General features: G+C 47.7%; 2 protein-coding genes across 2 annotated transcripts; both read left to right on the forward strand.

Moving 5' to 3' along the window:
- The first annotated feature begins 25,715 nt into the window (after positions 1–25,715).
- Positions 25,716–27,389, forward strand: HSPB3 (heat shock protein family B (small) member 3). The gene has a single exon (XM_083158475.1). It carries the CDS (start codon positions 25,760–25,762, stop codon positions 26,189–26,191), a length of 432 nt encoding a protein of 143 aa, XP_083014601.1. The 5' UTR covers positions 25,716–25,759; the 3' UTR covers positions 26,192–27,389.
- A 5,306-nt stretch (positions 27,390–32,695) lies between these two features.
- SNX18 (sorting nexin 18) lies at positions 32,696–84,145 on the forward strand. Its single transcript, XM_083153776.1, has 2 exons — positions 32,696–34,323; positions 78,738–84,145. The coding sequence occupies exons 1-2, from the start codon at positions 32,841–32,843 to the stop codon at positions 78,989–78,991; spliced, it is 1,737 nt and encodes a 578-aa protein (XP_083009902.1). The 5' UTR covers positions 32,696–32,840; the 3' UTR covers positions 78,992–84,145.
- Positions 84,146–144,179: the final 60,034 nt, after the last annotated feature.

Here is a 144,179-nt window from a genome sequence, read left to right on the forward strand (position 1 = left end):
TGAGGGGAAACTGGAGTACCCGATTGGGAAGCACTGGTAAGCACATGCCTCCCAACATTGAAAACGATGACAACACGACTCACGCTGGTAGTAAAAAGCCACGTGCTACTGGAAAAAGGGGTGTGGCCTCAAGGAAAGGGTGTGTGGCATGTTATCCCTGTTTTTGTCCCTATTGGGGCATGCCCAGTGCGCTGTGAGCTGCTCATGTCCCCAGTGTCTAGTGTGAAAAGACGCATTACAACATCTATTCACAGCTCCTTTGCTAAACAGAGCAGGGAGTGACAGGGCGGTCTCCCAACTACCCTCCCACCACCGAACACTGCTACACGTGGGAGGGATAGGGGGGCAGTTCCAAAAAAAAAAGGACTGTGCAACAAAAATCATTATGGCTATACCTCAGTGGCAGTTTTTACCTATGGGCCGCAGGGCTGCAGCCCCCCTAGGTAAAATCTGCGGTACTTGTGTAGTTTCACGGCGCCCGATATATCGGATGCGATATCGGCCGATATATCGATGCGATCCGAACCGATTTTTGACCTGTTCCTAATCCCACTATCCACTACGCATGGAGTTGATTTTATATAGTGTGGCGAGCCCGAAGCGTGGCGAGCGGACGCATATTACTGTGCTTGCCACACTATATAAAATTATTATGAACAGGTAAAAAATCGCTTCGGTTCGCATCGATATATCGGCCGATATCGCATCCGATATATCGGGCGCCGTGAAACTACACAAGTACCAAATCTGCCACTGTCTCTGCCTAAGTGAAGCCAGATGCAGTCTGTGAGACTACTCTGGCTTCAATGTGACTGGCAGTGACTTCCTATTGGAAGTCTGACCTGCCAGTCACTCAAGGCAGTCCCTTTGGGAGGTGTTCCCTCCCTCCAGGATGCCTCTCTGTGTGCAAATGCGGGGCAGCCCCCAAAACGGGTTCTGTGCATGAGCAGTACCGCGGATTACACTGTGCATGCGTCGGACCCGGGAACCTGATTAAGCCTCCGGGGGGCTACTGCAAAGGCAGCCCATGGAGGCTTGGGCCAGCGCATGTGCAGTATGTATGAAGTTAGTGCGCAAGCGCTGGCCCCGTGCAGGGGACCGGCGGCCGGGACCAGGGAGTGCCCACAAAAACTTTGGGTGCGCCCAGAAAAATGCTGGGAACCCCCAAATGCGAACGCAGGAGCCTGCATGGGGTGGGCGGATGACATTTCGCCCATTTCTGAGGCAAATAAAAGTCAGTCTGGGTGGTGAAACTGGTCTAGAACTTGAAACACACAAAGTCAAATGTCATAGCTTAAATGTACAAACAGTTATAGTCAATGGCAGAATGAAGCAAATCTTTCTCAAACCAGTTTGCACAGTTCAGCCACCTCAGACTGACAGAAAAGACCAATATTCCCCTATTATACAGGTTTTACAAGTTATTCTGTATGTTATCTGCTCACACTGCAGTGGCCAAATCTGAGATTGTTCTGCCCTCTACTGGTAACAGAGTACGGTAACATGTATCTAAACAAACTACTCTGCAAGAATTTACGCAATATCAGAATTCACTAGAAACGCAGACCGCTCACCAGATCATTCAGAAAAATGTCCCAGCCGCCTCTGACAGGTGTTCTCCGATATGATTATCAAAATATTATTATATTATTATTATTATTATTGACAGTTTATTATAGAGCGCAGCATATTCCATTGCACTTTACATTTGGAAACAACAGTGATTAAACAAACTGGGTAGATACAAACCGACATGGAGGTAGGAGGGTCCTGCTCGCAAGCTTACAATCTATAGGGATAATAGGAGGGATAAATAAGGATAGGATTCTATAGCCTGGCAGTCACATCAGATTATGGGATGCAAGATAGATATGAATGCTACTGGAGGTTGTGTGGGGGTCCTGAATATGATAGGCTTGCCTGAAGAGGTGTGATTTCAGGGAACGCTTGAAAGTTTGGAGGCTAGAGGAGAGTCTTAGGGTCTCATTCAGATCTCATCGGTACTACGCGCATTCGCACGCAGCACCGGTGATCCGCGTCTGAGCATGCGCAGGCTGGTATCTGCGCCCAGCGTTCCATGGGCGTTCCCATGAGGTAAATGCGTAATGAGGCAATCCCATGGTGTGACGCAGGTGTGGGGGGGCGGGTAGCTGACATCACGGATGTCAGCTGCCCGGCCATATCCACGCCAGCGTGCACGCATATGTAAGTAACTAAAAAGACACTTTTATAGGCGTGCACGCTAAACATCAATCGATGGTCGGTGACCATCGAAAGATGTGAGCGGTTACCTGAGCCATGCGAATGGATGTTTATGCAAAACATCCATTCGCAACTGTTCGGGCGAAGCCGCACTTTGAGGGGGGGGGGGGTCGTTCGCCGGTCAGGTGGGGATATATTTTGAGATAAGCGAAGAGATATAAGTCGGCGTAGTCAGTGTAATGGCTTTTTATGTAAGTGGAAGTATCTTATATTGAATGCTTTAGTAGTAGTAGTAGTACGTTTATTTATAAGGCGCAACAAAGTGTCCACAGCTCCGTACATAGCAAACAAAAAACTAATTACAATGTAACGTACAGGGTGTGTTGATAAAATACAGCATAAATAGGGGTATAGCTGGTAGAACTAAAATCAGCATCAGTTCAGAAGTAGGTGTCAGGGAAGAACAGGACAGGAGCGCTGGTGAGGTAAAGAGGTAGGGTGAGTACGTGAGGAAGGAGGGCCCTACTCATAAGAGTTAACATACTAAAAGGAGGTGGGTGGACGAACGAAAAACAATAGGATTAGTAGGAAAGGATGGGAACGGATGGAGGGGTAGGGTAAGGAGGATAGGAGGAGCAAAAAAGTTTAGGCTAGTCGGAAGAAGTGGGTTTTGAGGGAGCGCTTGAAAGAGGTAAGGGAATCAGAAAGCCTGATGGGTGGCGGGAGGTTGTTCCAGTGCAGGGGGGCAGCGCGAGAGAAGTCTTGGACACGGGAGTGGGAGGAGGTGATTAGGTGAGAGGTCAGTCGGCGGTCGGTGGCGGAGCGAAGAGGACGGGAGGGAGTGTGTGTTAGGCGCCGTGGGAGCGCTTCTGGAAGGACAGAGCGGCATGTACGCTTAGCCGCCTGTCCTTCCGGCTCTGACGTCCGGTTGCCTAGCAACCAGGGACGCCGGAGGACGCAGCGTCGGAGCGTGACGCCCGTCCTCCCTCCTCACGTCTCTCAGCGCCTGAGACGCGGCAGCGCCGTTGCTTAGCAACGGCAGACGCTGCTAGGCAGAGAGGAAAAGCCGCGAAATTCAACAGGCCGCAGGTGTCGGAAAGGACTCGTTATGACAGGCGGGACTCAGGCCTCCATTCTCATTGGCTCCTAGCCTTCTTATCTAGGAAGCCAGCCCTGCAGTCCTCGCCGGTGATAGCTCCTGTTTGGACCTATCTGTCTGCTGCTCTCCGGTCCGTTTCCCTGCTGTTCCCAGCGGCTCCTTGGTGGTCTCCTCTTCCATTGGTTCCTCCTGTGTCGTGAGTTGCCCCTTTGGGGTAGTTTCATTCACACCTTCTTTATTGTCATTACCTTACTCATTACCTGTGTTCTCTGTCTGCCGCATTGACAGGTCATTTATGTTGGGAAGGTCCATTGCTTCCCACTCATTCTCTCCCCTTGTCTCCCAGTTTTTCTGGGGTTTTCCAGTCCCTCCTGCTCTTTGTATACTTTGGTATTGTGTCTTATATTTTGTATGGTTCCCTGGGCGACGGTTGTCGCGGGTTGTGGCGACCAGGTCGCGGGCGCTTAGTTGCGTTAGCCAGGGCCCGGCAAGTCGCCGTTTGTTAATTTCAGTTAGGCCCCTCAGTCAGCTTTCCTCTTGACCGTACCCTAGGGGGGTCCCCGGCTCCTTGTCCTCTCATAACACCTGGCTGCACCGGAGCTTGGGTGGGCTTAACCTACCCATTCAAACGTGGCGGCTACAGGCGAAGCCTAGTAACACCTGCAGGAGTCGGTCACCCAGCCTGGGGGGTACAACAGAGGTAGTATAGGGTTTGGCCGTGGCTGTCCTAAACAGCAGTCCCGGCGGTGGGGTCACACCCGAAACCTAACATTATCACCGGCCATACAAAAAAAAAAAAAAAAAAAAGATTTTTTTTTTCCCTCTCTCCCTTCCCCTTTCTTATTCTCCCGTTTTTCTGGACAGATAGCATTTTGGGTGTGTATATCTTTGTTGTCTCTGGTGTGGATCTGTTATTAAGATGAATCCCACTCCTGAGGGTCAGGCTCAGGCATTTGCCAGTCAATTACAAGGTTTAACGCAGATGGTTCAAAATTTATCTCTTAGGATGAAAACCCAGGAGGAGGGTGTACGAGGAAATCCGCCGGTTCTGGTAGAACCCAAAATTAAGCTTCCAGACCGGTTTTCGGGTAACCGGAAGGATTTCTTTAATTTTAGAGAAAGTTGTAAGCTTTATTTCAAGCTGCGACCCCGGTCATCCGGCTCTGAATTACAGCAAGTTGGTTTAATTATGTCTTTGCTTCAGGGGGATCCCCAGACTTGGGCTTTTGGGTTAAAATCCGATAATCCCGCCTTAGCGTCGGTGGATGCTTTCTTTAAATCATTAGGACTTCTATATGATGACCCTGATAGAGAGGCGTCTGCCGAGAGTCATCTGTGCTCTCTCAGGCAGGGCCGGAACCCTGCAGAAGCATATTGCACAGAATTCCGACGGTGGTCGAATGACTGTGGCTGGAATGACCCGGCATTACGTAGCCAATTCAGGCTAGGGCTTTCTGAAGCCATTAAAGATAGCCTTATCCAGTATCCCGTCCCGGGATCCCTTGATAAACTCATGGAGTTATCGATTAAAATTGATCGGCGTCTTAGGGAACGCAGGTCTGAGAGAGGACCTAGTTTGAGGCCTACTTCCCTCGGCTTTGTACCCTCAGAGGACGAAGAAGAACCAATGCAAATTGGTGCTTACCGCATCACCTCAGATGAGAGAGCTCGCCGGATGAATGCCGGTTTATGCATTTATTGCGGGAGCAAAGGGCATTTCCTCCGCGCTTGTCCCAACAAGTCGGGAAACGCCAAAACCAAGTGAATGCAGAGGGGATTCACTTTGGTTCTCTTCTTATTTCCCCTCACAATGCATTATTAGTCCCTACTGAGATTCAGGGTATAGAGGTGAAGATGTCAGTTACTGCATTTATTGATAGCGGGGCAGCTGGGAATTTTCTAGATATTCAGCTGGCTGAAAGACTGGCCATCCCCCTGCTCCCTCTGAAAAAACCTGTAATAATGCGAGGCCTGGACGGCAGCCCGTTGGTCAACGGAGTGGTCCGCCATCAGACCCCGCCAGTTTCCCTACGTGTGGGCATTTTTCATACAGAAAAGATTTCTTTCTTTCTTATCTCATGCGCCACTGTGCCGATCGTTCTGGGTCACCCCTGGCTCCGGGTTCATAACCCACAGATTGACTGGCAGGCAGGGGAAATAACTCGTTGGAGTAGTCATTGCTCCAGTCATTGCCTAGGGCAGCCTATACTCGGGGCAATGGTTTCCGTGGAGGGGATTCCAGCGGCCTACGCTGACTTCCAGGATGTCTTTTCTAAAGGCGAAGCTGAGGTCTTACCCCCTCATCGCACATACGATTGCGCCATTGAGCTAATTCCCAAGGCACAATTTCCCAAAGCCAGACTTTATTCCTTGTCTGGACCTGAGACGCAGTCCATGAATACCTATATTCAAGAAAATTTGGCTAAAGGCTTTATTCGGCCCTCAAAGTCTCCCTTAAGTGCAGGGTTCTTTTTTGTTTCCAAAAAGGATGGCTCCTTAAGACCCTGTATAGATTACAGGGCACTCAACAAGATAACGGTAAAAAACACGTATCCATTACCATTAATATCTGTGTTGTTTGACCAGCTTCGCACCGCTAAGATCTTTTCTAAGATCGACCTGCGCGGTGCCTACAACCTTGTCCGCATAAAAGCGGGAGACAAATGGAAGACTGCCTTTAGTACCCAAACAGGGCACTACGAATATCTCGTAATGCCATTCGGCTTGTCCAACGCACCAGCGGTCTTCCAAGATTTCATCAATGACATCCTTAGAGATTTCTTGGGAGTCTTCGCTGTGGTCTATTTAGACGACATTTTGATCTACTCCAGCTCGTTGGAAGAACATCGCCATCAGGTCAGGTTAATTCTTCAAAGGCTTAGAGAACATCGTCTCTTTGCTAAGCCTGTGAAGTGCGAATTTGAAGTTACTAAGGTATCCTTTTTAGGATACGTGATTTCCTCGGAAGGCTTTTATATGGAACCCAAAAAACTGCAAGCAGTTTTAGATTGGGTCAAGCCCACGACCCTTAAAGCTGTCCAAAGATTTTTAGGGTTTGCAAATTACTATAGGCGGTTTATCCGCTCTTTTTCTGATGTGGTAGCTCCCATCGTGGCGCTCACAAAAAAGGAAGCAGATCCATCCCAGTGGCCTCCCCAGGCAGAAGAGGCATTCCGGGCCTTAAAACAAGCTTTTGTGTCCGCTCCCATTTTAAGACATCCCGATCCCCAACTACCGTTTGTCGTTGAAGTCGACGCTTCTGAGGTAGGGGCAGGGGCAGTCCTGTCTCAACAGGATCCTGAGTCCTTATTTTTTTTTCCTTGCGCCTACATGTCTCGAAAATTCTCTACTGCAGAGATGAACTATGACGTCGGGAACCGGGAATTGTTGGCCATAAAATGGGCATTCGAAGAATGGAGGCATTGGTTGGAAGGGGCCAACCATCAGATTCTGGTTATCACAGACCACAAAAATTTACAATACCTGGAATCAGCAAAGCGTCTGAATGCCCGACAAGCCCGGTGGGCATTATTCTTTACACGTTTTAACTTTATTATCTCTTACCGTCCCGGGTCTAAAAATGTAAGAGCAGACGCATTGTCTCGGAGTTTCTTACCCAAACAAGGGTTGCGGGAATCTCCTCGGCCCATTCTTCCGGCATCAATTATCCATTTTGGCATTACTCAGACCCTCAAGGATCTACTTCTGCAGGTCCAGGGTCAGGCACCTAGACAGATGCCTCTCGGCCATTTATTTGTGCCGCAGTCCTTGAGAAAACGGGTCTTAGAGGAGTTCCATGACAGCCAGATTGCAGGGCATTTCGGCATCAAGAAGACACTTGATCTTCTCTCCCGATGCGTCTGGTGGCCGAGCATGGTTCCAGATACCAAGGAGTACATCCAGTCTTGTCCCGATTGTGCTAGACACAAGATTCCCAGAGTGTCGCCCACAGGACAACTTATCCCCTTGGCAATTCCCTCCAGACCATGGTCACATATTGCCATGGATTTTGTGGTCGACCTACCCCTATCATCAGGTTTTCGAGTAGTATGGGTGATTATTGACAGGTTCAGTAAGATGGCCCACTTTGTTCCTTTGCCCCAGTTGCCATCAGCCAATAAGTTGGCCAAATTGTTTTTAGCTCATGTTTTCAAACTTCATGGTCTTCCAACCGATATAGTTTCTGATCGAGGTCCGCAGTTTATTGCCCGGTTTTGGAAACTTTTTTGCAATGCATTAAAGATCAAGTTGAGTTTAACTTCCGCTTATCATCCCCAATCCAATGGGCAGACGGAACGCCTTAATCAATCCTTGAAGCAATATCTGCGCCTTTTTGTGTCCAAAACTCAGAATGACTGGTCGGAGTTCCTCCCCGTTGCCGAGTTCGCATATAACAACTCCTATCACTCGGCTACCCGGACTTCACCTTTTGTAGCCAATTATGGCTTTCACCCTAAAGCCACTGCTCTGGCTCCAGAGGGATCAGTAGTTCGCTCTTCCACTACTGCCCGTTTAAAGGTCATTTGGAAGGAGGTACTCGACGCTCTTAAGAGGGCTGCTCTTCAGGAAAAAGTTTTTTCTGACCGGTCAAGACGACCATGCAACTTTAAAGTAGGCGATAAAGTCTGGTTGTCTACTCGGAACATCAGATTGCGACAAGGAACTTCTAAATTTGGTCCAAAATTTATTGGTCCATTTGCCATTGTTAAGAGAGTTAATCCTGTAGCCTTTCGGTTACAAATTCCTAGGGCTTTAAAGATAGCCAATACTTTTCATGCCTCTCTGCTCAAGCCCGTTTTCACGTCTAGGAAATTTCCTCGAAAGGCAGACCTGGGTAAACCACCTGTTAATGTCCATGGACAGTCAGAATTTCTTGTAGAAAAAATCTTGGATTGCAAGGTCTCTCGAGGTTCTTTATGTTTCCTTGTCCATTGGAAAGGATACGGCCCGGAAGAGAGGTCATGGGTTCCCGATAGGGATCTGCACGCCCCACGCCTCAAAGCAAGTTTCTTTCGGGATTTCCCTCAGAAAACAAGGCTTCGGGGTTCTTTAACCCCTCCTCAAGGGGGGGGGTACTGTTAGGCGCCGTGGGAGCGCTTCTGGAAGGACAGAGCGGCATGTACGCTTAGCCGCCTGTCCTTCCGGCTCTGACGTCCGGTTGCCTAGCAACCAGGGACGCCGGAGGACGCAGCGTCGGAGCGTGACGCCCGTCCTCCCTCCTCACGTCTCTCAGCGCCTGAGACGCGGCAGCGCCGTTGCTTAGCAACGGCAGACGCTGCTAGGCAGAGAGGAAAAGCCGCGAAATTCAACAGGCCGCAGGTGTCGGAAAGGACTCGTTATGACAGGCGGGACTCAGGCCTCCATTCTCATTGGCTCCTAGCCTTCTTATCTAGGAAGCCAGCCCTGCAGTCCTCGCCGGTGATAGCTCCTGTTTGGACCTATCTGTCTGCTGCTCTCTGGTCCGTTTCCCTGCTGTTCCCATCGGCTCCTTCGTGGTCTCCTCTTCCATTGGTTCCTCCTGTGTCGTGAGTTGCCCCTTTGGGGTAGTTTCATTCACACCTTCTTTATTGTCATTACCTTACTCATTACCTGTGTTCTCTGTCTGCCGCATTGGCAGGTCATTTATGTTGGGAAGGTCCATTGCTTCCCACTCATTCTCTCCCCTTGTCTCCCAGTTTTTCTGGGGTTTTCCAGTCCCTCCTGCTCTTTGTATACTTTGGTATTGTGTCTTATATTTTGTATGGTTCCCTGGGCGACGGTTGTCGCGGGTTGTGGCGACCAGGTCGCGGGCGCTTAGTTGCGTTAGCCAGGGCCCGGCAAGTCGCCGTTTGTTAATTTCAGTTAGGCCCCTCAGTCAGCTTTCCTCTTGACCGTACCCTAGGGGGGTCCCCGGCTCCTTGTCCTCTCATAACACCTGGCTGCACCGGAGCTTGGGTGGGCTTAACCTACCCATTCAAACGTGGCGGCTACAGGCGAAGCCTAGTAACACCTGCAGGAGTCGGTCACCCAGCCTGGGGGGTACAACAGAGGTAGTATAGGGTTTGGCCGTGGCTGTCCTAAACAGCAGTCCCGGCGGTGGGGTCACACCCAAAACCTAACAGTGTGGATAGAGATCAGTGAAGAGAGGTAAGGAGCGGTGGAGGAGGAGAGAGCCTTGTAGGTGGTGGTGAGGAGTTTAAAGAGAACCCGGAAAGGAATGGGGAGCCAGTGAAGAGATAGACAGAGGGGGGAGGTGGAGGTAGAGTGGCGGGAGAGGAAGATGAGCCTAGCAGCAGCGTTAAGAATGGATTGGAGAGGGGCGAGGCGGGTGAGAGGTAGCCTGGAGAGAAGGATGTTGCAGTAGTCAAGGCGGGAGATGCCTTTAATATACAGGTAACCAATGGAGGGACTGACAGAGCGGATCAGCAGACGATGAACGTCTAGCCAGAAAGATCAGCCTCGCAGCTGCATTCAAAATGGATTGTAGTCTATTATTAGGAAGACCGGTAAGGAGGCTATTGCAATAATCAATGCGTGATATAATGAGTGCATGGATTAGAGTTTTTGCAGTGTCTTGTGTAAGGTACAGACAAATTTTGGATATGTTTTTTAGATGCATGTAACATGATTTAGAGACAGATTGAATGTGAGGAATAAAGGACAGTTCAGAGTTGAGGATGACCCCTACGCAGCGAGCTTCTGGAGTAGGATTGATTGTTGTGTTCTCAACAGTGATAGAGATATCAGGTTGGTAACTGTTCTTGGCTGGTGGGAATATAATTAAAATATTTAAGTAAGCAGAAAAAACTTGCACAATGATGAAACCTATCCTGACAGTGGTGTGGGGTGGGTGGGTGGGCTTTTGGATCGCCCAGTTTGACTTGAGGAAAAAACTCCAAACTTCCACCAGCCGGTACAACACCGTAATTAAAACTGGTGGTAAAATGAAAATACCTCAAGGTCCCCAATAAGTGGCGAGTGGCTAAGTCCTCGAATAGGCACACCGGGAACTGAAAGTCTGAGGTAGAGTTTATACACACCAGACCTTCACCTACCCAGTGCCTGAATGTCATTCATGGACCACCCGGCGCAGCGGCCGATGTAGCAGCGCCGATACGGAATGAACGGGTGCCATTGTCATCCGGGAAAAGACCCAAGTACAGAATGCATCGTTTCAGAATCCAACTAAACTGGTAACGAGTGACCGGCGGCCGATCCAATGCGAATCAGCCAGCTACCGGACAAACAAGGACAAGCCTCCTGATAGGCCATTACCGAGACCACCAGACAGATGTGGTGAACAGAGCAACAACCCAGCAGGATCCTCCACCCCCTCCCTACCCAGTTGTTCTTGGACCATTGCACTCTGCACCCCACGCCATAATAAGGGATGATAGCATGGGAGGCCAGTATTGGCGAGACTGTGGTTCTTGTGGCCACTAGTTCACCAATTCTGAATGCTCCATGATAAGCCATAATAAAGACCATTGTGAACAAGATAGGCTTGTAAGTAGACAAGCATACTTGTTTCAATAAGTTCCGCAACAAGAGACCACCTATGACCATATGTGTCCTACCCGATGCATAGAAACGGCAAACCTAGGCAAGGAGCAAATGAGATCTACTCTTACCTCTATTCTGCAGTTCCAGCAGGAAACTATTCCAGAGATCCCATGCAGCTGTATACGCAGCGAACATAGCTGGAGCCAGGGCTCGATGGGCTAGACCCTCTAAATCGTCCGAAAGACCTGCCAGAAATAAGAGGGACACTCATAACCAGCTGCATTGATGCAAGCCGCTACCCAACAAAAACGTGCCCAGTCAAAACATGAGAGTGCGTCCGCTATCTCATTGGCAACCCCCGTCATCAATGTTCCCTCTAATTTTACGAAGGCTGTGTGCGGCAAAAGATTTTGTTTGTGCAACTTTGGAAGGAAATTTAAATTTTTGTGCGTCACTTATATATATAACTGGAAAATTACGTTCAGTATTTGTGTTAACTTTACTACAAAATGGTATTAAACATTTAAAACACAGCCCACAATGTAGTTAATGGGTGAAACACACAATAATTGAGTCCACAACTGCAAAAAGGGACCACTGCTGCTTTGTGCGCTCTGTTGTAATGTCTGAGCGCACAGCTTAGAGGGAACACTGCCCGTCATGTGTTCAGCCCTTACAGAAATATTGCATTCAAGACAACTAAAAACTATGTGCACAAGGACAAGGAGGGAGGTGGACTTTTCATGATTTAAGGCAAAGACAACACCTATATTGTCACACCAGAAAATGACATTGCGGTTCAGCATCAACTAGCACCATAATTCCAAAACTGGGAATTTGAAACGGTTCAGTCCTAGTGCAACCCTGCATTTTGCTCTGTTCAGATCCCTCCCGTGACCCTTCAATATTGGCAGGTCGATAATGTCATGTGCGTGCTGCTCCAATCACTGCCTCCTCCATCAGTGTGACTGGGAACCTGGTCACTCGACCCAATTATCCCATTCACACTGCACAGCAACCCGGCAACGAACCAGTAAGAACCCTTCTTTTTTAGCAGTTCGTAATGCCTAGTTGCTTTACCCGGTAAGCCCTTTCAGATCACACCTATTCACAAACTAACATGAAACCAGTAATTAGGTGATCTGAAAGGGGTATAACATGTACCATATAGCTTCTCCCATTTCTAATGTGTATCAATACACAACTACTTACACAGATGATGCATTCCTCTCAAACAGAAAAGTTAACTGTCACGGACGGCCGCGGGGCATGGCGGGTCCGGTACTCACCCCTCTGTGCCCGCCGCCTGTCCGTTCTGGGGCTCTGGTGTGGGCGCCCTGCTGTGTCCTGGCCGGCCGGGAGGCACTGTGTGACGGGGGTGGGTCCCTGTGAGTCCCAGGGGAGTTGTGACTGAGGCGGAGCCAGGAGGCCGGCGCCGCCATCTTGGATGTGGGCAAAATGCAGATTGGACGCCAGGTTCAGGTTTCCTGCCTTCCTGCACCGTCTAAACCAATGACAGCCGCCCACCTATGTATTTAGGGGATCTGTCCTGGTGAACTGGTGTCAGTGCAAAGGTTTCCTAGCCTTGTGCAGTTGGAGACTCCTGTCCACTGCAGCCTTCACCTCAGTCCGCCCTGCTACTGACTCTGGGAATCCTGACCTCTCAGTGCCTTCCTGCTTGTTCACCGGTGATACCAGTGCTACCTGTCCGTGGGCCCCTGCCGGTACCCCGAAGACTGTCTGCACCCCACAAAGTGACATCGCCTCCTGGGGTATCCTGCAGCCTGGAAACCACCCACTTACAGTCTTCTCCGTACCTCCTGGATCATCACCCACTTCTTTCCCGTGACCTTGCCTGGGCTTTCATTCATTTCCATCATTGCCTGTCTTTGCCATAAAACCTCCATTCCATCATCAAAGCTCTCTTTCCCGTATATTGGACCTCCCTCAGTCTCACCGGCCACCTCGTGAGTTTATGCAAGCCGTATTGCCTTTTATTATTATTTCCATTGTTTCTAAAGACTTTGTTTAAAGACGTTATTTGGGACTTTCCTTGTTTTCCTTATGTCAAAGCCATTATTTGAATAAGTGATTTATTTTCATTTATGAAACCTTCTATAATAAAACCAGCTCGCTTTAACCCTACTCCATCTGGTCCTAAAGTGATTCCTGAGCACCACACGATCCATCCCAGCCCTCCACCCGTGACATTAACCCCCTGTTGCCTGGGTATAGAATGATGTGTTCTAGCCACTGCAGGATGTTTATGTTGCTTCGGTGGCATGTGAGTGCCATCAGCGATCTTTCTCCAAATGTTTTCTCTTTTAGATTAACCACATCAAAGTAATTCGCCCGGCCTGTGCTCTGTACGCAGGACGCTCTGACAGCTGAGAGATGTGTGCTTTAAGTCAGCCATTTGTGCCTGCATTAAAGGGCCCATAGCCTCTCTTACAGCTTGTACATGTTCTTTACATGTAAGTGGAGCATACGTAGGAGCTATTACCTGGTTGGGGCAGGAAGAGGAGGCTGCAAATCAAACTGGAGGTTGGGCTGAAGCATTTTCAGCATCACTGGTGGGAACCGGAGTCAGCGTTGGTGTTCCCATGGTCCCCAGCTGTTTTCCTCTCAAAAGTATTGCCATGATCAGGAGAACACCCAACGTTTTATTGATGATACGGGCGGCGGGGGGCATTCGTTCAGCGGGGCAGCGCTTACCCAATCATGAAAGCTGTGTATTTATACTGAGTAAGATGTACTAAGCTTCAAACAGTGATAAAGTGGAGAGTGATAAACCACCAGCCAATCAGCTCCTAACTGACATGTTACAGGCTGTGTAACATCCACCACTCTCCTCCATCAGCTACCACAGCGATACTTATGCCAAGGGCAGCTCTTGCAATAGGAGCCGTCCTTTGCGAAGCAGCCTGTGGAGGGTGAGCGGGTCCCCAGCATCTCTCCCCCTTCCTCCTACCCAGCTGCTGCTGACTGCTGCTGCAGGGTGGGCTCCGCCTCCTCCCTGCACCCGGAAGCGAAGTCGAGGAGGAGGTAACTGGTCCAGGTGAGGGGGGGTTGGCGGGCTCCATGCGGTGCGTCAGCGGGTAACGGTAAGAAGCCCATAGGCTTCTATGGGGTATCGCCAGCTTTTGCAGGTTTTTTTGCTGGCGACAATCCCGCAGCAAAAAACCTGGCGTGTGGGTTTTCCTGCATACCAAAATGCGGTAAAAACCCAGATAACTGAGTCTTTACCACATTTTTTCCTTTAGTGCATCCGGCCCTCTGTTTGAAAAATAGTAGTCGTAATGGTAGTTTATCATTCTCTACTTTATCACTGTTTGAAGCTTTGTGCATCTGTCCCACTGTAAGGGAAAGATTTTATGCAGTTATTGCAGAGTTATTGCAGAGTTATTTAAAGTCGATGTTTTTTTTTAAAGTCAAAATCAGTATTTGGACAAATCATTGTTCTTCACACATTGTGCATCCCACAGTACCACTGCACTATTTGATTTTTTCCACTAGGTGGCAATAAATGCACAAAAAATCAAAGCAACTTTGGTGTATTGAAACTATGGCCTTTATGCAGATCTAATCACAGTACAAATTTGTTTGGAAACTGGGCAAAACCATGTGCACTGCAGCTGGGGCAGATGTAACATGTGCAGAGAGAGTTAGATTTGTGTGCAGGGTAAATACTGGCTGCATTATTTTTGCACTGCAATTTAGATTTCAGTTTCAACACACCCCACCCAAATGTAACTCTCTCTGAACATGTTACATCTGCCCCACCTGCAGTGCACATGGTTTTGCCCATTTTCCAAACAAATTGGTACTGCGATCAGATCTGAATAAGGGCCTATATTTGAAACTCGAAGAATTATGATATCGTGCAAAAGTTCATTTATTTCAGTAAATAAAAGGTGAAACTAATATTTTACATAAACTTATTACATGCAAAGTGAGATATTTCAGAATCTCCGAAAATTAGAATTTGACATGAAATAAAAAAAAAAAAAATATTTGAAATACCAAAATTTCGGCCCTCTAAAAAGTATAATCATGACCATGGGTCCTGATTCAGACTTGATGAGTCTGATGAGTTCGCCATGATGAGTATACTCGCAGCCATACTTGCCTACTTTTAAATTCACCTCTTCGGGAGAAGCCCGGAGAGGCAACACGTCAGGGGGAAGGGAGCAAGGCTGACATCACTTAGCCCCGCCCCCATGCCAGAAAACTCTGTGATTCGCGGGCCACAGAGAGGGGGCGGGGCATAAATTACGCGAAAAGCCAGCAATTTCCGGTAATTAAACCAGCGGACATGGGGGGGGGGGGGGGGGCTATTACCACAAAGCGGGAGACTTGCCTACCTTCCCGGGGGGCCGGGAGGTGGACCCGGTTTCCAGGAGACTCCCGGCCATTCGGGGAGGGTAGGCAAGCCTGCTCGCAGCCTAGTAAACAGGTCAGCTCCGCCCACCGCCCCGCATCTCCATAAAGCTTGTCTGCTGAAGGACGCATGAAGTGCTCTAAAATGTCCTGGAAGACCGTGGCGTTGACTCTGGACTTAAAGCACAACAGACCAACACCAACAGATGACGGTTCCCCAAATCAACACAGACTGCATTAGATTGTGTGCCTCTCCATTCTTCATCCAAACTCTGGGACCTTGGTTTCCAAATGAGATGGCAAATTCGATCTCATCAGAAAAGATGACTTTGGACCATTGAGCAACGGACCAGTTCATTTTTTTTTTAGCCCAGGTAAGACGCTTCTGACCTTGTTTGTTGTTCAGGAGCAGAAAGACAAGAGGAATACGACATTTGAAGCCCATGCCCAGGATCTGTCTGTGGTCCTCATTCTGGTCTACTCGGTAAGTAAGCTGTGAAACTCGCAGCTTGCTGAGTTCCAGAGGGTCCGCCCCTCCGAATCGACGCCCCCAGCCGCCATATCCCCTCGCATGGTGTTTCATGAAGACACATCCCCTCGCATGTCTTTGCTGCAGGGGAAAACATTTGATGGTCTTAGCACACATTTGCGCAAATATGTGGGCCCATCCACCGCATCCAGGTGAACTTCAATAGACAGGTCCCTAACATTTCTAATACTAACACATTATATAAATGTATCTAGGTCTTACCTTCAAATAGAGCCCATATTAACATGTATTCCGCAATGCAGGACCCTGTGCTAATTAAAACACCTGAGGGTAGATGGGAGGGGTGCCAGTGCCAGAATGAAGGAGCCTTACCTTAAAGTGTACAATATATATATATACCGGCAGCCGGTATTCTGATGTCCGAGATCACGACCATCAACCAGTCATACCACATCTAGTTATTATGTACTGTATATAACTTGTGTATCTATTTTCATTTGTTCAATTGACCAGGTATATGCTGATTCCCCTTAGTCTCAACCCCAAGCATCTGTCCACCTCTGTCTGGAAACCCCCAATGGCTATTCCTGCGTTTGCCCCTGCACTTACCTCCCCTGCCTGTGTGAACGCCCGGCTAATGTGATACTTGCTGAAGACGTTCGCACTGCAGGTCTACAAATGCATATAATCGCACATGCGCAGACCCCCAACATCGGAAACGGAGCATGCGCACTGCATTTATTTACAGGAGAAGGAGGAACATGGGGCATGGTCAGAAGCTCTCAGAGTGCTGACCATACCCCACCAGTGGCAAAACAGGGACGTGGCATCGCATACATTGCTGCAAAGGCACTCCCCCTTCACACAAGACCACGCCCCTTTTTGGGAACGCGCATCCCGATCCTGGTTTGTGCTGAGTTGGGAGGTATGATATAGTAAATTCTGTATAGCCTTTAGGATGACAGCAGAGCGACCACTGAACGTATAATTGATTGCCTCTGCTATTTCTAGACATAGCTTCCTCTGCTACCTCTCAGACCTGCACAGGCTGCACAGCTAATGTCCTCTGAGGATATAAAGTGAACAGACGCACTGTAAAAGTATCCAGTCTGCAAGCAACCTCTGACGTCACTGGCCTGGCACTAGCATGGGGACCCAGCCACTGCTGATATCAGTAATCCTATATATAGACGCGGCTTTGGGAAAGAAGCTGTAATGTGTCAGGGACATTAGTGACAAGGATAAGTAGCTCCCTTAGACCCCCATTATCTTTTGACTTTTTCTGTTTAAAAAATACAGTACTGTGGGGAGATTCTCTAAAGGAAAAATGCAGTAAAAACCCTGTTATCTGGGTTTTTAACCTCATTGTGGGATTCTCTAACCCCCCCCGCCAGGTTACCATGACGGGAGGCATCGCCAGCAAAACCATAGAAGACTGTGGGCTTCTACCGCGACCCACCACCACCCTGCACCGACCCCCCCCCCCCTCACCTGTGTCCGGACAGCACAGGTGAGCTGTGCTGCCCGGACCTGTGTCCTCCTCCTCCCTGCACTGTAATCCTCTTCCAGGTGCAGGGAGGAGGAGGAGAGGCCGCCCTGCAGCAACAGCACCGGGGTAGCTGGCAATATTTGTTTAGCACCTTGTAGAAGATAATAGATACAATCTGATCAGTTGCCCATAGCAACATCCCGGGCGAAATGTAATAGGGTGCGATTTTTGGACGAGTTCCAAACTCGCCAGAAATCGCACCTTTAAAAATCGCGTTTTTTGCCGCGAATTCGCATATGTAATGAGATGCGAATTAGCGGCAAAAAATGCGATTTGCCGCGATTTCCAGTCATGAAAATGTGCGCATTTTCATATATGCGATTTTGGGTAAAAAAATAAAATTAAAAAAAAAAACGGCGTGGGGTCCCCCCTCCAGAGCATAACCAGCCCCGGGCTGAAAGAGCCGGTCCTGGTTTCATAAAATCACAGGAACAAACAAGTTGGGGTTCCGTGCATTTTATAAAACCAGCACCAGGCTCAAGGGCCGGTCCTGGTTCCCAAAATACGGGGGACAAAATGACTAGGGGTCCCCCGTATTTCAAGAACCAGCACCGGACACAACCAGCCAGCAGGGTAATGCCACAGCCGGGGGGAGACTTTTTATACAAGTCCCCCCGGCCAAAGCATTTAGCCCTCTGACCGGTCAGCATGGGCAGGGGTCCTGGGGGAGTGGGGACCCCCCCAAAGAAGGGGTCCCCCCCCCTCCAGAACTTACCAGCCCATGCTGAAGCCCGGGGCTGTCCTCGATGCCCCTGGGCGGTGGGCATCGAGCTGATATTTGGTGTAAAAAAATAGATAAACTATTGTTTTTTACTGTGGCACTACAAGTGCCAGCAAGCCTCCCCAGCAAGCTGGGACTTGGAGAACCACAAGTCCCAGCCTGCTGGGCATTAAAGGGCCCGCTGGCACTTGTAGTTCCACAGTTAAAAAAATAGTGCACAAAACACACTGACACACATTTTAAATAAAACTTTAATACACACATTACACACATACTGATACTTACCTATCTTCTTCCCGTAGGTAGCCCTGGTCCTGATGTCCTCCGGTCCTGTGTCGGCGTTCCTCTTCATGTCGACGTCCTTCTTGAAGTCGACGTCCCTGTCGGCGATGGCGTCCGGTGTCCGGGTCCGACGAAATCCATGGAGGAAGCTGTGGAAGGAAACCATACTCACCTGTCCCAGCGCGACGTAGTCCAGGTAAGGGTCTTTGCAAAAAAACAAACCGACACCCGAATCCAGCCGGACAGAGAGCCGCACGGTGTTTACATCGTGCGGCTCCGCCTCCCGAATGCCGCTATTGGCCGCCTTGCGGCCTAGCGGCCAATCAGGAGCCGCTAGGCCGTAAGGCGGCCAATAGCGGCATTCGGGAGGCGGAGCCGCACGATGTAAACAAACACACGTGCGTCTCCGTCAGTCCGGTCTGGTTTCGGGTGTCGGTTTGTTTTTTTGCAAAGACCCTTACCTGGACTACGTCGCGCTGGGACAGGTGAGTATGGTTTCCTTCCACAGCTTCCTCCATGGATTTCGTCGGACCCGGACACCGGACGCCATCGCCGACAGGGACGTCGACTTCAAGAAGGACGTCGACATGAAGAGGAACGCCGACACAGGACCGGAGGACATCAGGACCAGGGCTACCTACGGGAAGAAGATAGGTAAGTATTAGTATGTGTGTAATGTGTGTATTAAAGTTTTATTTAAAATGTGTGTCAGTGTGTTTTGTGCACTATTTTTTTAACTGTGGAACTACAAGTGCCAGCGGGCCCTTTAATGCCCAGCAGGCTGGGACTTGTGGTTCTCCAAGTCCCAGCTTGCTGGGGAGGCTTGCTGGCACTTGTAGTGCCACAGTAAAAAACAATAGTTTATCTATTTTTTTACACCAAATATCAGCTCGATGCCCACCGCCCAGGGGCATCGAGGACAGCCCCGGGCTTCAGCATAGGCTGGTAAGTTCTGGAGGGGGGGGACCCCTTCTTTGGGGGGGTCCCCACTCCCCCAGGACCCCTGCCCATGCTGACCGGTCAGAGGGCTAAATGCTTTGGCCGGGGGGACTTGTATAAAAAGTCTCCCCCCGGCTGTGGCATTACCCTGCTGGCTGGTTGGGCCCGGTGCTGGTTCTTGAAATACGGGGGACCCCTAGTCATTTTGTCCCCCGTATTTTGGGAACCAGGACCGGCCCTTGAGCCTGGTGCTGGTTTTATAAAATGCACGGAACCCCAACTTGTTTGTTCCTGTGATTTTATGAAACCAGGACCGGCTCTTTCAGCCCGGGGCTGGTTATGCTCTGGAGGGGGGACCCCACGCCGTTTTTTTTTTTTACTTTAACTTTTAGCCTTTTTTTGGACAGAACCATGCACAGATCACACAGATTTGTGCATGGTTCTGTAAAAATCGCCAGCAAGAAGCTGGTCTATTTTTTTTGCGTTTTTTGGTAAGGTCCCATATGCGACTTTAGAACTCGCATCCTATTACATATGCGAGTTCTATAGTTTCCTATGGGAAAACATCTGGATGCGATTTTCAGTGTGACTGAAAATCGCATCTTTAAAATGTGCGATTTCGCGGTAAAAAGTGCGCTTTTTACCGCGATTTTTAACCTATTAAATGTGCGATTTTCGGAAAATGTGCGATTTCGGCCGTTTTTGACCAAAAATCGCACATGTCTAAAAAATCGCACCCTATTACATTTCGCCCCCCATCTTTAATTGAACTCCTATCTTAGTAAATGTACTATACCACAAAGAGGGAAATCAATTGGTCTGTGTGCCCCCTGTTGTCCATCTATAGTAATGGACCGCTATAAGTGCAATTCACTTTCTGCGCTGATAGACGCCTATAGCAATTACTGCGCCTAAAAGCCAACAATTGAATAGCTCCATACTATAGATGGCCAGTAGGAGGTAAGCGGCAAAATTAACCCCCCCCCCCCAATTTGTTACCAATGTTAAATGAATATACAAGAAGTCCCTGCAATTTACTTTGTGCAATCTCCCTAACTATTGAGATTGTTCTAGTCTGACAGTCATTTCAGACGATTTACGTTTTGCTCACGTTGATAGGCGTGGGTGTGAATTATAGGGACAACAGTAATTAGGTTGACCTAATTAACATACATCGCCGCCCCTCGCAACACCCCCACCGCGATGCCAGCGCATATGTATTAACATATGCATCTGACATCGCGGTGCGGTGATGGAGGCCCCCGCAATACCTGTGATGTAGTTTGCGGGGGTCTCCGTCACCTCCTGGGCTATGCGGCGTCCCCGGCGTCTTCTCTTCCCCCCTGCAGCCGGAAGGACATCAACCGGCTGTGACATGCTGCTGGGGGAGGAGGAGCAGCACAGGGCATGGGGAGCGGGGTTGCAGACGACGGGTATCAGGCGGCGATATAAGCCCATAGGCTTCTATAGGGTATCGCCACCCAAAGGTGGCCAAACCCTGCCCACCGAAGACGGTGCGGACGGGCTTTGGTAAATTTGAAAATGCAGTAAAACGGGGGCTTGAAAGCAAAGGCCCGGTCAGTACCTAGGAGGGAAACCCCTAGGGGATACCGGGTCAGGTACTAAGCCCTAGTCCCCAAGCACAAACTACAGAAACAAGTGGATTATTTTCCATATCTCTTCTTCTACAGTTTATAATTTATCAACAAGCCTGATACAATCCGCCAGTGAGGATGTCTGAAATTCTCCGCTGGTAATCTCCATAGAGTATTTGCATCTCTAATATATTTTGTTTCAAGGAGATTCTATCTAATTTTCGCCTCTTTGTTTGTTTTGGTCTTGTTTTTGTCTTGTCCACAAAATGTTGATTCATCTTAATAACAGGGTGTACACATGGTATGATTTTGTCTATTTTTCTATTAGTTTTAGCTTATATAAGCAAAATCAAATAAAAATCGCACGGAAATCAAATACATTCGATTTAGATTAAATCCCGATGCGCAGCCCTGCGGCATCGAAATCAAACAGAAAAGTAGACTGTGCAGGCAAGACTATACAGTACTATATAGTCTAAATCTAATGTGTTTGCCTTGCTGTGCGATTCAACACCGATTTGATCATGATTGAATAGAAAGTACATTGCACCGTACACCCCTTAAACATACTTACCAACTTTTTTTCTCCCCCGGGGCGGGATGTACTAAGGGGAAAATGCGGTAAACCCCCTGTTTTACCGCATTTTCCTATGTATTAAAACCCCGCCGCCACGTTACCGCATTGTAGGGTATCGCCAACTTTGGATGGCGATACCCTATAGAAGCCTATGGGCTTCTATCGCCACCCGACGCCTCCGCTGACCCCCCCTGTCCCCCTCACTCTCGCTTACCTTAGTCCAGGTCCTCCTGGACCCGAAAGGTAAGCCCTTCCTCCCCCTAGTAACGCAGCTGGACGTCCTTCCGGCTGCAGGGGTGAGGCGCTGGGGACAGCCTGCTTAGCTGTCCCCGGAGTGAGGGGAGAGGCAGGCGGCAGGGAGATGACGGAGACCCCCCGCACACCACAGTACAGGTATTGCGGGGGGGTCTCCGTCACCGCACCACGATGTCAGCCGCATATGTTAGTACATATGCGCTGGCATCGTGGCGGGCAGGCGGCGATGTATTTTAATACATCCCGCCCCTGGAGGGGCGGGACTTGGCCAGTAAACTCTGCCCCCATGCAACTCAAACGCTGCAATTTGCGAGTCCATGGATTGGGGGAGGGGCAATAATGAAGCGAAATGCCGCGATTTGCGTAATTACCTTCCTGGTGGACCCCGGAGGGGGACCTGATTTTCGTGAGCCTCCCGCCCATTCTGGGAGGGTAGGCAAGTATGCCCTTAAGTCCAAATAAAAATTATATGTTAATAACAATAACAATCTACAACAAGAGTGCCCCAGCAAAGATATCTGTCTTCAGTGTCTTAAGCACATTATTTCTGTAAAGTTACTTGTAACTTAAATCTGGGGGCACCATCAACCGTACATTTAGGCTATAACTAAGGGGCCCATTTATCAAATAATATTTGCGGTTAAATCCCCGAAAATGGGTAGCCTCAAATATTAAGTATCCCCTGAATGTATTAAAGGGGGACCGCAGCAGGAATCTCCGATCCCTGCTGCGATCCCCCCTTTACCGCCGCCGGCCGTATCCCCCATAGGTTTCTATGGGGGATACGAAGCTGCCCGATTTATCAACATCGGGCAGCCTGGCTTCGCATCCATGGGCTATCGCCATTCTGGTGGCAGTGCGGGCAGTGGAGTCGCAGGGGGTCAGCGCTAACTGCGCATGCACAGACCCTCCCGGCTTCTGGCTCCCTCCGTGCATCGCAGGGATGGCTCTTTTCGGAGCCCTGTTTCTGCGCCTGGCAGGTAATACATTCGGGTGATATGATTGCATTTTACAATGCGATCCTGGGTGGTAATATTCCGGCCAGATCGCATTTACAATGCGATCAATGATAAATGGGCCCCTAAGCCTCTATACCTTGTTATGAAATGTATTATGCTAGTCTGCGCAGTTCCCTTTCTTCACTTTTTCTAATGGATATTTAGGTATACATACCTCCCAACATCTGGGACCCTGGCGGCAGGACAGGGTGCGCGGCAAATTTTTGGGGGTGTGACCTTTCCGAAAGGGGCATGGCCTATACTCGCAGTGTTGCCGCTAGGCCACACCCCCATTTTCGCCGCAGTGGGGGCATGCCCAGCAGCTCTGTGAGCTGCTGGCCAGCCCCCAGCCCCTCTGCCTGCAAGAATAGATGCTGTGCGCATGCACACAGCGTCTATTCACGGACTACAGGGGGGGGACTCCCAACTGCCGATGCGGGAATGTCCAAAAATATCGGGACGTTCTCGCTAAGTGGGACAGTTGGGAGGTATGGGTATATGTGACCTGTCATTGATATATATTTGGTCTCACCTAAGTGATCACAGGGTAACTTGTCACCTGGTAGCAGCTTCCTGGGCTGTATCAGGCAGCCAACATGCCAAATACGGGTCAAATATGGGTCAAACTCTGACCAGGTTACCTGTGACAGAACCAAGGTAATTCCAGGCACTTCCTCTTCCTGGTTCTGATTGATGCTTGCAGCCAATCAGAGACAGGCAAGGGGTATATAGGTCAGAGTTCAGGCCCAGCCTCCTTGGCTTGAACAATTGCTCAATCTGTCCCTTGAGTTCCTGCACCTGAGTCAGAGAGTTCCCAGGCTCCTAGCTACCCAGCGTTTCCAGTGATTCCATCTCCAGTGTCCTGCTGCTGCTGCTATCTGGCTATCTTTCCACCTGTCAGTCACTTCTGCGTATTTCATCCTTGTGGTAGAGTGTGCCCAGCCATCCCCAGCAGAAGTCGCCGCTGGTTCTGGCTAGCTATTCCTACTAGCTCCCAGGCTAGTTACTCATCCTGGCTCCCAGGCCAATCTCTTGTAATTGTGTCAGTGTTCTGACTGTCAACACCCCGGGTCAACCATCAACTGGAGTGCTGCTCCAGAGACTATTACTATCAGTGTCCTGACTGCCGACACCCCGGGTTGACCACCAGCTGTTGTGTTCACCAAAGACTGTTACCATTCCTGTCCTGGCTGTTGACATCTCCAGCCCTATGACTTCCGTGTCGACTCCCAGGTCGTCAAACAGCCCGTGTCGGCTCCCAGGCCGTCAACACTCTTCTGGCTCCCAGGCTGACAACCGTCATCCCAGGCCGTCGACATCTTCCAACGGCTCCTAGGCCATCAACACTCACCTACGGCTCCCAGGCCATTGACCACCGTCATCAGCTCCCAGGCCTTCGACAACTCCTACCAGCTCCCCAGCTGTCCACAGTTATCTCTGGCTCCCAGGTCTCCACCAACCCTCTGGTCCAGTCGTTCCCTGGTGTCCCTGTGTATGACCTCCTCATATCTCTTACCACCCTCCTTCCAATTCCCAGCGCCCTCCACTGGTCCACCATGGTCACAGCCGGGAACACAGCAGACCCTGGTGCTGGCACAGTGGCCGTGATCTCCCCACAGCCATCGCAGCACCGAGTATGTCTAGACTCAGTGGCTACACACAGGAGGGGGGGTGTGTGTAATCCATTTGATGGTGTTTCCAAATGGATTTCCCCTTGTTTGCATGGCTTTTAACATATTTGCAGCCATGCACAGGGGTGGAGAGAGACTATGGCGGGGGGGCGTTTACCTGATCGCCGGGGCTCCGAAGATTTGCAGCCAGCAATCAGGTCTGAATCAGGCCCTTAGTTACCACCCTGTATTTTGGGATGCAGCCAAAATCCAGATGGTCATAATCCCGACGGTCAAAATACTGACAACCATTGACCGAAGGTCAAAATCCTGACATGGTCAAAATCCCGACAAGGTCAAAATGCAGACATTTAAAATCCTGAAAAGGTCAAAATACCGACATATAGAATGTAGACAGGTGGAAAAGTCAACATGACTCGAGGTCGACACGGGTTTTTTCACTGTTTGTTTACCCGACATGTGCCGACAGGCGGTATTTCATGCCCTACCATCCACTAGGGCAGTGGTTCCCAACCCTGGTCCTCAAGTACCCCCAACAGTGCATGTTTTCCAGGTTACCCAGCAGGTGCACTCATTATTCAGGCACATTTGAAAACATCCACAGGTGGAGCTAATTATAGCACTTGTGATTCTGTGTGGAGACCTGGAAAACATACACTGTTGGGTGTACTTGAGGACCAGAGTTGGGAACCACTGCACTATGGCATGGTGGGAGAATAAAATAGTGTGCCGAGCGCAGCGAGGCACCATGCTCAAAGCATGACTGTGTTGACATTTGGGTAAAAAATCAGTGAAAAAAACCATGTCAACCTCCCGACCTGTCGATCGAAAGTCATGTTGACCTTTTCACCTGTCTACATTCTATATATCGGTATTTGGACCTTGTCGGGAATTTGACCATGTCGGGATTTTGACCTTGTCGGATTTTAAATGTCGGGATTTTGACCATGTCGGGATTTTGACCGTCGGTATTTCATACCGAATCCTGTATTTTGACTGGCTCGTGTCTTACTTATGTTCTGATTAATTTAGATGCTGAATTCTTATAAGTATTGGTTCAGTCCACAACCGGCATCATCCACGGGTGTAGACAACACTTAGATTTTGAAGGAAACATTTTATAATTAACTAATGGTTTTATTGCGTAACGCAACAGTATATTAAAGTGCCAACGTGTTCCCATTTCCTCCTTGCCGCTAGCACAATACAGCAACACTCAGTATAGGGGCTATGTATATTTGCTAAATATCCCGAACAATTATAAAAGCAAGCCCTGACAAGAAGCTTTTATTATTCCTGTCATCGCTGACAAACGAGGCTGCACAGTAATAACCAGCGGATTGTGCCAGACAATACTGTAGCTCCAAGTCTTAGAATAGAATTTCCATGTATTGTTTATAAATAATCAATGTTAATCCTGATGGCTGCAACTGGGTCCAGAAATAAAATGGCAAAAGCTTTGTCTATAAATATAACAGCTTAAATGACGGGAGTAGCCCGGTTTGCATTCATTTTATCAACGAGACATCTGTACTTGCTGACTGTGGTTCCCCTAAACCATGGAAGGAATAACCATTAGACACTGGATAGAAACCCCAGTAAGGCACCAGGACGTTTTCCAGAGAAGAGATCTTGAAGATTGTGCGCTGGAGAACTTGCTCTACGCTCTGCCTGGACCTCAGTGTGGTCCTCTGGATGGACATGCCAAGGTGGAAGAACATGAAGATCCAGAATATAAATCCAGAAGAGAAGGCACCGTCCCATTCCAGGTCTTGGTGGATCTGGTCCAGTTCCGTCCTGAAGACATCATTATTCAGATATTCGAAGGATGGCTGATAATTAAAGCTGAGCATGGGAGCAGGATGGACGAGCACGGGTTTGTTTCCAGAAGCGTTTCAAGAACATATAAACTGCCTGCTGGAATTCAGTTGAAGGATTTGTCTGCGACCTTCTGCCATGACGGAATTTTAGCGGTTTCCGTTCACCATTGACTGAGAACGGCTTGATGTGTACCCGTTACCTGCACCTACCCTTCATGAGCTAAAGCAATACCCCTTCTCATTGATTACACCATTTCCTGGTTATTGATGGAATATTGATGGTGCAGGTGATGGGGACACTATGGCACGCATGTAAGGATGCCTGAATGTGAGATGCTGTCCAGACTCAGACAATCACTCACAAGGCCTCATATCCCATTGATCCGCTTTGCATGTTAAACCTACAGAGATCAGTTGTTTTAATGTTAAAGAGCTTTAGGCCATGAAGGTAAATGTTGGTAATTATTGTGGCATCAGATACAGTAGCTTTCCTTGCTCAGTGTAACGTATCATACGGTTTCATGCATTTAACGTTGTTGGGGCTGATTCTGCAATGGAACCAAATAATAAAAACAGAGCAACTTTGAACCTTGCCAAAACCAGGCTGCTTAGCATGGAGCAGGTTCGGTCGGGTTTGAATTACGCCCCGTCCCCGATGTTCGGGGTCTGCCCAAGTGCGAATATGATTTCTCTCCCAGCCTAGCGAACAGGTTTGAATCAGGCCCTATGTGCAGAGATTTAGGGAGTATATTTACCAAAGCTTCTTAAAATGAAAAGAGGTGTCGTTGCCCATGGAAACCAATAAGATTCTGTCCATGATTTCTCTGTTGCATCCTAGAAAATGATCGACAGAATCTGATTGTTGCTATGGGCAACATCACCTCTTAAGAGTTGAGTAGGTGCATGTCCCAGGCGGACTGTAAATTGCAAAAAAAAAAAGGCTTCCCAATATTTTTGCCCTACATGCAAAAGCAGCCAGTATTTTGCTTGCATGCAAACTAAATAAATGCATGTACATAGCAATAAAATCTATCCAGGTACAAAGTTACTTTTCTCCTTTTGTTTTGAGTCAGCCGCGATGTGCATAATGGAAAGTCTATGTTCCTGCTGCTTCAGGGATTATAATAGATGGAGGCTCCGTGGAAAGTGCAGGCAGATCCAGCCAGGATAAGAGACTTAGAAAGCACAGCTAAATCCTCGGCATGCACAGCAGTGGTGTATGGGGAAATCATTGTCGTACAGTACGTAACCGGGCAGTGCACAATCGGGGCAGCCGAGAGGGGGGTGGAGCGGGTACTAAATACCCGGGCCCGGCATTCCTCTCAGCTGCCCTGTGCACTATGAGCATGAACACAGAATGTAAACTGACAACACTGAGTACAAAGAGTTAATGTTACAATTTTGCAGTGCACTTACTATATGTACCATGATGTGTGTTAAAAAGTATTTAACCTGAAAGTAAAAGCAACTAAATCAATGTGCCTGGCTCTCTATACACTGACACCTTCAAGGTGACCCCTCACACTGGAACTTTGGTGCAATAGTCTGCTTTATTTATCAGGGTGGCAAACAATATAAACTAGGGTGGCCATTAATGGGTGCCATTTCTAGGTAACTTGATGGTGTGAAATGATGTGCAAGAGAACCATTGATGGTTTCATCATCCATCGATGGTCATCCCTGCTTTACAATTCAGTAAGCTGTGGATCAATAAGAGCCCAGGGCGGGGCTTTGTGGGAGTGTCAGAGGGCGGAGCTAAGGTCTGTGTCCCAGCACTATGTAAAAGAAAAATATATATTTCTTACTTGTGCATCATCGATGGTGGGAAACCATCTGGTCATAGAATATCCATGTTTTTCATACATCAATGGCCAATAGCCCTCCCTAAGACAAACAATACAGTGGGCGGGATGTTCTAACATCTGCAGCCCAGCTCCGCCCCCCCTTCGCCGTGCATCGCATACATAATTATCGCATATGCTCTAACATATGCGATAATTATGGCAAAGGACAGCTCTTGCGAAGCGCTGTCCTTTGCGGTGGGAGTCAGCGGGTCCTAGCAGGTCCCGGCGCCCCCCCCCCACCTCCCTTACCCGGCGCTGCTGGGTGGAGCACACTCTTCTCCTCCACCTCTGGTGTCCAGACATTTAAATATGATGCAGACTTGTGAGCCAATCGGGGCTAGCAGCCCGGCTGCCAATCAGAGCAGCTGCCGCTACATGAGCTGTGATTGGCTATCCAGATGATGCCTCATTTTAACCACTAGCATCTGGAGGTGAACAGAAGCCTGCGCTGAGCGCTCCGGGAGCTGTGGGCTTCAGCAGCAGGGGCAGCTCAACGGAGGCAGTCGGGGGGGGGGGGGGGGTGGTGGTACAGTGGGTGGAATGAGGTGCCCTTTCTGGATTTGGCTATACCCCACCCCTCAATACCCTGGCCCGATCAGTTCTCAGCTGCTTTGGCAGTTGGGGATGTATGTTACACACACAACTGCACTGCATAATCAGAATCAGCTTTATTGGCCAGGTATACTTGTGTATACTAGGATATATATTTGGATTGCTGTACAGCAGCCACTTACGTTACCGTTAAACAGTCAGGGCCGCCAAGAGAAATCCTGGGCCCCAGTACAACTTCCTGGGGCCCCCACGGACGGAGCTCCCGTACACACTCTACGGACCCGTTGTTACACCACTGCTTCCAAGGTGGATACACGTACAACAGTTTACACTGTAATGCCTATTACACATGTCACACACCCATTACATATTATACCACATGCCAAAATGCTCATTACACATTATGCCACACACCGTAATGCTCATTGCATATTAAGGGGTTAACATGCTCTGCCAGGGGTTAACATTCTCTGCCAGGGATTAACCTGTCTGCCCTGATTTACATGCTCTGCCAGGGGTTAACATGCTCTGCCAGGGGTTACATGCTCTTTGCAAAGGATTTACACATACCCTCCAACATGGCCTATTCCATTAGTTACAAAATGCTCTGTTCCTGGACTCCCCTGCCAGTGGCAGTTACAGATGTGAGCCTTCAGCACAGTCCAATATTCAAAAAGTGGGGGTCATATATACTGCCACCCCAAGCATCACTGTCCTGGACTCACTGGCAGTTGATGTGACTGCCCCTCTTTGAATTTTGATACTGTGCTGGAGTCCAACCTCACTGGCAGGGAAGTCCAGGAACAGAGCATTTTGTACATAATGGAATGGGTCATGTTGGGGGTACTTTCCACCAAATAAAAAAACCCCTGTGTGTCCAGACCAGGGCCCCCCTGACAGGCCCGGGCCCGGGTAAATTGTACCTGCTCCCCCCCTCTCTCGGCACCCCTGTAAACAGTGACAGCACAGTTATCACTCGGGGAACACATACCCGCCGAGCTGCACAGCGCCTATATTAATAGTACAATGGTGAACAGGTCTTGCATGCACTAGCCATGGTGTGCCCTGTATGACAATTGTATACGCAAAGATAAAAGGCCTGATTCAGAACTTAAGGCTGCTGTGCGAAGTTGCAGAGGACTGCGACAGAATCAGGCTGATCGTAACCGGGGCTGACGTCACAAATCCTCTCTGAAGAAGCCTGGGCACACCTGCGTTTTTCCAGACACTCACAGAAAATGGCTGGATACCCTCGGACAACGCCGGGTTCCTGTCAATCAAGTCGCAAGAGGCAAGCGCACATTATAACTACTGATTTTTGTTACTGTTTAGGCTCATGCATGCGTAGTCATTCGATAATCGATCGGCTTGCCAATTTGCACAGCAGCGATCAACTCCGAATAACCCTGAGAAAGCTGAAAAACTAAACTGTCAGCTGGGAAGAAACGGTACTCTTTACCTAGCACGGCGCCCATCGCGGGCATCGCGGCCATCAAATGCACTAAAAAACGGGTGCGACGCGATGGCCGCGATGCCCGCGATTTCCCATAGGGATCAATGTTAAAAGTGTGATTGGACGCGATTTTACTGTTCAATGCCTCAATGCCCGCGATTTTTCCATAGGAAACAATGTTAAATGGGCCACAGAGCCCTAATAGTGCCCCTGAAGTCTGAAATGGCCCCCCACAATTGTTAACGCCACCCCACGATCAACGTGAACCCGAAGCGTGGCGAGCGCAGCGAGCCCGCGAGGGGCGGCGGTACGCGTCCTCCGACCTTTTCATACCCCCACTATCCACGTCGGCGTGGAGTTGAGAATAGAATAGTGTGGCGAGCGCAGCGTGCCACCGAGCCCGAAGCGTGGCGAGCGCAGCGAGCCCCGCGAGGGGACGCGGATACCTTCACAGGTAAACGCGTCCCTTCGCGGGCTTCACAGGTATCCGCGTCCGCTCGCCACGCTTCGGGCTCGGTGGCTCGCTGCGCTCGCCACACTATTCTATTCTCAACTCCACGCCGACGTGGATAGTGGGGGTATGAAAAGGTCGGAGGACGCGTACCGCCGCCCCTCGCGGGCTTGCTGCGCTCGCCACGCTTCGGGTTCACGTTGATCGTGGGGTGGCGTTAAAAATTGTGGGGGCCATTTCAGACTTCAGAGGGACTATTAGGGCTCTGTGGCCCATTTAACATTGTTTCCTATGGGAAAAATCGCGGGCATTGAGGCATTGAACAGTAAAATCGCGTCCAGTCACACTTTTAACATTGATCCCTATGGGAAATCGCGGGCATCGTGGGCATCGCGTCGCACCCGTTTTTTTAGTGCATGCGATGGCCGCGATTTTTTACCCCCGATGACCGCGATGGACATCGTGGGCGCCATGCTAGGTAAAGAGTACCGAAGAAACAGTTATCAATGGACAGAAATGATTTAAAAAAGCATCAAAAATTAAATATTCCGGTAAAAATACACTAGGTGTCAGTACAGTATGTAGTTTCTAATGTGTATATAGCTAACTATACATTAACGGGGTATTGAAATGTTTGCTACGTTGCCAAGTCTTCCCTCTCTTAAACTGCATACACACTGGGCGTTTTTGGGATGATGGGATAAAATCGCTGAGCTGAAAATCACACAGGGTCTATTCAGAGACACAGAGGGACTGGGGGCAGGGTCAGCAACTCACAAAGAGCTGGCCATGACCTCAAAGCGGCAAAAATGGGGCATGATCTTGCGGCAGTATCGCAATTGTATGGTATGGTTGAAGTATTCCCACTGGAACAGTAATACATTATGCCACACAGTAGATGAAACCCACACTAGGTGTGTTATGCAGTTACCGGGATAAGGAGGTGATGCTGGGGAGTACAGGGATGAGGAGGTAATGTTGGAGAGTACTGGGATAAGGAGGTGATGCTGGGGAGTACCGGGATGAGAAGATGGTGCTGGGGAGTGCTGGGATGAGAAGATGATGCTGGGGAGTACCGGGATGAGAACATGATACTGGGCAGTACCGGGATGAGGAGGTGATCCTGGGAGTATTGGGATGAGGAGGTGATGCTGGGGAGTACTGGGATGAGAAGATGATGCTGGGGAGTAATGGGATGAGAAGGTGATGCTGGGCAGCACCGGTATGAGAAGATGATGCTAGGGAGTAACGGGATAAGGAGGTGATACTGGGGAGTACTGGGATGAGGAGGTGATGCTGGGGAGTACCGGGATACTGGATGATGAGGAGATGCTGGGGAGTACCGGGATACTGGGTGATGAGGAGATGCTGGGGAGTACAGGCATACTGGGTGATGAGGAGATGCTGGGGAGTACCGGGATACTGGGTGATGAGGAGATGCTGGGATACTGGGTGATGAGGAGATGCTGGGGAGTACCGGGATACTGGGTGATGAGGAGGTGCTGGGGAGTATCGGGATACTGGGTGATGAGGAGATGCTGGGGAGTACCGGGATACTGGGTGATGAGGAGGTGCTGGGGAGTACCGGGATACTGGGTGATGAGGAGGTGCTGGGGAGTACAGGCATACTGGGTGATGAGGAGGTGCTGGGGAGTACCGGGATACTGGGTGATGAGGAGATGCTGGGGAGTACCGGGATACTGGGTGATGAGGAGATGCTGGGGAGTACCGGGATACTGGGTGATGAGGAGATGCTGGGGAGTATTGGGATACTGGGTGATGAGGAGATGCTGGGGAGTACCGGGATACTGGGTGATGAGGAGATGCTGGGGAGTACCGGGATACTGGGTGATGAGGAGATGCTGGGGAGTACCGGGATACTGGGTGATGAGGAGATGCTGGGGAGTACCGGGATACTGGGTGATGAGGAGATGCTGGGGAGTACCGGGATACTGGGTGATGAGGAGATGCTGGGGAGTACAGGGATACTGGGTGATGAGGAGATGCTGGGGAGTACCGGGATACTGGGTGATGAGGAGATGCTGGGGAGTATTGGGATACTGGGTGATGAGGAGATGCTGGGGAGTACCGGGATACTGGGTGATGAGGAGATGCTGGGGAGTACCGGGATACTGGGTGATGAGGAGATGCTGGGGAGTACCGGGATACTGGGTGATGAGGAGATGCTGGGGAGTACCGGGATACTGGGTGATGAGGAGATGCTGGGGAGTACAGGGAAATTCTGAGGGAGAATGTAAGCTGCGAGGCCCTGGCATATTGATCAGAGCCCCGGCCCGGGTCCAGCGGATGAGAGACGGGGCAGAGCCCGGCCTGGGAGCTGGGGAGGGGGGATATGACAGAGGGGCAGGAGGCCGGCCCGGGGAGGAGGAGTCAGGGCCGCAGACAGCACCAGCCCGGTCCCCCGCACACACAAGCAGCCGCCCGGCTAGCAGCAGCATCAGCAGCGGCCCCAGCTGCACGTCTGTCCCCACGCCCGGCCCGGGTGCCCTCCGCCTCACCATGACCATGACGCTCCGGGCCCGCGCTCTCTATGACTTCCGAGCGGAGAACCCGGGCGAGGTGTCGCTGCGGGAGTCGGAGCAGCTGAGCCTGTGCAGCGAGCAGGACATCGAAGGCTGGCTGGAGGGGATGAACAGCCGCGGGGAGCGGGGGCTCTTCCCGGCCTCTTACGTGGAAGTCCTCCGGGGAGAAGCGGTCGCCCCTGCCCCGCCACCACCACCGCCTCCCCCCGCACTACCCATCCCGGCGGCCGTTGACTCCCGCTACGCCAACCTGCCCCTGGGAGGCTACGAGCCGGCGCCCGTGCCCTTACCCTACCGGCCGGGCTCCCTCCCCTACCAGCCCAGCCAGGCCAGCGACGATGACTGGGACGACGAGTGGGACGACAGCAGCTCCGCCACCGCAGACGAGCCCGGCGGGACCCCGCTGGCCGCCACCCCGCACGACTACGAGGGCCGCTACCGGCTCTCCACCCGCTCCGAGCCGCCGCCGCTGCCGGGCTCCTATGGCAGCATCTCCTCCCGGGGCTCCACGGCCACGGTGGGCCGCAACCTCAACCGCTTCTCGGCCTTCGTGAAGAGCGGCGGCGAGGCGTTCGTGCTGGGCGAGGTGGCGGGCTTCGTGCGGGACGGCGAGCGTCTGTGCGCGGTGCTGGGCCCGCACGGCCCCGAGTGGCAGGAGAACCCCTACCCGTTCCACTGCACCATCGACATGCCCACCAAGCAGACCAAGTTCAAGGGTATGAAGAGCTACATCGCCTACCGGCTGATGCCCAGCCACACCGGCGTGCAGGTGCACCGCCGCTACAAGCACTTCGACTGGCTCTACGCCCGCCTGCTGGAGAAGTTCCCAGTCATCTCCGTGCCCCGCATCCCAGAGAAGCAGGCCACCGGGCGCTTCGAGGAGGACTTCATCTCCAAGCGGCGCAAGGGTCTGATGTGGTGGATGGAGCACATGTGCAGCCACCCGGTGCTGTCCCGCTGCGACGCCTTCCAGCACTTCCTCACCTGCACGGACGAGAAAGCCTGGAAGCAGGGCAAGAGGAAGTGCGAGAGGGACGAGATGGTCGGGGCCAACTTCTTCCTCACCCTCAGCACCATGCCAGGGGCCCAGATCTTGGAGCCGCAGGATGTGGATGCCAAGTTGGACGCTTTCAAGGCCTTTGCTAAGAGGATGGATGAGGGGGTGCTGATGTTGAACCAGACGGCTGGCGAGTTTGCCAGGAAGCAGGCTTCTGGGTTCAAGAAGGAGTACCAGAAGGTGGGAATGGCCTTCAAGGGTCTGGGCCAGGCTTTTGAGATCGACCAGCAGGCCTTCTCTGTGGGCTTGAATCGGGCCATGGCCTTCACTGCGGAGGCCTACGACACCATTGGGGAGATGTTCGCTGAGCAGCCTCGCCAGGACCTGGATCCGATCATGGACTTGTTGGCGGTCTACCAGGGCCACCTGGCCAACTTTCCTGACATCATCCACGTCCAGAGAGGTAACAACCACACCCATTCATTCATTCATTCATTCAATGACTGACACTACTGGTCTCCCCATTCAATCACTTATGACCTGTCTCTTCTGTTCTAAGGTTATGTGGGGTACACACCAGGACGATATGGCCCAAAACGAGTCACTGTAGATACAACCTCGACCGAATGTATGTAATTTGGCCATGTTTTGGGCCATTTCAGTGTTCTTTTGATGCGATCCGTCCGATGCGCGGCCCCGTGGGTCGGTCTTTTCTGAGATCCTACCTGCTGCAGGTAGGATCTCAGAACCGACCATTGCAGTGGGTGGGAGTCGTGATCGGATCTCAGCCGCATTTTCGGGCCGTCAGCTCGTGAGCAGGTCGTACGTTCCTGTCACGACCCGCTCACGAGCACTATCGTACTGGTGTGTACCGGGCATTACTCCCAGTCACTTCTATCCAGGTAACCTCCAACCCCCTCCCAGCTATTCATGAATAGCCTGACCGTGCTCGTCTGAGTTGTTATCCACCATTTGTTTATAGCAGAGGTTCCCAATCGCGTGCCTCAACGCACACCAATGGTCCAGATTTGAAGTATATACATGCTTGGCGACAGGTGGCTAATTTAGTACCACGGTCAGTTTGATTTAACCATCTGTGGTGAGCCATGGATTTTTTTTTTGATGGATCCCTCACACGGCACTGCAGTAAGAAGTCCATGGGCTTCTATAGGCTATCACCAGCAGAAGCTGGCGATTCCCTCCACAGCGCTGACCCGGATGAGGGGGGTTAGAGCATATGGAAATGCGGTAAAAACCCCGTTATCTGGTTTTTACTGCTAGAGCATCCCGCCCATAGACTGGTGCTGCTGGTGTGTGTGAGGTCACTTCCCCATTCCTCTATACCCTGATGCTTCTGGTCTGAGAGGGGAATTAATTTAATTATAGATTTATGTGTGTACCTATCTTGCCAACTTCCAGCTCTTGGCCCACCACATTCATTTCACCACCGTAAGCAGTGTGGGGGCTTCTCTCCATCCCGCAGTGACTCCCATCTACCTACTCGCTCACCTCCACTATTTATTTACAGTTTCTTATATAGCGCAGAAAATTCCATTGCGCTTTACAATTAGAAACTGTGATAAAACAAACAGACATAGAGGTAGGAGGGCCCTGCTCACAAGCTTACAATCTATTGGTATAATAGGAGGGATACATAAGGATAGGGTTCCAATAGCATGGCAGTCCCACCAGATTGTAATGATGGGATGAAATTCTATATGAATGCTACTGGGGGTTGTGTGGGGGTTCCTGAATGTGATAAGCTTGCCTGAAGAGGTGAGTTTGAACATTTGGAGGCTAGAGGAGAGTCTGTGTGCGGACGGGCATTCCATAGGGTGGGTGCTGCCCAAAGATAGTCGTGCAATTGTGACTTGGATCTAGTAATGCGTGTGAATGAGACACAAAGGTCACTTCCTCTTACTTGATTTGGCATTCATGTGAGAGTATGACCGCAAGCTACAGGTTGGAGACCACTGGTCTAGACAGATCTTCTTCCACTATATCTGCCATGGAGGCTTCTTCACGTGGCCAGTGACATTCATTCATTTAACTGCCGCTTTGCATCATCTTACATGGTTAGATACAGTCTTCTGCTGGCTACTTCCAATACATTAGTGTCCCAATAATGTAGACAAATGTTCTAAGTGCTGATTGCAGTGTTGTAGCTGCTGTGGCTTTCTGTCACCAGTGGGCTCTGACCACAGCTCACCCCAAGGTATGCGAGAGCGTCCGCTTCCTTTCTGCATAAGGTCCCCAGCCGTCCACCAACCAGCAGCGTTGCAGTACAGTATACTGTACATCAGGGTGCATTTACCTGGCTGCTGCCTGGCTGATGGCTGCTGTGTACTGTACTCTGTGTACATGAGGAGATTACACTCCTTTTGCTTATCAGATCTAATATGCATTTTGAAACTGTTAAAGCTGTTAAGGCCCCCATACATTAGTCCGACTTGTCCTAAGGACAAGTCGGACCTGATTCCCCCCTGCAGCTCCCCGGGAGGGGGACACACGATTTGGCACTTGATGTGCCAAGTTTTGCAAATGATACATCGCATGCGATGTATCATTTGCAACTCCAGGGGAGCTGCAATGTGAAGGGAGCAGGGGGCAGGGGGCAGGGGGACATTGAGGCGGCTGGGGGGACGGACGCTGCGGCAATTACTTACAGCTGAGCCGGGCAGGGGGAGCCGGGAGCTGTCTGTACCGAAGAAAAAAAAAAGCCCATACAATGAATGGGCAGCCTGTGATTGGCTGCTGAGCGCTGTCTCAGCCAATTGCTGACTGGCTGAGAGAGCGCTCAGCCAATCACAGGCTGCCCATTCATTGTATGGGCTTTTTTTTTTTTTCCTTCCGTACTGACAGCTCCCGTCGGCTCTATGCCGCCTGTGTCCCCCGCAGCGTCCCCAGCCCCCCCTGCTCCCTCTACCGCCACGCCGCCCCACTAGGTCCCAAGTCGGGTGGTCGGACGTGCAGCAGGTCCGACCACCCGACGCAGATCCGATGCGCACGGGACCGCGCATCGGATCTGAGGGGACATCAAAACTAGCCGATTTTGGTCCGATTTCGGCCAGATCCGACTGATCTGGCTGAAATCTGACCAAAATCGGCTAGTGTATGGGGGCCTTTAGTGTCGGTAATCAATCTGGCTGGGAAGTTACATGATATTTTCATAGTCTGACAGGAGCATTACAGTAATCTAGTAATAAACCTTATGTTATAAAAAGGAATGGGGGGAGTGTATCTGCAGTAATCTAGGACAATGGTAGGTCACCAAAGTTTGAAACCATTCCCCCTACCGCCTCTCCTACATCTGTAACCATCTGTTTTATCCTAGACACAACTTGGTATTATTTGTGTGACTGAGTAGCTGCTAAAAAAATAACTACAGTGTATGTGTAGACCTTTTAACCCCTTCAGTGGTGGGGTTTTTTTTTTTTTAGGGAGCGTTCCCCACTGGGCGAGTTTTTTTTTTTTTTTTTTTCTGGGGAGCACTCCCTAAAAAAAAAAACAACCACCACTGTGTCCCCTGGTTCGGACAGCGCCACTGAACTGTCCATCAGCCGCTGCCCGGCCCTACACCCCGTCCCTGCATGCGACTACCTGGCTTGTCATAAGCCGGCACCACAGGCTGTAATAGAACAGCCAGGGGGGGAGGGCAGCGGTTGAGGAGAGGGAGCCGGCTGAACGATGAACTCAGCAGCGCTGCCCGGCGCTAAACACTGGGAATCACGATAATTTTCCGGGCTTGCCAGTCTGGGCATTAAGGCATAGCCCGGAAAATTCTCGGAATTACCAGTGAAGGGGTTAAATACCTGTTGCTGACACGCCTGCCTCTCTTCCCATGACTGTTGACATGACTAAGTAGTGTTCATTCTAGCACCCACCAACTTTGAAAACCTATGCAATTCCTCTTCCCTGCCTGGGGTGTCACTGTGTGCTGTAGTGCTTCTAGCACAGTGTGGTCTGTATAGCAGCACTGATATGCAAACCTTACCTAGTGTTCATTCTAGCACCCGCCATATTTGAAAACCTGTGCAGTTCCTCTTCCCTGCCTGGGGTGTTCCTGTCTGCTGTGGTGTTTCTAGCACAGGTCTGATTTGCATATCAGTGCTGATATACAGACCACACTGTGCTAGAACCTCTACAGCAGACAGTGACACCCCAGGCAGGGAAGAGGAACTGCATGGGTTTTCAAATATAGCGGGTGCTAGAATGAACACTAGCTTAGGTCGACAGTTAAGAGGTCGACAAGAGTTTTTCATGTGTTTTTTTTGTCAACATGGATACCGTCAAAGTGTACCTCGTCCCCTTGCATGGCCATTTGTGCTCGCCATGCTTCAGGTACGTCTCTGTAATGCATCAGTGAGGTGGTGCGGTAGCTGTGTCTGACCGAACACTGGTGCGGTCACTGGGTGGTGACACTCCACATATACCATGCAGCGTCTGCTCACTCCCATATTTGTATGAGTAATACGGAGGAGATAGCACGCCAGGGCTGTCATTACATAAGTAAGTGTCCAAAGTGCTTCGTTAAAATACTCTTCAAACGAAACTCATTATATTTGAATTAGTGTGAAAAATGGCTATCTTACCTATTACAGAGGTTCCCAAACTCTGTCCTGAAGGTATCAAGTTTTAAGTATAGCTATGCTTAAGCACAGATGGCTTGATTAGTGCCTCAGTGCATGAATTTGATTTAAACATGTGTGATCAGCCATGGCTATTCTTACAGCCTGTACTGTTAAGGTACCTTGATTACGGAGTTTGGTAACCGCTGGTCTAAAGTCAGTTGTATCCTGTTTGATATAGATGCTTCATCCACAACATTCAATGGGCGGTATTCAATGAGCCTGATTCGCCATGTTTTTATGGCGAATTTGTGCTGTTTGGCGAATTTCTGACTAAAACGGTGAATCACCCTATTCAATGACCACATGGCGAATACATTTCAAGGTTTTTTTCACCATGATTCACCGAGTAGCAATCGCTATCTTTTTATGGTGAAGTGGAATGTGAACTTTTAAAATAAAGTGTTTTGTTTTTTACATTTGGTGTAAAAAAATCAGGAATTTTAGTCTGGGGAGGGGCATGCTATTTTTATTCATGTGCTGTAAGCACATGAATATATATTTAATTAAAAAAAAAAAAAAAAATTTTTTATTTTTTATTTTTTTTTACACAGCAGCCAGCAGGGGGCGCCGGAGCCGAGCCGCTCATTACATATTCATATATTCACTGCACCCGATCGTTACGATCGGGTATAGTGAATATAGGTCCCCTGCTGGCACCCCGGGGGGCAGCCTGTGCTGCCTGGCACCCGGGGAGCCCACCTACCCCCCACAAAGTTCTGGGGCAGGCAGAGAGACTTCCATCTCTTTGCCTGCCACCGTCCTCAGGCTCCCTGCGGCATACGCCGCAGGAGCTCATATTCGCCAGTCAGGGGCAGCGAGCCCCTGACACGTTGAATACCGGAGCCCGCCGGCTCCGGAACGTGGCGAATGTGCAGCGAATCCTAAAAAGGATTCGCTGCACCTCGCAGGTATTCTCATTGAATACCGCCCATTGTCTTTATCAGCGCTGCTGTAACTTGTCCTGCAGCCACATGATATCACATAGTATCGTTCCTGAGTTCTAGTCCTACTTGTCTCCGTATTGAAGTAGGGTAATAAAACCTCATCAGTTAGTGTAAAAATACACAAATTAAGTGGCCCCTCCACCGGCGCACACCAAGTAGAGAAATAATACGTCCCTACTAAACAAGTGGCGTTCCTCTTCTCTGCCTCTGAGTCGGGGATGGGCTTCTCAAATTCTCCCCTTAGCTTAGGATATGGTTCTCTCTTCTGCCTGCACTGGGCTTGCTTCCTCGGTGTTAAAGCCGTAGGTAGCTAACAGGAATAGAAGGCACAGAAATTCCATAATATAGTGTAGTATTTTTTAATAATTAAAAGAAGTTTTCAAACAAATGAGCTAGTAAAAACATTTGACACACAAATAGTAGGCCAGGTAGTTTAGGAGAGCAAGTGGATAATTACCCTGTACAGTGGAGAACCGGGTTTAGACAGTTCTCTCAGATCGCATGTGGGTATCAAGGGTCTCTTAGTTGGCACCGGTACACCTTCTTCCAGATCCAAGAAGCAGTGTATCATCCACGTTGCTGTCCGTGCACAGTCCCTGGGCCTCTCCAGTAAAATCATTTTTACACTAACTGTTGATATTCTACATATGAGGTGTGGGGACACCTAGAAGGGGATCCTACCACTGGCTGCCTAAAGCACATTTGCGCTCACTAACGGGAACTTTTTCAATCCATCCAAGCTCTAATAAAACCTCATGCTGCCCCATTGGTAATCAGTACTGGTGGGGAGCCAGGGGTAAGGCGGCCCAGTAGTAACACCAGTGCACGATGGGGTCACTGAGCGCTGCGTGCTTCGCTACGGCATACGTTTACTATGATGCATGAAATGGGGAGGGGCAGAAAGTCCCCTATCTCCTGCCTTCTAACTTCAAAGCTGGGGCCACCCTCATTGCTTTGAAATGAGACACCTCCGTGGAGGTGATTGGTATCGTATGAAGGGTGGTCAAAATCTGCTACACCCCAGAAAACTGGGAATGGAGAAGGAGAGGGATTTCTGCCCATCCTGACTTTCAGAAATTTAGGGTTACCCATATTTAAAAGCAAGGTGGTCCTCTTTTCCAAATGGTATGCTTTTTAGTGGTCCCCAGACAATTTCACCCAACACTACAGGAAGCATCCTGGTTTCCAAAAATGGGGAAGGGTCTAATGCCTAGATCTCATCTATCCTGCATAACCAAAAGCAGGTGTCCTTTTAATTTATTGCAGTTAAGGTCCATACATGCTGGGCAACTATGCCTAGTGTGTATGGACAGCGATGATCAGGTTCATCGCTGGGGGGAAAGCTGCTCAGTGCATACACACTGAGGTGCTTTCCCCCTGTCCGGCGCCGACAGCGGGGGGAGAGGATGTCTTTGCATATCGCAGCGTTATGCAAAGCCGTCAATGCTGCTCATCTGCTGGTATTACCAGCAGATGAACGGCTTTCCCGGAGATGATGCGGGCGCGCGCAGCAGCGCTCATCGCCGGGCCATACACACTGGGCGGCTTTGAGCTGAAAGCCGCTGAAACATGCTGTTTTAAGCAGCTTTCAGCTCAGTCACCCAGTGTGTATGGGCCTTTAGTGTTCTCGTGTGTGTGTGTGTGTGTGTGTGTGTGTGTGTGTGTGTGTATATAACTACTACACATTGTGCCTTATTCTAAATTGGACACATTGGTGATTTCGGTCGCACTGTGCATGAGTCCTGATTTGGTCAGGCTGGCATTCTCTTACAGCATGCCCAGACAGCAAGACCTGCCCTAAAGCAGTGGTTCTCGGTCTCTCTTGAATTACAGCATATTAATGACTTGGTATATTTTACTCGGCACCACTGGGCCAAAAGTTTTATTGATAGATAATTTTTAATGAGCATAACAACCATCTTTATGTTAAATTATATGATTATGGACATGGTTGCACCAAACCATGGCAACCCTACAGGTGCCACTTCCCACAGGTTGGGGACCACTGCTGTACAGTATAGAACTTACAAGTTCTTCCCCCATATCCGCTTCTTATATGTATTCATAGACCTCTATTATAGTTGTAAAATATTTTGGGGCATATTTCCCCCATGTAAATGGTATTTATATGCACTGAACATAGAGTAGGATGATACTGCCTCCCATACCCCCCCGCAGTTGCTGCAGCAGATACCACTGACCCGCGGATGTAGAGGAATTCTCTCTGTCCTGGTACAGCGATTTCGCACCACCCTGCTGTTCGCTGGGCAAATAGCCCTCTTGTTCTCACTGGGGAACGCATTCCTAGCTCCCTGTGGAACACAGATCACACATGGGTCAGGAATTTCCACCTAAAGCTTGTGTGTTGTGCGTGCAGTTGCAATTGTAAAAAAAAAAACATAGGAAAAACATACCCAGCTCTTACTGTATCAGAATCGGCTTTATTGGCCAGGTGTACTTACGTATACTAGGAATTTTATTTGGATTTCTGTGCAGCAGCCAGTTGGATAACAGTTAAACAGTGACAGTACAGATATACATAACATACAGGTATGTACCCTGGGGATTATAGACGCAGGGAACACCTACCCGCCAAGCTGCACAGTGCCTAGTCAGCCATCAGCGGCGCCACTGGTCACCGCAACAGCCAGGCAGGCAACAATACAGCAGAGACAGTACAGTTATCACACAGGGAACACATACCTGCTGAGCTGCACAGCGTCTAGGCAGCCATCAGCGGCGCCACTGGTCACCACAGCAACCGGGTAGGTAACAATATAAGCAGAGACAGTACAGTTATCACACCGGGAACACATACCTGCCGAGCTGCACAACACCTTGGCAGCCATCACGATGCCGCGACGGGGGGCATCGCCAGAGCCCCATAGAAGCCTATGGGCTTCTACCGCACCCCGCCGCCGCCCCGCAATGACGACCCCCTCACCTGTGTTCAGGCATCACAGAGCTGTGCTGCCCAGACCTGTGACCTCCTCCTCCCTGCACTATGATCCTCTTCCAAGTGCAGGGAGGAGGAGAGCCAGCGCCGCAGCAGCGCCAGGGAGGGGAGGGCCGTCAGGACCCGATGGGACCCACTGACTCACGGCAAAGGACAGCTCTTAACGCAAGAGCTGTCCTTTGCCATAACTGTCGCACATGTTAGAGCATATGCGATAATTATGTATGCGGAGCTGGGGTGCGGATGTTAGAAAATCCTGCCCTTAGGTTGCTACACAGTATACAAGACAGGGGAGACATGGGGTACGTATGGCTCAGTTCCTATGAACTTGGTGTGGACACATTCTGCTGGTGGTATACATTGTCATGAGCATAGTAACGCTGCTACAGTGTGACCGTGACCTCTGACACGCAGGGATGTCTGTGTTACACTTGCAGCAGGCTTGATGCACCTGACTCTTCCATAACTTTCTCTGTTTCTATATAATCTTCCCTATAGGATGTCTCTTGCTGCTATCAAAAGTATTCTTAGTACTTGTGTATTATCACGGCGCCCATCACATCGCATACCACTAATTAAGGTATGCGATGGACCCGATTTCAGCCTTCTCCCGGGCTGAGTATACAATTGGAAAGTTGCATCGCATGCCATTATAATGGCATGTGATGCGATGCGATTTCCCATTGATTCCCATGTTAAATGCCCCCCCCCCCCAGACGCGATTTGTATACCCACCCTGATGGGTAATTACTATGTTAAATGCCCCCACATTGTTAACGGTCCCCCACTATGAACGCCGAAGCGTGGCGAGCGCGGCGGTACGCCTCCTCCAACCTTTTCATACCCCCACTATCCACGTCGGCGTGGAGTTGATTTTATAAAGTGTGGCGAGCGCAGCGAGCCCGAAGCATGGCGAGCGCACGCGCATAACTTCACAGGTATACGCGTCCCCTCGCGGGGCTCGGTGGCTCGCTGCGCTTCCCACACTTTATAAAATCAACTCCACTCCGACGTGGATAGTGGGGGTATGAAAAGGTTGGAGGATGCGTACCGCTGCGCTCGCCACGCTTCGGGTTGGCATTCATAGTGGGGGGCCGTTAACAATGTGGGGGCATTTAACATACTAATTACCCATATACAATTAAAAATCGGATCTGGGGGGCATTTAATATGGTAAGAAGGCATCTGGGTGCCTGTACAATTAAAAATCGGGTGAAATCGCATCACATCGCATGCGATGCGATTTTTCATTGTACAATGCCCTGCGATGGAAATCGTGGGCGCCGTGATAATACACAAGTACCGTATTCTTTACTCCAAACCTACCTTGTTGGTCAGACATCAGTATAGGTAGCTCCCATGATGCTGCTGGCGAACTTGTCAAGGTGGTGTGAAACTGCTCCGCACACATTACAAGATGCAAACCAATGTCTGCTGGAGAACCTCTCCCAGTTCTCTGTCTGCTGTCACTGGAGTGATAACTGGGTAGTGATGTATCAGTGGGTCAGTCCTGTGCTGGTTATGACGGTTCGTGTTATTTGCAGGGTAGTGCGAGTTCCTGTTGCTGTCGCATGTAGACTGTTCTCTGAGGCCTGCTACTTTTACAAATAGTGATGTGGAAATGCACACTTCATGGATTCTTTCAGACCTGCAAAATAAGCCCCCACTTTCTATACGGGTTGGGTACCGGAACCCAGCATTTACCATTCTGGCGGCCAGAAAGCAGACAGGGGCATTACGGTGGTCAGACTCAACACCCAACTGTATCCGGACTCTAGGGCAACTCAGTAGGTTGACACCCATGAATGGTCGACATAGACAGAATGTTGATACAACGGTATTTCATGCCCTACATCCACTAGAGCGTGACGGGAGAATAAAATAGTGTGCCAAGCATAACAAGCCATGCAAGGGGACTCGGTACGCTGTCGGCTGTGTCGACATTCGGGACTAAAAACCTGTGGAAAACTCTTGTCAACCTCTTCTTTCTATGTCGACCTTGGGTGTGTCGACCAATGATGGTGCAATCTAGAAAATGTCTAACCCTAACTGTTCCCTTTAATGTTAACCCCCTCCCCTTGGAGCTTTTCCTTAACCTACCATCCTCCCCCCACAGCCTATGCCCTTACTCACCCAGGCATACGCGTGTTCAGGGTTCTTTTGCCAACATTGTCAGCAGTGCCAGGATGCCAATTCTGTCCTTCCTATGCAATGGGAATTCCATACTTTGAAGAGCAGCGTTGCAGTTGCGTCTTCTGTGAAGCCGCATGTTTCATCATATTGCTAATTCAGCATAATGACAGTCCATTGATTTTCAACCCGCAACAAACAAGCAGCATTGGAATACAAGAACATCTTTTGTATTTCTAAAAATATGATAGAATTATTAAATACATAAACAATAGCAATTCTAAAACGCTTACAGCAGCAAGTTCCTGAAGGCAGGCGAGTTGCAACCTGATATTGCTCAAGGTCAGGCTCTCCAGCCTTCATATGGGGCATATGTCACCTGTATTGTAAGCAGGGTTGGAAACAAAAAAAAAAAAAAGTTTAAAAAAAAAAAAAAAACCTTCAGTGGTGGCTTTTTTTTTTTTTTTAAAGTAACGCTGCACACTGGGTGAGTTTTTTTGAGGGGAGCACCCCCTAAAAAAAAACCCCCACCACCACTCTGTCTCCCGAGGCCAGGCAGCGCCGTTGAACACTGTCAGCCGCTGCCTGGCCCTGCCCCCGGCAACCTTGCATGACATTACCGTCACGTCGCAGACTGTCACACAGCAGGGGGGAGGCGGGGGGGAGGAGGCGCTGCAGAGCAGCCGGAGCCGGGCAGCGCTGGAGTGGAGTTCAGCGATCTGCTTTAGCGGCACTGCCCAGCGCTAAGCAGCGGCAATCCTGAGAATGTTGCGGGCTTGCAAGTTCTATTGAAGATGGGATGTTGCCCATAGCTTTTGGTCTATTAGCTTCTAGAACAGGCATGTCCAAACTATGGCCCTCGAGCTGTTGTGAAACTACACATCCCAGCATGCCTAGCCAGAGTTTTAGCATTCCCTAATGGCAAAACGGTGGCAATGCATGATGGGACTTGTAGTTTCACAACAGTTGGAGGGCCATAGTTTGGACATGCCTGTTCTAGAAGGTGCTAAAGAAGTAGAATCTGATTAGTTGCTATGGGCAACATCCCAAATGCAATAGAACTCCCATCTTAGCAACTTAACCACTAACCATCCAAAGTTATTAGACTTTAATCTGATTAATTCAAAATCTTTCGATAAAACCAATTTTAATTAAAACATGCAAAAGTAATTTTCCAAGAAACACACTGACACAAAAAGACGAAGGAGTTGCGCGTTAGCACGGAATATGTCACTGGCATTAAACATTTTGCATAACAACATTAGTTTAGATGCATTTTCAGTTCCCTGTGAAATTTTGAAGCTTTGAATTAAATAATTAAATAAAAAAAGGAAAAATTATTTCTACAATAGTTGATGATGATTCAGCAGTCAGTAGTTATTCAATAATGAGAAATGCATTTGGATTAATGAATGTTGGGGGAGGAGCTTGATTCTAGGCAGACTTAGCACCTCTCATCTGAATCACCTCCTTATATCTGTGTGTGATTTACTGCATTGGTTCACAAGCAACAAGAATGTGGAATAACACCAGGGATTCACTTACAATAGTTTTTTTTTTTTTTTTTAAAGATGTGACTGTGTTGTGCCTGTAGTCACAACATATTAAAAAATCCAGAGTGTTATTTTAATTTTTTTTTTAAACCATTGGGGTTAAACCAGCCAACCCCAATTGTAAGTTATAATACCAAACGCAGAAGTGACCATATGTCCACACATCAGTCACCCCAAAATGCCCCCGACCCAGCGCCTACATTGTGCTGGCTGCTTCTGTCACATCCAGTCCTACTTTGTGTTCTGACATACTGAAGAGTATATGGTAGAGCTGTGGTAATGTTAGTGCAGATGATTGTTTAACGTTTCTCAGCGGAGACCTAATAAGAGAGTGACAGAAATTTGGCCTCAGGATTTGAGCCGAAGCCGGCTGTACGGGGATGACGTGAAGGTGATAACTGTCATATGCGCTTTCTCTTGTAGTACGGCTGCTTCAGGCAGGATTTGTCTTCAGTGACTGTAACTCGTTCTTTTAGTGCTCTTGTTCTGTATTCTCTGCTTTTACCTCTTTGTGGCAGTGACATTAAGTGACCTTTAACCCTTTTTGTCCCCTTGTCCATCTAAATGGACATGATTCGAAAATGTATTGTGTGGGATTTGAATGGTATCATGGTACGGTCCAATGTCCGAAAATACTGTGAAAACTTAGCAGCAGATGAAGAATTAGAACTAATCACAATGTTCCTGTACTTTTTATGCGCAGTTTTTGGGGATTACTTGGGGCCTCATTCGTCTACTTTACCAGTGTCAGCATTGGGATACATCGGAAACTTGCAATGGGTCCTAATGGGTTAAAGGGTGATAATAATCAAAAATATCTAAAATCAGGGTTTAGGTTGCTGATTATTGCAATACAGAAATAACAGACAAAGGGGTCTATGGGCAGTATTCAATGTGAAATTTCGCCATGTGCAGCGAATCCTGTTTAGGATTCGCTGCACACTCGCTGTGTTCCGGAGGGCTGGCTGCCACTCGCTCTCTCCGTATTCAATGTCGGCGAGGCGAGTAGCCCCTCGTGACGAATCTTAACCTCTGCAGCGGACGAGTGTCCGCGGCAGGGAGCCGTGGGATGGTGGCAGGCAGGGAGATTGAAGTCTCCCTGCCTGCCCCAGAACTTTTGTGGAGGGGAGGAGGGCTCCCCGGGACCCAGGCAGCACAAGCTGCCCCCCCCCCCCCTTAGAGCCAGCAGGGTATAGTCACTGCTCCCGATCATGCATATGTAATTATCGGGTTCAGTGAATATTTAGGGCGGGATGTTGTAACATCTGCGCCCATTATCGCCGGCTACCGCATTATTAATAACGGCATATGCTGTAACATATGCGGTTATTAATGCAAGGGACAGCTCTTGCGATAAGAGCTGTCCCTTGCGATGCGGTGCCGGTGCTAAACTTCCGGGTATGTGACCCGGGAGTCCATCTGCGCATGCGCAGAGTGACGCGCTGCCCGCAGGGCATGCTGGGAGGGATCCGTGACGGATCCCTCAAACAGCGCTGCGGTAAGAAGCCCATAGGCTTCTGCAGGGAATCGCCAGCTTTTGCTGGCGATTCCCTCCGGAGCGCTGGCACTGCGGAGGCGCCATATAGCATATAGAAATGCGGTAAAAATCCCGAAAATGGGGTTTTTACCGCATTTCTGCTTTACAGAATCTCCCCCTATATGAGCGGCTCGGCTCCCGGCCCCCTGCTGGCTGCTCTGTGTAAAAACAAAAAATAATAATAATTTTTAAATTAAAATATATATTCATGTGCTATAAGCACATGAATTAAAAATAGCATGCCCCTTCACAGAATAAAATTCCTGATTTTTTTTTTTTTTTTAACACCAAAATTAAAACAAAAAACCTTTTATTTAAAAAGTTCACATTCCACTTCTCCATGAAAAGATGGAGAATTGCTACACGGAGAGACACGGTGAAAATCACTCAGAAAGACGACGAGAAGTGCACGTTGAATAGGGTTGCTCACTTTTTGAGAGCAAAAGTCTCCGTCCAACGCGAGAAAAGCACAAATTCGCCATAAAACATGGCAAATTTTTCTCATTGAATTGGAGAGAGCAAGGGCAGATGGACTAAGCAATTGCGGTACATCCCGCCATACATCGCAGTGATACTAATTGCATATGTACTAACATTCGATTGGTATAGCAAGGGACAGCTCTTGCAAAAATACTTTTCTCTTTCAATGGTCCTGGTGACACAGCTCAACACTGGGATGTAGGAGGGTCCGAAGGAGCCAGGCACCTATCCTAAAGTTTTAGAGGGTAGGCTCCTCCCCTACTGCATCCCTGGACTCTTCAGTTCGTGTTAGGTGCCCACTGGAGTGGGTGCTATTCTAAAGGGCTGCAGGAGCAGCCGAAGAATTAGAGTAGTTAGGGGATTTTTATTGTTTTATTAACTTTTACCCTAGCTAGGTAGGCACAGTGTGAGGATTCTCATAGTGAATCCTCACACTGCTAGCGCAGCAGGAGCTGACAGAAGCGCGTCCTGTCAGCTCACTGTGCACAGGGGAGACACTGTCTGGTCTCCCTGTGCAGCGCTTATAGCCTTTTCTAAGAGGCTGCCTGGGCTCCGGAGTACCCTGAAACCGGCTCCACATTTAGGTGGGGATCATGGGGGACAGGCGCTCCGTGATGGCGGCGGCCATTTTATGCGGAGCTTACACGCTGAGCTCCTAGATGAGAGGACAGCAGCGTTGTGACAGGCATGTTCCAAGTGATCCCCAGTTGAGGGGGAGACACTGGAACTAGGAAATCCTACCTAAGGAGCGGCTGGCTGGGGGTGGTTGGCGCCAAAAGGTCACGGACCCCGCAGCAGCAGGGACCTGTGGGCTCTTCCTTCACTCTGACTTTGGCGCCTTTCAGAACGCTTGCAGCGGAGCTGAGCTGGCTTACTGATCCTGGCAGAGTGACTTGGATTTCCTGGGCATCGCTTCCCCGCAGTTGAAACCAACAGACAGATAAGTGACTGGGTGCATTACCTCTGTATAAACGCTTGTACATTGTTTGCACTGTGTATACTGATAGATATACATTTATCACTTACATCATGTCTGAGCATCAGGCTGTGGTTTTGGGGGAGGGAGCCCTTAGTGCACTGAGCGCGTGCAATGTTTGCACACAAAAGTTTGTCCCTGAGCAGATGGCCAAGGGGGGCTTATGTATTACTTGCGCTGATGTGAGACCCATGGGCAGTGAACCCCATAGGGCAGAGCAGATGGAACCTGCGTGGGCCAGGGCCCTAGGCAGGTCAGTAAACGCTTTGGTGCAGCTTTTGGACAGGCAGAGTGATGGGCTGGTAGAATCACAGAGACCTATGCCATCATCTCAGCAGTCGTCTGGCTCCTTGCCTCTTACCAGGCAGATCCTGCGCTGATTCAGGTGATGCAGGATACTGCTAAAGGGATCAACAGGTTCAGTGAAATGCTGGACAAAATGGATGATGTGGCAGGGACCCCTAGAAGGTCTTATGCTTTGACTACTGTGGTAGATGAGGAGGAAGGAGAGTATACTGACATCCCCTGGGATCAGGGTGATGATTTGGAAGAGAACTCTGCTGCTGGTATAGAGGATCTCATTGTAGCTGTGAAGCAGGCTTTAAAGCTGTCTGTGGAGGATAAGACTCCTGTTAAAGGTGTTTTTAAGCGACAGCGGAAGGAGGCTGTTACTTTTCCTTCAGATGAGGGGTTACAGGAATTGTTAGAAGGGGCTTGGAAAACTCCTGATAAGAGGCTTCAGATGCCTAAGCGATTCCTTAGTCTGTACCCCATGCCAGAGTCTCATGCGGAGCTCTGGGAAAAGGTCCCAGTTGTGGACGCTTCAGTGGCACGGTTGTCCAAGGCTACTGTATTACCAGTACAAGGCGGTGCAGCTTTTAAAGATTCTGTGGATAAAAAGCTGGAGGGAAACCTCAAGGCTATCTTTGAAGGGGTGGGGTTTACCTTACGGCCCCTTATTGCTTCAGCCTGGGTCTCTAAGGCCATGATAGAGTGGGCTGGTGAATTATGCACCATGCTGCAGGCTGACCCTGGTGCGTTACTGCTTGCAGAAAAGATTAAGGCAGCTGCAGAATATGCAGTGGAAGCAGAGGAGGAAGCTATTAAAATGGCAACCAGAGTGTCCACAGTCTCCATTAATGCCAGGAGAGTGCTTTGGCTTAAAGCCTGGGAAGCAGAAAATGAGTCCAAGAAGGCTCTGGAAACATTAGCCTTCAAAGGAAAGGTACTCTTTGGTACCGAATTAGAGGAGATTATAAAACAGGCCACGGGCGGCAAAAGTACATTCCTGCCGGCCTCCTCAGCAAAGCAGACGTCCAGATTTTCTGCTTTTAAGCCGTCCTTTCGGCCCTGCCCTAGAGGTGGTGCGTCCTTTCGAGGACAGTCTTTCAGGGGAAGGTTTCAGTCCTCTAGAGGCAAGACACAAAAGTCAAAATTTGGCTCTTTTCACAAGAAGCCTGCCACAAAAGGAGAGGACAAACCCTCTGCATGACTGTCAGGGGCTTCGCCCGACAGTGACAAAAGTGGGGGGGCGTCTCACACTCTTCAGGGACGCTTGGGCTTCTCTAGGCCAGGATGCCTGGGTGTTAGATATTATAACACAGGGTTACAAAATCCCTTTCAGAGGGCCGCCTCCGAAGAGGTTCATTCCCACATCCTTACCAAAGGAGGCACGGCTTCGTACAGCTCTTGTGAGCGCAGCTCACTCCCTTTTGGAAAAAGGGGTGGTTACACTAGTCCCCAGGGCAGAGTGGAAGAAAGGCTTTTACTCCACGCTGTTCCTGGTGCCCAAACCAGACGGGTCTTTCAGACCAATACTAAATTTGAAGTCTCTAAATGTTCATTTATGGGTAGACCATTTCAAAATGGAGTCCCTACGGTCAGTACTCCTGAGTCTGGACCAGGGAGAATTTTTGGCGTCCATGGATGTCCAGGACGCATATCTGCACGTCCCTATACACCCGGAGCATCAGACCTTGTTGAGGTTTGCCATAGGAGACCTGCATTTACAATTCCGGGCGTTACCCTTTGGGCTAGCAACCGCGCCAAGGGTATTCACAAAGATAATGTCAGTGATGGCGGCGGTGCTGAGGCTCAGGGGAATCACAGTAATACCCTATTTGGACGATCTCCTGTTCAAAGCAGAGTCAGCAGCCATGCTGCAGAGTCACTTGGCAGAGGCCATCAGTTTTTTGCAGGCTCACGGCTGGATTTTAAATTTGCAAAAATCTCAGTTGGTACTGTCACAAAGGCTCCAATTCTTGGGAGTCATACTGGACACCCATCTTCATCGGGTTTTCCTCCCGGAGGTAAAGGCCAGGGATCTGGTCACCCTAGTCCAGGAGATTCTCAGGGCTCAGAGCATTTCAGTATGGAGGTGCCTCAAGCTCCTGGGGAAAATGGTGGCGTCATTCGAGACGCTTCAATTTGCCAGGTTTCACTCTCGGAGGTTCCAATGGAACATTTTGTCAGCCTGGTCAGGAAACACTTTGACCATGAAATCCGAGATGATAGTGCTGTCTTCGGACACTCGGGAATCCTTGAAATGGTGGACAGAAGTAGATTCCCTTCAGTGGGGTCGGTCATTACAGACCTGGGACTGGTTGGTAGTAACTACCGACGCCAGTCTCAGGGGCTGGGGGGCAGTAGTCCTGGATCTCAGGCTTCAGGGCCTGTGGACGGCAGAGGAATCAGCGTTACCAATCAACATCTTGGAGCTGAGAGCTGTCTGGAAAGTGATTTCCTTGGCGGGAGACAGGTTACAGAACCTCCCTTTGAGGATTCAGACCGACAATGCCACAGCTGTGGCGTATCTGAATCACCAGGGAGGTACACGCAGCAAATTGGCCATGTGGGAGGTGTCCAGAATCTTCCTATGGGCGGAACAGAATGTCCCAGCTGTATCGGCTATATTCATTCCAGGAATAGAGAATATAGAAGCCGACTTCCTGAGCAGGGAGGAGCTCAAGGAAGGGGAATGGAGCTTACACCCTCAGGTGTTTCACCAGATCACTTCGATGTGGGGAACTCCGGATGTGGACCTGATGGCATCCAGGGTCAACCGTCAAGTGCCCAGATTCTATGCCAGAACGAGAGATCCACTAGCGGAGGCAGTGGATGCCATGACTATTCACTGGCAGGGAGATCTCCTTTATGCATTCCCACCAGTACCAATGTTACCGAGACTTCTGAAGAAAATACAGGGGCAGAAGGTTCCAGTGATCTTAGTGGCCCCAGATTGGCCAAGGAGGTCCTGGTACTCGAGGCTTCAGAGGTTGTCTGTGGACTCATGGCGTCTACCTCTGAGACCAGACCTTCTAAGACAAGGCCCATTCAATCACCTGGATTCCGATCGATTGATTTTGACGGCCTGGCTATTGAAACCACCATTTTGAAAAGGAAAGGGTTTTCTGAGGCAGTAGTACAGACGATGATAAAAGCCAGAAAAGCTGTATCTTCGGCAAATTATTATAGAGTCTGGAAGACTTACATTCGATGGTGTGAGAGAAGAAAGGCTCATACATCTCATTTTAAGCTATCAAGAATGATGGAATTCTTACAAGATGGTTTTTCATCGGGTCTAAGCCTTCAGTCACTGAAGGTGCAGATTTCGGCCTTGTCCATCTATTTCCAGAAAAAGATAGCCATTTTGCCGGAAATTCAAACCTTTTTACAAGGAGTATCCAGGTTGAAACCTCCATACAAGCAACCAGTAGCACCTTGGGATCTATCACTGGTTTTGGAATGCCTTCAGAAGGCACCATTTGAACCTTTAAGGTCGGCTGACTTTAAGTTTCTCACGTGGAAGCTAGTGTTTTTGTTAGCAGTAGCTTCTGCTAAAAGAGTTTCAGAGTTGGGAGCCTTGTCATGTAAATCTCCCTTCTTAATTTTTCATGATGACAGGGCTGTTTTGAGAACAGTGCCTCAGTTTTTAACGAAGGTGGTATCTACCTTCCATTTAAATCAGGAGATAGTTCTACCTGTGTTTCAACCCCCAGAGGGTTCTAAGAAAAGGGACAAGTTGAGAACTTTGGATGTTGTGCGTGCTTTACGCATATATGTGGACAGAATGAAGAGTGTCAGGAAGACTGACACATTGTTGGTATTGTATGACGTACACAAAATTGGTTGGCTTGCATCTAAGCAGACTATTGCTAGGTGGTTGCGGTCTGTGATAGCCTTTGCATACACCAAAGTGGGTAGACCGGTACCGGCCAAAATAAATGCGCATACCACCAGGTCAGTTGCCACCTCTTGGGCGGTTCGACATGGGGCCACATCTGAGCAGGTTTGCAGAGCTGCCACTTGGTCATCTGTTCACACATTTGCCAAATTCTATAGATTCCATGAGTTCGCGTCGGAGGACGCATCATTCGGGCGAGCAGTGCTGAGAGCTGCAGACCTGAGCGTACCCTCCCAAAGGACCGGCTCTGGAACGTCCCAGTGTTGAGCTGTGTCACCAGGACCATTGAAAGAGAAAAAGGGATTTTTGTAAGAACTTACCGTTCGAATCCCTTTCTCTGATATGGTCCTGGTGACACAGCGATCCCTCCCTTACGCTCAGTAAGTATGCCAGAAGTTTCATGATGTTCATGTTAAAATGGTTAAAAGTTAACAGTTTCTGTTATAAAATGTGCATATAATATGTGCAGGCGTTTGTACTGAGTTAATGTATTCCAGTGGCTTTGAAAGATTGAACTGAAGAGTCCAGGGATGCAGTAGGGGAGGAGCCTACCCTCTAAAACTTTAGGATAGGTGCCTGGCTCCTTCGGACCCTCCTACATCCCAGTGTTGAGCTGTGTCACCAGGTCCATATCAGAGAAAGGGATTCGAACGGTAAGTTCTTACAAAAATCCCTTTTTTGCAAAGCCCGCCGTTCCATCTCACCTCCTATGCCCATGATCCTCCTCCTGCAGAAGGCTGCAGGGACTCCTGGGCTGCTCCTCCTCCCACCTGCACCCAGAAGGGGAAGTACCGCTGCTTGGGAGAGGAGGAGGTCACTAGGTCCGGACAGCACATGCGAAAAGAAGCCCATAGACTTCTATAGGGTAACCCCAGAAAAAGCTGGTATGTACTCATCGCATACATTAGTACATATGCAATTATTATCAATAAGATATGTGGGGGATGTAGTACCACAAATACTTGGTACATTCTGCCCCCTACATGCATGCATAAACATAGACTCATATTCTGGTTCACTCGCAAAGGCAAATGCTTTCTCAAATGGACAAAACCATGTGCACTGCAGGTGGGGTAGATGTTACTTGTGCAGAGAGAGTTAGATTTGGGTGGGGTTTTACTTCAAAGTGAGAGCTATATTGCTGTGTAAAAATAAAGCAGTGGGTATTTACCCTGCACAAAAACAAAATAAATCACCCCAATCTAATTCTCTCTGCACATGTTACATCAACCCCCCCCCCCCCCCAGTGCACATGGTTTTGCCCATTTGAGAATAAATTTGCCTTTGCTAGTGAACCGGAATAAGGGCCATAGTACACTGTCGGACCAGTGTAGTTGGTTTATAAACTGTCCAGTTGGTCAGGACCAATGACCAAAAAGACCAGTAGACTGCACAAGGGATGTAATCGCCTCTGTGCAGCGTGTTATTATTATACCAGACGCTGTAAAGTCTCTGTTATCACCCGTTCCCAGTGTGTTCCGGCTTAGCAGAACATATCTAGCTTTGTAAAATGCTGTAGCTTTATAAAATAGCATGCATCTATCTGTGTGCTTTATAAGGATCAGAGTCTGAGGTTTGGATGGCTCTTGGTTGCATTGATTTTTGAATGTCTTTTAGTCCAGCATAAAGCCATGCGCCTCTCCCATCCTCTGACCTCAGCAGTGAGACGCTAGATGCAGTTTCCAACAATTACTCATTACATAGCTGTACTTTATGTGGAGAAAGCTCTTATTTTTTACCTTAGTCTGTCTGCTATGGTGGAATTCCAGTTATAAAAGCCATTGGCAATTCTGGCCACTGGTTTTAAAGAGGCAGAGCTTATTACTGTGTACACACCTGGGTTTGCGCTGTAAATCCATTGGCTGAAACCACCAAAGATAAAGCGGCTTTGAAAACCACCACATATAAAACCACAATACAATTTTTTTTTTCCTTTAAATAATGTGTCTAGTGTCCGTGAGTCTCCAAAACACTGCCATCTGCTGGCAGAAAGTGAAACTACACCTTGCACAAACACAGAAGGTAGCGGGCTTAGCTAGGATATCGTTTGGTCGGAAATTTCTCAGCCTGAGCTGCACTGCAGGAGTGAGCTCTCCTGAGAAATTTCCATGTATGCCACTGTTAAAGAGGGTTGTGCCTCCAGCGGTGAACCACCGGCGCACCACCATCTCCCGTCACCGATCATCCCTCTCGCCGCTCATGCAGGTTCAGCTGCTTGTGTGTTCGGGCATCCAAACGCATGAATGTCCGAAAGAGGAATGGCTGAGCACCCAAATACAGAGCCCTCCCCCCAAGTGGTCCCGAACTTCTCCAAGAGGTCTCAAACAGCTGAAGCCAGCAGCAGCACTCAGGGGGTTAAGGGAGTCTGTTGATTGTGTTGTATTCTGTGCTGCCCGGAGGGGGGGAGAGGGTACTTTTTGCCTAGGTCTGTTAGAGGTGCCTGGGTCCTGCACCCCCTCCCCCGCTGCAGAGACCGGAGCAGCACAGTCTTGCTCCCCTGCTCAGCACCGGCACACAGCCCGCAACCCCAATTTTTTTCTTTTTTACAGGGCATGACCCCCCCCCCCCTCATCCATTTGGCCATGCCCCTCCCATTCACCATATCCTTTTTACCAGGGCCTGCCGGCACTCTCCATGACCCTGCTTGTATACAGAAAATCATAAGCTTTTCAAAAATATCACAATACATGAAAACAGAAATGGCTGATTAAACCCACCTTCGAAGTTAGGGGGTTATTCTATTTGGTACTTGTGTATTTTAGCGGCGCCCCCGATGTCCATCGCGTGATTTTTTAATCGCATCGCATGCCATGTACCATATGGCATGCGATGCGACGCGATTTTGGCACCCTATACGATTATAAATTGTATAAGCACCCAAATGGGTGCTTACGATGTTAAATGCAGCCCCACGCCAACCCCCCACTATAAACGTGAACCCGAAGCGTGGCGAGCGGCGGCGGTACGCATCCTACGACCTTTTTTTATAACCCATGTCGGCGTGGACTTGAGAATAGAAAGTGTGGCGAGCGCAGCGAGGGGAGGCGGATACCTTCACAGGTATAGGCGTCCCCTCGCGGGCTTCACAGGTATCCGCGGGGCTCGCTGCGCTCGCCACACTTTCTATTCTCAACTCCACGCCGACGTGGATAGTGGGGGTATGAAAAGGTCGGAGGACGCGTACCATTTAGGTGCTTATACAATGTTGCATCGCATCACATCGCATTGTATGCCATATACAATGTCATACAATTTTAAAATTGTATGACATTGTACAACATTGCGCGATATCGCATCGCATACCATCGCATGCCTTTTGGTATGCGATGCGATGGGTGCTGCTATAATACACAAGTACCTTCTGTTTCACTCTTTCTGACAAAATCCTTCTTAGATGGACAAAACCATGTGCACTGCAGGTGGGGCAGATGTAACGTGCAGAGAGAATTAGATTTGGGTCGGGTTTTACTTCAAAGTGAGATCTATATTGCAGTGTAAAAATAATGCAACCAGTATTTACCCTGCACAGAAACAAAATAACTCACCCAAATCTAATTCTCTCTGCACATTTTACATCTGCCCCCCTGCAGTGCACATGGTTTTGTCCATCTAAGAAGGATTTTGTCAGAAAGAGTGAACTAGAATAAGGCCTTTAGATTGTATTGGATTGAATTATACATATGTAGATAATATTTTTTTTTTTTTGCTTATGGATCAAGCATCCACCACCTTTCATTCACTGTCACAGGAATGCAGCCACAGGCCATTCAGGGTGTAATGTGGGGTACACACCAGGACGACCACCGTCGTTCACGACCGATAGACGACCATGGAACGATTTCCCTTGGACTTCCCGGGAGCTCCCAGGCAGTCCCCAGCAAACGATTAGCAAAAATTGTGTTTTTTTGCGGAACGATCTAGATCCGATCCCGATGCGCCCGCGATGGTCGTTAAGACGGTCGGATCGCTGGTTTTTGTTTTTTTTGCAAGAACACATGCGACCGTCGTCAGATGGGCCTTTGAAATTTGAATGAAGGGGCTGGACTAGCAGAGGGGGAGGACTAGCAGAGGGGGATAGGAATAGCAGCAGCCATTTTAAACCAGTGTATTTCTGCTTTGTTACTAGTGAGGCTTGGTTTATACCTGCTGAACGCTGGACATAGCTATTTACACATTACTTTGTTTTGCCTGCCATTACAAAGTGTCTTTTAACCCTGCACTATGGAGAATGCAGTGATGGGTAGTCACCAGCAACAGTACCTGCTCTATTATGCAGTTTTGAAGCTCAGGCGTCAGAGAGCCCAGCGCAGGAGAGAAAGATCATGCTGGACAAAGCAGTGGCTACTTCAGCGTCAGACTCGTTCGCACATGCCACTGCTCAGGGACATCAGGGAGAATAACCCAGACGATTTCCGTAACTTCTTGAGGATGGATGATGCCACATTCCAGGAATTGCTGCGTCTGGTGACTCCCCACATCGAGAAGCAGGATACCAAGTATCGCATGGCTATCCCTGCTGAGGAACGGCTGGTGGTCACCCTGAGGTTTCTGGCGACAGGACGGTCTCTTGCTGACCTAAAGTTTGGATCCCTCATCTCCCCGCAAGCTTTGGGCCTCATCATCCCGGAGACCTGCAAAGCCATTGTGAAGGTGCTGCAGTACCAGTATTGCAAGGTAAGGATGAAATATACACTGTACACTTTATTGTGCAAACAAAATATTTTTATTTATAATTTAGGCCTAGGACAGAAACAGGTTTTTTAGGCCTTTCATGGTTAAAACATGTAAAATAGTAAATAGATTGTGTCAACAAAAATATATTATAATACCATATATAAAAGATATTGTACAAAAACACACACTATATATAAAGATTTAAGTATGTATGACCCAGTTTAAACTTTCCCAATAAGTACGGGCTACTGTGTGGCAGAGGATGTCTGCCGCAGATAAGTAAAGGCTGCGGCCCACATGGCGCATGGCGCAGATGCAATGGTCCCGGCCACATTGATGTGCGCCATACGCCATGTGAGCAGTGGCCATCACATACCTGCAGCTGAGACCATGTCTGCCGCACAGTACCCCATACTATTGGTAAAGACAAAAGGGCAATAAATGGAGTTTGCTATCCAGATTGAGGAGAATCCTGTTCTCCCTCTGGTAATGCAGGTACAGGTAGCAGCATATAAAAAAACAAAAAACACACTCTGGTAACTTCTGGAACAGGCACTTACAACAGTAGGGATAAGGTACTGTGTGGCAGAGGATGTCTGCTGCAGATATGTAAAGGCTGCGGCCCACATGGCGCATGGCGCAGATGCAATGGCCCCCGCCCCATTGATGTGCGCCATACACCATGTGAGCAGTGGCCATCACATACCTGCAGCTGAGACCATGTCTTCGGCACAGTACCCCATACTATTGGCAAAGAAAAAAGGGCAATAAATGGAGTTTGCTATCCAGATTGAGGAGAATCCTGTTCTCCCTCTGGTAATGCAGGTACAGGTAGCAGCATATATGTAGAAAACCAAGACAAAAGACACTCTGGTAACTTCTGGAACATGCCCTTACAACAGTAGGGATAAGGTACTGTGCGGCAGAGGATGTCTGCTGCAGATATGTAAAGGCTGCGGCCCACATGGCGCATGGCGCAGATGCAATGGCCCCCGCCCCATTGATGTGCGCCATACGCCATGTGAGCAGTGGCCATCACATACCTGCAGCCGAGACCATGTCTGCCGCACAGTACCCCATACTATTGGTAAAGACAAAAGGGCAATAAATGGAGTTTGCTATCCAGATTGAGGAGAATCCTGTTCTCCCTCTGGTAATGCAGGTACAGGTAGCAGCATATAAATAAACAAAAATACACACTGTGGCCCTTGTGTGGCAGAGGATGTCTGCTGCAGATATGTAAAGGCTGCGGCCCACATGGCGCATGGCGCAGATGCAATGGTCCCGGCCCCATTGATGTGCGCCATACGCCATGTGAGCAGTGGCCATCACATACCTGCAGCTGAGACCATGTCGATGGTAAATGATAAAGTAGCCTATTTTTTAAGACAGATCCTCAAAAACAGGACACTCTGGATCTTCTATCAGTAAAGAACTGTAGAATTGACGGTACTGGGGGGGTTGAGAAGGCTGTGTAGGTGTTGACTGGGTATGTGTTGGAATTGTGCTCGACTGGCCTGCTACGGTGGCAGGCGGAGTAGGCACTGGTGATTCTAATGACAGTGGTGTGTCTGGTGCACTACCAATGCCAACTATTTTAGTGCCACTGTTGAGATACCCTAAACTGCCATTATACACCAACTCCATGCATAACTTTTCAAAAGTAAGTTGCTGGTCAGGAGCCATGTTGCGAACACACTCTGCCACATAAGTGAAGTAGTTGTCATGTTTGTCCGGGTTTCTTTGCAGGACTTGATGTGCCCGCATCATAAATTCTTCATGTGCCGCTGCTTCTCCTTTTTTTCCTTTGCCACGCATTTTTTTGGCACGGGGGAGTGGTGGAGTGGGTTCCAGGGTGGGTGGCGGAGTGCGTGCCGGAGTAGGAACTTCGTTAGATGTGCATGCATTATCAGATAGGACAGATAGGTCTGGGGTTGCAGGTGGGTAGTCACCAAGCTGTAAAAAAATTGAACATGTTTACTAATCAATTCTATTTACTTCTAATTTCAGTTCCCTACCAGCGTGAATGAATGGAAAGTCATCGCAGAGGAGTTTGAACAGCGATGGAACTTCCCAAATTGCGGTGGAGCCATTGATGGCAAACATGTCCGCATAGCCCAGCCTATCAATAGTGGTTCCTACTATTTTAATTACAAGGGCTATTTTAGCATTGTACTAATGGCTGTGGTGAATGCCAACTATGAGTTTATCTTCCTGGATGTAGGAAGGAATGGCCGTGCATCGGATGGTGGCACTTTCAAGGACACAAAGTTCTACGAAAGGCTCATAGCGAACACCCTTCACTTGCCGTCTGTCCAGGAAACTAAACAGGGGCTTAACTTTGTTTTTGTGGCTGACGAGGCTTTTGGCCTGCACGAGCATGTCATGAAGCCATATGCGCAAAGGGGCCTGAACCATGACAAAAGGATCTTTAACTACAGGCTATCCAGGGCACGGCGTGTTGTGGAAAATGCTTTTGGCATCCTGGCAAGCCGGTTTCGCATTTTTCACACTGCCATTAACCTGAGGGTGGACAAAATTGACTGGGTTGTCACGGCGTGCTGTGTCCTGCACAATTTGCTCCGCAGAAAAGCCACACAGCAAAGGGCTACAGGCACAGCACTCCAAGAAGACCAAGAACTGCCAGAGGAGGTAGTGCAGATATCCTCCTTGCAAACCCCAACACAACGCTACACAGGGAGTGCACGAGCCAAACAGGTGAGGGAAGAGTACATGGCCTACTTTAATGGGGAGGGCGCTGTGGATTGGCAGGAGGAATCAATTAGATAGCCAAAAAAATAGACTCACCGATGCAGACTGCGAATTCTCCTCCTCCTCCTGCGCCGCGACTTCTTGGTTTTCCTGTTCGACCATAAGGACTACTCCTGTCCTCATCGACTCCTGGCTGAGGGTGAATGTCAACCGGTCATAGTACCAGAGCGATGTTTGATACATCTCGTCGACTCCAGCACCAGACTTCTTTGCAGCCTCCATCTTCTTGTGTTCCTTTAAGAACACCGTGCGCATATTCTGGATGCGTTTCCTCACCCATTCAACATTGGCCTCTGGGTGAAATGGAAGACTGTAGCGTGCCAACTCCTCCAAGGCTTGGTTTCTTTTCATTTTGTTTGAATACTCCTTGGATTTGGTTCTCCACAGGCATTCGTGTGTACGATATTTTTCAATAAACCCTTCCAAAAACTCTTGTTCCTTTGCGTTGGACATTGGGACTGTAAAAAGATAAAACCATTTTAGTTGTTATAGTTATACCCATGTTTTGTTTCATATTTAAATTTTTATAGTTATAGTTACCAGTTTACCTAGTTCTTATGTTTTAAGTATTTAAAATGTTAATAAACTTTTATGAAAACCACTATACATTTTATTGTGCAGATTGCTATTCACACACACAGGTGAATGGGGCCTAGCAGAGAGGAGTGCTTGGAATACTGCAATGGTGGACAATGGTTTATGTATATATATCTATATATACACAAACACACACACACAGGTGAATGGGGCCTAGCAGAGAGGAGTGCTTGGAATACTGCAATGGTGGACAATGGTTTATGTATATATATCTATATATACACAAACACACACACACAGGTGAATGGGGCCTAGCAGAGAGGAGTGCTTGGAATACTGCAATGGTGGACAATGGTTTATGTATATATATCTATATATACACAAACACACACACACAGGTGAATGGGGCCTAGCAGAGAGGAGTGCTTGGAATACTGCAATGGTGGACAATGGTTTATGTATATATATCTATATATACACAAACACACACACACAGGTGAATGGGGCCTAGCAGAGAGGAGTGCTTGGAATACTGCAATGGTGGACAATGGTTTATGTATATATATCTATATATACACAAACACACACACACAGGTGAATGGGGCCTAGCAGAGAGGAGTGCTTTGAATACTGCAATGGTGGACATTGGTTATATGTATACACACAGACATGGGGCCCACCCAAAAAAAACAGTGACATGGTCGGGTGCACGGTTGCCAAACCAGTGCTTTATACACACTATATACATTGGTGGCAACAGTGGGCATGCATAGAAGAGCATTGGGAGTGCAAACATACCAGGTTGTTGTTCTGGGAGATGAGACAAGAAGGAGAGTCCAACTGCTGCGCCAGCGCTGTTTGCTATGTGGAAAAACATGGCGCCGGGGGAGTGTTTAGGAAATGCCACTCAAATAGGCTGGATCAAACGACGGACGCACCGACGGACGGACGACGGAGGCGGCAAAAAACACTCACGATCTGCATACGATTGACGGTCGGTCGGCCTGGGATTGACAGATCCTACCTGCAGCACGTAGGACCAAAGATGCGACCAAACGAGCGGCGTGAACGCGCATTTGATCGGAATCGGATCAAATAAATGTCAAAAACACACGATAGTACATACAATCTGCATACAACCGGTCGGAATTGGATCTAAATTGACAGAATCGTGCCCTAGTCGTCCTGGTGTGTACCCAGCATAAGGAATATTGAGCTGCTGCATTTATAGGTCAGAAATAGGAATGAAAACCCCTGGTCCTCAGTGCCAGGTTAGATGGGTCGTATCTCTGCTCCCTACCAGTGCCTGCTGTTATATAGTGTCAGTAGGGTCCTGGAAGGGCATTTCTGAGGAAGTAGACTAAAATTTTTTGAAAGAACAGTTCTGATTTTTTGCAGTAGTCTGAATAACTCCGAATTGGCTTTTTCAGTGCTGGGAAATGGGAAGCAGCGTGTATTACACAGGAAGGCGTTAGGTTATGTTGGTGGGTGACGGATCCTGTTTCTTTGCTTTGGGGGAAGCTAGAGTATAGGCAGGGTTTATATTGCAGCAACAACAAGAGAAAGCAGCCACATGACGTCCATTCAGCCTGGCAATTGTTGACGCAAGAGTCCCCCCCAGTATATAAATCTTCTCACCTATCTGTTTATTGCAGCAGAATCCCTCAGTCCGCAGCGCATCTAATGCGACACCATTATCACTTATTACTCTATATGGCTGTAAATGGCAATGCTTACTCGTATAAATCACAGCTGCCCAAAGTGCAGGAGAATACAGTAATGAAACGGTGTCCGATGTAATAGGCATCACGGAACGGAAGGAGTGCACCTGCTACACGCTTGGCTTTGTGTAATGTAAAGTATGGTTATTGCAGGAATTTTACATGATTACTTGCTTATTGCTCATTTGGCACTAAGGTCACCAAGATATTTCTCTGCAGCACTATTTGCCAGGAGATGGACCATTCCTTCTGACTGTGCTTACCCGGGTATGGGTCCAATGGTCGACACAGCAAAAAGGCCAATGTGCATTAGTTCCACACAGAAAAGGTGTACATGGAATAAGGTTGACGTGATTTTTTTTTTCACACTTTTGGTCAACATTGACATCATATGAGTGTACCCCCCTCCCCTCGAATGGCTCGCTGCACACTATTCTAGTCTGCGCTTATGCCCATTGGCATGGTAAAGTATGAACAAGTGGTTTAAAAAAAAAAATCATTAAAGGTACTTGTTTCCTATCTGGGCGCCCAGGTTTTCTACGTACGGCACCGTAATGAAATCGCATCGCATCGTACACACACACGATATTGAACGATGCGATGCGATCCGATTCGATTTCCCATAGGAAACAATGTGAAATGGCTCAATTTAGCCAAATTCTCATAGGAACAATAGTAAATGGGCCAAAAACACCCCTGAACATTGAAATGTCCCCCCAAAAGTAGTTTACGCCACCCCGCCATCAACGTGAACCCGAAGCGTGGCGAGCGCAGCGAGCCCGCGAGGGGCGGCGGTACGCGTCCTCCGACCTTTTCATGCCCTACTATCCACGTCGGCGTGGAGTGAGAATAGAATAGTGTGGCGAGCGCAGCGAGCCACCGAGCCCCGCGAGGGGACGCGGATACCTTCACAGTTATACGCGTCCCCTCGCGGGCGACGCGGACAACTGGGAAGCCCGCGAAGGGACGCGTTTACCTGTGAAGGTATCCGCGTCCCCTCGCGGGGCTCGCCACGCTTCGGGCTCGGTGGCTCGCTGCGCTCGCCACACTATTCTATTCTCACTCCACGCCGACGTGGATAGTAGGGCATGAAAAGGTCGGAGGACGCGTACCGCCGCCCCTCGCGGGCTCGCTGCGCTCGCCACGCTTCGGGTTCACGTTGATGGCGGGGTGGCGTCAACTACTTTTGGGGGGACATTTCAATGTTCAGGGGTGTTTTTGGCCCATTTACTATTGTTCCTATGATAATTTGGCTAAATTGAGCCATTTAACATTGTTTCCTATGGGAAATCGAATCGGATCGCATCGCATCGCATCGTTCAATATCGTGTATGTGTACGATGCGATGCGATCCGATTTCTCTACGGAGAATAGCATGGTGCGCAATTAACTTAGTGGGCGCCCAGATAGGAAACAAGTACCTCATTAAAATCTTATATCCACGAATGCCTGTCAACCTTTTGCCTCAAACAGTGGTCCATCTTTTCACTGTCCACCATTCTACTGCATACCGCTTCCCCCAACTCCTCCATTAGTTTTGTTCCCATAGCCCGTCTCAAGGGCCGAGAATACACACGACTTACTCTGTGGTAACTGTGTACTAGCAGCTACCAATAGTTAGTTTTGCCCTTGTCTCCTATGCTACGTACACACCCCTACGACGTAAGCAAATGTCATGCGGCAGGTCTGATCCAGAAATGGGTCCCAGTTGCTTTGCGCGTGATAACCGGCCCTGGTGTGCTGCATCGAATGTTTGGGGCCTGTACCTAGAATGCCGCACTGTGACATAAGCAGCCTGACCAGCCAGAATAGGCCTGATTACTGCAGGGTGTAGGCTGGTTTATGCTGACACTGGCAATTTAGGCAAGCGTTGTGCTACTTGGGTTCCTTTTAAGTTTCATAGGCAAATTTATTAATGATGATTGTGTTTGGGAAACAAAACAGGTGTGCTAGGTAATGTGCTGCGAGGAAGCAATGTGACCCTTTATTTTGGGTGCCTGTAACCTGCAATTAAGTGTCATCAATCTGCTAATGTCACCCAATATTTTCTCTAGTGTCTGTAAGTACTTCCAGTTGGTGACCTACCTATGTTTTGTGTTGTGTGGTTGCAAGCTTGGCTTTTTCTGTGGCTGAAATCCTAATAAGCCCGGCACATCTAATGCATAGGCTGCAGGACTACTCCAGCCTGGCCTGTGCTGCCCAGCTAGATAGTCTGCTCTCTAACGACAGCATGAATGGGGAATAATACATAGGAGACTCAAAAAAAAAAAGAGGACCGACCTGTACATCTGTACATTCAAGAGAAATAGTAAATTGTAATCCCAAATCATCATCATCAAAAAAAAAAAAAAATGTATTGCTTTTCCACTAATAGGCACCAGAGTTTGCTAAAGGCATGTTCACAACTGTGGTTCTTGTGCAATCACATGAAAGCTGAATTAGTAATTTAAATAGTGTTTTGGCTTTTGTTGGTTTTTTTTTATGGGCACCACCCCATGCAACATGCTATATTTTGAATGCCCTGTTCATTGTGGAACGTGACATGAAATGTTATCGGTTCAAAATGAGTAACAGGTAAGATATCGGAATATATATGAAGGGTAACCCTGATGATGGAACCACTTGTATAAAACCTTCAGTCAATAAAATCAAGACCCACTTCTACCCCTTTTACACCAAAAGCCAGGTCGCACCCGGGTTTTTTGGACCCAGATGCGACCCTGCGTTTGGTCCCTTGTACACTGGTGGCTGCCCCTCCTGCACGACCCCCTGGCAGAGGTGGTTCCCGCGGCGCTTGGAGATGACATCATCTCCAAGCCGGGACCTCCGATCGCTGCGCCGAGCACCAGATCGTTGTGCTGGGAGCAAGCCCAGCACCAAGGTAAGCTGCTGTGCTGCCCCGTGCACTCCCCCAGCCCTCATCCGGGAGGTGAATGGATGCCGGACACAGGCATCTATTCACCTCCTCCGCTGCTGTCTGCAGAGGACAGCAGCGGAGGCTGTGTGCGCCCCCCCATCCAACCTGCCGATGATGAGGTCCGCAGGTTGGGATTCCCCCATTGATATAAACGGCCCTCTACCCAGGTCCTAGCCGTGTTCTACCCAGATCAGGACGGCTTGACCCATTTTCAATGCCGCTGACCCGGGTTTTTGCGGAGGTGTAAAAGGGGTATTACAGAGTCTAGGTGGAAGCGGCATCAAACTCAAAGTTCCTTCCAAATGTTCACATTGGCACATGCTGACATACTTTTTGCTTATTATTTTTGCAATTATTCTGATACAATTTGTTTATTTTAAATCTACATGTGATAAACCAGCTTCATGTAGAAATATACAAGTTAGAAATCCAAAGCATTTTACTAAGGTCTCCAAATCTTTCATGTATGTATCCAGGTAAATATCTGAGGTCGTGTCAGTCAAGATAAAAATGACAGTTGCTGGCGTAAAAGATTACTGATCACAAGTAGGCACATGGAAAGTGTAGGATTCACATCTCCTGTAACAAATTGCCTCCTTTACTCCGAGAACACAGGCTCTGTAACTCCATCCTCACATGTATTAATACATGTGATAGGTTTGAAGCTGTCCAGTTTATTATGTCTTGCCAAACATTCTGACAGGGGTACCTTTACAAGATGTCACCTTTATCCGGAGTAAACTGAGATGTGTGATGTACTTGCTGCGGTAATCAATAATGGTATCCCTCTTGTACACTTGTTGATTGTAACCTCCAACGCGTTTCCCCACCTCTTATAGTATCAGCGGCTTTTTCAAGGAGAAAGAAAAGTAGCAACTATCACATGTATACCAATTTATAATTGAAATTATCAAAAAGTTAAGCCGGTGATACTAATCAACACTAACCATTAATGGTGTCAAATCTGCGTCACAGAATTGCCTATTAACCAGTTGCTACGGACTAAGCAAAATCCACTCTGCTTATTGACTACCACTGGGATACGGTCATATTGTCTACAGCAATTAGGTCGACAAGCATTAGGTCTACACCACTGGGTCGACCTGCATTTAGGTCGACATGACTGAAGGTCGACATGGGGAAGGTCAACAGGCAAAAAAAAAATCTAGCGATACCCCATAGAAGCCTATGGGTTTCTGACGCAAACCCACCGCCACCCGCATCGTCCCCCCCCCCCCCCCCCCCCCCGCCTTTACATGTGTCTGGGCAGTACAGAGCTGTGCTGCCCGGACATGTGACCTCCTCCTCCCTGCACTAAAATCCTCTTCCGGGTTCAGGGAGGAGGAGAGCCCGGCGCAGCGCCGGGTAAGGGAGGGAGGGGGGAGCCGCGACTCTCACCGCAAAGGACAGCTCTTAACACAAGAGCTGTCCTTTTGCCATAATTATCGCATATGTTAGAACATATGCGATAATTATGTATGCGAAGGGGGGTGGAGCTGAGCCGCGATTTTTAGAGAATCTCCCCCCCAGATCTATTCCTGTTCTTGTGCAGTTCTATCTTTTACATGATAGTCTAATTGACTGAGCAATGAGGCTAATAGATGGAAAGCTGATTGTGTAGGAAGATATTTTCATATGCACAGAATACTTCCTGCCCAGTTATCCGTAGCCTGTGTTTCTTACTGCATACAGTGCTCAGTTCCACCTAGATATCCCCGGATGGATGGATTTTTGGAATCTATAGGTCTCCTTCAAAACATACCGTATTGTAAGGATGGACACCAGAAGGCCGCCATCGAAGGTTTCAATGCAATGGTAACTAACCATTGTATCAGATTCATTTGATGAGAAATGAAACAATTAAAAAAACACCTGATTTATAATGTATTTGAACAGGAAAGCCATAGATTGTTGAAAACGATAGTCACAAGAAAAACATTGTTGGTGTTTAAACCATCGAACATCTATGTCCGTCCTTAATTAACTGCAGAGCTGTTTAGCAGTGTGGTTGGTGGAGGAGAGCGGATCTTCTGCTAACTGCTCCTCCTCATCTCTTATGATGCCTCAAGCTTATGTTCAGTAGTTCAGGAACCCAAAAGAAAGCAGAGCAGTTTAGATTTAAATAAACATTTTTTGGGGCGAGGTGTGGTCCTGTGTAAATACACAAGGTCCAGCAAAGCAATATTTCCTTCTGCTTGCACATATCATTTTATGCTGCAAACTTTTTCTTCTTCTTCCCCTTTTCAGTAAATAGAAGGCTGCACAAAGTTTTTTTGGAACATTTCTCTGTACGGTCTACTGTGTAGTTTAACATGTGCACTAATTAACATTGCCAAAACATTGCACCAGTATTTGCACAGATTTGTAGTCTAACCGCTGATAGAAATAGTCTTCTGAATATATTGGCTCATAGTCCAGGTGATCAGCAGTTGTGCCCCATAACAGTTTGAAGGTCCATAAATAAGCATGTTTGGTAATGTTGGCTGAATCCGCCTTATGTAGGATAGCTTATGGGTAATGAAGGCTAGATACAAGGTTGATGTCCTCCTGTCTTGAGATAAATAATGAATAAAACAATGGGAAGGTCAATAACATTTTGGAAAAACAGTTTACGGTACTGGTTTCCTAGCACGGCCACAACGATCATAATCGCGGTCATCGGGGGTAAAATCGGGGCCATCACGGGCATCGCATGCGCAAAAAAATCGGGTGCGATGGGCCAGACGCGATGCCCGCGATTTCCCCATAGAGAACAATGTTAAATGCCTCAATTTACCCGCGATGACCACGATTTCCCATAGGAAACAATGTGAAATGGCTCAATTTACCCAAATTATCATAGGAACAATGGTAAATGGGCCAAAAACACCCCTGAACATTGAAATGTCCCCCCAAAAGTAGTTTACGCCACCACGTGATAAACGTGAACCCGAAGCGTGGCGAGCGCAGCGAGCCCGCGAGGGGCGGCGGTACGCGTCCTCCGACCTTTTCATACCCCTACTATCCACTAGGGCGTGGAGTTGAGAATAGAATAGTGTGGCGAGCCACCGAGCCCGAAGCGTGGCGAGCGCAGCGGATACCTGTGAAGCCCGCGAAGGGACGCGTTTACCTGTGTAGGTATCCGCGTCCCCTCGCGGGGCTCGCCACGCTTCGGGCTCGGTGGCTCGCTGCGCTCGCCACACTATTCTATTCTCACTCCACGCCCTAGTGGATAGTGGGGGTATGAAAAGGTCGGAGGACGCGTACCGCCACCCCTCGCGGACTCGCTGCGCTCGCCATGCTTCGGGTTCACGTTCATCGCGGGGTGGCGTGAACTACTTTTGGGGGGACATTTCACTGGTCGGGGGTTTTTTGGGCTTTCTGGCCCATTTACCATTCTTCCCTATGATGATTTGGGTAAATTGACCCATTTAACATTGTTTCCTATGGGAAATCGGGGTCATCGCGGGTAAATTGAGGCATTTAACATTGTTCCCTATGGGGAAATCGTGGCCATCGCGGGTGGACCATTTAAGCATTTTTAGGCGCACACGACGCAACCGACCCGATTTTTCACTGTTTTCAATGCATTTCAATGGAAAAATCGGGGGCATCGTGTCGGTCGCGTCGCAGGCCACTAAAATTACCCCCGATGGCCAAGATTTGTGGCCGTGCTAGGAAACAAGTACCCAGTTTACTCTTGACCATGTTTTTGAGATGGTTTTACATAAAAACTCAGTTTGTAATTGGTTAAAAGTTGGTCCGGCCCGGAGTGATGATTTTTAGCTGTAATCTGTGCCCTCGCTTGGCTCTTGCATAGAAAAAGGAAGGGCATACAGGGTTATATTATTTATATTAAACCCAGATGATAAGTAGGTAGAGGGAGAGTGTTTCCAGTTAATGTCAAAATTGATAGTTCCATCTGTTTTGTATTTTCTCAGCCTTTGTCTGCATCCACTTAAATAAATACTAGCTAAGTCAGAACGCAGAGAGCCTAAAGACCCGGGGCTGGCAGGCAGGCAGGTCACACACATTCCTATGTCGTACTTCACAAAGCGTCTTCAGAAGAGACAGAATGCAGGATGCAACTACCAGTGAGGTTTGCCTTTCTTTCCCTGGAGGCCTGGTCTTACATTCCCGGCCACTCCTGGTGTTACGGTTTCTCCCCCCCTGGATACTACATTGCTCGGATACAGTTACTGTAGCTGTACTGCTTTCTTTTCTGTTGTTGCCATTGGGGTCTGTAGCAGTGCACATATGTAAAACATTTTTATTTACATTCGAGCAATCGGTTACATTTTAGAATGAGATAATCCCATCCCCCAGGTTACATAATTACATAGCGAAGAATGGAGAGAGGGCCCTGCTGGTCAGAACTTACATTCTAGGGAAACTGGGCCGACACAAAGAGGGGAGCAGAACTGTAGGATGGGGGTGCTTTCCCTTCTGTACCTTGTTAAAACCCTAGATATATTTTAACACCTCTATAATGGTCCCCCTTTTTCCATCCATCCATACATACATACATACATACATACATACATTCAAATCTTTTAATCATTTTGTGATGTAGGCCATGCACAGTTTGCCTGTCTTTGTACAGTCTCTAATGTATTTATATCCTTCTGGAGATATGGCTTCTAGGGGTGTCAAAAGAGTTGATCGCAAAAGCCAAATCTTTCACCAATGGCCGAAACCATGTGCACTGCAGGTAGGGCAGACTTGATTGTCTAGTTGTTAATCTGGGGTCATTCTTCTGTGTTTCAGTTCATGTTAACACCCTTAACCTTTAACCTTTTGTTGTTTATCTGGTGTGTATTACCGGATGGTTGTGTAAACTAGTTTTACCACTTTAATGCAAACTTGTTAGTGAGTGAAACTTAAAAGCTCTCTCTATAAACAGTCCTCCAGCGAGCGAGCAGCCATGATTTGCTATGTGGTTTGCTGATTAGTGAATGAACCCAGGATCATGCTTATCAATTTAAAATCATTGTGTGGGGGTACCTAAGTTTCTATTGACTGCTATGTGGGTGTTATCAATGTGGGCATCATGGACAGTGTAATAGTTAGCATTACTGCCTCACAGCGCTGGGTTTGATTCCCACCATGGTCCAAACTGTGCAGAGTTTGTATATTCTCCCAGTACTTGCGTGGGTTTCCTCCGGGTACTCCGGTTTCCTCCCACAATCCAAAAATATACTGGAAGGTTAATTGGCTTTCAACAAAATTAACCCTAGAATGTCTGTGTGTGTGTACATGTGGTAGGGAATATAGATTGTAAGCTCAACTGGAGCAGGGACTGGATGTGAATGATCAACTATACTGTGTAAAGCGCTGCGTAATATGTATGTAGTGTTCCTTCTAAAAATGCCGGCGGGCAGGGCGCCGCTGCACGGAGCAGCGCAAGGGGGGCGGACCGGGCCCGCCGACATCAGTTGTGGGTGGTCCCGGGCCGCTGACATCACAAAAGGGGTGTGCCCAGGCCACGACGTCATGAAAAGGGGCAGGCCCGGCTGCCACCGTCACTAAAGGGGGCGGGTCTAGCCCCGCCGAAGTTGCCGTGCTGCTGGGGAAGCGCCGGGAATCGCAGTCTAAGGCGGCGCTGCGGTTCCCCATGCACACCGTCGGGGCAGGCACCAGGCTGTTTTAGCGGGGCGCAGGGTGCATTTTGCCCTTTAAAAATCGGGCAGGGTGTATATAAGAAACTTTGGTACTTATGTAATATCTGGGCTCCCGTTTTTCTTATGAGGCCTCGTCCCCTCGCGGGGCTCGCTGCGCTCACCACGCTTCGGGCACGGTGGCTCGCTGCGCTCGCCACACTATATAAAATCAACTCCATGCGTAGTTGGATAGTAGGGGTATGAAAAAATGGGGTGCATTTAACATGGGAGTCCAGATAATACATAAGTACCGAAACTTTTAATAAATAAAAAAAAATGCCCAGTGGCAGTGATGTGTTATTACATTGCAGTAAAGTAGCACATTAGTAAGGAGTGTCAGTCCTTAACTGAAAGCGCTGTACAGTGTACAAGATGCCTAGGTGTCGGGTTGTGACTGGGATAACCTGTAAAGTCTTTGGTTACTATACAAACACATACATACATACATACATACATACATACATACATACATACATACATACACTATATTATTACAGACAATGAGAACGCTTCTGGAATAACCTGTCTGTACTCATAGTTTTTGTAAAATACAAGCATGCAGTTATTTGCCTAGAAGTTCCTTATGATGGTCTGTATACGGGCTACATGTTAGTGGGGCACTCCTTCGCTGTGTACAGTGCAGGCAGCTATTTGGTAGGAGATATATAGGACACTGTTGCATTTCAAATCACTCAGGAACTGGTGGATCCCTGATGTATGAATACCAGCTATCCCTTATTCAGAACCTGTTATGTGGTCGCTTGTTATGAAATGGCGACTCCTAAATCAATTTCCTCCTCCATATTATCTCTTGTAGTGGACTTGATACTACAGTATATATATAACCTTTTGGGGTTTTTGAGACTCAAGTGTATGATTTTTTTTTATTTTTAAATTAAACTGTAATTGCCATGCTCTTGGCCATTCCTCTAGTCTACCTGGATCCCCAATCATTTGTTTGACTCCTCCTGGTATGTTTACCCTATTACATAATTTTGGGACATCTGCAAAAAAGCCATACTTTCCCTTCAATACCATTTGTTATTTTGTAATGTCACCTGCATATACATTAAGAAGCACTGGTCCAAGTACAGATCCCTGTGGTACTCCGCTGGTAACATTACTTGTGTGAATGCACTCCATTTATTACAACTTTCCGCTTTCTATCCTGCAACCAAGATCTTATCCATTCAACCATCTTAGTACCCAATCCAAAGAGTCAAGTATTACTAAAGTTTAGACAAGCTACATCTACGGCCCCATCCACTAACTAATACTTTTGTCACCCAGTCAATTTGTTTGGCATGATCTCTCGCCATTAAATCGATTCTGTTTAGGATCCTGTAAATTGCTGTATATGAGGGATTCTGCAACTTTCTTTTAAATGTGTTTCCATTATTTTTCCTCCTACTGATGTAAGGCTCACTGTTCGGGAGTTGCTTGCTTCTTCCTTGCTTTCACTTTTGTGCAATGGGGCCACATTATATGCTTTTTCCAGTCCTATGCTTTTCTACCCTGGTTACTGCTTCTCAAACTTAAATTCAAGATTTTGCCCATGCGCACACCTCCCCTCCTCCCTGAAATAAGATCCCTCACTCTATAGGTGTGTGTACATCGTGCAATTTGGTTGCTCCACAATTTTGGCTTAATACAGTATCTCTCAGCAATATTACTACCCTCTGTTCACCATCTACCTACAGTACTCATTCCCCATGCCATCTGTCTACTCTCTTCCCTAGATCGTAAGCTCCTAGGAGCAGGGTCCTCTTCCTTCCTGTTCTCACAGCCTTCTCTAGCACTTCATTGACAGCCTTCACCTACTTAGCCCGGAATTCCTCTTGCTCATTACTGTTCGTCTCTTCTAGTTACTCTATCCTGCTAGCTGTGCCACCTTTAATTAGAGACACGTTCCCCCCCTTCGCAGCTTACTTCCCAGCTGCATTGGGTACTGAAAATTGGGGTGCTCTTAAGCATGTTCTTTGTATGTTCTGCCTACTGTACTGTACACCCTGTACTGTCCTACTGTTGCCAGATGTACAGCTCTGCGGACCTCTTGTGACAACTCCTAAATAAGATTTCGAAGTCACCACAAGTCATGATACATCATAGCAATGCGTTCTAACCAACTAGGATTAACCCAATGGCTTCTGAGCTTCTTTGCATTTGACGTTGCTTAAAGGAAAAATGTTTACTGAGCTATGACCTGAATGAAGTACTGCTGGATGTTCTCCTCTCTCACGTTATAATGCTGATGTTAGTGATATCCATTTATAAAGTGGGCCGACAGCAGTATTAACCAACCACAGTGGGCGGGGGAGGAGGCAGCGCTTAGAGCTGCCGCTGCTCCAAGCGCTGCCGCCTCCATAGTGTGAATGGGAAACGGGTCGCTCAACCAGTTTAACCCTTTCACATTGCACAGCAACACGGCAACGAACCGGTAAGAACCCTTTAACGGTTGGTATTGCTGTGTTGCTACCTGTTTTTCGGGATCCGATAACCCAGGGGTTCACAATCTTTTTGTAATCACGGCTCCCTAGAGTATCAGAATTTTTTCACGGCACCCCTAAGCCCCCAAAAATATATATATATATATATAATTAAGTAGATAGTGTTTATATGTGCTTCTTAGGTTCAGTTATGTGGTAAAGGGCAGGATTTGGTTCTGATTGTACACATATTATGATTGGCAGCCACCAGCACTGGTTTTGTCCAGAAATAATTGATCATAAATAATTTGAATTGGTCCTGGACAACCAACCCGAGGCACCCCTGCAAGTGTCCCGAGGCACCCTAGGGGTCAAACCAGCAAGAAACCGGCTTGTACCCGGTAATTAGTTGCGATGTGAAAGGGGTATAACAGTCCAGAACTTCATAAATGATAAAATGGAGAGCGTTAAACAACCAACCAATCAGCTCCTGCCTGACAATTTTCAAACGCAGTCTGTGACATGGCAGATAGTAGCTGATTGGCTGGCTGTTTATCACTCTCCATTTTATCACTTTTGAAGCTTAGTGCATCTGGCCCCAGGTTTTAGTCATAACAAGGTCATAACAAGGTGTGAGCACAGATGGTTAAATCAGAATGACTGAGGTACTATTTAAGACACCTGTGCTCAAGTATTTATATCCGGGGTAGCCAACTCCAGTCCTCGAGAGCTACCAACAGTTCACGTTTTCCAGCTCACCTCACAGGTGCACTCCTTACTGACTGACACATTGTAAAAGATCCACAGGTGGAGCTAATTATTTCACTTGTGATTCTGTGAGGAGACCTGGAAAACATTAACTGTTGGTAGCACTCGAGGACTGGAGTTGGCTACCCCTGATTTATATCGTTTAAATCCTGGACTGTTAATGTGTCCTTGAGGACCATAATTGAGAACTCCAGAACTACAGTATACCAGGCAGCATATCATTTCCAGCTCTATGTTTATTGTCCGTTGTTTCTCTTTGCTTTTGTACTTTCATTTTATTGGGTTCAGTAATGAGTCAGAATGCACTTTGACCCTAATTGCTATAAAACATCTCAGGTTAACAAGGGGGGAATTTATGATGATTCTAACCGGAAAGATAATTTGGGCAGGACTATATTGCACAGGAACAATACACAATGTCATCTGTGAAGATACTCAGCATAGTGTAGCACAGGAGTGGATCCCCTGTGGAACACCAGCTACTGTGGATCTAACACTCCCATCATGCCTTGATAGTTTTTGCTGCGACGGGACATGCTGGGTGTGTAAATAACAATATTTTCTATATATTAATAGCAGAAGGAGACTTTTACACCAAATTACGGTCTTGAACCATGGATTTGGTGATAATATTGGTGTTCTAATTGGTTGCTTTGTTTCGGAGTTATGTGGCAAAACAGCTGCCTTCCATTTACAATGCATCACCACTGTTCTCTGGAAAATGTGACTGTCTGTGAACTCTTCTTGTGCACCTGCTGGGTGACCTGGAACATGTGACCTGCTGGATGGTCTGGAAACTGTGACAGTTATTTGCCGGGATTTTTCGTAGAGGGTGATATGTGGTAAAATGTTCCACAACATCCGCTTGTTGTTTTTCCACAGCCTCTGAGTATGTGGGAGCCTCAGGACGGCCGCCCATATCGCCACTCAGCTAATCAGGCCCTGACCATCTGCCTTGTAACACATATGCAGCCTTCAAAGTTTCCATAGTGGGGATTATTCTGATTCACTCGGAAAAGGCACAGTCACTCTCTAATGGACAAAACCATGTGCACTGCAGGTGGGGCTGATGTAACATGTGCAGAGAGAATTAGATTTCGGTGGGTGGTGTACTTCAAACTGATATCTATATTGCAGTGTAAAAATAAAGCAGCCAGTGTTTACCCTGCACAGAAACAATAAAACACCCAAATCTAACTCTCTGCACATGTTACATCAGCCCCACCTGCAGTGCACATGGTTTTGTCCATTAGAGAGTGATTGTGCCTTTCTGAGTAACCCCCAGTGTTCGTTTTTCTAAAGCTGGCCATACACTAGTGCGATTTTGCCACTTTTACAACAGATTTGGCCGTAATAGCAGGTGGTTTTTAACAAATGCGATATATCTCAACCAGATTTCCCTTGAACTCACCTGGCAGCTCTCCGGGAACCCTTCCGTGCTATATCGCATGTAAAAACTAGCACATCAAGTACCAAGTCGGATGGAAGGACTTACGGGGAGCTGCCGGACGAGTTCACAGGAAATTGTAGGCACCTTGTGCCTCAGACAAGTCGCACTAGTGTTTAGAATTCAGCAGATGTTAGATTTTCTATGCATTCTAACAAGGGTGCTCAATGTGTAGTTACAGAGGTAACACCAGCCTGTTGTGTTCCCAGTTCAGCAGGGAGTGGAGCTGGGAGAGCTGGGATGAGGGCGGTTTTCATTTCCTGCTGCCCAGGGTGTTCTTCATATTTCTGGTTGTTGGACAGAGAGGAAAAATATTTTAGCTTTCATTCCTCGAGCTTCAATAGAAGTGGAAACAAATGGTTAACAATCGTGGTGCGCGATTAAATGCACTGTGCAGCTGAGTTTATCATACACCAAAGGTATACATCCAGTGAAACACCTTAGATCAAGGGAATTGGTACAGAGTGGTATAACAAACAGATAAGCGCTCAGTGTATATCCAAACAAATAAAGGATTTATATCACCATATGTATCCAGAATTGTTTCAGCTGGTTTAGAGTGATAACCTGTAATGATAACCACCCTTTCGCAGGATATGCGACAAGGGGGGTATAACAAGAAAAGAGGATTAGTGCAAATTATCCTTTAAAAACACAAAGTTTTAATAAAAGTCCACACTTACAAACTGTAGACGTATAAAACAGCATAAAGGTTTCCAACAATGGCAAAACAGCAACGCAGGATGGAAAGACAAAGACACCCTCTTAGGGCAGTATTCAATGAGAAAAATTCTCTGTGTTTTATGGAGAATTTTTGCATTTTTCGCCTTGGACGGAGCATTTTGCTCTCCAAAAGTGAACCACCCTATTCAATGTGAAATATTCGCCGTCTTTCTAAGTGATTTTCGCCGTCTCTCTCCGTGTAGAAATTCTCCATCTTTTGATGGAGAGCTGGAATGTGAACTTTTAAAAATAAAAGGGTTTTTTTTTTAATTTTGGTGTCAAAAAATCTGGGTTTTTTTTCTGTGAAGGGGCATGTTATTTTTATTCATGTGCTTATAGCACATGAATATATATTTAATAAAAAAAATATATATATATATTTTTTACACAGTGCAGCCAGCAGGAGGCCGGAGCGCTGGAGCCGCTCATTAGATATTCATATATTCACTGCACCCGATCGTTAATATGCACTATCGGGTGCAGTGAATACTGGGTCCCCCGCTGGCTATAGGGGGGGGCAGCCTGTGCTGCCTGGGTCTCGGGGAGCCCTCCTCCCCTCCACATTCCTCTGGAGCAGCCAGGGAGACTTTATTCTCTCTGGCTGCTTCCGTCCCCCGGCTCCCTGAAAGCTCCCTGCCGCGGACGCTCGTCCGCTGCAGGGGTTAAGACTCGCCGCGAGTGGCGGCGAGTCTTAAATACATTGAATAGTGGGAGCAGGAGGCTCCGGAACAGGGAGAGTGCATGGCGAGAGAAAAAATCTCTCGCCATGCACAGAGAATTTTTTTTCATTGAATACTGCCCTTAGAGTCCAAAAGCGACCCGTCCGGAACAGGGGACTTGAAGACCAGGGATGTGATGCCTCTTGCAGTTGTACGCATCAGATGGAACCATTCAGCACACTAGAGTGTGAGTGTGCTGAATGGTTCCATCTGATGCGTACAACTGCAAGGATATACACTAAGCGCTTATCTGTTTGTTATACCACTCTGTACAAATTCCTCGAGCTTCAGAAAACTTTGTGGCACCTTCGCTGTAATAGAGGCTAATGACCAAATAACCTATAGTGACCTGTTCTCATCTGTAATAATATGTAAGATTACAGGCCTGCAAATAGTGTCCTCATAATAATCAGACCCATGACTCCCGTTTTGGCGGGTTGCAATGTGAAGTATCATTTTGTCACTTGATATTCTATATTCTATTGTACATGTTTACTTGGCTGTATTACACTTGTATGAAATTACTGTATTACACTATGGAAGCATTCCCCTCCAGGCTTTGATAACCAATTGAGTCTGACTGACTCCTCCATGGGGAAGGGACATATCTGAAGGATATTCTGGGGGTATTCAATCCCAGCTGCTTTTCCCGCCGGGCATAAATAGCGGCCATCAGTGTTCAATCCAGGCCGGGACTCTCCTGCTACAGATTCGCCTCACTATGGAGACAAATATGTATTGTCGAAAACCGTTTCCGACTATCGGCGCCCATTTTCGCTGATGCCGCAACTGCATATGTCTGAAAATATTCCGCCAGTCGGAGAAATGAACCCCACATTGAATAGGTAGAATTCCACCTAATAATCTCAGAAACGGCTGTTATTTCTGCCCAGCGTAAATAGCGGCCCTGAATTGAATAGCTCCCTTTACTGTTACAGTTGCTGTCCCAATATTGAAGGGAAATTGTGTGTGTAAAAGAACTTGCCTTTAGTGGTATTACGGACAGGAAGTGGATGGTGCATAGGCAAACCCCCCCTCCCCCCCCCCCCCCCCCCCCCATAACATAACCTAGTCTTCACTATTTGCTTTTTTATAAGCTCCTGAAATGTTCATGTATAACCTGTCCCCCTCTCTTCCACCATAGGTGCGCTAGCCAAAGTCCGTGAAAGTAAGAAGCATGTGGAAGAAGGCAAGATGGAACTGCAGAAAGCGAATGACATCGAGGAACGTTGTAACGTCGTATCCTACGCCACCCTGGCAGAAATCCAGCATTTCCACAAAATCCGCGTGCGGGACTTTAAATCACAGATGCAGCATTACTTACAGCAACAGATAACCTTCTTCAAAAAAGTGACGCTAAAGTTGGAGGAGGCGCTGCAACAGTATGACGCAGCCTAGCGCCCACGTCCCAGATCCGGAACTTGTTCTCCTCATTTTTCGAGGTTTAGAACTGGGGTTATAGTCTTTCACCCCCCCTCCTTTAACAACCTGTTGCCAACAATTGGCGGTGGTACACCAATGGTCCTACGCTTATTTTTTAGTATACTGTGATGAAGAGAAAAAAAATGGAACCATTATCCTCATAGATCCAGCATAGCACATTTATATTTAAATTATATTATCTATGCTTACACACTACCATTGTACCTGTCTTCAGGAGAACCGAGTACGCACTTAGCCTTACCGTTTCCTGAAGTATACAGCAGAGCATACTTTGCAGTGGACTAATTGACGCGTGAAATGTCATCAGTTGCCTTTATTTCTTTTTTTTTTTTTTTATTATTACATTTTCTGGATTTACCAAAATCCTCGGTTTACAAAACTTCTACTTGAGCAATTATTCAATTATTGTGCCTTCCTCTTTTTTCTTTTCTTTTTTTCTTTCCTAGTAATAAATTCATATTTTACCACAGGAGAAGAATGCATCCAATGTGAACGTTAAATTTGTGTTCTGTTCCTGATCTTTGTTCCTTAGTGAACCATTGCACGTATTGTTTTACTTTTTATTTGTGTTCAGTCATTTGCAAGGTGCAAACATAAACGTTTAACTCCCGTGGTTTATGTCAACCCAAGATATGCAGCCGTTGCCTGGTCACGCAAAATAACGAGCCTGGGACTTAACAGAGTTTTCTATTTGCTTTCTTCTTAACATCGGCATATAATATTTCGCCACTTTGTGATTAACCTGGCTATATTTATATATTATTATTTTTTTAAATGTTGTTCAGGACTTCAAAGACCAGCTTCTGACTAAACTCAATGGAGGCAGCCATTTTGTTCCTCCTGAGAATGCGGCCTCTTTACTCAGGACTAACGCCTTATGAAATGCGGTCATGATGTGTCTTAAGTGATGTCCCCGGTTTACCATGAACTGTTACGCTACATTCTAATGGCTGCCTACATTGTGTACAACGGGGGCTCTTTTTAAAATAGTTGCAGCAAAAAGCTTTTGTTACAAGACTAATAATGAAGCACAAATGCAAGAAAACCTAATTCCTTCCAGGGACAGAACGGTTTGCAATATGGCTGTGTTTAACGATCATGTGGTCTTTTCCGAGTCACAAATCCTACCCTTTATGCAGATATCGATTGCTGGGATGATATTTATTTTGTATGTCTCGTAACCAACCTATTTGTTTTTCTATATTGTAAGTTTTAGAACGACAGCAGTCAGAGGTTTATATTTATATAGCAGGTATTACAGATCTGCAATTTATTTTCATTTTAAATGACATTTTGGGCTGTCCAGTACCTCTACCACCTCTGTAGCATGATGCAGGGATTAGAGTTTTTAACTTTTTCTAGAAAGGTTATTTATATAAAATGTTTATACATTCCTCTCTCGATCTTGAGCAGATGGCGTCATACCTAAATATTCAGTTTTGTGGCGTTTGGTGACTGAGTCACTTCTCTGTGTCCTCATTCTTTGTGGCTTTAGTTGGCTATTTAATTATGAAACTTGCATCTAGGGATGCCAATCCCGGGGCTATTTTTCAATCCCGGGATTCGGGATTGTAAAATGCCTAATCCCGGGATACGGGGATTGAGTTTGTCAATAGAATGACAAACTTTAGTCCCCCCCCCAAACCCAGTCTAACTCACCCAGCCATTGCTGCAGGAGCCGGGCAGTGATGTTCAGAGGCCGGCTTTTCATTGGGGGCCGTGTGCGGGTGGTCTGGAGGCCTGCAGATGTGCGGGAGCCAGGCAGCGGTGGTCTGGAGGCGGACTTGGAGTAGCCGGGCGGCAGTGAAGGCGGCACGGGTACCGGGCGGTGGGTGGGCACGGAGCTGCAGACAGGCTGCGCAGCGTGACCTCTGACATCAGGTCACGCTGCACACAGCCGCAGAGCAGCGCGCCGGGGTTTGGGAGAAGCCGGGCAGCGTCTGAGCTGGTCTCAGCGCTGCCCAACACTAGATTCGCGCATGCGCAGGACAATCCCGCAATCCCGGGATTGGAAGATCCAATCCCGGGATTCAAATCCCAGCGTTTTTAGGGCCAAATCCCGGGATCCCTCCGATCCCGGGATTGGCCACCCTACTTGCATCCAATTCACTCTTAGAGCTCCATCCTCCACAATTCGGCCTCCTCCATTTTAAAATCTCCCTTTCTAAAAAGAAAAGTTTGAGGGTCACTTGATCTATATTCCTCCAAGCTGCTGGGAAGGACATCCAGCCACACATTGAGGTGTATTCAATGCCCTGACGGTGAGCTATGACGTTGAGCAGTACCAATATCTTGCCATCAGTATTCAACTCGCCCCCCTTCAAACGCAGTTTCCACCTAGCTGGTTCTTTTCAGCAAGGTGGAAACAGGAAGTGTGCCCCTTAAAACGGTGAGGCACGCCACAAAACGGTGGATTTGCTGCATTTGCGGAGAACCTCACTGTTATAAGGGAATATAATTTTCCCAGAACGTTGAATATGGCGAGCGGCCGGCAAGGGGGTTTGATGGCGAGAATGGCTTGTTATAGGCGAAACCTCACCAAAAACCGCACAAACCCTGTTGCCGGCCGCATTGAATACCGCCCACTGTATTTATACTAATTGCATATGTGCTGAAATATGCGATTTGTACTGCAAAGGACAGATCTCCCAATTAGAGCTGTCTTATGTGATCAAAACTAGTCACTGGTTTTATACACCAGGGGGGGTAAATATATTAAGATGGGAGTTCTAATGAAGATTGGATGTTGGATGTTGCACAAAGCAATCAATCAAATTCTATTATCTTCTAGAAGGTGCTCGGTAAAAACGTAGAATCTGATTGGTTGCTATAGGCAACATCCCGTCTTCAATAGAACTCCCTGTGGCTGTTACAGGTGGTACTGGGAGGGATCTGATTTGGATCCCTCTGAAATTCCCATAGACTTCTATAGGATCACACCAGCAAAAGCCATGGAGTCCGGGAATTGGTGGGCTTAGTACATATGGGAAATGTGGCCTAAGCCTGAAAATGGGCATTTGGGTGTATTTTTCCCTCCTGATATCCTGCCCGCTAACGTATTTTTTAAGAAGGCAAAAACATTTCAAAATGCCCACATACATTTAATTTGTTTCAAACTGCCACCACCCTGCATATTACTCCCATTTACTCCAAAATGCCACCACCTGGTATAAAATACACCTAGGTGCCCTCCAAATACCGCAAACATGTATTAAACACTCCTCTATGCCACCCAGACCACCACATGCAAGGCACTCCTTGTCCCTCACCCTGTAGCGTTCTTACCTTGATAGCTCCAGTTGTGATGGGAGAAGACAGGAGGCAACTATCCTCTGATTGGATGAGATGTGAGATCTCCCTGCAGTGTAGGTAGGAAATGACAAGGCGCGGAAGCTGGCTGCTCCTGTCCAGTATTATCTGCTTTATAACCAGCTCTCTGGGAAGCAGCTGGCATTGGTGGTGCAGTCTACCAGAGGTTTCCACCCAGAAGCTTGTGTGTGTGCTAAAATGTCACTCCCGACACTGTCACCACTTCTACAGCCAAGTACAGTGTGTAGGTATAAGCTGCAGAGTTACCGGGTTCTCTAGAGGCAATCATTTTTTGTGCACTTTCTAAACGTGTGTGTTATGTCGTTTATTAAACACATTTGTCTTACATGTTCTCTAGTCTTAGGAATGTGTTTTTATTTTGTGATCACTTATCTGGAATTCTTATTATCTAGAACAGGGGTGGCCACACCTGTCCACAAGATCTACCAACAGTTCATGTTTATCAGGCAACCTGTGGATCTATATTTGCAATGACAGCAGCATGTTTGAAAATGTGATAGTTAGTAATGACTACAGCTGTGCACCAGCTAGGTGACCTGGGACATGTGACAGTTAGTAATGACTACAGCTGTACACCAGCTAAGGTGGTTTGGAAAATGTGGACCGTTGTTAGATCTTGAGGACTGGTTTGGCCACCCCTGATCTAGAGCACCGGTTCTCAAAGTCCGTCCTCAGGACCCCACACAGTGCATGTTTTGCAGGTCTCCTCATAGAATCAAGTTGAAATAATTAGCTCCACCTGTGGATCTTTTAAAATTCATCATTCAGTAATGAGTTCACCTGTCGGGCGACTTGGAAAACGTGAACTGTGTGGGGTCCCGAGGACTGTATTTGAGAACCACTGATCTAGAACGTTCTTGATTATGAAAATGGGGAAAGAAAACGTTAATGGCTTTATTTTGGTGATCTACCTATAGTGATCAGCAAGCATGTCTAATCTGTCTGCACCAGGAGGAATTCTGCAAAACAATGCAATCAAGAAAAGAATGTTGAGAACGGTGCGGTGAAGGGGGAGATCTTGGGCCTGATTCTCCCAGTAACAGAACAATAAAAGCCTTGGCTGGAAATCCTTAGGGTTGTACACAGTCTGGGTAACTGAAATTGGTACTTATGTAATATCTGGGCTCCCGTTTTTCTTATGAGACCGCGTCCCCTCGCGGGGCTCGCTGCGCTCGCCACGCTTCGGGCACGGTGGCTCGCTGCGCTCGCCACACTATATAAAATCAACTCCATGCGGAATTGGATAGTAGGGGTATGAAAAAATGGGGTGCATTTAACATGGGAGCCCAGATAATACATAAGTACCCTGAAATTCATACTCAGCCTATAACAGTGGGCACGTGGGGAAGTCAGTAGGTGCAAGTACTGTAACCATGGATTTCTACTGTGGCGCTCTAACGGAAAGTGTTCCATTACTGTTACCATTGTAAATCACAGAATGTACCCCTCAGCTTGACTAAATAGTTACTGGGATGATCTGAATAGCTGGATGACGGAATGGGTTACATTCAGTACCTATTTACCAGCATATATACGGACACAAGAGCTTGCCCTCCAACCACCGCTCTGAAAGAGCTGCTTGATGCCAAATACGTAGGGGCAGATCTGCCGGAGAAATGCAAAAGTAGAAAAACATTGGTCTTTCTTGTGCCGTTATCATTGGTCAGTTGTTTTCAGATTGAACTCAATCATCTGTGTGTTCTAATGTCCCAAATCTGTAAAAAATGTTTGTTACCTAGGTGACAGCAAGCTAATAAAGATTTAACCTGAAGGATTTTAGACGTTGTACCCCTCTCTTTACCCATTTCAATGTGGTATAAGAAAGACATTTGTTCCATCACGCTGTTTTACATGTGCAAAAGTAAAGATTCCCTTTTTTTTTCTTTTTTTTTAAAGAGGAATCCCTCAACCTAAATGTTTTATTCTAAAAGCTACTGTAAGTTATAAAAGTTGTCATTCTAAGCCATAAGTCGGTTTGTAAGGAAGGGGCGGGCCTTATTGTGGTTCACTCGCAAAGTAAATTTCCTTCTCAAACGGACAAAACTATGGGCCTTATTCTGGTTCACTCTAAAGGTGCGTACACACGGGCAAAAATCGCTGTCAATATGGTCGCTGAGCGACCATATTGCCAGTGATTGGAGTGTACACCGGCGATAAATTGCCGGGTGTGCGCTCCCATTTTCAGCCCCCTAATGGTCACTGGTCGGAGGACTATGCTCCTCCGACCAGCGACTTCCCCTGCCTCTTCTCCAGGCAGTGTGACATTTTCATCAGTGACCACCTCTGGTCGCTGATGAAAACGGGACGCTGAGTAATATATTGCACGCACCATTACTTTTACAGACTGAGCGTTTTTGAACTCGATCAGTCTGAGTGCTTGCAAAGTGGAGTGAAGTCACCACCCTGCACTTGTAGTCACCACCCTTGTATACATCCCGGTTGACCAACCCCCCCCCCCCCCCCTCCCCCTCCCTGTTTTTCCCAGTTCTGTTGCCACGCCCACATTACACCTATACTCTACAGGAGTTCCTTTGCTGGGCCATTTCTACTTGAGCCCACGAGCGTACACGACTGGCCAAACCCGCACATGTGCTTTGCGAGTGATCAGAATAAGGGCACAATCTTAAATGTTTTGATCGAAATATGACCATAATCCTCTCTTATTTGCTACATGCACACTGTTGCAGTGTATTATTTTAGGCGCCAATAGAAGATCTTTCTGTTTTGACTACGTAATGTTCATGCAGCATAATATATTGGTCAGCACGGATGGTGTAATGGTTAGCATTACTGCCTCACATCACTAAGGACATGGGTTCTATTGCCACCATGGCTCTACCTGTGCGGAGTTTGTATATTCTACCCCTGCTTGCATGGGTTTACTCCGGGTACTCCGGTTTCCTGCCACAATCCAAAAATATACTGGTAGGTCAATTGGCTTCCACCAAATTGCCCCTAGAATGTCTGTGTGTGCGTGTACATGTGGTAGGGAATATAGATTGTAGGCTCCACTGGGGCAGGGACTGATGTGAATGTTCTAATATTCTCTGTAAAGCGCTGCAGAATATAAGTGCGCTATATAAATAACTGGTAATAAATAAATAATAATAATATGAACAAGAAGATTGAGCAGTAATATTATACTATTAACAGCCTACTGGAAACCAGAGGGATTTTTTATCACTTCCTGAACATTACACGTACAAAAGTATAGAAATACTGATCTTAGTATGGTGATAGTTGGTTTAATAGGGATAGTGGTACGCCTACAAATATATATTATAGGAAAGTCTATTCTTTACTGTGGGTTGCTGTAATGGGATGCATTTTAAATCCCGGCGGTCGGGATCCCGGCGTTCAGAATCCTGACGCTGGAATCCCTACCACCGCAATCCCGACACTTTCTCCCTCCGTGGGTGTCCACGACACCCCTGGAGGGAGAATAAATTAGCGTGCCGAGCGTAGCGAGGCACCGGGCCCGCTGCGTGGCAAGCGCAGCGAACCCGCAAGGGGGGGGCAAGCCACGCCCCCCCCCCTTGTCGGGATTCCAGCGTCGGGATTTTGAATGCCGGGATCCCGACCGCCGGGATTTCATACTGAATCCGCTGTAATATAGGTAATTGATGAATACAGTCCTAATGACCCAGTGATCAAACAATCCATTTGTGGTATGTCGGTATGGGGCCCAAGTGGTGCTGATTGGATGTTATTGCGAATACCGAACAGCACCGTTGGGAAAATGTTATAAACGTGTAATAAGTGTGGCGTCCCCGTGGAAACGAGCGTGTGTCACAGTGCTTGCTGCATACCCATCCAGATGGTAATGGGAATGAAATCGCAACAGTCCCATCAATCGCATCTGGGTAAAGGGAGACACAGGGCCAGCAATCCATTCAAACTGGTCTTTTTATCACTAGCCTAACATGTTTTGGACACTAAAAAGCACCCACGATGCACATAAGATTTGTCATTCACTGTTGAGCATTCAGTACAGACAACCAGAGGGATCTTTAGTAATGCACAGAAGCGACCATTGTTAATGATATTGAGCATACTAACCATGCAATTTTTTATCGCTCAGAAGGGACAAAATGAGTTATCTCATTTAAAAAATCATCTAGTCCAGTGGTTCTCAACCTCGGTCCTCAAGTACCCCCAACAGTGAGTGTTTCCAGGTCTCCACACAGAATCACAGGTGACATAATTAGCTCCACCTGTGATCTTTTAAAATGTGTCACGTAATAATAAGTGCACCTGTCAGGTGACCTGGAAAACGTGCACTGTTGGGGGTACTTGAGGACCGAGGTTGAGAACCCCTGATCTAGTTCGTACGGTGCTTTAGAACTGCAGTGGAATGATGGGTTTTGGTTCAGTAACGCTTTGTACCATGGTTCATAGCTGAAAATGATAATTTTGGGGTTCAATTGTTCCGTAAAACATGGGTGCTATTCTCACTGCTTCTGAGAGCCCCAGTACTGAGAACAATGAAGTATTTGGCCGAGGGTTCTTGGCAAAGTGTTTGAAAATAATTCAAAGGCTCAAAATATAATATTATAAAAGTCCCGTGTCTATAAATGTTCATGGAATAACTATTCTTATAGAGTAGAACAAACACTGGAGATGGGAATTTTCCAAAGTCCTCCCTATTTCGGTAGATTTACTCATCCAGGAATATTCATGTTTTCTTTCCGATTGTTTGGCAGCCATTGTATCTTTTCAGTTCTCTGCTTACGGTCCAGGATGTTTCGTGTCGCTCTTCCAGTAAACCTAATGTATTACATCATATGTTACATAGGAAGATCTGCCAAGTTCCCAGCATTTTCTCTACCATAAAGTCAGGTTTTATGGGGGGAAATGATAGTTACTCATTTTAATCACAAAAGTATCTTGTGTATCAGATACGATGAGCTCACTGTTATTAAGCATCACGGAATATTTCACTCAGGAAAAATAAATGAAGTATTTTCTTCAATATTTATCTGTCATAGTCCAAAAGACAACTAAAGGGCCCCATTGGCTAAGGACACTTATTGTGAGCCACATATGCCATTGGTATTACTTACCTCCGCGGCACAGTCCTTTGCTCTGTTGCAGGCAGCTGGTTATGGGCTGCTGTGTAAGGGAACAGGCAGGATACGGTAATTCGGTCTACAACAACTTGGTCAACAAGCATTGGGTCTACACCACTAGGTCCACATGTAGCAAGGTCGCCATTGGTCTAGGTCGACATGATTCAAGGTCAACATGGGTTTAGGTCGACACAAGCATTAGGCCGACATGGGAAAGGTCGACATGGTGCTTTTCACTGTTTTTTGAGTCAACACGTGCCGACAGACAGTATTTCATGCCCTACCATCCACTTGGTGGGAGAATAAAATAGTGTGCTGAGCGTAGCGAGGCCCCGTGCCCGAAGCATTGTGACGGTGTCCCAAAAAACTGTGAAAAAAACCCATGTCAACCTTGCCCATGTCCACTTAATGCTTGTGTCGATCTAATGACCCTTTAGACCAGGCATTTCCAACCACGGTCCTCAAGGCACACCAACAGTGAAGGTTTTGTAGATATCCAGGCTTGAGCACAGGTGACTTAATTAGTATCTGAGGGATTCTGATTAAACCATCTGTGCTGAAGCCTGGATATCACTAAAACCTACACTGTTGGTGTGCCTTGAGGACCGTGGTTGGGAATGCTTGCTTTAGACCTAACCCATGTCGACCTTGCTACATGTCGACCTAGTGGTGTCGACCTAGTTGTTGTAGACCAAATAATCCACACCCAAACAAGCGGTGGCTACTCATTCACCTATTATTCATCAAGGACTAGGCAATGGCTAATACGCTTCCCTGAAGCCAGAGAGGCAGCTGCAGATTCACGATTGCTGGTAAGGAGGACTGTGTTGATCTCGTTGTGTAAGCGTGTCAATTCTAAAATATGTTTAAAACCAGTGCAATTGTTAAAGTAACCGGACGCAACTCTGCATCAGTAAGCATAAGGCACATCTGGTGCTATGAATACCCAAGCTCAAACCTGTAAGTGTATAGACGCAACTGCGATGAGAAGTGTGACACTTTACCTTAAATAAACACTGATAATAGAGGTGGAGCGCTAAAAAATTGATCAATTGGATGATTATAATATTTCACAACAATTTATTAATAAAATTATATCAATTAATACGTAGGTATAAAAATTCAGCAAATAATTTTATAAATACCATGTGACAAAAAGTTTATAAAACTCACTGAAGAGATAGGACAATTAAAGGTTGTGTCCCGTTTTTTCTTGAAAAGCTCTTAGAGATTTGGAAGTGCTCAGTTCCCCAAAGTGGATCCGTTTTGGTGTTGAAATTAACCCCTTGGGTGGTATGCCGCAGCGGGCTGTCCCGGAAAAATTCCGGGCATACCACTTTACATTAGGTGCGCGCCAGTGGTGCCTCCAGCGGAGCACCACTGGCGCACTACCTTTAGGGGTCACACCCCCCCCCCTCCTGTCGCCTCCGACCCCCCCCCCCTCCGGCGATCGTACCCGGAGCTCACCTGCCGCCAGCTGCCATTCACTGTGACGTAGGCAGCAGGCTCAGGGATGGTCGGCACCCGAGTCCTCCCGAGCCGCCGCGAAACATCCCCGAGCCTGCCGCCTGTTTGATGACTGGCAGGCGGCAGGGGGAAGTGGCGGCAGGGTAGCTCGGCTCCGGCATACTAACGCCGGAGCGGAGGTGGGGGGGAGCGACGGCTTTCTAGATTCTGTGGTGAGTTTTGCTGGGGCAGGACAAACCTGCCCTAGTAGGTTTGTCCTGCCCCAGCAAATCCCACCACTCAAGGGGTTAAATGAGGTAGTCCATAGACCTTGCAGGATTTTGAAATAACGCTGGAGGATGATTGCAGTCCTCAAATAGGAGAGGTATCGGTACTTGTGAGTTATCCGGGCGTCCGATTTTAAAATCGGGTCGGATCGGGACATCGCATCGCATGCGATGCGATGCGATGACCCGATTTTTCCATAGGAATCAATGTTAAAATGGACTGAGTCCATTTTAACATGGAATTCAATGGGAAAAAGGGTCCTTTTCATACCCCTACTATCCAAGTGGGCATGGAGTTGGATATAAACCTGTGGCGAGCGTAGCGAGCCACCGAGCCCGAAGCGTGGCGAGCGTAGCGAGCCCCGCGAGGGGACACGGAATACCGTCCCCTCGCGGGGCTCGCTTCGCTCGCCACGCTTCGGGCTCGGTGGCTCGCTACGCTCGCCACAGGTTTATATCCAACTCCATGCCCACTTGGATAGTAGGGGTATGAAAAGGACCCCTTTTTCCATAGGAATCATTTTAACATTGATTCCTATGGAAAAATCGGGTCATCGCATCCGATGGTCGGATGCGATGCGATATCGTATCGCATCGCATCGGATTGTATGCCTTAACTTAAGGCTTACAATCAAAAAATCGGGAGCCCGGATAACTCACAAGTACCGAGGTATCTATTGCGGTATTTATAATCCATAATAGGCAGGTGGCGGTATCCTAAGGTAGATAAGATTCTGTAGAGGATTTTTCAACTGAGGACCCAGCGGTAAATTCCAATGGGGAGTCCAATAACAACCAGATAGTCCCATAAGCTGTTAGAATCAACAGGTGCTTCCTGACATGTTTTGTTGTCCTACTGACAACTTTATCAAAGGTGTGCTTTGATAAAGTTGTCAGTAGGACAATGAAACTCCTCCCCCTCATGACCCCTTGTCACCTCACCACCTCTCCCCCACTATCCTTACTTCACCTCACCTCCTCTCTATTTCACTCCTCATTTCTGTCTCCCCTCTCAAACCCTCTCTTTTTTACCCCCCACCCCATCTCTTTCCTCTTTTTTTGCTCTCTCCCTGTCCCCTTTTCTTTCTCTATTCTTTGTCTTTCTCCCATGTTCTCTCTTTTGCTCAACCCCTGTCTCTGTCACCCTCTCTGCTCCCTGTTGCCTCTCCTCTTTTTCTCTCCTCCTACTCTATATGTCTTTCTTTTCCCTCTCTCTCCTATCTTTATCGCTCCCCTGCTCTCTTCTCCTGGTCTGCTCTCACCCCCTGTCTTCTCTCTGTGTGTCTCTCTCTGCCCTTAGTCTCTTTCTCCTCTCTCTCTCTCTCTCCTCCCCATCTCTCTCCCTACACTTCCCCTCTCTTTTTCTCTCCCCACCCCTCTAGCTACCTGGTACTATACCTCTCTCTTCCTGACAACCTTTCACACTCACATCTCTAACCTCTTTCTCTCCCTGGCACACATTCTCTCTTTCCCTGACACCCCCTTTCTCTCCCTTATACTTACACTCTCTCTTGCTCCCATATTTCTCTCTCCCTCCCTGACATTCCCTCTTACCCCTGCTTGCACCCCTCCCTCTCTTACTCCTCTCCCTTTTGCTCTCTGACACCCTCTCTCTTGGTCCTCTTTTTTTCTGATTCCATCTTTTTGCATAAAGCCCTCTCTCCCTGACCCCTCTCTCTTTCTTACTCCTCTTTTTTTCTTTCTCCTCTCTCTATTTCACTCTTTCTCCCCCCCCCCCCCCCTTTCCATAGAGGCATTGTAGTGACATTGGTGGTGGTGGGGGCACTTTTCAAGATTTTGCTATGGAGCATGGAAAAGTTACACCGCCGACCAGAGGTGATGATCCCTCCCCTGCAGTCCCTATGCTCGTTCCCTCCCCACTAAAGCATTTTAGGGGAATATCTGTCCAGATACAAAGTTTTCTTTTCCAGGACCAAAGTATGCTGTCTCTAGGGAGGCCAATCCCGGGATCGGGATCGGCGGGATCCCGGGATTTTGGCCTAAAATAGGCGGGATTTGAATCCCGGGATTGGATCTCTTAATCCCGGGATTACTGCGGCAATACATTTTTAAATTATTTTTAAAAGCTGCTATTAGTGACCCCCCGGTGGTACGGCTGAGTGTGCACAGAGTAGCGCAGCCTGACGTGAGGTCAAGTGTCACGCTGCCCTGCGCAACCCAGCTGCCGGGATGCCTATTCAGACTGTGTCGCTGTGTACAGAGAGCAGCGCAGCGTGACGTCAAGTGTCACGCTGCGCAGCCCACCCGCCGGGATGCTGTGTGTCTGCTCTGCTGTAGTATTCAGTGTCGCCATGCCCCCCCGTGCTGTGCCGCTCCCAGACACCCGACGCAGCCTGCTGTAAAGAGAAGAGATGGTCCTGCTGCCTGTCACCAACAATGTGTAAGTGACAGTGCAGGGCAGGGAGGATTGGGGGGGTATTAATTAGGATCTGTTGCGTTTTTTTTTTATTAGGGAGGCGAATCCCGGGATTGAGCATTTTTCAATCCCGAATCCCGGGATTGAAAAAATGCCCCGGGATTGGCATCCCTAGCTGTCTCCTACTGACTTCCCCAGTCTCTTTATCTCGTTTTTCTATCTTTTACCATGGACATGTGCGTGCACTCAAAAACATTTTACTTAAAATAAAAGCTTGGATATATTTTTTTAAATATATTTTGCTTGAAGTTGTCTTTATTTTTATTAATACATGCTCTCAAAGGTGAAGAGGCGGAAGTGAGGTCTGGTGAGGTGAATGAGAGCAGATGTGGTTATGGCATTTGTGGTTGGGAGATTTAGAGAAAGAGTAAGTTTAGGTGAGATTTTGAGATCTCCAGGCCTATAACCTGGCAATTGACGTGACAATACAAATGAGAGGGGTGTCTGAACAAATGATGAGAATGAATCGATGCCTCTGAGTAATATGTGATCAAGGAGAGAAGAACTTTCTCCAGTAGGACTCACGTCACTTTGCAGATACTATGACATACAGTAGAAGAGGTTTAGATTTGCATATAATACAAAAACCAGAAACATATTACAAAGGTGCATCGGCCATTTTGGGTCAACAATTTACAAGGATAATTCACCAAGCCTTAATGGATCTAGGGGGGATGATTGGTTCGGGAACGAATTGCACGGCAAGGCAAATGCATTTGATTTAGACCAGTGGTCGCAACCCGTAACTCGCAGTAGTAAACCGGGTGGCTCGACCATTCTGCAACCAACCGCCCGTCCATTGCCCGCCGCCTACCTGTCCCTCCATCGCCCGTCGCCTTCCCCTAAGAAAGATGCTAGAAATAATATGTCACCTCTAGCGTCTGAAAGGGAGCACAGTGCTGAGCACTCCTGGCACTTCCGGGTAACTCTGCAGCACTGTGCTCCCTGTCAGACGCTAGAGGTGAAATATCACCTCCAGCATCTGTGTCCTCAAAGTAGTGCAGCAAAGTAAGGCGGCAGCAGGCTGGAAGGCAAGTGAAGATCATTAACCCCTGGCAACAATCATTAACCCCTGGCAATAAGCATTATCCCCTGGCAACAAGCATTAATCCCTGGCAATGAGTAGTGACCCCTGGCAATGAGCTTTAAGTTTAGGTACTTTAAAATTAATTAGAAGCCTTATGGTACAGAGTGTGCAATACCTCCCAACTGTCCTGATTTTCACAGGTGAGTACCATTTTTTGGGGGCTGTCCTGTATCCCACCCAGGCCAGCAGTGTCCTGCAGTGGTATTCAGAGAGGCTGGGGGCATGGCTAGAATCTCTCAGAGCGCTGGCCATAGCGGAAAAAGGGGGGACGTGGCATCACAGGAGTACCACAATAGTAGGTCATGCCCCCTAATTTCAGGCATGCGCAGATGTCCCTTATCATCTGCCTCCAGTGTTGGGAGTTATGTATGCGGCATATTGGACATTGCAGTGTTTGGCATATCGTGTCTGGGGCATTTCGGTATGTGGCATAATGTGTCAAGGGCATTTGTGGCATTATATTACAGATCTGTACTATGTAGTCTTGCCTGCACAGTCTATTTTTCTATTAGATTTCCAGCCACGGGGCTGAACATCGGGATCGAATCGAAATCGAATGTAACACCCCAGAAAATATGTCCTCTCCACCCATTAAACTTGTTTGCGGAATGCTGATGTGGAAACGGGAAACGGTTCCAAATGCAGAATACAGAAGTGGAACAGACACCACCCCGGCCGAATACCCAACATGGAATGGAATGTGCCCCAATTCTCAGTTGAAGTGGTAAAGATGACTGTAGGCCCTGTGCTGTACATTTTTTTTATGGAATACAGTAAGTCACATTTGCTTCCCAAAATAGCTCCACCAAGCATCCATAAACGTATACAGTCAGCTTCAGAAATCCGGGTCAGGGACAGCGACATAGTGGGAGCAGGGTCGAACTTTTCCTTTCTTGATCAGATTAGAGCAGGAAACAACAAGATAAGACAGATCCTGTCACTTCCGACCTTCACTGTCCAACAAGGAAAGGATGTATGTATGTATAATAATATTAATTATTTTTATTATATTTTATTCATATGGCAACACAAGCGTTCAACAGCACCCAAATAAAGTACGATTCAACTTAGAACCTTTTATTTTGCAGAAATCAGTAGCAGCGCCCCGGGATGAGGAAGCATTAGCGTGCAAGGCTGAATTCCTAAAGCATGGTTCTATCTACCATGTTGGCTTCTTCAGTTCACCATGTATGTGCTGCTTTGTACAGCCGAGTGTGGTGTGTGTCCTGCCTACCATGTAGGTATCTTTAGCCTGCCACATGGCCTACACCTGGAGACCAGACCTTTGCTTGTACTTGGCACACAACCAATGGCAGCCCAACTGTTAAAGATGGAGCTAGGCGTGACGTCATGCTCGCTTAAGGATTATGCAAGGCACCAGTGCCGGTTGCAGCACATGGACATCAGTCACCACTGCAATGCATTGTCAGCTCTGACCAATTACCATGCCTTGCACTCCTCCTATCTCTCCACAGCCCCTGATTTGCGTTGCTATCACCGGCTCAGATCATATAAGCATCCAGAATAAATCGAGAGAGATTGCCTAGCAGGGTTTTTTTTTTTTTTTTTAAGCTTAGCACAAACGGCTTAAATCGTCTAGCCTACATTGCGCAGCAAACATAAGCACAAATCTCAACATGTGTATAGCTCTTTAACCTCACAGAAACCTTCATTGACCTAAATGCTTTTCCTCATCCCTCAGGAACTATAGGTATACTCTGGGCTGGTTCTACCATTAGGCAGGTTTAGGCAACTTGCTAGGGTGCCGGGGTCTGGTGGGCACCACCAAGTCTGCCTATCAAAATATCAAGGATGTCTATGAGGATCCTTGTTGTACTTAATGCAGGTGGCTGCTGTGGATCTTCTAAGATTTCACCCCCATACTTCCCTACTTTGCTGCCCCCTGTTCCTTGTACTCTGTTGTGGGTAGCAAAGGGAGGCCTCCAGGGAAAGCAGTGACTTGCCCCCCTTGCCAGGGGGGCTGGGAGGACCACCCGATTTTTGGGAGCCTCCCTGTCTTTCCAGAATATTAGGCAAGTATGCCTCAAGGGGTTGGAAAGTGGGTATTGGTGGCAGTATTGGAGGTGGGGGAAGGGGGGTGTGTGGGTGGGGGGCAGTAGGTTGAAGTTTTGCCTAGGGTACTGAGAAGCCTTACACCGGCCTTGGGAATACCAGTGCATCTTAATGTTACTAGTGTCTCACATCTTTAGCAATTTCCATTTGAACATAGCAGTTCATTAACACTTAAAACAATGTGGGTGTTCAGCTCTCATCTCTATGTGTGCTTATGTCATTGCTAAACCTCTGTAAGAAGAAAATTATCCTGATGGCTAATGTGATAAAGCTTTTACCCCGTCCTGGTTTCTTCAATGTTTGCATATTTGTCCCACTCATTTGCTTAAGATCTTCAAACAAAACTATAATTAAAAACAAAGATGACCTGAGTAATCACAGAATACAGTTTTAATCAATAATTGTAATTATTACAGGAAAACAAAGTTATCCCAAAAAAATGATTACCTCAGAATCATCATACTGTAACTTGTGTCATTCAGGGCAGGCGACAGGGGGGTGGGTCCAAGGGGGACACTTGTACCAGGCCCCAACCAGTTGAGGGGCCCAAAGGCGTTGGGGGACTCAGGAGCTGTAAGCATGGCTGCCTAGTCACGCACAATGCTGTGCCCTCCCATCAGCCCTTCCCTATTATATTGCATGGGAAATATTAATTATCTGTCTATTTGTAATAATAAAAAAATACATTCAATATGCACTGTAATAAAAGTACACATGAGGTGTTGGAGGGCCCAGAGATGTCAGTGTTCTGGGCCCCATGATTTCTGCTGCCAGCCCTGGTGTCGTTTGTAGTACCAACAACTGAAGACAAACAATTCTGCTAACCGCAGATGAGTCTGTCTAATCGCTGTGGGGGGATTTTGACCCACACTTTATTTAGCAACATTTCTGGTACTTGTGTATTATCATGGCGACCGATTTTACTACGTACGCAAACGGGGGACGCGTATTATGTTACATGTATTCCGCGTCCGCTCGCCACGCTTCGGGCTCGGTGTCTCACTGCGCTCGCCACACTATATAAGATCAAATCCACACCGACGTGGATAGTGGGGGTATGAAAAGGTCGGAGGACACATTCCGCCGCCGCTCGCCATGCTTCGGGATACAATAATGGCATGGGTTGCAATTTTTTATCGCACACCATCACATCGCATGCCATAGAATAATGGCATGCGATGCGATGCGATTTTTTATCGCACCCTATTTCATGTATTCACTGACAGAGAGCAGTGAATACATTACATAGGAAAATCGCATCGCATGCCATACAATAATGGCATGCAATGCGATTTCACTACCCTGAATAGCCCACTACGCAAATGCCGTAGTAGGCGCCGTGATAATACACTAAATTGTACCAAATTGCTTTAATCCATCTGCATTGGAGGGTTTTCAGCATTTAAATTGCACTCAAGTGAGGACACTGAAAAGATCACTCAAAAACCTTAATTTTGGTTATTTTGAGCCATTAGTGTTGGATTTGTTATTTTGCTTTGGATCATTCTACTACCCTCCCGGAATGGGCCTTCAATTGGGCTTTGTGGGGACCGAATGATGTTAATCGTGTCATCGCAGCCCCGCCTCCAGCTGCACAATGCCTGTAATACCGACATTGCACAGCGGGGGCATGGCAACGATGATGCAATCATGCTGGCCATACCCCCAATACAATACTTTTTCCATAAGACAACCACCACCCCCCCCCCCCCTCATTCTGCCCCTCTTATGTCCCACCGGCAGACCCCCCCCCCCAAAGAGGGCAATTGAGAAGTTGGCAACTATGTGCTGCATAAGCCAATTGAAAATGAGCTTCAAATCATGGATTGATAGCCAGACATCGTCCCTCAGAATGATCTGGTAGAGAGTAGAATTCAGGATTCCGTCATCTATGGCAAGTTGCTCTGGTCCTAAAGTAGCAAAGCATCCCCACACTACCACAACCACATTTGATTGTGGGTACAATGATGTTCTTCTTGTGGAATGCCATATAGCTTATTATTCCATGTTATGAGACCTATAGGTTCAAAAGAAATCCCATTTTGACTCAGTCGACAGAAGATTAGCCCAAAAGTCTAGGGGGGTATTAATGTGTGAGCCTTTATTTTTCTCTTGGTAGGCAGTGGTTCATGGATACCATGTTTGCACAGACTCTTTCTTATGGTGGTATTATGAATGCTGACATTAACTGTGGTGAGAGGTCTGCAGGTCCTTAGAGGTTCATTTCAGTTCCTTTGTGACTTCCAGGATGAGTCATTAATGAGTTCTTGGAGGACTTTTGTTAGGTCGGCTGTTTAAATTTATTTTTATTTTTTTTGCTGTCACTGTGTTTGCTGGAGCTCAAGGGTGTTAGAAATGACTGTGTATCGGGTACTTGTGTAGTTTCACGGCGCCACCGCGTGCACAGTCTCTCATGGAACTTGGCAGCTTGCCAGACTCTGTGTTTACTGTGCGCGTGCCACTCTAGATGTAATGTACGTTATCAGCATAGCGCTGGCAGCAGCAGCGCACGCTGCCCAGCGCTGACAGGCCATTGTGGTACTTGTAGTTCCACACTGGACACCATGGCACACCGCTAACAAACGGGGCTTCTAAACTAGACACGCTGGCACACCGCTATCAAAGGGGTGTCTAGATTTAGACGCTAAAGCAGCTAAATCTAGACTCCCTGCAAACCTCTAAGAAGGGGGCATCTAAATTTAGATGCTAAAGCGTCTAAATCTAGACTCCCTGCAAACCGCTAAGAATGGGTCATCCAAATTTAGACGCTAAAGCGTCTAAATTTAGTTGGGTCTAGGGGTACATAGGGGTGCACTGTGCAAAACACTATTAAACCTGTTCACAATGACACTAGTCGACGTAACAGCTGTCGACCGTGTTAATTCGACTATCCACGCCACCCCGAAGCATGGCGAGCGCAGCGAGCCCCGCGAGGGGATGCGGTACGCGTCCGACCGACCTTTTCATACCCCCACTATCCACGTTGGCGTGGAATTGATTTTATAAAGTGTGGCGAGCGCAGCGAGCCACCGAGCCCCGCGAGGGGACGCGGATTACTTTACATGTATTACGCGTCCCCTCGTGGCCGTGCAGGTGCATTCTCACATGTGCCTTCTCCGTCAGCTAATATCATTAGCCTCAGCTCCTAAACATACCCAGCCCTTTTTAGGGCTCTAATGTGATTGCTATATTTTGATTGTGTTTTGCCAACTGTAGTGACAGTGCTCCTGCCGTTTTTCAACGGGATGCACTGTCACACTACGAGTCCAGCCGAGTGACTAGCACACCACACCAACGAGTGGGTGTTCTGGCCGCAACCACTAGCTGCCAGAGGTGACATACCCGGCACTAGTGTATATGTGGCTGTTGTCCGGCTAGTATAACAATATTCGGTTTAGTGTATACGTATGTCCGCAACTTGCTAGCCATCCAGGTTACAGTGAGGTGCCAAGTAACAGACTACCACTCTTTATATTGAAGTGTTAATATAAACAGGTGTGTATAACCACTCGCATACAGCACTTGTCCGCCTGATACTGCTAACCATTACAAACTTAGGACTGGCAACAATTATATCTATTTTTGACAGTTGACAAATAGCTCCAATCTCTAACTTGAAATATCGCATATAAGGCATATACAGTTGCCACATAATATGAGATTGTTACATGCTACACACAATCAACTGTGACGCTGAGTCTCTGCTAGAATAAGAGAGAATTTACAGTGCACACGGAGAATCCCTGCACGTGCTGTTTTTAAGCACGCACTACTTTCACTTGTTTGTGTCATTATATGTATGTTTTTAATATTTCGCAGCTTTTAAGATATCCAATAAAAGTTATTTCTTAAGTGTCGCAATCAATTATTCTAAAGGTGCACCACAAGGGCTTTATTCTGGTTGGTGCGGCCGGGCCGTACGCGTACGTTCCGGGGTTTTTTATGATCTGCGCATGCGTACATTCGCTAATGCGCAGGCGCGAACACAACGCTTACGGACGGGTCTCTACGTGCGAAAAAACCTGTACGCGAGTGTACGGGCATTGGGGGCGGCATAGGGGTGTGATGAGGGGAGCGGCCGAAATAATGAGGGAAAATGGGCGTAAATATGGGCGTACACGGGGGTGTGCACCAAAAATGAGCGGTGCTACTACCGCACGATCGCCTAAAGCACCGTTCATTTCGGACACAAAACAGGCGGCCGCCAACCGCCAGCTCAGACCACCCCTACAGATACCGCATGCCAGCGTGCGCCTGGGTTTGCTCATTAACGCTGATTACTACTCAAACACATACACCTGAATGTAATAAGCAATGCTGCAGTCTATTAAGTCCAAACCATGATTTCACTACCTGCAAGCCACACACAGCACTCAAACACATTGGAAGCTTATCTTTCTATACTTCTCTACATTTAAAGGTTTGTTTAATTTAAGGTAAGAATATTTTTAAGACCTGCTTATATATGCTAAGGTAGGTATTTGCTAAACAGTTATACACATTCACTACGTGCTTTCATAGACTTTACACAGTAGCATACTCAATCTACACAAGTCGACATGTGTCAACGTGTTCACTCTAATACAAACATAGGTTTTGTATTTATGATACAATAACATAAACCACATCTAACACCTACAAAGGATGTTTCAGCAATGTTTTAAGCCCATGCCCACTATTTTGCACACAATCTTTGTATAGTACCCAAAATACAGAACTGTACCACTATCTGATCTGCTATGAATTGGATTTGACTACACTCTGGATGTAAGATGCCACCAATCACATTATTGCACTCACATCTCTCTAACAAAGGATTCCTACATCTGCTTATGACACTGTAAAATCATATATATTTAAAAAGTTATACATGTTTGTTCACAAGCAATTTTCTCATGTTTGGTCGATTCACACATCTTTTTTTAGGGAGGACACATATGCATTCCTACACAAATGTACCTTTTGACCCTTGTTTGTCTGCCTCACCCACTCCATGAGGAAAGCATTGTTCTGGACCTGCTTTTACCTACTACTGTAGGAGCTACCTCACCTGCACACAAACTGCTTTCTCACCTATTAAGTTGCTCTGCACATGTGCTGACACAAACTAATTAGCAGGGAAAAGTTGGATAGGAACATGGGAATGGCCATGGAGAGGGTTACACATGGGAAACTTCTACCCCACTTCAACAAAATTTCAAAAATACCCTGGTCAGTAAGTACACATAAATCTAGTATTTGTTTCACACAAGAAATTACACATACAACAATTTTGTTTTAATTGGATAAAATAAATTTATTTGCTGTTCAGCATCACAGCTTATTTGACACTTTCATGTCATAAATCAAATAAACAAATAAAATAGACACAAAAATAAAAAAAACAGCCAGAACAAGAGGTTGCATATCTCCAAACATGTGTTACCCTGCAAATGCAATGGTGAAAGAAATGGGGACACCAGAATACGTACTGCAACAACCAGGGTGAATACTAAGCAAGATACACACCACCAAAAATTTATCCTGCATTTGTAGAGGTCAAAATAAGAACTTTAATGCCCATGGCACGAAAATGGATCGATGGCCAACTCAGGAAGTGGATGTCCAGTGCAATTTAAACATTTGGGGTCCAACCACAGAGGAAGTGAACCAGGTCTCATTATTTGGGCCCTTTTTTCCCCCTTTTAGATGGGGCCTTGGGGACAGGGGCCTTTGGCTCAGATGGCTTGCGGCGTCTTCCCCTAGTGGACACAGGAGGGTCAGCAGAGGTGGAAGGTTGGGGAGCAGCTTGGGGTGGGCCAGCAGATGGGGGATTGTCCCTTAGGGACCTGGCGGTGGTCAGCAGCTCCGCAAGAATGTCATTCTGGCGGCTGAGGTGTTGGCCAATGCTTTGCATGCCAGCCGCCAGAGTGTCATTCATGCGGTTGAAGGCCTCACACTGCTGCCTGTTTGTGGCCTTCCAATCCTCCAAAAATTCCCCAATCTGCTGCTGACGGAGCGCAGCATCCACCCCTTGCTGCTCGATCCTCTCCAGCATCACCATCACGCTATCATCCCATGTCTCCTGTGGCTGGGGCTGGGGGTGTCGTCTTGGTGGAGGCTGGACCACTTGCTCCACCTGTGGCTCTGCAGAGGAAGATGCTGCTGGTTCATCCTGGGTTTCTGCTTCTGCTAGGATAATAATTGAAAACAATGTCACCATCACATACGCACTAAAAAATATCTTTCAAAATACAATGCATTACTGTGACTTACCATCAAAAGCAGCATCAAAGACCTCCGCCGGGAGATCACATATTGGAGATCCCCCTGACCTCGGCCACATCAATGACATCCAAGGCGTCCTACTCCAAATTATCGGGCATAGGACCTCTCCCGGTGGACATGCTGTGGTTGTACCGGTCAGTCATCTTCCTCTTCAGTGTCGTTTTGAAGTCTGTCCACCTACAAGTTTAAAAATACAAATATCACCATGAGATATGTGCACCACTGTGCTAGTGAACATCATGACTACGTTACATTTTCTAGTGTGGGTGATCTTATGTTTTTTAGCCATATGTGTCCCACACACACATTAATGTCTCCATTAGGAGGCATTTCAGTGTCTCATCTCATTCATTAGGCCACTAAATGCACATACATAGATCACTATGCAGAAATGACATCATCCATGGCCAAATTATGCACCTCCACCTGTTGTGAAACTACACATTCCACCATAGCTTGACAGTGTGGTTATTATGGAGTCATTTAACTATGGGATGGCATACTGGGATGTGTCGTTTCTCACCAGCTACATGTGCACAGTTTGGTCATTCTTGTTTCAGTTGCATCATATGGAACATGTTACAACAACTCTTTCCAAAACACACTTTCTCTTGTCCCATCACATACTTCACATACTTCACATGAGCAGAACTGTGCCCATAACCTCACATCACACCAATGGTGCATGTTTCATATATCAATGTGGGTTATTAGACATGGTTGTGTTCACATGTGACATTGAAGTGTAGCACTATCTACAAACACACCTTTCTATTATTCTCAAAACATACATGTAACATATGTACACACATATGACATTATCAGGGGGACAAACACACTTGCCTTTTCTTCACCGCTAGCCAATCTCTGACCACTGGTGACACCTGGTTCACTTCCTCTGTGATCTTGTCCCAAAGGTTTCTCCTTGCACTGGCACCCGGCTTCCTGGTTGGCAATTCGATCCATTTGCGTGCTCTGGGCACTAAAATTCTTAATTCTGCCTCTACAAATGCAGGGTTTCTCTTTTTGGTGGTGGTATCCTGCTCAGTCCTCACCCTAGATGTTGCAGCTCGTTTTCTGGTGGCCCCAGTTCTCTCACCATGCACCTGCTGGGTCACACCTGTTTGGAGAGATGCAACCTCTTGTTCTGGCTGGTTGCTTGGCCCTTGTGGAGCTGGTGGAGGTTGAACAGGGGCTGTTAGTGAGGGGCCCGCTTGGTCTTGCAGGCTACTTCTCTCTTGAGCCCTCCTTCTCCGCTCCTGTTCCCTCTTCTGCAAAGCTTCAAGCAGGGATTCTGCTGTAGCTCTCTGTAGAGCGTCCTCAGCTGCGGAATCGTCTGAGTTAGACATGTTTGCAGCAATTCTGGCCTGCATCTGACTGAATATTTATATGTTAATCTCCCGCCATGAACAAGGGGGCGTATATTTTTCCCCGCAATGTAGTAGCTAATTTACGCCGATATTTCCCGCCGATAATTGCCGCTTAAATTACGCAGGTCTCAACGCACCTGATCAATCACCTGTATATGCACATACACAGGTTGTGGAGCATTGTGTGCTACATCGTGAAATGTGAGCACCTGTCATTCCAATGATGAGTGTTGTCAGCTGGTATCTGTTGGAGTTCGTGTATGCTTTGTGAGTCACATTTCAAAACATCACGTTATAATGCTTTCCTTACATATGTCATGAGTCTGAAATTGTCATACACCAACATGTTGCATTGTGACCCTTTTAGCAGCGTATTTATTAGTAGACGGTTGCGTGTATTCTTTTACGCACACTGTATATACAGTTCCTCTCTATACATTGAATGCATGCTGTTGGTTATGGTGTGTGTATATCGGAACGGTCCGCGTAAGTTTCTATTCGCATCCAGTTTGTTAATGTAAGAAGGATTAATAAAGTTAATACTAAACAAACAATTTTTTACACCAATCAGCAAGCACCAAAAGTGATATATGTACCTGCAATTAATAACTGCGCCATTGCCACTATGACTTCAACCAGGGCTAGGGCGTTTTCTACCCAGGAGCTGTTGGCCTTGGTTGAGGTCATGGACCGTCGGCTGGGGCCCAGGGGCCCATATGTGTCCAACATGGACAAGCGGCGGGCATATAATGCTGCCCGCCGGCTAATCTTCGCCCGGACCGGCGTCCACAGAAGCCTCGGCCAAGTTGAGCGGCGCTGGTCTGACCTGCGCCGGCGGCAGCCAGTGTTGCTTTCTTCACTTCGCCGCCATATTGCCCGATGTAAGTTTTTATTTACTAGTATGTCTGCGTTTTTTTGCAATGTTTTCTGTACTTTTTATAAATATGTTCCGGAGTATGTGGGTGTATATGGGGTGTATAGGGGGTGTATAGGGGGTGTATATGGGTGTATAGGGGGTGTATAGGGGGTGTATAGGGGGTGTATATGGGGTGTATAGGGGGTGTATATGGGTGTATAGGGGGTGTATATGGGTGTATAGGGGGTGTATAGGGGGTGTATATGGGTGTATAGGGGGTGTATAGGGGGTGTATATGGGTGTATAGGGGGTGTATAGGGGGTGTATATGGGGTGTATATGGGTGTATATGGGTGTATATGGGGTGTATAGGGGGTGTATATGGGTGTATAGGGGGTGTATATGGGGTGTATATGGGTGTATATGGGGTGTATAGCGGGTGTATAGGGGGTGTATAGGGGGTGTATAGGGGGTGTATATGGGTGTATAGGGGGTGTATAGGGGGTGTATATGGGGTGTATATGGGTGTATAGCGGGTGTATAGCGGGTGTATAGGGGGTGTATATGGGGTGTATAGGGGGTGTATATGGGTGTATAGGGGGTGTATAGGGGGGGTATAGGGGGGGTATAAGGGGTGTATAGGGGGTGTATAGGGGGTGTATATGGGTGTATAGGGGGTGTATATGGGGTGTATATGGGTGTATAGGGGGTGTATAGGGGGGGGTTTAAGTAGTTGCTCAGTTTTTGGGTGTAGCATATCAATTAGTTTGCATGATAAATGTCTGAAATATAACAGCAATGATAATTTGGAAGGTTATGAGCATGACTAATGTGAATTTTTCTTTCCCCCTTTTTTATGAAACCCAATCTTCGATTTCTATGCCATCAACATGAACATTTCAGCACGGGCAAGAGCCCGCATAGAAGCCCGGGAGCAGGCAGCCCGGGACCAGGCAGCCCAGGAGCAGGCAGCCCAGGAGCAGCCAGACAAGGAGGAGGAAGAGGAGGAGGAAGAGGAGGAGGAAGAGGAGGAGGAAGAGGAGGAGGAAGAGGAGGAGACAATGGGTCAAGCTGGGGCCCACCAAATTTCGCCATCCCCTTCCCCCACCCCCTCCCCAACCCCCACCCCCTCCCCTACCCCCACCCACACCCCTACCCCCACCCACACCCCTACCCCCTCCCCAACCCCCACCCCCTCCCTTTTTAGTACTGTGTTTACAGCAGACCCATCTTCAATGTAGTTTAAAAATGTATGTGGCCTTCACACATAACTCACAACTTTTTATTATGTATAAATACAACAAACATTTGTGTATGTTATATATTAATTTTTTTTTTTTCCCTTCACTACAGACACTGAACAGCACCAGGAGGAGGTGGCACGGATCATGAGGGAAATATTCCTGACCCTCCTATATTTATATATTCTTTTTGGCCAACTGGAGGCCCTCCTTTAATTTATTTTTATCCCCCCCCCCCCCCCTTATTATGTTTGTTCAAAATAAAAGTTTATATTCTGTTAGAAATTGCCTGTGTTTTTAATAATAAATATGTTAGAGGGCTTGTAAGGGTAGGTACATACAGATGTGTAATGTAAGTTATATTTGTAATTTGAGGTGAGGGGTAATGATTGATGTGTGAATGTGTGTGTTTTTGAGTAAAATAACACATAGTGAAAATGCATGAATGTTTAATGTTGTTAGATTAAAACATCACACATAACATCAGGGTAGGTATACATGTTACACATTTTGGACAAACTAATTATGGACATAATTTAGTACATATACAGAAACACCAACATAACTTGATTTAAAAGTAACAGCAATATGGGGACACATAGATAGTGATTAAAATGCCACATTAGAACATAACAAATATACATGTAATGAGGGTTAAAATGTTGTTTTATTAGGGTCTTTATTAAGGTAGACAATTGAGTTAATAGAAAACAATAATTGAATAACAATTAGAATAATTAATTAATTGTCTGATTTGTAGTTGAAAGGCAAGATTTGCAGGTCCATATATGTGAATGGTATGCCAGCGTGCACGGACGTACGCTCACTCTCACGAGCGGTGACATAAGCTGAGTTTTCTATTGAAAACAATAGGGACCCGTCCGTGCAAGCTGGCGTACACTCAGATAGCCGCAAGAAGTCGGTGGGAAGACGGACGAGAGACGTCCGTAAACGGTGGCGTACGCTCTGTTGTACGCCAGTTGTCGGAGTGTAAGGGCTGGGCCGTCCGTGTACGTTGGCGTACGCTCAATTGTACGCCACTCCCCTTTGACGTTGTTTCTGGCCGTACGTATGCGGCTGAGTTGTGGGTGGACTTAACCCCAACGGCCGCGTACGGAGAGCGTACGTTATTTTGGAACGTACGCACGTTTGGCCGCTACGATCAAAATAACCTCTACGGACACTGCTCTTTCTTTGTGTTTAAATTGGTATATAACTCATATCATAGGTGCCAATTTATCATTTTGTTTGTGGGTGCTCAAGCCAAAACTATAGGGGAGTGGCTTCATGGGGAAGGGGCGTGGCCACAAAAGAATACCAATTTATATTACGCAGTCTCCAATATTCAAATTACGGCAGCAAAGTTACCATTTTTACACATTACAGCACAATGTAACTTTACACAACATAATATGAATTGAAAGTAATCAATGCCACCAAAATAATATATATATATATATATAATATATATGAGATCAGTGCTTTGTGTAGACATGTGTAGTCAGCAGACAGCACATGCATGGATGGCAGCATTGTGGAGGCACAAAATGATGTAAAATAATGTATACATTATACAGCCAGATTCCATAGAACAAAAATATCTGTATCAATAGTTATCTGGTCATCATTTCACATCCTGAGGCTCAGGGTGAGAAATGATGCACAGATAACTGTTGATAAAGATATTTTTGGACCTGAGTCCTGACTGAGCACTGCAGTGAGCAGATATTTAGTGCCTGACAGGAGTGGACTCACGTTAGTTAGATGCTGGCCTGGGCGGTCCCACTCCTGCCAGGCTACTAGTTTGTTGGGACAGACAAAAATGGTTTAGTCACAGCGCTTTAAGTGGGGTTAGCACACTAATATATGTGTGTCAGCAGCCTCCAGAGTGGAGGTATGCCAGCCTCCAAAATCCACAAAAGTAACACCTATCTAGCAGCGCTTAATACACAAAAAGAAGAAAGTAGACTGTATCTTGTTAAAGTCGACTTTTGGTTGATAAATCTGCCCTGAGAGCGGCGAAACTCGTTCCAAGGACCCCCCCCCCCACAAGCTGTTTAGCCGACACATCCACACGGGCACCCCCTAACCAGGCAGCAGACACCTTCCACCTGCAACCGCGGCAATCATCACTGTCCGCCAGCTGTACTCCACAGACGGAAGTGTACAAGACACCTTACTCTGAGGACCTTCATGGTGCAGCCATAGCAATCCGGGACCACGGACCAGCGGCTCCCGCAGTTCGGGTACTTTTGTCCCCCTGCAAACGGGACTCAGACTCCGGTTATATCAGCCTCATTTTGGGTCATCACACTGACCAAATGCACTTTACATAGCTCAGTGCTGCCTGTGTCTGTCCCGCTGCTGAGGGAGCCCTGCCATAGGAGAGTGTGGTTGTGCACCTGCCTACCTATCTTTCTATGATATAATACAGTAACTGTGTTTCAGCGGTACTTATATGTTAGTTAGGCGCCCACTAAGCTATTTCCTTAGTTTTCCGCGTCCCCTCACGGGGCACGCTATGCTCGCCACGCTTCGGGCTCGGTGGCTCGCTGCGCTCGCCACACTATATAAAATCAACTCCACGCCAACATGGATAGTGGGGGTATGAGCATACTAACTATAGTCAGGGCCGGCGCCACCACTAGGCAGCTCTAGGCATTTGCCTAGGGCGCCGGCACCTGGAGGGCGGCAGTTCGCCCCTCACCCCCAGCATGGAGGGTTAGTGAACTGTGGTACCTGTGTAAAAAACTTGCATCCCCGGCGTCCCTGCAGTGCTGGTGCGTGCAGGGGTGTCTGTGCCGCCGGGGGAACCTGCGGCACTTTTATTGTGTATAAGCTGGCCGCGGCCGGCGGGGTCCCTACATTGAATAGAAAACAACTAGGGGACGCAAGTTTTTTACACAGGTACCACCCCCCCCCCCCCCCGGCACCGGGGCGCCCCCACCCCGACTCGCCTTGGGCGCTCCGGTGCCTTGCACTGGCCCTGACTATAGTGGGCGCCCAACTAACATATAAGTACCATTTCAACAAATATCTGGCTTTGCCCCCATTCATCCACTGGAGATCAAGAGACTTACCCATTTTGATTATATGCTTTGAGCCAGATTGTTTCATACTGTGGGACAAACCGTAACTATTTTTAATGTGATCACACTATTTTTTAGGTTTAATTATTTTTAACCTGATACCCCCGGGAGGTATAATGTGTATGTATGTCATGTTTTCTAATTACATGTCAATTGTGTATGTATTAACAAGATACAGTCTACTTTCTTCCTTTTGTGTGTTAAGCACCGCTAGATAGGTGTTAATACTAGTTTGTTGGGGACTGGTTTGGGACCGGGTCCGGGTAAGCTGCTGCCTCCTCCTCGCACTGCAGGTGGCTGGGTCCGGACGTGCTGTGTGATGAGTGCGCGGAGGAGAGGGAGGGGGAGGTTGGCAATGGCGCCAGGCAGGTGAGCGTGACGCAGCAGGACGTGTAAGAGTGCGTGGCCGGGGAGTGGACTGCACAGGCAGGGCAGAAGTACAGTAGAGCGGCCGCGGCGGGTATGATTTGATTTGTCAGAAGTCAGATTCAGCACTGCTGCAGCCTGCAGTAGTAGTACTACCTACGACGGCCCAGCAGCGGCCAACGGGACTCGGGGGCGGCCAGTGGGTGCCCATGAATTTCCATGGGTGCTCAAGCCCTTGAGCACCCACAGAATCGGCGCCTATGACTCATATTCTCCCTAATGATCTACTGCAGTATTTTGCTATTTACTGTATTATGAGCAGATATAGTACTTTTGACATTTAATACAGAGCGTTTCATATAAAGGTCACCTTGTAGAGATGTAATAATCTATGTAGGCTCACATTTAAGGCCAATTTTAGACAGTAACAAAATTGCCTACCCATACATGCTTTTACAATAGGAGGAAACCAGAGCACAAGGAGCAAACCACACAAAACATAACAAGAACATGCAAATACCACCCAACCACCAAAACACACAGCCCTGTGGTCACACCCTGCTGCCTATTGCTGACACAGGTGGCTGGTATCCTTACAAATATTGGATTTGAACTAATATGCAACATGTTTGTGGAAAGCTTAACCTGTTAATAGGGTGAGGAGAATTTTGCAGCCTCCTTTTATATTTATGACACACCTATGGGCATGGAAACAATGCCAGACCTGAACTTAAATAACCCCTATAAGGCCCATATCAAGGCATGTAGTGCAGAACACCTCTGCGCTGGACTGTGTCCTCCCCCAATGGGTAAGCTAACTGGGAGACTATTTTTAGTATTGGCTGGTGGAGCTTATTATAGTCAATGTTATTTTGAGGCTATTGTATTTTTCAGTATGGCTCTTAACTGAGAGATACAAAGATTTGTTCTTTGGTAATAACTGGTAAAATCTCACCTGCCCTACCTCTCCTCTAACTCTTTCTCTCCTCTCTTGTCTCCTCTCGCTCCTTCTATCTGCCCCTAATCTCTCCCCCAGCCCCCCTCATGCCTAATAAGGGGGGGTGGCCAAAAAAGTTGCGCCTAGGGGAGGCCTGACCCCTAAATCTGCCTCTGCATGATGGGGGAGGTTCCCACAGGCATCCGAATGGATATTCACATAAAACATCCATTCACATGCCGACCGCCCGAATACGGCGTGCGAATGGGCGACATGGGCGAACCATTCGCTAGGTGGGGTTTGGGACATTTGCTTCGGCCAGTGCACTTGTCCGAGCGAAGCCATCAGAATAAGGGCCAAGATGTATTGTGGGAAGCCCGGGGACTCCCTGATGGGCAGTAATCATGGTATTGTATGTGATAGCTAGACTTTAGACAACACTTCTAGAAAAATGATAATGATCGTTATCATCATTAACTACTGTATGCCCCTTTCAAATGTCCATCATTTGGCTCATATGTTAAATTCTATCAAGGGGAACTGCCTTGAGATGTTGTCATAGTGAAGACTTTAAGGTTCTTATACAATTGGGAAATCACTATTCCATCTCCCGTGCTCCTGTGGTATCAGCTAACAAAGGTCGTTTGCTATCAGGATGTCAGCGCAGGCGAGTTCTGTGTTCCCGGCTGTGACCGTGGTGGACCAGTGGAGGGCGCTGGAGAGCCAAAGGCAGAAGGTTTGATGTAGGACATACACGGGGAGATCAGGGCACAGCGAACCAGAGAGTTGACGGAGACCAGGAACAGGGGCGCGGAGTCTAACCTGCCAGCGGTATTCACCAGGGAGCCCCGCAAGGAACTTTGGACTTAGCTGCGTCTGACAGGCAGGTCGCGGCCCCCTGCCCTGGTCCTCTGGACGCAGGCAAGGGAGATGATACTGGAGGTAATAATGAAGAAGAAAAGGCAATCTGGAAACTGCGGAGGATTGCACAGGATGTCGACAACTGAGGTAGACTGTGGTGCCGACAATGGTGCCGACGGCTGGTGGGTGGCTCAGGTATATGCTGGAGCAATAGGACGTAGTTGGTAAAGTCTCTATAGAGCACAGCAGCTGAATGTCGACGCTGGTGTCGACGGAGCCAGTCGCTAGTTCAGGACAAGATGGAGAATGTCGCTGAAAGGCTTGGAAGCCAATGGTGGTAATGGCGAGGCACCTGTACTCGACTGCAGAGGTGGAATGGCAGGAGTCTTCTGGAGATGGATAACCCAGGTAGGTATAGCGGGTGCAGATAACGCTGGAGAGAAACACAGGGGAGCCTGGAGATCTCGGAGGCTTGGGAACTTCTCTGTCACAGGAGAATACTGAGAGCAGGTAAGCAATTGTTCAAGACAAGGAAGGAAGGCCGCAGACCGGCTTTATCCCCCTTGCTTGTCTGTGATTGGCTGCCGGCTGCAGCACCAATCAATGCTGGAGAAGGAGCACACACCTTGATCCAGGTACAGGTGTGTGGGTCAGAGGTGACGTGGATGCGCAGCGGGGATTGGTCTGGGGAATCAGCTGACCTGAGAGTGTCATGGCGGCACCCATGCTGCCCGGGAACGGCGTGCGCTTGGCAGGGAACCATGGCAACGAGCCGCGGGGACACAGGGGACATCGCGCCACACATCAGAAGCCATGCGGATGACAGGCCTCTCACGCAGTACGGACCATCGAGATGGTAATGAGCGATGTTTCCGATGGTGGGATCTGCGGTTTGTGACAGTACCCCCTCCTTTTAGGGTGGGCACCGAACACCCTTTGGGCTTGGAAGGATGTTCCTGATGGAATTTTTCCCTTAGACGAGGAGCATGAACGTCTTCAGCATTAGTCCAACTTCTCTCCTCAGGACCATATCCCTTCCAGTCAATGAGATACTGAAGGCGTCCATAACAATGGCGAGAGTCCACGATCTTTTTTATCTCAAATTCAACTCCTCGCTCAGTTCTGACTTGTGGTGATACCGGGGACGAGGACTGGAAGCGATTAAGAATTAGAGGTCGTAGCAAAGAGATATGAAAGGAGTTGGGAATGCGCAAAGACTTGGGTAATTTTATTTTGTATGCTACCGGGTTGATCTTCTGTTCGACAATATATGGACCTATGAATCGGGGTGCAAATTTCATCGAGGGGACCCTCAGTCGTAGGTTTCGGGTAGAAAGCCATACTTTGTCACCAGGACGGAATTCTGGTACTGCACGCCTCTTACGATCTGCAAAGAACTTGTAACGAACCGAAGCTTTTTTCAGATTGAAGTGCACTTTTTTCCAAATCTGTGAAAAGTGTCTCAGGGCTGCGGTAGCTGCTGGCACTTCGATGGTTGCTAATGCCTCGAAGGTGGGTGGCCTGGGATGTTGGCCATAAACAATGAAGAAGGGGGAGTGACCTGTGGATGAATGGTACCTGTAGTTATGGGCAAACTCAGCCCAATGGAGTAGCTTGGCCCAATCATCTTGGGAAGATGAGATGTACAGCCGTAGGAATGTCTTGAGGTCCTGATTGACTCTTTCTGTCTGGCCATTGGACTGCGGATGATAAGCAGATGAAAACTTCAATTTAATTTGAAGGGCTGAAGACAGGGCTCTCCAAAAGCGTGCCACAAATTGCACTCCTCGGTCAGAGACGATTTCTGTAGGCAGGCCATGGCTTTTGAAGATGTGCTGCACGAATAATTGCGCCAAACTAGGAGCGGAGGGTAACCCGGAGAGGGGTATGAATCGGGCCATCTTCGAAAAACGGTCAACTACCACCCAGACGGTGTTGTATTCTTGGGACTTGGGTAACTCTGTGATGAAGTCCATTGAAATGTGCGTCCATGGACGCGTTGGGATAGATAAGGGGCAAAGTTTCCCAGCAGGAATTTGACGAGGGGTTTTATGCTGGGTACAGACAGTACACGATGCCACAAAGTCTTTGACGTCTTTTCTCATCTGGGGCCACCAGTAAGAACGTTGGAGATTTCAAAAGTGCCCTGGACGCCAGGGTGTCCGGAGAATAAGGACTTGTGAGCCCAGGACAGCAGTCTTTGGCGGAGCTCAGGGGGTACAAGAGTTTTGCCAGGAGGAGGTGCCGGAGAAAGTTGCGTAGGAGCAAATGCGATGGGGTCAATGATGGGATGATTCTCGGGTACTAGAGGATCCTCTTCCATGGAGCGAGATAAGGCATCAGCCTTTACATTTTGAGAACCAGGACGGTACAAGATTTTGAAAGAAAATCTGGAAAAGAATAAAGACCACTGGGCCTGACGAGGATTCATACATTGAGCCGACTGCAAGTACAGGAGATTTTTATGATCAGTGTATATGATGACTGGAAACTTGGCACCTTCCAGGAGATACCTCCATTCTTCGAGTGCTAATTTAATAGCCAGTAACTCCTGGTCGCCTATGGAATAATTTCTCTCTGCTGGTAAGAATTTGCGTGAGAAAAAACCACAGGGATGCTGTTTCCCATCCTCGGATGTCTGAGACAGTACTGCACCTACCCCTATGTTAGAGGCATCGACTTCTAGGGAAAAAGGTCGTTCCATATCAGGCTGGGACAGGATGGGTGCAGAGATGAATGACTGTTTCAGCAACAGGAATGCCGACAAGGCCTCTGGGGACCAGACAGACGGGTTGCTACCCTTGCGGGTGAGAGCCGTAATAGGAGCAATCAGAGTGGAGAAACCCCGGATGAATTTTCGGTAATAGTTGGCGAAGCCAATAAAGCATTGTACGGCTTTCAATGTAGTGGGTTGAGACCACCCAGTGATGGCTTCCAATTTCTCGGGGTCCATGCTCAATTGTGACCCGGAAATTAGGTATCCTAGAAATGGGACAGAAGGTACCTCAAATGTGCATTTGGAAATCTTGCCGTAGAGTCGATTTTTTCTGAGACGGAGGAGGACCTCTTTGACTTGGGAACGGTGTGAATGTAAATCTCTGGAGAATATTAGAATGTCATCCAAATAGACCACAAGACAGACGTACAGCATGTCCCGGAAGACCTCATTAACGAATTGTTGAAAGACAGCTGGGGCATTGCAGAGGCCGAAGGGCATCACTAAATACTCGTAGTGACCATCCCTCGTATTGAATGCAGTCTTCCACTCATCACCCTTGCGGATACGTATCAAGTTGTATGCCCCACGGAGGTCCAGCTTGGTGAAGACGGTGGCACCTTTCACTCGATCGAATAATTCTGTAATCAAGGGGAGCGGATAGCTGTTTTTGACTGTGATGTTATTTAACCCTCTGTAATCAATACAAGGTCGCAGACCACCATCTTTTTTTTTTACAAAAAAGAATCCTGCGCCCGCTGGGGACTTTGAGGGCCTAATGAAACCTTTCTGTAAGTTCTCACGAATATATGTAGACATGGCTTGAGTCTCAGGGACCGATAGGGGGTATGTACGTCCCTTGGGAGGAGTCTTTCCAGGGAGGAGGTCAATTGGACAATCCCACTGACGGTGGGGAGGCAGTGTGTTGGCTGATTGTTCACAGAACACATCAGCAAAGTCTCTGTAAACTTCGGGGAGACCAGGCACAGAGGTGGCCACGGCAGAGCGCACAGGTATCACAGGGTTAATGCAATGCTGATGACAATGATGACTCCATTGCTCTAATTGTAAAAGCGACCAGTTGATGGTGGGGTTGTGGAGCCTGAGCCAGGGAAGACCCAATACAATATCATAAGACGCTTTAGGAATGACAAAAAATTTAATGTGCTCTTGATGTAATGTGCCCACTTTCAGCAGAACCGGTTCGGTACAGGCACGTACCTCACTGTCCGGAATTTTACTGCCATCCACTGCTGTGACAATGAGATAAGGATGTAGAGGCATCACGGGAATTTGTAACTTGATAACAAGATGTTGAGAAATGAAATTTCCTGCCGACCCGGAGTCGACCAAAGCGGAGCTTGATCTGAGTCCAGCAGGGGTCTCTAAGGACACTGGAAGGGTAAAGTCAGTACAAGGAGGAGACTTTGAGACATGACCTAACCTAACTCCTCCGTTACAGGTTAGGCCCTGGAGTTTCCCGACCGCTCGGGACAATCATTGATGAAGTGACTGGGAGCAGCACAGTAAATGCAGAGTTTGTTGCGCTGTCGACGGGAACGTTCCTCAGGAGTCAGGCGTGATCTACCTATTTGCATTGGTTCTTCACTCGCAGGGGACTCTGAGCATACTCGAGGAGTAAACTTGGGAATTAACTTCTTTTGTTTCTCTAGACCTCTTTCTCTGAGGCGGAGATCAATCTTTACACACAAGGAGATTAGGTCTTCCAAGGAATCAGGAAGATCGCGGGTGGCCAGTTCGTCTTTAATGCGGTCTGATACCCCTAGCCAGAACGCGGCTGTCAGGGCTTCGTTATTCCATTGTAACTCAGAGGCCAAAGTCTGGAACTGGATCACATATTGTCCCATGGATCGGGACCCTTGTTTGACCCATAGTAAATCTGTGGATGCTGAAGTAGAGCGTCCAGGTACATCAAATATACGGCGGAAAGTCTGTAAGAATTTGCCATAGTCTGACAACAGGGGATCAGATCTCTCCCATAACGGTGATACCCAATTGAGGGCGGAGCCAGTTAGCAAAGAAACCATGTAGGCTATCTTAATTCTGGCGGTAGGGAAATTGTGTGGAAGAAGTTCAAACTGGATCTGACACTGGTTGATAAACCCCCGGCAGAGTTTTGGATCGCCGTCATATTTGCTGGGAACTGGTAGCAGGAGACGAGAAGGTAAAGCAGCGGGTGGAGATTCCCCTGGGCAGTTGACACAGGAGTGACTGCTGCAATGTGTCCAAGCGATTGGATACTTCTTGAAGGAATTTTATCACTCGCTGCTGCGTAGCTTCTTGAGTCTCTATTCGGGCGGTAACATTTTGAATGACCGCTGGTCCCACACTGGGGTCTTGAGCCGAGTCCATCGGTCTTGAACAAACTGTCAGCGCAGGTGAGTTCTGTGTTCCCAGCTGTGACCGTGGTGGACCAGTGGAGGGCGCTGGAGAGCCAAAGGCAGAAGGTTTGATGTAGGACATACACGGGGAGATCAGGGCACAGCGAACCAGAGAGTTGACGGAGACCAGGAACAGGGGCGCGGAGTCTAACCTGCCAGCGGTATTCACCAGGGAGCCCCGCAAGGAACTTTGGACTTAGCTGCGTCTGACAGGCAGGTCACGGCCCCCTGCCCTGGTCCTCTGGACGCAGGCAAGGGAGATGATACTGGAGGTAATAATGAAGAAGAAAAGGCAATCTGGAAACTGCGGAGGATTGCACAGGATGTCGACAACTGAGGTAGACTGTGGTGCCGACAATGGTGCCGACGGCTGGTGGGTGGCTCAGGTATATGCTGGAGCAATAGGACGTAGTTGGTAAAGTCTCTATAGAGCACAGCAGCTGAATGTCGACGCTGGTGTCGACGGAGCCAGTCGCTAGTTCAGGACAAGATGGAGAATGTCGCTGAAAGGCTTGGAAGCCAATGGTGGTAATGGCGAGGCACCTGTACTCGACTGCAGAGGTGGAAAGGCAGGAGTCTTCTGGAGATGGATAACCCAGGTAGGTATAGCGGGTGCAGATAACTCTGGAGAGAAACACAGGGGAGCCTGGAGATCTCGGAGTCTTGGGAACTTCTCTGTCACAGGAGAATACTGAGAGCAGGTAAGCAATTGTTCAAGACAAGGAAGGAAGGCCGCAGACCGGCTTTATCCCCCTTGCTTGTCTGTGATTGGCTGCCGGCTGCAGCACCAATCAATGCTGGAGAAGGAGCACACACCTTGATCCAGGTACAGGTGTGTGGGTCAGAGGTGACGTGGATGCGCAGCGGGGATTGGTCTGGGGAATCAGCTGACCTGAGAGTGTCATGGCGGCACCCATGCTGCCCGGGAACGGCGTGCGCTTGGCAGGGAACCATGGCAACGAGCCGCGGGGACACAGGGGACATCGCGCCACACATCAGAAGCCATGCGGATGACAGGCCTCTCACGCAGTACGGACCATCGAGATGGTAATGAGCGATGTTTCCGATGGTGGGATCTGCGGTTTGTGACACAGGATAGCATAAAGCCGAGTCACGGACTACTTTCAGCCTTTCAAAAACCAAAACTGTTTCATTAGAGGAATTAGCTTTTCGGAAACACTTAGGTAACTTTACATTAAACTTAGATTGTATTGTATGGACTATAACTGTCTAGAATATGTCCTGTCAGTATGGTTTAAATGCTACCAAGGTCCATACTTGCCTACCTGACCCTCTCCATGAGGGAGAAAATGCCCTGTTTCTGGACTTCCCTGATAATGCATGATTGCCATCACCTGTGGTGAGCTAGGTTATTGATAAGAAAGGTGTCCCCACAGGTGATGGCAATCCTACATTACCAGAGAAGTCCAGGAACAGAGCATTTTCTCCCTCATGGAGAGGGTCAGGTAGGCAAGTATGTCAAGGTCCATGTTCAAAACATTTCTGATAATGATGTAACTTAGGAAAGAAAATCCACTTCCCTCGAAAACACATTTCGTAAATCATATAAGTTCTCCCTAGAGAGATCTAAGAGACAAATATAAATCACAAGATATGCTGATAAAGCGAAGTATTCCAGAAAATTTAAATATCGATTTACACGTAACAATAACAAGACGGTCATGACTCAGGACATTGCCTACAACAAAGAGATGCCTTCTTGTCAGGGAACAAGATAAATACAAGTTCTAGAACTCAAAAAGTTTGCTGAAGACTTTTCACCTTTAGGGAAAGATATATTAAATCTTGGAGAGAGATAGACTGGGTACACATTAGATGAAATATTGTATGATATATTGTTCTGATGAGGATCGGAAATATATATATATATATTGGCCAAACCATCTAGTTGGTTCCCACAATTGCTCACTGGAGAGGGTCGTATCCTGGGTCGCCCCGTTGGGCGTGCTGCATGCAGGTAAATGAGGATGTGAATAATATGTCACAAGATATCTTCAATATATCAATCAATGTCTACGGCATGACCAATATATCATTATGCTGGTAGTCCTGGCGACTAGGCTTTCACATCGTCTAATGCAGGGCTGGGCAATAGCGGCCCTCCAGCTGTTGATGAACTACACATCCCAGCATGCCCTGCATCAGTTTCAGCATGGCCACATAGCAAAACTGGTGCAAAGCATCCTGGGATGTGTAGTTCATCAACAGCTGGAGGGCCACTATTGCCCAGCCCTGGTCTAATGTATACCTAGCCATAAAGTACCAATCAATCAGTTCCTAAATGTCATTTTACAAACATAGCCTGTAACATAGAAGTTAGGAGCTGCGTTTTATCTCTCTCCGCCTCTCTCTCCACTTTATCGTTCTCTTTTTTTTTTTAATATAGATGTTATCTGATTAAATAAGAAAATTCCACATGTCCAAGATGGGATCGGACCACGATGGAGGAGGGGGTGGTGACGTAAGCTGCCGTTGCCAGCATTTCAACACCATTGCAAAGGCAACTGGCTCTTAATTAACTTGACCCACATATACACCACATTTTTGGCACAGTTCTTTAAAGATCAAACCTACCCAATCAGCTCCAAACTGCAATTTTTAAACCCAGCTTGTAACATGACAGTTAGGAGCTGATTGGCTGGTTGTTTATCACTCTCCACGTTATGACTTTTTTGAATCTCGATACATCTGGCCTTGAGAGTGCAAGTCGCAGGTTATTGAATTTACCATGCATGTTTGTCGACTGTATAATATGCTCTGAGGCCAAGTGGCTATAGGTGATACATAACTCAAATGTTTCCCCACTTGTGAAAGATCGACCATCGCAGGGCTGTAATTACAGATAGTGGTGGTCCGAAACAATTAGATTCAGGCCTTTAGTTCTGTGCATACAATGTGGTAGCAATTACAGCCAACTCATATTAAATCGTGCATGATGGACCACTTAATGCCCAGGAACAGCCCTGGTCTACAGCAGTCCTTTAACATTTCCATTTTAATGCCAGTGTGTGTGTGTGTGTATATATATATATATATATATATATATATATATATATATATATATATATATAGCTTTAGGAACTGTCATACAGTGACCCAGTGTTATGTTACAATGTTTCCATGGTTACAGTACCACACAGGAGAAGGACCATCATGAGTTCTATTTACAGCAGATAGATACTCACACGCACACACATATATTATACAGCGTACATAAAAAGCCAACACACCTTTATTGAAATAGCAGATTTTTCCACTGTTGATGCAAATTTCTATAAATTCATTTTTTTTTTAAATCAAACAGATGAGGAGATTTATCAAAGTCTGTTGAGAGATAATGTGGAAAGAGAACAAGCACTGTACCAATCAATCAGCTCCCGTCATTTCAAAGACACAGGGCCAAAATTATGCTACCAACTATAATCTCCCTGAAACTAGTATGGCAAAAAAGTAGGCAAGTATGACTAAGCTTCAAAAGTGATAAAATGAGAGTGATAAACAGTCAGCCAATCAACTACTGCCTGACATTTTTTAAACACAGTTTGGGGCATGGCAGGTAGGAGCTGATTGGCTGGCTGTTTATCACTCCCCATGTTTCTGCTTTTTGAAGCTTAGTGCATCTGGCCCACATTCTGTAAAATGACAGTTAGGAACTTTCTGGTGGCCTTTAATCTCTCTCCAAGCTTTGATAAATCACCCCCATAGTCATCACAAATTGCCCCAAAATACACCCATATGCTGTGTACACACGGGGGAGATATGGGCTGTAATCGCTGGGAATATGGTCGCAGGCGACCATATTGCCAGTGATTGGGAGTGTGCCCCGGCGATAAATCGCCCCAAAATACACCCATATGCTGTGTACACACGATAAATCGCCGGGTGCGCGCTCCCGTTTTCTGCCCCATTGTAATCGCTGGTCGCAGGAGCTTGCTCCTGCGACCAGCTAATTACCTCTGCGGCACCCCCAGCAGAGGTTCCTTTTCAACAGCGACCATCTCTGGTCGCTTGTTGAAAAGGAGACACTGAGCAATATATTGCTCAGCAATATATTGCAAGCAATATATTGCTAGCAATATATCTCCCCCGTGTGTACGCACCTTAACATTAACATTGTCTAAACAGCAATTGTCTAAAATTTGTGGATTTTCCTGGGGAAAAAAAAGGGTTTTGCTGTTTAAACACTGAAGCATGTAATGGGCCATCCATTGCAATGCACTATTCATTTACATGAGGTTTGAAGTGTTTTATGTAGAAACTCTATTAAAATGAATTGGCCATTGGAATGACTGAGAAAAATTATGTGCATGCATAAAAATGTAATTTGTTATGCATTTCACTGGTTTTGAGGCAAAATGGACTGTCTGAAACCTGTGAATTTGTTTTTGACTAGTCTAAAAGTCCGTCCGACGGAAGGGCGAAAGTTTATGCTTATGCATATCTCAAAAGTTTTGTAAAGTGAAAATGTTTTTCATTTAATGGACCCTTATAGGCATTTAAACCCTGACTCCATACATGCCACTGTAAAGAAAGGGTGCGCCAGTGCTGCCTCCATCCTCCCTGTTGCCCCCCTTCCCCTCCCTGTTGCCGTTCCTCCCTGTCACCGTCCCCATCGCCGATCCTCCCCGCTGCTGCTTGGGGTGGATCGGGGCCGCTCAGGGAAGTCCAGCTGCTCTTGGTCGTTCGTGTGTTTGGGCGTCCAAACTCCGGAATGCCCGAACCGACAAACGGCTGAGCTCCCGAACACCCAAGCACTCCTGAGCCCCGACAAGCGGCCCCAAACTTCTCCAATCAGCCGCAAACAGCTGAGGCCTGCAGCATGCCCTTCTGCGGTGAGTATTTCTGGGAAGGTCCCATGCGCATCGGTTCAGACCCTACAAATTGAATCTGCTGCAGGTTCAGTCTATCGGATCCATAGGTGTGTGCCAGCGATGAAATATTGCTGGCACATACCTATCTGCAGGGGCAGGTGGGGGTAACCGTGCAGCTTCAGGGCGGGCGGTGTCCTGGAAGCACTGAGCTGCTGAGAGCACTCTGTCTTTTGAATTTTTATTTTTTCAATTCTGCCACCGCTGGCGCTCAGCGCTTCAGGGACACTGTCCGCCAAACCGCTGCCACTCAGCGCTTCAGGGACACTGCCTGCCACACCACTGCCGCTCAGCACTTCAGGGACACTGCCCGCCACACCGCTGCCACTCAGCGCTTCAGGGACACTGCCTGCCACACCACTGCCGCTCAGCACTTCAGGGACACTGCCCGCCACACCGCTGCCACTCAGCGCTTCAGGGACACTGCCTGCCACACCACTGTCGCTCAGCACTTCAGGGACACTGCCCGCCACACCGCTGCCACTCAGCACTTCAGGGACACTGCCCGCCACACCGCTGCCACTCAGCACTCCAGGGACACTGCCCACCACACCGCTGCGGCTCAGCACTTCAGGGACACTGCCCACCCCGCCGCTGCACAGTCACCCCAACCCGCCCCTGCGCATGTGCTGCTGATGGGTCCGATCCGATAGAAGAGAACCTGCAGCAGGTTTAATTTGTAAGGTCCGACCTGATGCGCACAGATCTTGAAGGATGCTTTGTCTATAGTTCATCATGCCGACATATAATCTGAGTAGACATGAGAACAGTTGACATGCTGAGAATGCTGGCTTGCTGCATGTCCACAGTCTGACCCGGTTGACATACCGTCCTCATGTCGACTTGATGCCTGTTGACATAATAACTGGTGAAAAGTCACCCCATTCAGGCTTAACCAAAATGTTTATCTAAAAAATTCTAACAAGCACAAAAACAAACAGTTTCCACAGGGACCCTACATAAATGAATAAGTAAAGAAAGTTCTGCAGAGAGGGAAGGCTGTGGGGCGGACGCCATGCTGGTGGTGTGTTTTCTTCAATCTGCTGTACCAGCATTTCTGACATTCTTCAGGGTCATCTCTGTATCTGGGGCACAGCACACAGGAACTGGCACAGGAGACAGAACATCATGTTAGTTATCCCTGTGACAGATATCACTTCCTCCATATCCTCTCGTTCCCATCACGCACCGCAGCGCCACATTCCTGCTTCCAAGGTTAGCATGTTTGTGATACATTTGTGTGACAATGTACCATAACAATCTTCTTCTGAGACATTACACAATGATTTGTTGTTTTCTTCTGGCCTTTAAAGTAACCTTTACTATAAATACAGCACCAGGTTCTTCCATTTGTCTGATACCAGTGGCAAATGCAGGATTTTTAAAGGGGGGTTTCCAAGAGATATCCAAAATCTCCCACTCTGCAGCGCATTGGAGTAAGTGCGGGAGTCTGGGGGAGTAGTAACAGCCCTGAAACTTGACATCATCAGCACCCTCTTTCTCCCCACGGTCCCACGGAGCTTGGCTGTGTTTACCTGCTCGGTGGGCTCCGAACAATCGCAGCCTAGCGAGCAGGTCTGAATTGGCCCTTTTGTCTGTTTTGCATTGATTTGTATTAGCCTATGCTGTAACAGCTAAAGATCGCATTCATGTAATTCTCAATTAATAAAAATAATTTTGTTCCTCAAACTGTAAAATACAGTGACCTACTGTAGCCGTCACCCCCTACCCATGAATTCTAACCCTTCCTACTTGTAGCCTAACACTACCCCCCCCCCTCCCCCGCAGCGTGACTCTAACACTCCCTGCTAGTGCCTAACCCCTGTCACCCCGCCATCTAAATCTGCCTGGACTTGTATTAATGCGACTGTGGGAGTCCCAGCGACTACGTGCAAAAACGAAGCGTCCGTCAGAGATTATTTCATTAACAAACTTCTGATTATCCCGAATATTGCGCAGCATGGCCGCAGGAACTAATATGCTGAGCAAATGCAGCTGTGTACGGGATCGCAGGCCCTAGAAATGGTCATGACACATTTCTAAAATGCAGCGCAATCCAAAATTCAAACAGTGGAGCCCCACCCACTGCCACCACAAACATTGGCAAACATCACAGGCAGTGGGTGTGGCTGCCCTATTTGAATTGTGGACTGTGCTGCAGCCCAACCTCTGCAACTGCCAATGGCAGGGAAATCCAGGAACAGAGCATTGTGTCCCTCCTGGAATGGGTCATGTTGGAGGGAATGTGTTACTATAGAGAACAAACCTATTACACAGCATGATCAGTTCAATGTACAGTACTAGTTCAAAATGATGAATTCCCCGCACTTGTCTCTTGAATAAGCTATTGTTTTATACAAACAATGGCAAACAACCATGAGCTCTGGATGGAACTCAAACCACTCTCTGCCATACTTGTCCACTCTCCCAGAATTTCCATGAGATGCCTGAATTTTTGCTGCCCTCCCTCCGGGAAGGTGGCCAGCTCTCCAGTTCTTCTGAGGTGATGTGGACAGGGGCAAGTGTAGTGATGATGCAATGCAGAATGGATTGTTTCAATGTGCTACTGCCCCCCAGCAAAGCCATAGCAACAATTGTGGCAAAATTGTGTGAGGGTGGGATATTTATCTGCAGTTCCACGCCCCCAACCCCGCCTACTTGGACCTTTCTCTAGGAACCTACCAAAGGAGGAGTTGCCGAAGTGGGCATGTGTATTTCTGTCATAGGCGTGCGCAGCCCGTTTTATTAGGGGGTGCACCATTGGAGGGGGCGTGTCCATCACTATCTACTGGGCGTGTTCATCATCTCCTATTATTACACATAATGAAACACACTAGACATAATGTCACGCACAATAATGCCCATCACACATGCCACACACCGTAATGCCCATTACACATTATGTTAGGGCTTAAAAAAATATTATTAAAACAGGGACAATAGGGACTGTGCACGTCGAAGGCGCGCGCCAAAAATTAACACATACTTACATGCATATTACACATCACACAGCCATTACATAGTATACCACATTCCATAATGCCCAATACACGTTGTACGTGTAATTCCCATTCCTCACACCATGATGCCCATTACACGTTACGCCTCAGACTGTGATGGCCATTACAGATTATGCCATGGGGGGGGATGTGAAATGTTCTTTGCCAGGAGTCACATGCTCCCTCGGAAGGGGGTGGTTAAATGCTCGTTGACAAGGGGAGTTTCATGCTCATTGCTGGGGGTGCGCATTGCACACCAGCGCTCCCGTGAATCCGCACTTCCGGGTAGCGCTGTGTACTCTTCTTATAAGATGCCCACCGGAGCCGCAGCCTCCTTCCCTTTTGAGCCGCTGGCCGGATGCTGCACACCGCACACTGAAGCTACTTTACCTGTCAGCGGCAGGTAGCATCTGGTCAGCCGCTCAAAAGGGAAGGAGGCTGTGGCGGGCACGGGACACTTGTACCCCAAGTGCCCAGGGGCAAATGCCCGCCCGCACACATAGTATACACACACACACATACAAAAAAAAAACGGTTTAACCTCAATATCCCTGGAATCAAATAATCCATATGGATCCGCCTGGTATCAGATTGAAGGCCCAGCGATTTGGGTTCGACTGAAATCAACCTCGAGCTTCAGTGATGCCGAAGGGGGAACTGGCAGCCGTTGAACTGGGTGGGGGTCGGAATAAGCGGGTCCCATGTTATCCTATAGGGAAAACGTTCCAGCTTTGCCTGGCAGTATCTCCGGTTCCCAGGGGGCTAGAGACACGGGGCTGGGCTCGTTGGAAAGCCCCATCCCTCAGCTATGATTAGGAGGTGCCTGTGCACCCCCGGCACCCCCCTTGCGCACGCCTATGATTTCTGTATATATTTTTCCGTGACACATCTAGAACCATAGATAGCACTGACAGGCCTGGGTGATATGGGGGAGGGGGCGTGGCCAAATTCTGACATAACAGCAATCTCCCTCTCTCCCTCATTAGTCTAGCAATCTCCCTCATGTCACCTCGCCCACATTACACTGTTAAATTTTTGGGGAAAAAAGGAATGAGAGCTAGATACATTTACATTGTATTTATCAGCACCATTTCCCAGCACTTTACCAAGTACAGTATCTCTTACTAACTGCTCTGGGGCTCATCTACATTTGTATATAAGTCATAATGAAAGATACCTCTCAGATGTAGCGGTACACACCCACGCTTCTAGGTGCCACGTTCACAATCTGTTTTCAAGATCTCCCCATATTTGGAACTAGCCACGCCCTTTGAGTGGAGCATGACACGCCCCCTCAATGGGGGCGATGTGCAAAATTCTCCTACCAACTATAATCTCCCTGAAACTAGTTTCCAAAAGTAGCCAAGTATAGATAATCTGTTATAATCCGTCACGGTGCACAAGCAGCACATACAGTAACACACAAGTACAGGCCATGTTGTACATATACACATCTAATACAGGAGATTACTGGAAATGTTTCTCTTCGGTTTAATATTTCTCAGACTATTCTATTTTCGCTGCCAAGTGCCTTTGAGTCAGAATGGAAAGTCGCCGACAGCTCTAGGAATAACTTCTATCATTAATTTAAACTCTAGAGGAAACGGTCTACGGAGCAAAAGCATTATGTGCAACATCTACTGCAGCACTTAGTAAATCCCTCTGTGTATTTATGGGACAGCTATGTAAAGTGATTCTCTGGGTAGTCTTACAGGCATCTGTTACTTTTATATTAATCTTCACATTTTCTTATGGCCTTGCGATCACTAACATTAGTAGACACATTATATTTCCTCCATCCCAACAGTAAAAGGATCAGACTGTAAGTGCACACGGATGCTTTTATTTACACAATGATTATTGTATAATTCCATTTTTGGACATTATTTGTTTGGAAATGTTGGGTCAGTGTGGGTCTTATGAAGCAGAGAAATGCACAACACAGTATGTGGTAACTATACTGCTGATAATTGTTCACAATGCACCACCGGTTCCCAGAACATCAGCATCGTCTCGTACTACAGCTGTGTGGATACCGGTGATCATTTACATGGTGGTAACAGTGAATTGGGAATTCCTAGTAACCGGCTGCTATCTTCCCTGCTTATATCGCCATAGCATCTGCAAGGCTCCCAAATATCACATAGATGGCTCATACTTCGGAAGAACAGGGCAACTTGCATGTCCCGACCACTATGCCAATGAGTCCTGCAGGGCAGAGGCTGAACTACCATTGGTGCAGCAGGTGCAATGCACCAGGGTCCCTGAGGACTAAGGGGAACAATGCTGCCCCTGACACCCTCTTCCTGTCAATCACTGTCTTTCCCTGTCACACTCTGCTTCCCCCTGCCTCCCCCTGTCACCCTCTGCCTCTCCTTGTCACCCACTGCTTTGTTGCAAATTGTGAACTTGGATTGGGGTGGAGAAGGGGGGCACAAATTATATTTTTGCACCTGGGCTCACCATCAACTAGTTCCACCACTAGTGCAGGGTGACTGGATTCTCAGGGAATTCGGTATCGGGAGTCAGACCATGATGACTCTCACTCTCATTTGGCACTTGACTTGACTTGACAGTAGGTAAGTATCATGCTTCCAGACGGTTCCACTTTTGCCAAGACAGCCCCAATATTTGAAGACAGTCCTGTTGTGCCAGAATCAGGACGCCCATTCTGATCCACCTTGGGGGTTACCGTTCAGGAATTTGAAGGCAGTTGTCTCTACAGAGTGCAACTTAAGAAATGAAATTTTACCCCATCGGGGGTATCTCGCTGCAGTAATGTATCCCCGTGACAGTTGAACGAAGCCCAGCTTCCATGGCTGCAATGTCCATGTGACACAGTACTTGCTAACTTAAACATTTTTCCTTCCTGGATAGGTCGCAGAGGAGTGATCAGTGGTGCTATTTGGTGCTATTTACTATAAGGCCACACCCCTTCATGACATAATGCCGCTAATCGGTGTGCCATTGAGATTGTTCAAGTCCAACATAATACAACTGAGCATGCAGTATTGCACTGGACAATGGCCCTGGTTCAAAGAGCAAATCAAAAAGTGGTGCAAGAATCTTCCCCTAACTGAATCAGACACAATCAGAGGCAGAACTCTGGGAGGCAATGGAGTCATCTGCCGCCAGGCTCCTGGTCTCAAGGGGGCACCTCTCCACCACTGCAAGTTTGAATCCATTAATTGAAAGCCATCAAAATCGCTTCTGTGTTTGAGTTCTGAAATATATATGTGTTCTCTCTCTCTCTCTCTCTCTATATATATATATATATGCAGTATATAATATATATTTCATAACAGACTATATATATTTTGAATAACGTTGTGTGTGTGTGTGTGTTTGTCCCGGGCAACTGGGACAAACTTACGCCACTGGACACAATGGAGTGGTATTCAATTGTTATATTGCACCCGATCTCACATGTTAAATGACGAGAGATTGTAGAGTGATATTCAATTGATCTATTTTTTCAATCATATCACACTCATTATGGTCAGGGTTAGCCATCCATTCGGGCATTTCAGCTCACCACCCCCAGGGATAGCGAGCGGAAATGCTGGTGAAAAACAATTGAATAGCGCCCAATGTATCTAATACTCTATATTCCTATGTTGGGGTTTATTTTTTCAGGAATGGGATATCTAATGTCACACGCAGCCGCGACGGAGCGCGGCGGGTACAGTACTCACCCGTCCGCGCCCGCCGCCGGCTAGCGTGTGCAGGCTCCACTCTGAGGCGGGCAGGTGGGGGCAGCGCTGGGTAGAGGCGGCAGCGACGGAGCATCAGGTAGCAGCGTCCTTGACGATTGCGGCGCCGGGAGGCCGGCGGCGCCATCTTGAGTAAGGGCAGGTAGCGGATTGGGCCAGAGTAGAGAGTTCCTCCTCATCCTGCACGGACAGCCAATGGCAGCCACTCCCTGGGGATATAGTGGAGCTGCCCAGGCTGATCCGTGTCAGTGCAATGAGTCTTCTGAGTCGTTCACATCTCCGAGCTGACTCCTGGATCCTGGTTCTCTCTCCTGACTCTGGTGCCTTGCTCCCTGCACCTTATCCAAGGAAGGTTTTCTCCTGACACCAATGCTGCAAGCGCTATCTAGTGCTGGCTCCTGCTTGTTCCAGGATTCCCTTTCTTCATCATCCATCCATTCCATCCTCTTCCAGTCTTCCGGATCCATTTCTTCCATCATCAAATCAACCTCTTCCTGCATCTTCTTCTATGTACTCTGGCTCACCTAAAGACTGGTTCCAGAATTACCACTGGCAGTATATTGTGCTGGACTTATTGATTTATTCTTTTGCCACTTAAAGAAGTATTTAAGTGAACTTATTATTTATGAAACCAGTTATTAAACCTGCACGTTTCAATCCTACTCGCCCTGGTCCGTCTCCAGCTTCTGTGCACCACACGACTCCATCCAGCCCTTCTGCCGTGACAGTTTGCACTGACCCGATGGAATCGGGTGAAGCACAGGCTTCCATGACGGATGTTCTTCAAGGCATCATGGCTCGCCTGGAACAAGTAGAAACCACCCAGCGTCAAGTGGCTCACTTCCTCCAGTCCTTGTCACCACCTCAGGCGGCTCCCTCAGCTTCGGCCGCACCCACTGCTGGAGTCTCTGCCCCTCCTGCTCCTGCGAGTCCATCTGTTCCTCACCATCTACAGCTGTCGACACCCAGTAAATATGACGGGTCTCCGAGAGGATGTCGAGGATTCCTAAATCAATGTGACGTGCATTTTACCCTCCAGCCTTCCAATTTCCCTTCGCCCAAAACCCGGGTGGCCTACATCGTATCCCTACTGGCTGGTCCAGCCCTGGAGTGGGTGTCCCCCCTCTGGGAGCGTGCGGACCCTCTTCTCAATAATTATGAAGAGTTTGTGGCCTCCTTCCGTCGTATATTCGACGAGCCCGGCAGAGTGTCCTCTGCAGCCACGGAGATCCTGAGGATTCGTCAAGGCAGTCGCCCAGTGGGACAATATGTCGTACAGTTCCAAACCCTGGCGTCCGAACTTCGATGGAACGAAGAGGCTCTCGTATCTGCCTTCTGGAACGGTCTGGCTGGGCGCATCAAAGACGAGTTAGCAACTCGCGATCCTCCTTCCACCCTGGCAGAACTCATCTCCCTATGTACCAAAGTCGACCTACGACTCCAAGAACGCCAACTTGAGAGGAATCGTTCTGATCGCCTTCGTCCTCGTTTCTCTCCCAATGTTGCTCCGGGCCCCAAGGCAATTCCTTCGCCTGCTGCACCAGCTGATGAACCCATGCAAATCAATCGTTCCCGCCTGTCCCTCGAGGAGAAGTTCCGAAGACGGCGAGAGAATTTGTGTATGTACTGTGGCTCATCTGCTCACCTATTGGCTGCCTGCCCACTGCGGCCGGGAAACGACCGCTCCTAATCCCCCCGAGGGAGGTCCGATTAGGAGTATTGTTTTCATCTCCCTCTTCTACTGACTCTATTATTCCAGTGACTCTTGTGTGTCCCCAAGGCGAGAGAAGACTTCAGGCCTTATTGGATTCTGGAGCAGCGGGGAACTTCCTTTCTTCTTCTTTTGTCAACCAGCATGCCCTGCCTGTGCAACCTCTGGATCATTCGCTGGTCCTCACGGCTGTGGATGGGAGTCGAATTCGGAGTGGACAAATCACTCATCAAACCATTCCGCTGAAGTTGCTCATCGGAGCCTTACATCAAGAGACCATTCAATTCTTCATTCTTCCACAATCTTCTCATCAAATGGTCCTGGGTCTTCCCTGGCTCTCCAAACATAATCCACAAATTGATTGGACCACTATGGAGATCAAGGCCTGGGGAACAGTCTGCCAGTCTACTTGCATTCCTCAGATCCTTCTGGTCTACCAGACCCATCCACAATGTGAGGATAACTGCTCTTCATCTTCTTCAGCTCCACCCTTGTCTATACCCGTACCGTATCGTCCATTTACAGATGTCTTCAGTAAAGGAGGTGCTGACACTTTACCTCCCCACCGGCCTTGGGACTGCCCAATAGAATTGATGGCTGGGAAATTTCCTCCTCGTGGCCGCATCTATCCTCTGTCGCTACCCGAGACTGAGGCCATGTCCTTGTACATCCAAGAGAACTTAAACAAGGGGTTCATCCGACCTTCTACCTCTCCGGCCGGGGCTGGGTTTTTCTTTGTGAAAAAGAAAGATGGCGGTCTTCGGCCTTGTATCGACTATAGAGGCCTGAACGACATCACTATAAAGAATCGCTATCCCTTACCCCTTATCACAGAACTGTTTGATAAGATCAGAGGAGCGACTGTCTTCACCAAATTGGACCTACGAGGGGCCTACAACTTGATACGAATCCGTTCCGGTGACGAGTGGAAGACGGCTTTTAATACAAGAGACGGTCACTATGAATATCTGGTGATGCCCTTCGGCCTTTGCAACGCCCCTGCCGTCTTCCAACAGTTCGTGAATGATATCTTCCGGGACTTGCTGTACCATTCCATTGTAGTCTATCTAGACGATATACTCATCTTCTCCTCCAATCTTCAACATCACAGACAGACCGTGTCCGAGGTGCTACGACGTCTTCGTCAAAATCAACTATTCTGTAAGTTGGAAAAATGCGTTTTTGAAGTCACCTCCATTCCATTCTTAGGCCACATTCTCTCTGTTACTGGTATCGAGATGGATCCAGAGAAGGTGAGAGCGATCCAAGACTGGGCACCTCCCACGACACTCAAGGGAATTCAGAGATTTTTAGGATTCTCAAATTATTACCGGCGATTCATCCGGAACTTCTCTACCATCGCTGCTCCCCTCACAGCTCTTACCCACAAAGGAGTTGATCCAAGTCAATGGCCGCCAGAAGCATTCTCAGCCTTCCAACAGTTAAAGAGGGCGTTTATGACGGCACCCATTCTCCTCCAACCAGATCTCGACAAGCCCTTCATCCTCGAGGTGGACGCATCCTCGGAAGGTATTGGGGCCATCTTGTCACAAAAAGGAGAGGATCAAGAATTACATCCTTGTGCTTTCCTCTCCAAAAAATTCCTTCCGGCAGAGAAGAATTACCCCATTGGGGAACAAGAGTTACTTGCTGTCAAAACGGCGTTAGAGGAGTGGCGATACCTTCTGGAGGGTGCGCGGCATAAGATCACCGTGTATTCAGATCACAAGAATTTGTCCTTTCTCAAACAAGTTCAATGCCTCACTGCTCGTCAAGCCCGATGGGCTATGTTTTTCGAACGTTTTAATTTTCAAATTAAATTTCGACCTGGCACCACTAATATTAAAGCGGACGCCCTATCCCGTTCCTTTGAAACGACTTCTGATATAGAGATTCTTCCTCGTCCAATCCTTGATCCAGTGGTTTTTGCTCAAGTGTCCGTACAGCCAATTCCTCCTCCAGGCAAGACGTTTGTTCCTCTCGAACTGCGAAAAAAAATATTATCATGGGCACATTCCTCCCGTTTCGCAGGTCACGCAGGAATACAGAAGACCTTGATGTTCCTGTCACGTTCTTATTGGTGGCCAACCATTCGTCACGACGTCACCAACTTCATCGCGTCTTGTGTAAAATGTGCTCAGCATAAGGTGCCCAGAACAACTCCTGTTGGTCCTCTCCGTCCTCTGGCCATTCCCACAGAACCATGGACTCATCTATCTATGGACTTCATTTGCGAGTTGCCTCCTTCCAAAGGTCATACAGCAATCTGGGTAGTGGTTGACCGATTCTCAAAAATGGTCCATTTCGTCCCACTAAAAGGTCTTCCCTCTGCTCCAGTACTGGCTCAGCTATTCATTTCCACCATTTTTAAATTACATGGTCTGCCCAAAGAAATTGTGTCTGATCGCGGAGTACAGTTCGTGGCGAAATTCTGGAGAGCTCTCTGTGCCACGGTAAAGGTTAACCTCAAGTTTTCTACTGCCTTTCATCCCCAGACCAACGGCCAGACGGAACGGGTGAATCAGGACTTGGAGGCCTTTATTCGATTGTTCATCTCGTCCTCTCAAGATGACTGGGTAGATCTCCTCCCGTGGGCAGAATTTATGCATAACAACTCCTATCACTCTTCCTCCGGAACCACGCCCTTCTTTACCGTATTTGGTAAACACCCACGATCTCCAGACTTCTCAGAATTACCCTCTTCTGAAGTTCCTGCAGCGACCACTTCCCTCCAACGCTTTGCGAAGATTTGGTCGGATGTCCACACCGCTCTCCTTAAATCTTCTGCTCGATACAAGAGAATGGCGGACAGGAAAAGAAGAGCAGCGCCCAGATTAAAACTCGGGGATCGGGTATGGCTATCTACCCGTCATATACGCCTCCGTCTGCCTTCTATGAAACTGGCTCCCCGGTACATTGGGCCATATGCCATCACCCAAGTCATTAATCCAGTCGCTTATAGACTTCAACTTCCTCCTTCCCTAAGGATCTCGAATTCCTTTCATGTGTCCCTCCTCAAGCCTTTAAGATTGAACTCTTATCAGAAGAAGGTTCCCAAACCACCCAAGATTAACTCCGAGAGTGGGATCGAATTCGAGGTAAGACGTATCATAGACTCTCGTCACCGCAATGCTCGTACTCAGTATCTGGTGGAGTGGGTCGGTTTTGGTCCTGAAGAGAACTCTTGGGTGGACTCCGTTGATTTGCATGCTCCAAAGCTGATTAAGCAATTTCTGCAGCGAAATCCTCACAAGGCCCATAGGCGTCCTGGGGCCACCCTGAAAAGGGGGGGTACTGTCACACGCAGCCGCGACGGAGCGCGGCGGGTACAGTACTCACCCGTCCGCGCCCGCCGCCGGCTAGCGTGTGCAGGCTCCACTCTGAGGCGGGCAGGTGGGGGCAGCGCTGGGTAGAGGCGGCAGCGACGGAGCATCAGGTAGCAGCGTCCTTGACGATTGCGGCGCCGGGAGGCCGGCGGCGCCATCTTGAGTAAGGGCAGGTAGCGGATTGGGCCAGAGTAGAGAGTTCCTCCTCATCCTGCACGGACAGCCAATGGCAGCCACTCCCTGGGGATATAGTGGAGCTGCCCAGGCTGATCCGTGTCAGTGCAATGAGTCTTCTGAGTCGTTCACATCTCCGAGCTGACTCCTGGATCCTGGTTCTCTCTCCTGACTCTGGTGCCTTGCTCCCTGCACCTTATCCAAGGAAGGTTTTCTCCTGACACCAATGCTGCAAGCGCTATCTAGTGCTGGCTCCTGCTTGTTCCAGGATTCCCTTTCTTCATCATCCATCCATTCCATCCTCTTCCAGTCTTCCGGATCCATTTCTTCCATCATCAAATCAACCTCTTCCTGCATCTTCTTCTATGTACTCTGGCTCACCTAAAGACTGGTTCCAGAATTACCACTGGCAGTATATTGTGCTGGACTTATTGATTTATTCTTTTGCCACTTAAAGAAGTATTTAAGTGAACTTATTATTTATGAAACCAGTTATTAAACCTGCACGTTTCAATCCTACTCGCCCTGGTCCGTCTCCAGCTTCTGTGCACCACACGACTCCATCCAGCCCTTCTGCCGTGACATCTAAATTATTTGTTACAGGTTGGTACTTCTTCTCCTCCAATAATGACGTCTCATTTATTAGTGTTCCATATGACATTTCATGTATAACATCTGGGGCTTACTTGCAGTTACTGTATATATCATTCTTCCTCTTGTACTCAGCACGTTCTGTTAGAGATCCGCTTGGCAGGCTGGGCACACGGCAGCACACTGTGAGAATCTGTAACTGGAAATACCTTGGCAGAGGGCAGTGATGGTAACTTGTGTGACTCTCCTTTTCCCTTGGACATAAGGAGGGCGAGTGCAGCCAACTCATTCCACAAATGTATTTAAGCAGATTATATTACCTCCTCTTACACTCATCTTACTGCGTCATTTCACTTCTCCTGAGCAGGAAGACATGCGTTCTGCTTGTGTGTAACTTCATGCAACAGTATTTACACAATGATTTCTATATACAACCAATAGTGACGATGGGTTCATACAGTGTAAATGCTGCTTCCCAAAATTGGGGCGTTTATAATCAGGATGAGGCCAGGGCACATTGGGGAACCTGACCATATATATGGGGTGTTGTCTCACTTCCTATTGGTGCTTTTTGCAGAAAAAAAAACCCTCATTTTCGGGATGATAACTCTCAATACATTGCTCTGCAAATTGGGATGCGGATCGCCCTGATTTTAAATGTCCTTTAAATGTTCGGGGTGGTATGGAAGCATGAATTACCAAGAAATAGAAAATGAAGGGGTTAAGGCAGTGGTTCCCAAACTGTGTGCCGTGGCACCCTGGGGTGCCTTGAGACAACTGCAGGGGTGCCTCAGGTTGATGGTCCAGGAGTAATTCAAATTAATATTAGTCAGTATAATAGGCAAAAATCAGTGCTTGTAGCTTCTCATGATAAAATATGTGGACAATCAGAAGTGAATCCTGTCCCACACCACATAACTAACCCTAACAATGACATATAAACACAATATACTCAATTTACTTTTATTTTTGGGGTGCCATGAAAAAAAATCTGGGCAGGCATGTCCAAAGTCAGGCCCGGGGGCCAATTGCGGCCCGTGCTGTCATTTCAAGCGGCCCGCAGCCTCCAGCTGGAAGTGGGCAGAGCATCAGATGTGGGAAGCACAGCACAGGACACTAAAGGTGGGGCCCCAGCGAGCGCGCCTTTACCTTGCTGTCTGCTGCAGTGAGGAGATGCCGGCCGCCACAGTCAGATGTGTTTGGCGTCCTACCCCTGCTGCTGCAATCGTATAAAACCCTCCTCCACAATCACAGTGACAGCAGTGTTTCGGGAGGGGGCAGCAAGGTGGAAGTTTGCTCCCGTAACATGCAGAGTGGAGGAGGGCAGCAGTGGGAGCCCAAGCATCTCCTGTCCTTGCAGTGCCTGCTTTGCCTCTCTTTCCTCTGGCTCGCACAAGGGGCTGGGAAACATACAGAGAAGGGAGGGGGCAGAGTGGGGGACATACAGTGAAGGAGGGTCAGGCTGGGGGACATACAGTGAATGGAGGCAGTGATGGCCATTCAGAGAAGGGGGGGCAGGCTGGGGGACATACAGTGAATGGGGGCAGAGTGGGGTACATAGTGAATGGGGGTCATACAGTTAATTGGAGTCATACAGTGAAGGAGGGTCAGACTTGGGGACATACAATGAATGGAGGCAGTAATGGACATTAAGAGAAGGGTGGCAGGCTGGGGAACAGATTGAATGGGTGCAGAGTGGGGAACATATACAGTGAATGGGGGACATACAGTGAAGGAGGGGCAGGCTGGGGGACATACAGTGAATGGGGACATACAGTGAAGGAGGGGCAGGCTGGGGGACATACAGTGAATGGGGGCAGAGTGGGGTACATAGTGAATGGGGGTCATACAGTTAATTGGAGTCATACAGTGAAGGAGGGTCAGACTTGGGGACATACAATGAATGGAGGCAGTAATGGACATTAAGAGAAGGGTGGCAGGCTGGGGGACAGATTGAATGGGTGCAGAGTGGGGAACATATACAGTGAATGGGGGACATACAGTGAAGGAGGGGCAGGCTGGGGGACATACAGTGAATGGGGACATACAGTGAAGGAGGGGCAGGCTGGGGGACATACAGTGAAGGAGGGGCAGGCTAGGGGACATACAGTGAATGGGGGACATGCAGTGAAGGAGGGGCAGGCTGGGGGACATACAGTGAATGGGGACAGACTGGGGGAAATACAGTAAAGGGGCAGACTGGGGGACATAGAGTGAATGGGGGCAGAGTGGGGGACCATTCTGATGTGATTAATGATTCAAAGAATGTCAGGCTGAATGGTCGACCCCCACACATTTCCACTTCACCAAATCTGGCCCTCGTCGCAAAAAGTGTGGACACCCCTGCTCTAGGGTGCCGTGATTTTAAAAAGTTTGGGAACCACTGGGTTAAGGTCCCCATTTATAGCTCTGTTATCATCCATTATCACTCTTCATCCATGATAAAAGGGCTTTCCACAGATGTGTGCTTTTCAAGGAGTTTTGAGTAATGTCACGTCCACATACACAAGTATGGGGGAAGCAGTCTGTCAGCAATTCAGAAAATTTGGTAAATGAAACAAACCCCAGTTTTTGATAAAGTCATCAGGTTTTCGTCACTATGCTGTACTTACCTGTCTGTGATCCTGGCAAATGTTGTACTATGTAGATGTGGTTTCCATCACAGTTAGGTCTAGACCTTGGTTGGAGAAAGGCCAACTGATGTCACAGAGGGAGGGGCAAGGTTCAAGCAAATGGACCCTCCCCTGGTTTCAGGCATGGTGGCTTGCTCCACTTTGCTCGCCACCTGGTTACTAAAGGCAATAAGTGGTGGCGTGAATAGTGACAGAGCGAAGCCACCAGCCTTGCTTTCCCCAACTTGGATTTAGCCACCACCTTTCCATCTCACCTACTGTATGTGCAGTAATAATGACAGTATCATGGCATGCCCTGAGCAGGAATGGATATATGGATATATCACTGGCCACTGTGGGCACAAATAGAGGAGTCACTGACCATTAGGGGGAGATGCTGAAGTATCTTGCTGGATGGAAGATCCCTGGTGTTGTTGAGTTTGGTGAGGAGGTGGACCTACCCTTGAGCATTGAGGGGCTTATTGAGTTGGTCTTGATGACCACAGAAGACCTGACCACCTGAGCAGTTACAACTGAAACACAAAAGACTATGGAGAGTTGTACAACATATATGGGTCTGATAAAAGAGTCTCTGAGATCAGAGTTCTTTGTTTGTCTGTTATTACCCAGTCTTGTATTATTACTTTTCTGTTCCCAAATGTAGAGTGCTGGTGCGATATACTGTAAGTAACTGTAAGTAACTGTTAATAAATAAGTACAGTAAACAATATTGTGGGGTCCTTAGGGGTAAATTTACTAAGATGGGAGTTATATTGAAGATGGGATGTTGCTCATAGAAACCAATTAGATTCTACTTAATTATTTTAGCACCTTCTAGAAGATAATAGATAGAATCTGATTGGTTGCTATGGGCAATATCTCATCTTCATTAAAACTCCCGTATTGGTAAATGTACCATTCAAAGTTTATCAGTATTCAATATCCAATTCAAACAAATTAGCAACAGTTTCATTCATTCATACTGTACATTGTTTTTACTACGTTGGTTTGTTGGGTGTACAGACCAGAACATACGTTTTTTGTGCCGCCTCTCCCACCATATTTAAAATAGGGACAATGCAGGTTGAAGGCGCACACCCAAAAATATAGGGATTATATATTTATCCATATATATTTATGGAGAACAGTACAAATTAATTTGCCACATTACACCACACAGTAGTACCCCTTATACAGCTTATGCCAGACTGCAGAACCCCTTATACACATTTCACCACACAGTAGTACTCCTTATTCAAGTTACACCACACAGTAGTACCCCTTACACACATTACACTAAAACATAGCAGTACCCCTTATACATATAACACCACACAGTAGTACTCCTTATGCCCATTACACCACACAGTAGTATCCCTTACACACGTCACACCACACCACACCTGGATCTGGCGCATCTATACTGCATCTTACATGACTTCTCCCGTGTGCTGTGCCGCAGCAGTCAGCCACCGCCTCAAATTACCTAGAAATGCCGCTTCACCCACTGCAATACAGGAAACAGAAGTGTGGAGTCCATGGGATATAAACTTTTACAGCGCTGCCTGCTATTATAACATATACAGTGGGCAGTGCTACTTCTCTTGGCACACACACTATACGGGTACCTGTGGATGGTGCGCCCACACCACAAATACACGGTGTGCGGTGTCCCACACTAGTTACATCCCATCACATATTCTATACCCTAGGCTAGGGGTGGCCATAAAGTGGTTGATCTTGATTGATTCTCCTTTGTAGTTAATTGTACAGCGGTTTTGTCGACTGTACCATGTAAGCCAAGATATAAACAGAAGTAGCAAATACTTGTGCACAAAAAGAATAAGGATAACACTAGCAACATGTGGTGATATGATTCATGGTCCGTTTACCCCCAACACACACACACTTATGACTTATATTTGTTGTCCTGGAATATGAATAGACAACCTTGCTGACCGAACACGATTGTATCTAATGGTTTCATATTCCAGTATAATGAAAATGAACAACTTTCTCTGCTGATAAAATATTCATCTCTAAGCTTAACAGAAGGAAAAGTAATGTATGTAATAAATATTGCAGGGTTAGTCTGATGGTGGACAGCACTTGGGGGCTGGTGAGAGCTTTGTGTCAGTTGGCGGAACAGATCTTCTGTGAAATCTCTATGCACATGCACAGAAAGTGAACGCAGCACATGCACACCACAAGGTCGACAGGACTGAAGGTCAACATGCAGGAAGGTCGACATGACTGAAGGTCGACATGTGTGAGGTTGACAGGTCATTAGGTCGACACAAGCATTAAGTCGACATGGGGAAGGTCGACAGTCAAAAATGTTTTTTTTTTTCACGATTTTTGGAACCGACATGTGCCGACAGGTGGTACTTCATGCCCTACCATCCAAAAGGGCGTGGCGGGAGAATAAAATAGTGTGCTGAGCGTAGCAAGCCATGTGAGGGCCCGCGGTGCTACGTTTCAGTGCCCATGTCGACGGTGTCGACACTTGGGACAAAAAAAACGTGAAAAACCCCACGTCAATCTTTTGACTGTTGACCTTGCCCATGTCGATCTAATGACCCTTTCAACCTAACCCATGTCAACCGTCAGACATGTCGACCTTCCTGCATGTCGACCTTCAGTCATGTCGACCTAGTGGTGTCGACCTAGTTGCTGTCTATCTAAATGATCCATACTCATAGCGATTTAGGGGCATTTCACTAGATCGCTTAGAAAATGGCCCTACATCGCTCCGTGTATAGGGGCCATAGAGCCCAGGGATTAATATTTATTTTATTTATATATTTACAGTTTCTTATATAGCGCAGTAGATTCCGTTGCGCTTTACAATTGTTGTCAGTGATAGAACAAATTGGGTAATAACAGACAGACTTGGAGGTAGGAGGGCCCTGCTGCAAGCTCACAATCTATAGGAATGCTTATAGCATGCTGGATCTTAATCGGTCAGGGCCAGTGTTCTCAGCGGAGAATACTGGCCCTGACATCGCTCAGCACACAGCGCTGGCACATCTCTGTGTACTGAGCGATCTTGCTGGGCTTTCTGAGTAATCTAGCATCGCTCCGAACGCTTAGCACATCTCTACCTGTGTAGGCCCCTTAAACATACTGAAGGTTTATGAGTTTAATTAGGTACAGTATTTGAAAATCCAGTTTTCCAATAACTATTTTCAAGTAACTGTCAACTGCTAGATTTAAGGGGGAAAATTATTTTCTTTTGCTCAATAAGTCTAAATGTCTGTGTAATTTGTAACCCTTTTTCATTGAAAGTATTTTTGTAACTAATCATTGTACTTTCTTTTGTAAACACAGTGTTCATTTATTTTGGACTGGTTGTTCATTTTTTAGTCTATATTCAAATATTTTCCAGAACCCAGTCCCTTAGAAGTCTGGCCATGCCAATCTCTCCAGGGTGTGCTCTGTGCAACACAGAAATCTCTCCGATTTACATTGTCCTGTCTCTGCAATGTGTAGTTGCTTTTGATTGCCCAATGTTTCCCATAAGAATCAGCTAGGTTTAAACTGTGATTTATGATTTGAAATCTGGAAAACTAGTTCTGGTACAATATTTATTTTTGAATTTGAATTCTATGACATGATCCTCTTTTACATTACAGAGCATTTAAACGTGGCGGACTTTTGACCATGTCAACCATATTCATCTCAACTATATGGTAGTTCCCCTTTAAAGCCCTCCCTCCAATATCTGTATAGTGTCCTGTTCTTGGAATATACGCGTGCATAGAATACTTCTCTGCCTAATTCAGCTGCTTTGCTGTTGGATGACGTCAACATCCTGAATGAGAGCACAGGGAACCTGCTGGCTGGGATATTGGGTGGTTCCCATTAGTAAGATGTGCTTACTGACAATATGTTCTGAATTGTTCGTTATATTCTAAGTACCACCCCAATTCTTGTTAATTAGGATTCCTCTTGCAGTGAGACCCGACAAATCAAAACACCTGTGGAGCTATCTAATGACCCCTAGATGCACAGGAAGAACCCTTTTTCGGTATTTCATAGAGTTCCATTTCCTTATTGTAAACCGGGATTGGGTAAAAACAGGAACGGGGTCCGGACCAGATTCTGGCAGCAATCTTAGCCACTGGGGAGAAAGCAGAGTGCTTCCCCGCCCATCCCGTCTGGGGTGGGGGGGTGTCACATCCGGGGGGATATACTGTATGCCGGGAAGTAGCAAGGGTGTTTTCATGAAGCATGAGCTCCAGACGCCGAAAACTTCAAAGGGTGCTGTCTCAGGACTCTTACCTACAGATGGAGATGAGTGGTTCAGTTTCCATGGAAACCCACCAAATCCTAACTGTACTTAAGGGTTTCCAGTCCCGGCTTGGGTCTACCTGCAAGGCTCTCATCCAAAATGAGGCAAAACACTGAGACCACCGCACCTGACGTGTCACTGAGCACTAATGTGAGGTGTAATGTGTGTAAGGAGTTTTTACTTTGCAGTAAAAAGTATAAGGTGTACTACTACTGTGTGGCAGCACGTGTATAAGGAGTACCGCTGTGTGGTGTAACATGTCTAAGAACATGTATTATGACATGGTGGTGATTGTCTTGTCTTGATGTGCTACTTTGATAGTGTTGCTGACTATTATAAGTTCAAGCAGGCATTGTATTGGAAACATTTAAAAAAAATAGACTTATACAGTGTCCTGTATCCCAGTACTTGATATTGCATATCTACTAAGACTTGTGGTATTTAGATTTTAAATTGTAGAACAGCATCAGTGTTTTATTTTATTATTCTTTAATAGCAATTTCAGCAAAAATGATCATGATCCATCAACATTTTTTTTCCCTGTGGGGGCTATTGTGTGAGTTTTTTTTTCCTGTGGGGGTCAATGCTTTTTTCCCTGTTGGGAACCATGTGTGTGTGTGTATGAGGGTGCGGAGGCACAGTCACATGAGCTTGCTCCGGGTGCCTTGGCTCCACGCTACTGGGGAGACCGGGGAGAGAGAAATAACAGCATCACTGTTTGATCTTTGCCGGATGTTGTAAAAACATAGGCGACCGCCATGGGCATATGAGGGAGTGATATCAAGAAAAAATAAATAGTCTTGTATTGTTCTGTGAGCAAACTTACTTTGTAATACCATTGGGGCATAGCTGAAACTTTCCATTTGGGTGTGTAAAGTGGCCACTAAAGACTTTTGAGATGTATGGAGTGACACCTTATCAAAAACAGATGTTTTGTTTTTTCCTCTGCCTATGGTGATTGTGAATTCCATGCAGGCTTTATGTTGTTTTTATATGGATTTCAGGGGGATCTGTCAGGAGACTGCAGGATAGCGGGAGTCTTTAGGTCCATAGTGTGTATGATATGGGTAGGACGACTAATGGGGGATTCAGTATGAAATACCGATGTTCAAAATCCCAACGGTCATAATACCGACAAGGTCAAAATCTCGACATGGTCAAAATACCGACATTTAAAATCCTGACAAGATCAAAATACCTCGGTCAATGGTTGTCGGTATTTTGACAGTCGAGATTTTGACTGCATCCCCTAATGGGTAAATTATGTACCAGGAGAACCAATAACCAAACCATATATATATATATATATATATATATATATAGTAAACGGCTCGAACAGAGGTGGCACTTGGCGGGCTTGGTGAAGAAATACTTTTAATTCACAGCAATCTGTGGTCCAACGTTTCGGAGCTAAGGAGCTCCTTTTTCAAGGTGTACCCTTGAAAAAGGAGCTCCTTAGCTCCGAAACGTTGGACCACAGATTGCTGTGAATTAAAAGTATTTCTTCACCAAGCCCGCCGAGTGCCACCTCTGTTCGAGCCGTTTACTACAAATCCCCCCAGGAAGGCACCAGCGGCAGCTGCATACATTTGGACGAGAGTGCCGGGCTGACCCCGCAAACTATATATATATATATGTTTATATTAATCCCCCCCTGCAGTTACCCGTTGAGCAACCATGAGCTTCTTTGATGCCGAGGGGGGGGGGGGGGACTGGCAACCCTCGGAACCGGGTGGCGGTCGGAATTAGTGGGTCCCATATTATCCTATGGGGAAAATGTTCCAGGTTTGCCTGGCGGTATCTCCAGGTCCCGGGGGGCTAACTGCGTGGAGTCAGGCTCATTGAAAAGCCCCGGTCCTCAGCTACCATGTGCTATGTCAGAGATTACAGGGGGGTAGGTGCCGGGGTGCCCCCCCCCCTCTGAATCTGCCCATGAGTGCAGTCACACATCACCCTACATCAGCCGCTAAAAGCCGCACCGCCTCTGAACGACGTCAGCAGGGATAGTGGATGCCGCACACCAGAATTATGTCACTGCTTAGAACACGCCCAACACATTTTTGTCACTGGTTCTGGACTTAGTCCGGGGGTCAGGGCTTCTGCTATTGCTCCAAAACTTGGTCTGGATCCTCCACATTACTTCCTTGTGGCGAGATGCTGCCTCTGCCACACTAATATTTATATATACATACAGTGTACATACACATACATACACACATACATACAGTGTACATACACACACACACACATGAACATGGCTAACACCCCCAAACTCCCCCCCCCCTTGTAAATCCTGAGTTTGCCCCTGCACTGCAGACCAGACTTGCCTACCCTCCCAGAATGGCCGGGAGCCTCCCGGAAATCGGGTCCGCCTCCCGGCCCCCTGGGAAGGTGGGTAAGTCTCCCGCATTCTGGCAATTTTGTGGCATTTAAGCCCCGTCTCCTCTCCGCGGCCCGCGAATCACAGAGTTTTACGTCATGGGGGGGGGGGGGGGGGGGGGGGGGGGGGGTGATGTCAGCCATGCTCCCGCTCCCCTGACGTGCTGCCTTCTCCAGGTGAAAATGAAAGTAGGCAAGTATGCTGCAGACACAGCCACCTTGGTGCCCAGACTTATTATGCCATCGGGAGTGCTGGGAAAGGCAGATGTAAGATGGGGTCCTGCATTGTAAACTCCAACCAATATTTGGGGCAAAGCACCCCTCAGGCAAGAGCACTAAGTCCATTCTGTCTAATGTCCTGATTACCCTGTGGGCTGAAGAATAGTACAAAAACATAAAACCTCAATTACAGTTGATTAAACTAACACAGCTAATCCCTGCCCTGTGCTCTCATTACAGATATAAAAAAAAATAGATTTCTATTTCAAAAGCTGGGACGTGACTTGGAAGTTCTCAATCAGTCAATGCTAAGAGTCAATTACAGGCGAAGTGCACTCTACCAGCAGATTATGACGGATCATGCCATTACAAAGCTGCTCTATCTGGAGTAATTGCCACTTAACTACATCTTTTTTTCTTAATTATTAGATCTTCTGCCGGAAACGAGTACAAGAAATGGGCATGAAATTTCGCAGTTACAGTACTGTACATTGTGAGTGTGAAGCACCTTTTCTGTATCGTGTTACCACACAGTAATTATGTTTTTCCCACATGCAGACACACAGCTAAAAGAATGAGGGAAACGTAGGAACAATTCAATAGATGTGCCAATCGGTTTACCTCAGAGTATTCTGTCCGGGACTGCCGCCAAGTAGCACAATGGTCACACACTTCATTTCAAACACTATAATGGATTATAATGACCATTAAGCATCTTCATTAAATATGTAAACCAGTAAATGTCATAATGACATTTTTATTACATAAGATGATTGGGTACTTGTGAGTTATCTGGGCGTCCGATTTTTTGATTGTATGCCTTAAGTTAAGGCATACAATCAGATGCGATGCGATACGATATCGCATCGCATCGCATCGCATGCGACCATCGGATGCGATGACCCGATTTTTCCATAGGAATCAATGTTAAAATGGACTGAGTCCATTTTAACATGGAATTCAATGGGAAAAAGGGGTCCTTTTCATACCCCTACTATCCAAGTGGGCATGGAGTTGGATATAAACCTGTGGCGAGCGTAGCGAGCCACCGAGCCCGAAGCGTGGCGAGCGAAGCGAGCCCCGCGAGGGGACGGTATTCCGTGTCCCCTCGCGGGGCTCGCTACGCTCGCCACGCTTCGGGCTCGGTGGCTCGCTACGCTCGCCACAGGTTTATATCCAACTCCATGCCCACTTGGATAGTAGGGGTATGAAAAGGACCCCTTTTTCCCATTGAATTCCATGTTAAAATGGACTCAGTCCATTTTAACATTGATTCCTATGGAAAAATCGGGTCATCGCATCGCATCGCATCGCATCCGATGGTCGCATGCGATGCGATGCGATGTCCCGATCCGACCCGATTTAAAAATCGGACGCCCGGATAACTCACAAGTACCGATGATTGATGTGAAATACCTTGTGCTGGTAAAAGATGTACTACATACACTATGGGCCTTATTCTGGTTCACTCTTAGAGGCAAATTCCTTCTTAGATGGACAAAACCATGTGCACTGCAGGTGGGGCAGATGTAACTTGTGCAGAGAGAATTAGATTTGGGTGGGGTTTTACTTCAAAGTGAGATCTATATTGCAGTGTAAAAATAAAGCAGCCAGTATTTACCCTGCACAGAAACAAAATAACTCACCCAAATCTAATTCTCTCTGCACATTTTACATCTGCCCACCTGCAGTGCACATGGTTTTGTCCATCTCAGAAGGAATTTGTCAGAAAGAATGAACTAGAATAAGGCCCTATGTCACAACACACCGCAGGGACTCTGCCAATGTTTTTATTGATTTTCTATTACTGGAAACCACATAATTATGGATCAGGTAACCAGGACACAGATGTGATCTAATACTTGTTGGGTTCATAGTAGGGCCCACTCCAAAGCTCCAATCTCCAGTATTGTATGGACACCTCCTCACCCAGCCTTACAACAGTGTACAGTAGAATCTCAATGGAAGCCTGGTGGCCACACCTCGGGCCAGATTCTCTAAGCTTCAAAAGTGATAAAATGGAGAGTGAGAAACAGCCAGCCAATCAGCTCCTACCTGATATTTTTCAAACACAGTCTGTGACATGGCAGGTAGGAGCTGATTGGCTGGCTGTTTATCTCTTTCCATTTTATCACTTTTGAAGCTTAGAGAATCTGGCCCCTCTTCTCGGGTCCAGCAACACCCCCGTAGTGTTCTGGGGCCCATGACTTTTTATGGCAGCCCTGGTAAGGGCAGTATTTGTAATGATGGCGTAACGGTGCTGAAATGCACCGGTCATTTTTTTCAAATACATATTTTTAATTGGAGAAAAGTTCAGTAAACTATAAACCACAGATCAGAAATAATCCTTTTTAATTTAGCTGATACGAGCAGGGGTTAAAGTGAGGTTGAATGGGGTGGAAC

The sequence above is a fragment of the Crinia signifera genome, chromosome 1 (genome assembly GCF_055691185.1).
Source record: "Crinia signifera chromosome 1, ASM5569118v1, whole genome shotgun sequence".
In the NCBI taxonomy this organism is placed as follows: Eukaryota; Metazoa; Chordata; class Amphibia; order Anura; family Myobatrachidae; genus Crinia; species Crinia signifera.

Bases quoted from the DNA above. Each gene is read 5' to 3' on its own strand.
- HSPB3 (XM_083158475.1), top strand. From the start codon at position 25,760: ATGGAAGGAATAACCATTAGACACTGGATAGAAACCCCAGTAAGGCAC.
- SNX18 (XM_083153776.1), top strand. From the start codon at position 32,841: ATGACCATGACGCTCCGGGCCCGCGCTCTCTATGACTTCCGAGCGGAG. The intron at 34,324-78,737 runs GTAACAACCACA...CTTCCACCATAG, and splicing joins CATCATCCACGTCCAGAGAG to GTGCGCTAGCCAAAGTCCGT.